The 144179-nt window shown below is 50.3% G+C and overlaps 1 pseudogene; it reads left to right on the top strand.

Moving 5' to 3' along the window:
- The first annotated feature begins 64119 nt into the window (after positions 1–64119).
- Positions 64120–124867, top strand: LOC148091917 (succinate-semialdehyde dehydrogenase, mitochondrial pseudogene; annotated as a pseudogene).
- The last annotated feature ends 19312 nt before the right edge of the window (positions 124868–144179 follow it).

Below are 144179 nucleotides of genomic sequence, written 5' to 3'. Positions count from 1 at the left end.
CACGCTTATGTGCTCATTCCCTGGGCTAGTTGAGCTTGTTCTTGTGGACACAGAAACCCTGAGTATAGGTCTCTCCTCCTGAGGGGTACCCAACGTGTCAGGGGCGGATGGGGGAAAGCTACTGTGATGGTAATTGCCCCTGCTGGGCCCTGCTCTAAATGCTGTGCACATATCATCTCATTTAACCCTCATGAGAACCCTGTGAAGTAAGTACTAGTACTACATCTAGTGTAAAAGGGAGAAAGCCAAGGCATAGAGAATATCTTCCCCAAGGTGACAGATAACTGAGTGGCAGACCAGGGATTTAAACCTGGGTAATCTGGCTGCAGAGGCATCAGTCTTGAGCACCTTGCTCTAAGGAAAAGTTGAGGCCACCTGCTGAGCACTGTGACAGACCCCTCCTGAGAGAACCTCGGGAGGCCAGGGAAAGTCAGTCATGAGTGCTTTTGGCTCTGACTCCTGGCAGGCATGAGCCCCAGGGAGGTAACCAGCGTCCTCTTTGCTGCTCACCTAACCAACCTTCTGCTTTTACCTCTCCTAGTGTGACACCTAGTTGGTGACATCTCATCTGTAACAGACTCAGCATTAGCTCCAAGTCACCAGCAATGTAGGGCTGGCCTCCAGCCCTATGTCCACCTGAGCTGGGCTCACAAGCCCAGACCCTGCTCCACAGTGAGCCAGAACCAGCAGGCCAAGGGCCCCGTGCACAGACATGGCTGGTCTCAGAGCTCTGGTCCCAGTGCCCCGTGAGCCCTCCAGCTGGGAAGAACTGTGGACATTCCTGTATGGCCTTTCAGCTTCCATAGGTAGGCCATATTTTCTGCAATAAAGACTTCCCAGAAAAACTTTGTTTAAACTAAATGTTTGTAGAGTGAATCCCATTTAGGATACATTAGACTAATCAGCTGATAATACAGCAGCATTACCTGGCATCGAGTGCTTGCTATATGCCAGCTGCTTTGCTTGTAATATCCATTTAATTCCTAGAACACCTCTGTAAGCTGGGAACCAGCTTCCTTATCTCCATGTAACTAATAAGAAACCAAGCCCAGAAAAATGAACTGACTCCCCAAAGTCAACAACCAGGGAGCAGTGAGTGCAGAGCTGACTCCTGACCTGGCTCTCAGTCTCAACCATCGCTCTGCTCCGGCTTCTCAAAGGAGCGCTGAGAATTCTCGAGTAAACAATCTCTTGGGAATGCAAGTTTTCTAAGTTCCAATTTATGTTTTGTCAAAAGAGGACAGACTACTTTCTTGGTGCAATCCTCAGCCACCAAGCCGGGGTGAGCAGAGATCTGAGGCCTGCTGGACAGTTCTACAGGGGGACAAAGAAGGCCCTTACCACCGTCCCCCAGGAGGGGGCGCTCTGGAGCTGCCCCGCCACCACCCCAGCCTGAGTGTGCACATGCGTCCGCCCACGCACACAGGCACACACCTGTATGTGTGGTCCTGGTGCAGCCCATGACTGTCTCCTTTGGCCAGGCAGCTGCCCGGGCATGCGGGGCTGAGGCGCCAGGAGCCAGGGCCACGGAGAGCAAGCGCTGAGCAAAGCAGCTAATACTGTCTACCATGCGCAGCTTGGGCTGTAACAAACACTGCGGCTGACTATTCCCGCGGGACCTCCCAGTGCAGGCGATGGATGCACGCCGGAGCAACCCCAGGGGCTTTGCACGCAGCTCCGACTAAACTCCCTAGAAAATCAATCCTGCCTTTTCACTGGTTGTGGCAGGGTGTTCTAATACTAATCCACTCTCCTTGTCAGTCAGCCCCCCCAACAAAGGCTTAATGATCTTTAACCAGGCATAATAAACACTACACATCCGAGCGGGGAAGGCCGGCCCAGGCAGCCCCCCTCACAGCCGCCGCTTGAAGGTTCCAGGAACAAAGGCGACCTTGGCAGGCCTGCAGCCACCACCTCTTCTCCCCTGGCAGGTGGGCCGAGGAGAGCAGCCCAGGAGGGAGGGGCAGCTGGCTCAGGCGGGGAGAGGCGCAGGCCGGCCCCAGGCCCCCACAGGCCGGCGGTGGGTCTGGCCAGCCCCCGGGATGCTGATTGCCCCACATCAGTTTCTGCCACTCTGCCTCTAGCTCTCTGCGCCTCCGACAGCCCCCTTCTCTCTAGAGGAAGGTGGGGCCCGGGGTGGAGGATCCTCACGGGCAGAAGGAGCAGAGAAGCCTGAGGTCTGGCCCCCGTACCTGGCCCTCCCAGCACCCCAGACCGAGACCTGCACGTCCCACTCCTCACCATACCCCCCTCTGTTTCCCTTGGACCCTCCAAGCTCCTAAAGGCCCAGACAGGGGTGGGCCTGGGACCAGGGAGAGTGGCAGGGGAAAAAGGGGGGGACAGGCAGGTGGTGCAGGGCCTGGGGCCTGGGCCTTGGGGTGAGGAACTGTGTGGGTGGATCAGGAGGTTTTACTCCACAAACGCCTGCGTCCTCCTACGTCTACCCCTGCCTCTGAGCCTTGGAGGCTGTGCAGTGCCCGTCTCTGCCAGCTTGTGGCGGGCAGGGGGGCTCCTCTCTCCCACGCCAGCCTGCTTAGGAAGAGCTGCCCAGCAGCCTTGGCCTGGACCTCCCGGCAAACTCCCTCTGGGGGCAGGGAGCCAGAGCCTGAAGTTGGGCCTCTGACTTCAGAGAACAGCCCAAACTGGCCTGGGACGTTTAATGCCGCCAACCCACAGCTCAGCAGGGCCCAGGGCTCCCTGACGGTGTCCGGCTCCTGTGGCTCTGAGGCCCTAGAGAGAGGCGTGAAGCCTGGGGGTCAGAGAGATGCCTTCACTGTTTCCATAGAACTTAGTTTAATTTTTTCACGTTACAAACATATTTTATTTAACTGGAAATAGGAACAACATAAAAGAATAGAAGGGGAAGCCCTAACCTACTCAACCACTGTTAACATCCAGACACATTGCTTTTCCACACTTCTGCTTCTTTGAGTGCAGAATTAGGGTTTCCCCTTTGACTTGCACCAGAGACCCATCCCTGTTCCTTCACCTGCAGAGAACCCTTGTGTGGGGAGGAGGGGCCTCTAGGTCCTGATTTACTAGGTGAGCAGGGCTTCTTCCTTAACTGTGCCCCGTGTCTCAGCTACAGGAGGAGACAGAGTAGCACTGACCTCACAGGGCAGTCATAGGATTAAACGTGGTTTTCGTTTGTTGGTTTGTTTTGTTTTTTAAAAAATATATCTTTATTGATTTCAGAGAGAGGAAGGGAGAGGGAGAGAGAGATAGAAACATCAATGATGAGAGAGTCATTGATCAGCTGCCTCTTGCACGCCCCCGAGTGGAAATTGAGCCCGCAACCCGGGCATGTGCCCTGACCGGGAATCAAACCCTGATCCCCTGGATCCTAGGTCGATGCTCAACAGCTGAGCCATGCCCGGCTTGGCAGATTAAGTGTTTTATACATGCATAGGACTTAGAATAGTGTCCAGTGTACAGTAAACATGAAATAAATGTGGCTGTATCATCCATAGCATTATTATTATTATTATTATTATTATTATTACTATTTGCAATATCTTCCCTGTAGGAGTGGGAAGTAGGGAGCAGTCCTGTCGCCCACCCCCACACTCCACCCCCAGCAGCTGTGGCTTCCCTAGGGGAAGTGTAAGCACCCAGCTGGGTAACAGGTGGGCAGGACAGTGCCCAAGAGAGAGGATGTCCCTCTGGGGGGATAGAAAACTAAACACCAAGAACCCAGGACTCTGTGTGTGCAGAGGTGAGAGGGAAGGGGCCTGGCTGCCACCCCCAAGTGCGTCCTTACTGCCTGCGTGGCTCCCAGCTGGTGCCTCGCGGGCGAGGAGCTGCTCCTGTCCCCTGCACCGTGGGCGCCCTTCAGCTAGCTCCTCACCCTTTCCCGCCGAGCCCAGCCCAGCGGATCATTCTACCTGCAGCCCGGTGTCTCTAACACTGCGGTCACCAGCTGCCTGACCAAAGGGTACCTATTTGCCACCCTCACAGAGCCCTGAACATTCCTGTCCCACACCCTCAAGCTACCAGAGCTCCCCTGAGAAAAACAAACCCTGGAGACCCTCTAATAATTCCTGACCACAGACCCTACTTACTCCGCCCTCACTCTGTGTGAGGCTCCTCAGTAAACGCTTCCTGAGTTACCTCATTTAACCCCCAACAAGACTACGAGGTAGGAATTATCATTATTTCCATTCTACAGATTGAACTGTGGCTCAAAGAGAGTGAATCATGTGCCCAGGATGGGCGCCCCGCTGCATCTGTCGCCGAGGTGCCTGGAACTGAACCACGGAGAGGCTGCCCCGGGACTTTGCGCCTCTGACAGCTCCGCTTTAAGGGAGCCTGATGCCACCGTCCACGTGAGTGCTGCTGATGAAGCATTTGTTTCGACCCTGTCAGCTGGGTGCGTCTCTCACCTGTAACAGTAAAGAGAAGACAAATGAGGAGAAAAGCCTGAAAATACAGGCCACGCAGCTAGAAAGTCGTGGAGCTGGAGCCAGACCCAAGACTCCCAGTCTCGTGTTTTTTCTAATATATTCTGCTCGTCTTCTGTCTGCTCCCAGAGGGCACCTGGCTGAGGCCACAGGCCGGGTCCCACAGCCTCAAGCAACCCCTGCAGAGCACCCAGCAAGCCCTGGCACCCGGCAGGCGCCCCCTCAGTCCCTCGGAGTGAGCTGGTGCTTACGGCCTGTGAGCTGGCAGCCCCTGCGGAAATGTGGGCCCCGCCTCAGCTTGGTAACCTGTGCGATCACTCATGAATGAGTGGAAACGGGATTATACAGGAGAGCCGGCCCAGCACCCCGATTCTGGAAAGCCAAGTCCCCAATAGCAGACACAACCCACCGGGCCTTCTCCGCCAAGCCCGCCCACTTTTCCTTCTTGCCCCCCTCAAGCAAGAACACAGCACACTTCCAGCCCAGGAGAGTCCCCTTGAGCAGCTGACATGTACCAAGCGGCCGAGGCGGGCAGAGCTGGTGGAGCGCTTTGGGGTGCGGGGGGCCGGGTCCCCTAGGCCCCGCCTAATTCCTCCCATTCCCAGGTTGCTGCTTCTGTCCCGCTGCCTGATGGGCTGTCCTCCGACCAGGGGCCCGAGGCAGCAGCTCAGGCCAGCTCCTGCAGCAGGGGCTCGTCTGGGCGGTGGTAACTAGGCATTTTTCATGAGTAAGGGCGTTAATGGGCATGTAAAACACACACAACTTGTCAGCCGGTAGCTGCTGCCAGTGCCACAAGCTCTCCTGCCTCAGGCTCAACTAAATTGCTCACGGCCTGCTCTCTTCCTCCTTCGCCCTCCCCTTGTGTTTTTTGTGGTGTGTTTTTTTTTTCTCAAAGTCCCTCTCCCCAACTTATATCTCTCTCCCGCCCTGAACAACTAAAGGGGACTGGAAACATTTTTATTTATTTATTTTTAATTATTTTCCTGGGAAGCCAGTTCCAAAGAAGACTTAGCAGTGAAGTTTCAGCTGCCTCTGCCAGGTTAATGCTTTGTCCCCTGTCCCTGCCCAGGAAACTGAGATTCAAAGAGAACAGTGGCCCGCAAGGTTCAAAGAGAGCTGCAGCCCAGGAAGGAGGCACATAGCTTGAGAGCACTTGCCAAGCACCCGACACCAGCGCCTGCCTGGACGCCCCTTCAGCTGTACACAGGTGCTCACCTGCCCTTGGTGGGCACACTGCCAGTGCCACCCTGGCCACCTGTGATTGCGCACACCTCCACCTGAGCACACACCCCCCCAGACCCCATGCTGGCGTGCACACACTCAGCAGCCACATCTGCATGGACAGACCCGAATGCACAAACACCCTCAAAATCCACATTCTAAACGGGTGCCCCTGAACACCTAACTTGAGAGAGCTCACAGCTGTACGTGTGCCCCGCAATGTACCCTTTGTCTGAATCTCCCCGAGGTGCATTCCTGAGCCTGCACACACCCCTCACACACGCTCCCAAAGGCATAGTCTGTCCGCCACCCCAAGTTGGCACACCCTGAGCAATCCACCCTGCACTCACTCCCTGCAGACACCACATCATGGAAAGGCCATTACAGCGGTCCCTCCTTATCTGCGGTTTTACTTCCCGTGGTTTCAGTTACCTATGGTCAGCCATGGTCTGAAAATATTAAGTGGAAAATTCCAGAAATAAAGTTTTGAACTGCCCACCATTCTAAGTAGCTCGTTGAAATCTCGAGCCGTCGGCTCCATCCTGCCTGGGACGTGAATCACCCCTTTGTCCAGCAGCTCCACGTTGTCTGTGCTCCCCACCCATTTGTCACTTAGTAGTCACCTGGTTATCAGGTCACTTATCAGATATTTTGAGGGTGGAGGGAGAGAGGGGGTGAGACCACATTCACATAACTTTTATTACAGCATATTGTTGCAATTGTCAGATGTGATTGTTATTGTTGTTGATCTTTTACTGTCCCTAATTTATAAATTAAACTTTATCATATGTAGGTACTGATAGGAAAAAATATAATATATATAAGGTTTGCTATTATCCTCAGTTTAAGGCATTCACTGCGGTCTTGGAACATACCCTGTGGATAAAGGAGATCGCTGTATTCCTGTGCATCCCCAGGCATGTGCACCTTCAGGAGTGACGCTAAGCACCACTCCCTCACACTCCCTCGCACTGTCCGTTTCTGCACACTCCCTGTCATTTACATGTATTACCTGCTTGCACACTTCCAATGCACATGCACCTCTAACAAGCCGTAACCGCAAGCACAAACCCCAGGTACACTCAAGCTCAGCAACCATGCCTGCAGTGTACACGCCTGCATACAGAGACAATGTGCACAGCTCGTATCTGCATGTACACAATGTACGCAGCTCGTATCTGCATGTACGCACCCCCGAATATATCCCCAAATCCCCACGCCGGCTGAATACTCATAGGAACCAACAGACTCTCTACAAGTGGGCCTTTAATGTATATTACGGATATATTTGTACACACCTCATGTACAGTATACACTATAACCCATTATACATGCTTATATTTCATGCACACACACTCTTAACTCCATTTTTATGTATGTTCCATGTAAACATTCCACATTATTTTATTGTATCTATGTTTATATCCTGTGTGCCCATATAAGACCCCAATTCTGCCCCTGCTTATACTCCAGTACCTTCCGGTCTGCATGCACGTCTCAAATGTGTACCTCCAAATGCCCCCTCTCCATGGGCATGCATCTATGCCCTGAAACTCCATGTCTGTTTATATACACCCCAGAGTGTGGACACACACCAAGTCTGCCAGCTCCACTGCAAAGGCGGCCATTACCACTCCTTCTAATACTCCATGACCGTGCCAAATGCCCACCATCAATTCAATTAAATTAAAACTAAACTAACTATTGGTTCTATATCAGACTCTGTGCCAAGTGCTGGAAATATGCAGATGATAAAAAATAACAACCCTTACCCTCAGGAAGCTTCCTGTCTAGGAAGAGAAATGGACAAGAACACAGACAGTTATGACCAAGGGTGGCTAGTTTATTACAGAAATATGCGCACACACAAACACGCTCTCACTAGGTCCAAGTTATAGGAATATCCTACATGCACGTCTCAGATGCATGAATGCGTAGCACCCAACTCCCATTCCCATATATCTCCCTCTATGCCCCGACCCCCCACTTTACTCATGATCAGCCGCCTTGATTAGGCATGGGGGGGGTTAAAGTGCCCCCGGCAGGCTCCTCCCTCACGCTGGAGCTGCTGGTGGGGCCAGGACGCTCTCGCAGGAGCACTGTCATTGCTCAGTGCTCTCCTCTGCCCAGCTGCCCACTGAATCCCTAGTCCAGCAGGAGCAGGGCCTCGGGCACAGGCAGAAGTCTCCGCAGCGGCTGTCCAGCTTCATTCTCAGCCTGACCACAGAGCAGCCGCAGGCCTTGCAGCTCCCCTGTTCCTTTCTGCCTCCCACGGAGGCCGCCATCATCATGAAGGGCCCAGGGGTTCTTTTCTGCTCACTGCTCCTTGCTTGGGTGGCTGGCACTAGCAGCTCTCTGATGGAGCTATTTTAAAAAGCTAATTCAATTCCAGTCTAAATTCTTAGAAATTCAGTGTCTAGAAGAGAGGCCAGCAGCTTTGCCTTATAGGCCAAATCTTGCTCCCCACATGCTTTTGTAAATAAAGTTTTATTATAACACAGTTACACCCATTTGTTTAAGTATTTCCTATGGTTGTTTTGTGCTCTAAGGACAGAGTTTAATAGTTCCAACTAAGAGTATATGGCTAGTTTAACCTAAAAGACTTACTATTTGACCCTTTCTAAAGAAAGTTTGCTGATCTACCATAAAGCACAGAGGTGGTAGTCCTACCCTGGTCTCCTCTGGTCAAGTCAGCAAGATACCCACACTTTAAGACGTCAATGGAGAAACTGCAGGGTGCTCAGAAAAAGACCAAAAAGAAAAAAGAAAAAAAAAGAAAAGCAATCCAAACATTGTAATTCACCCCACAAATATTTATTGAGTGCGTCCCATTTGCCAGCACTCTGCTGGGCGCTGGGTTGCAGCAGTGAACGGCACCTGGCTCCTGCCCTCCTGAGTGCACAGCCTACCGGAGACATCACCCCACAACTCACGCAGGACACCCTGGTGGGAGCTGTGGGGAGTGTTGGGAAGGAATAGGACGGCGATCGGTGAAGCCAGAAGAAGACGCACAGAAGCACCTGACAGGTGAGCGAATGGCAATCTCTCCGGGACCCCAGGTGGGATCTGGACCAGGACAGCTCAGGAGTCACAGGAAGTCTTTCTCCGAGACAAGAGGAGCTTCGTAGCCTCAGCACTGCCCTGCAGTCGGCTATCATAAGAGTTGGTGCGCTCCATATTGTGGGGAAGGAACATCATTATTAGGGATGGATAGAGGGGCTTGAGGCTTCCGGTTGGCTTACACGACCTCTGAGCCAAGTGTGAGGCTCACCACAGCTTCTCCAGATGGTGCCAGCTAAGTCTTGCCAAAGTCCCCTCCCTCTTTCCCAGCATCCTCTGCTCCCCTGGCAAATGTCAGGGACCTCTCCTGACCTGGCCCTTGGGCGGGCCATGAACAGCACCTTTCACAGGGTGCTGTGAGGGTGTCTGCCACTCCTCTGGTCATTATGAGTTCATAAGTTAAACTCTATTTGCCCTGAAAGTAAGTTTCCTTACCAACTGGCATCCAGGGAGACCCTGTGAGACTCTCCCCTCCCCTTCTCACACTGGACCTCAGTCTTCTTCCACTTCCCTCTCCTCCCAAGTTCCCTCCTTTGAGGTGTCCAGCCTCTCCCCTCTTCAGCCCTCAGGTGGGGTCAGCAGGGTCATGCCTGATCCCATCCAGCTAGGAGTCAAGGGAGAAAGCCCCAGCTCTGCCTCTCCCTTCATCCAGGATTCTTGGGGCCGCATCTTATTCATTCCACCCCACCAGAGGCTTAGCTTCGGCCCTGCACACTGAGGACACAGACGAGGGCAGGAGAGAGGAGACTAGGCGACAAGCAGGAAGGGTCAGAGAGAAAAAGAATGGAAGCAAAATGTAACGCAAAATAATAGAAGGGTGCGCGGGGAGAGCCTCAGGGACTCCGTGTTTAAGTGGTGTGATCATTAAATAAGAAGTGTTTGGTGGGAGATCCCACCTTTCACTGAAGCATGTAAACACCTGAGTGGCAAATATTTATTTGGAATGAACACAGAGCAGATCCCATCAAGCAACCGTGAATCTGTTTCTAGGATCTTACCTTAATGTCCCAGGTGGCACGGGGGCCAGGGGTGCGCTGGACCTGGCGTCATATGCTAAACACATCTAATGGGCGCTTCGTCCCCCAGCGGAACTCTTAATTATGTATCTTGCAAATGCACAGAAGAAAATGGATCAGCCTTGGGAGCTGTTTGCTGCCGGAGCCGCACCCTCCCCAGAAGAATTCACAAGGAAACTGCCAGGAGTCTGGCAAGGCCACAGGTGAGAGGCTGTGGAAAGATCTGAATCTTCAGCCAGGAGATGTGTGCTCCTTGGCACCCAGATGGGAGAGGTGAGACATGAGTTAAGGGGGAGCGCTAGCGGGACCAGGCCAGTTCTGTGGCGGGTGGGCTGAGGCAGGCTCTTTGAAAGGCTTCTCTGCTACGGTCACCTCACCTAGTCCTGCTAGCCAGAACGACGCCCGCACCCCTGACCTGTGCTAAGTACCCGCAGGGTGACAGGGATAACTCACTACTGCCCCCTTAACTCATCCTGGCAAATTGCAGGAACCCAGGTGTCAGTTGAGTTGTCACCTAGCAGGGTCTGTGAGAGGAGGAACTGGGACCTCTTCCATGGGAGCAGAGAAGTCAGCGAAGTTCAGAGCTTGGGGCTTTACCTGGGAAGACATACCAACAGAGAGAGTAGGAGATGCCAGGTGCAGGGCAAATGTCTGCAGCAATGGTAAGGGGACCGTGCAGAAGAAAAACATCCTGCAAATGGGAAGATACTGAAGGGACAAGAGCCGAACGCTGGTCCGGTTCAGAGGGACCACTGAGATCCCTGTCCGTTGAACTCGGAGATGCGGGTGCGCCCGTGTGTGCATGGTGGGTGGGTGGTGAGGGCTCTGATCCCAGGACATAAAGGCATTCTCTGCTATGCCCTTTGCGCTGTCATCTTGAGCAGCAGAACATCAAACGAGCTCATTACAGTGCGATTCAGTCCTGGGCCCTGAGTCCCACTCTACTGCTCACTAGTAATTCTTGTACCCTTTCTGGGCCTGGTTTCTCCACCTGGTTCAGCACGTGAAAAGCTGGCATGGATATCTTGAACTGATCAATAATAACATTTGAATCAGAATGTGTTGAGTGTCCATTTTACTTATAAAGAATTTCTTCTAGGATTGTGGGAGGGGTATTAATTAGAATTTGTGAAACGGCTTTGCAAACTGGAAAGCACAACACTAGTGCCAACAATACAACATTCATTGAGCATTTACAGCACGCCAGCACTACTCTCAATGGCCTACACGCATTAGCACATCTGGCATTCACAACCACTATGATACAGGGCCTATTAGTGCCCTGATTACTCAGATGAGGACATTAAGGCTCAGAGAGATTACTTACATCTAAAAGGTTGCAGGACTGGTAAGTGGGTAAAGCCAGAATTCAAACCCTGGAGGTGTTTGTTTGTGGGGGTTTGTTGTTGTTGTTTATTGCTGACACAATTGCAGATATCTCCCTCCGCCCCCTTTGCCCACCCCCACCCAGCCCCACCACGCCTCCCCGGCCTTCCCAGGCGGTCGTCTACGTCCATGGGCTGTGCATATATGTTCTTTGGCTACTCTCTTCGGCTGCTTTTATCTAGTCCCCCAAACCCTGGAGCTTTTATTCTATCAGCTGTGCAAGTGTTATCAGCTATTGTGATAGGATACGGTTATCTGGAACTGGCTGGGCTCAGCAGAGAGCAGAAGGAAGCAAGTCCATGCACCACTCAACATGATAGGAAACTGGAGGCTAAGACACAGCTCTGGGTTCCAGTCCTGTAAGCAGCAGGGGTCAGGGCGTGTGCTAAACGTAAAAGCTGGAACGAGGCTGCAGCACAGGGTCAGAGCAGGACGCGGAGCTCAATGGCAGGACCACGAAGCCTTCGAAGCCCAGCAGCGTGGCTCCGCCCGCTTTCCAGGCGGCACTAGTGTTTCCCCAACTTCCATTCCACTCCATCCAATGAGACACGTCTTTACAAAGCACCTGCAACACGCCAGGCAGGGGGGCCCGAGGATAGAAAAGCGTGGTTCCTGCCCCGTGTAGCGCATAGTCTGCAAGCATAGCAAGTTTAAAGCAGAAGAGTTGGGGTGTGTACTAGTTGGGGTAATGCAAACTGCTGAAACAAGTAGACCCCCAAACGTATAATGGCTGAGGCTCAAAGAACTGTACTCCTCGCTCACGTGCCAGGGCAGCAGGCACGCTCCCGGCTGGGGAGACCAGCTCTCCTCTTCGTATCTCTCAGGCAAACAGCAGCTCCTCCACCTTCAACACACACCCTCCGAGGTCCCCGGGGGTCACCGTCCCAGCCGAAGGGGAGAGAGCAAGGAGGAACCTGCCAGAAGGTCCCCGTGGGCCAGGCCTGGGAGTAGCCCACACCACTTCCACTCACATGCTGGTGCCTGGGCCTCAGTCACATGCCACGCGACTGCCCGGGAGGAGGGGCGTGCCAGGAGGCCAGGGTCTTGGTCAAGAGCTAGCAGAACGTCACCTGGGCGCGAGAATATTTGCCCACATGTCCCCTGCTTGGAGTGCCTCGCCTGGCCCCTTCCCCTCGCATGCAGCACGCTCTGCGACCTGACTAGTGGCGTGTACTACTCAATTTTAATGTTTTTCTCTTCTGGTACATGTGATGAAACACAGCTTGCTCGAGTGGTTTCAGGAAGGGGAAGGCCGTTGGCTACCTGCGGACAAATCTGGGCAGGCAGCAGTTAACGGTGGAAAGCAAGACACCAGGGCGGCCTTCAGGACTGAGCCAAGGACGGGAATCAGAGCCACAGTGACCAGCAGAGCGGGTCTGGGAGCGCCGGGGCCGCGCCGAGTCTCAGGGCCACTGGGAGAGTGACTGGGGAGGCGTGAGGGATGGAGGCTCAGTTATTCTATTTAGAAATTAAGGAAAAGGTGGAAGCTGTTAATGAAATTGGGAGAAAACCCGAGGCAACTAATGAAGAACAGTGTTGCACGAATGCTCAGGGGATGGAACACTGGGCTGGTTACTCCGCGCCGGGAGCTGTGTGCCCCACAGCCCCAGCCATGGCCGGCTGACAGCTGGGAACTCCGCGTCAGGGCAGCCGCCCAGCCCTTCGCCAGGGGAGCTGGATCCCAGGTCAGTCCTGTGCCGACCACTGTGCTACCTCCTACCTGAAAGAAAGGAGAAGAGCAAAAGGACAGAAGCGAATAGAGCGTGGGGTGGGGCTGGGCAAGCAGGAGACGCGACTGCAAAGAGAGGGCAAAGATGCCCGAGGCTGGGCTTCCTGGAGAGCGCAGGCCGAGGTGCCCTGGGAGGGAGACTGGTGATCCCAGCTTGCGATCTTCCCCAAGGGGAAGAGGGAGAAGCCCACTCACCAGACGATGGCTGCTCCTCCCTGCTGGGGCAACAGGAGAGCTCTTAGCAACACTTGAGTTGCTAAGCCTCGGGGGAGAGAAACCAGGGAGCTGGTGAGAGCAGCTCCCCAAGGTGTCCCTGGCGGGATGCAGTGCTTTCCAGCAGGGAGCGAAACCAGGTGGAAGCGAATCAAGACCAGATGGAGTTAGTGTTCCAGCAAGCGCACATGGTTTTGGAAGTGAAGGAGAAGCATGGATCGAGGCCAAAGCCAGTCCTTAGGGTCCCACAAACCTGCAGCCCTTGGGGAATCACTCAGACATGGGATGCTGGCGTTGGAAGTCATCTGAGAGACCATTCTGTCCAGGCTGATCTACAACGGGGGAAACTGAGACCTGGAAAGAGTAGGTGAGAGGAAGGGCTGAGACCATGTCCCAGATTCCCCTCTGTCGTCACCGAGATGGAGAAGTCATGTAGGTGGCAGGCTCAGGGAGGGCCACCTTGTCACTCCCTCCCTCTGCACCAACTCTGAAGAGAGCCACAGACTAGGAGGTGCTAGAGCCTGGGTAGCGGACTGCTGAGGGGCAGGTGCTTTGTAGAAACTCCTCTTCTGCCCACTCCCTCAGTAGACGGCCCCAATTCCAGGGCCTCCAAGTACTTCATTAGCTGTGTGACCTTGCCAAGACACCTTGCCTCTCTGTGACTCAATTTCCCCACCTGTAACATGACAGAGCAGGGCAAGAAAATCTTCAAGTCCCAAAGCTTTTCCTGTTGAGGTGCTAGACCATTTCCAAACCCTCCCTCTGTGCCTTCAGAGGCTACAACGCCAGAATAAAGGCTGTGGCTGGGGTAAGTCCACCAAAACTGTCACAAGGGATGAGCAGACCCCCTCCTAACATTGGGCGGGGGTCTCCAGGACAACAGAAATCTACAAACCATAGGTCTAAACATTTAAAAGGTACAAATAAAGATAGCAGAGTGTTTGATAAAAAATGCTTACCCTCTTACCCTGACGATGGCATCTTCATGAAGACAGAGTGAAAATATAAGTGTAAGACCATAGACTTTTAAAAACTGAAATATAATTAAAGTATAACAGCCCTGGCTGCTGTGGTTTGGTTGGTTGGATGGTTGTCCTGTGCACTGGAAGGTTAGGGGTTCAATTCCCAGTCAGGGCACATACCTGGGTTCTGGGTTCAATCCCTGGTCGGGGCATGTGCAGGAGGCAACCGATGGATGTGTCTCCCTCGCATTGATGTCTCTCTCTCTCCTTTCCTCCCTCTCGGGGAAATATATATTTAGACATTATATCAGTTTCAGGTGTACAACATAGTGATTCAATATTTGTGTGTATTGTGAAATGATCACCACAGTAAGTCTGGTAACATCCGTCACCATACATAGTTACACATTTTTTTTCTTGTGATAAGGACTTTTAAGAGTTCTTATTTCACTTGGCATAATGCCCTCAAGATCCACCCATGTTGTCGCAATGGCAAGACTTCCTTCTTTTTTTATGGCCAAGTAATATTTCATTGTATGTCTGTACATATATACCACATATTCATTACCCATTCATCCGCTGCTAGACACTTGGGTTGCCCCCATAGCTTAGCGAAGGTAAGCAATGCCGCAATGAACATGGGGTGCAGATATCTTTTCCGTTAGTGTTCTCATGATTTCTTCTAATCTGACTAGAAGTTGGCAAAGCCCAAAGATGGATGAGTTTAGTTGTTATTGCACATGTTTGGGTGCTGACAATGTTTGGATGAGCAACAAAACCAAGATAAAATAACCCAAAAACCATTGTATATTTATTCCGAAATTATTTTCCTTGCCTTTACTTAAACAGAATCCCTAATTATGTTATTATCATTGAGATGTTTACATAATTTGTGTTCTATTGAGATCAATGCCAACTGAGACATTTCTTGAGTCATTTTAGTTCTATGATAGTTTTTTCATTAATTTCAATTTGGAGAAAATTCTCCGCAGAGGCAGGAGATATTGAAAATGACAATAAAATCCTACAGCCGCACTTCTATGTATTCAGAAACAAACATTGAATTTTACTTATTTTCAAGCATTATAATGTGAGCATATATGACAAATTATTATTTCAGAAAGTATTATAGAATAGTTTATTTTCATCACTGTTTCTCGTAACAGTATCTAGATCCGTGCTGTAATGGAGAGAGTTTGTATCACACTTCATGCAGTTATATCTAGACCTGCGTATATACTATTTTAACAGAAATGAAAGCTTAATATTGCAAAATGTTGCTGAGCTTTTACGTGCAACTATTGCAAATACCACACTAATTAGTGAATGCCTCCCGAATTTGAACTTGAACACAAAGAAAACAAGAAAATGGATGCCTGGCACTGTGGATACTTCATTATGAAACAATCTATTGCACCGAGCTATCTGAGAAGAAGGATTTGACAAGTTAATTAATTGGTCTTATATCTAAGCACTTCTCCTGCCTAAATCCCAGTCTCCCACCACCCACCCTGCAGCACCGGCTGCCTGATGTGTCCACAAACCGTCCGAGTTCTCACCCAGAGCCTATTGTTTCAGGAGCTCGAGGCAGGAACCACGGAGAGCATTTCCCTGGGGCCAGGGGCCCCTCGTGAGTGGGTGTTGTTAGGGGTCCCCCCACGCGGCACTGAGTCCTGGAGCGCAGGGACACAGGCTCTGTGTATTCTAGGCTACGTTTGTTAGTGTGGGTGGGTTAAGGGAGCAAGCGGGGCCTTCTAATGCGCAGGGCAGGTAGAGCCCTCCCCTTGCCCAGGGAAGGCTGTCACTGGAAACTGCGATCTGAAAGGGGTGAGGCTGTCAGGCCCTCTGATCCTGTCCAGGGACAAGGATTGGATCACTTGCAGGTTCTTCCTGAGGACACCCGGTGGCCTCCCACCCCATCACTCACTGCCTACCAGGCGTGCCCCCAACCCCGGCACGTGGGCACACCCCTCTCTCTGTGACTTCCTTCTGCTCAGAACGTCTCCCCCATTTCTTAGTTTAACTGGCTTGTTAAACAGTTTATACTAGTGGGGCATCCATGCGACGTATATTTTCTCCTGCCACACCTTCCTTCATGTTCTCTGGAGTTTTTCACTACCAGATACCCTAACTTTCTGGTCTGGGCCCTCTAGTACTGGGAGGGAGGGGGGTTAGGAGAGGCAGCTGGAGTCATTCTGGGTGGCTGGCAGCCTCACCCCGAGGAAGGCATCCCTCTAACAGCTCAGCCCGGTTCCATCCCCCTCTGGTAGCACTTCCATGTACAGGTGTACGTGGCCGTCTTAGGTCACTATCGGCTTCCCCTGCCCCCTTGGCGAGAGGATCATGTCAGGAAGGGACCTCCCTGGCTACCCGAGGCCCTGCCAGTGGTCTGCTCCAAGCCCCTTCTAGGAGGGCTGTCTCTTCCCATAATAGACAGCCTCCCAGCGACCGTCCTCCCCGATACCCTGCTCCTTCACATACATGAGAGAGCTGGGAGAACTAGGATGGAGGCAGGCTCTCCCATCTTCCCGGATTCGCTGCACCACAGGGCCTTCCGGCATTGGTCCCGGCTGCTCAGCAAGCCCCTCTGCTCCTCATTGCCCGTCTTGCCTACCTCCACTTCAGAAATCTCCAGGCAAAAAGCAAGCAGAGGACACAAGTCAAACCTTTCCAGGGACCCCCTCACCACCCTCACCCTGGGGAGCCAAAGCCCTGGAGACTGTCCGTTGGCCTGGGAGGGAGACGCCAATCTCCCTTCCTACAACCCTGCCAGTCTCCATGAGTCATTCCCTTAGCACTTCGCTTACCTGGCTTGGGGAGGGACAGAGGATGCTCACAATAGTTGCCACTAAACCAGTGGACCCCCCCGTTTGTTTTTCCATTGACTGGGAGAGAGTGGGGAGAGGGGTCTGAGAGGGCCAGCTGTGTCTCTTGATAAGCCCTACAGAAGCCCAGTTGTTGGTGTCTCTTTAGGATGTGGTTCTCTTACTGTTTCTTTGTATCCAGCTCTTGATCCCATTGCCAATTCAACCTCCTAACACACTTACCTGCTGGAAGGCCTTGAGGGTCAGTTAGGGCTCAGCCCTCTGCAAAGTCTGCCTTAGCCCCACGAGCAGCCAGTCCCTCCCCTTGGCTCCCGCAGTGTTTCAGATTAATTTGGGGCCCATGGTGGTGTCCGTAGCAGTTTGCAACATTTCGTGTGAGCGCCTGAGGGACAGGGAATGGGCTTAGGTACCTCTATACCCTCAGACCTACCACTGGGTCAGGTAACTCACAGGCCCACACTAAAAGCTTGTTGAAGGAAGGAGTGGAATGAATTAACTTAATTAACAATCATGAATGAGTCCGTGACTGAGTAAGGGGAGAAAATGGTAAGCGAGTGAATGACCGGACACACCCAGCACAGTGCCGCCCGCCTGTCCTGCGCTCCAGCCTCCGGAGCTCGCGGGGAGCCCCTTTGCCAGCAGCCCTTAGCTCATCAGATTCCAGGAGAGCAGGCTGCCGGCCCACGGTAATGGAACTGTTAGCTCAGGAGGCAACAGCCTCACCGTGTAAAATCACTGTCTATTCTAGTCAAATTAACTAGGTAATACTCTGCATTAGTGTAAAATTCTCCATCAAACCATGAAAACCGGCATTTAAAACATTCGAGGCCTGAGAAGCGGAAGAGAGAGCAGAGAAAGCAAGAGAGTCAGCGCTTTCTCCCGGCAAGCGCTGTCTGTGAGGTTTGCCAGCACCAAGCTCGGAGGGAGGAGGCCCGCCGGGGGTCGCTCAGAGCCCGTGACTGATGCTCCTGGGGGGCCTCCCCTCCCTCGGCTTCCGATCTCCTCACAGGGTCCACTTTTTCCTGGGGTTCTTCCTGTGGGGGGTTTGCTTGGCCGATGCTGAGGCTGTCAGACAGAGGGAAGGACAAGATAGAATCCCCCAGGACAAATGTGCCATCTCCTGATGCCTCCCTCTCTATAAGGGGCCACACCTGCACCAACTCTAGAGCATCCTTCATCTTTAGAACCCCAAGGGTCCAGCCACCAGACTCCCAGCAGCGCTTAGGGGTCCCCCTAGCAGCTTCATAACTGAGTTGAACAGAAAGCAGACCCTCCCGAGCCTGGCTGGATAGGAAGGAGAGCGTCTTTTCTGAGAATCACATTTACTGGGCACCTCCCACAGCCAGCGGCTAGGTAGTGAAGGAGAGAGCTTTGGTGGGGGTCACGGGCCTAGCCGGCTGCAGCCTGTGAGCCTAGGAGATGGGACTGCATGTCCTCCACCTCTCTGGCACCCTCGGTGGCACCCAGCTGGTGCTTGGTAAATCCTGCTGCCGATACTTGCATTCAGGAACGGAAAGTGAGGTAACAGAGCGAGTGATACAAGCACCTCCACATACACCCATCAATCTGGCAGCCACTCATCCCAATCCCTCGGGGCTCAGTCCTGGAGCCCCCCGCAGGAGGGAGAAAAAGAGGCAGCTTCCCAGGGGACTGTTGCAGGCTGAGGTGGCACACCAGCTGCTATGCCCTAGGGAAACCAGCTCCCTGCATTAATGCACAGATAGACAGATAGATCCTATTAAGCATACAACATTCAGGGGCCTCATTTGGAAGACATTGATTCTAAACGGCTGTTTGCCATTGACAAGCCACAGCACCAAGGCAGACAGCGCTGGGTTATCCAGCATGCATCCCTCGACACCTCCATCTCCTGCGTGGGCACACACACGCACCCCAGGGCCCCTCTGCTCCATCCCTGTGCCCGAGCTGATACTGCATTCCAGGCGGCGGACTCGCTTGGCAGAGACCAGATGCCAGCACGCCCCTCCCTGTCCCTCCGGGATCTCAGGCCCAGCTGCAGCAGCCAGGCAGCCTTGGGACCCTGCAGTCCCCATCAGCCCCCACCCCACAAGCCCGTCAGCACAACTCCCCATCTCCCTGTCCCCTCTCCCACCCCATCCTTACTGCTTCTGCCTGTGTAGGCAGGAGGCAAAGCAATTCGAATACATTAACATTTCCTTCATTCTAGCTGTGCCTCCAACTCTGAGTCACAACTGGGTGGGTTTTCGTGCCTGGTGAACTAGCTGTCAGCCTCATTCAGAAATGCCATTTTCCACCTTGTTCTTGGATCATCAAGGGGACAAGGGGCGGGGCCCATGGGTGGGGGGTGGCATACCCAACCCTGACTGGTCCTTGACTGATGACCAATCGGACACAGGCAGTTCCTCAGAGGAATCGCCACACAGGGTTCTACCAGGACCCTTAATAGCAGTACCTTGCCTTTTTATTAAATTTTACATTTTATAAAGTGCATCCACCTACGTTATTTTGGCCTGGATATCATATAGCCAATAGTGATAGCCAAGACTAACCCTCTTATCTCCTGACTCCAAGTCCATGCTGTACCACCTGGACTGCAGCTGCTGGAAACTCTCCGGGCACAGTCACTGTCCCCGCAGCTGGGGAGCTGAGCTTTGACCTCGCAGCAGCAGGCGCACATGGCAGGCCTCAGACATGCTTCTTCGGCCAAACGTGTTTTGAAAGAAGCAGATCTGGATGTCTTAGACAGAGAGCATGCTTGTCCCTCTGTCCATGTCCTTCCCAGCCCTTCTGTTACACTGACCTGTTCGCATATGTATGCTCCTTGCCCGGCTCTAGAATTTGCCCTTCATGTGAAGTTTCTGCCCTAGGACAGTTCTGCATTTACACAAAGAAGGGGGTGCCCATGGAGTGTGATCTCTGGGAACTTAGTCAAGCCCCTCTGCTCAGAAATGTCTCGCTCACCTTCTAAACACATATTAAATTCTATGTATGAGGCAGTCTGTTTGGCACTGGCTGGATGAGTAAGTGTGGCCCGTCCCCTCCCACAGTGGAGTCACTTCTAGGAAACACACAACTTTATGTCATAAGCCAGTGGAGTTTGTACAAAGATGCCATAGAACCAGCCTAGGGGAGTGAGGAGAGGGGAGAGGACCATGCAGTGGGTGGGCGGTGCTGAAAGGGAAGGGGAGAGGCACTGAAACAAACCGGACCTTCTCCCTCGCATCCTCCCGCTCAGCCACCAGGACGACCGACCGGCCCAGGGCCCTGCTCCAGTCACTCCCCACTCGGATGTGCCTGTGCTTCTGATGCCGAGATTCAGAGCCTCGTCTTGCCAGCTCGAGGATCTGACCACAGTGACCGTGTCAGCTGAGTGCCTGTCCTCTCTGCCTTAGCACCAGGGAGACTCAGAGAGAAGCTCCCAGGTTCTGCCAGCAGTCAGTCCTGCTTGAACACAATGAATGCCGGGCCTTTGACCGCAAGGGCTGGTGGGAAAGGAGAAAGAGCCTGAGTCTGGGTGTGGCCAGGACTATGGAAACTCAGGGGGTTGGTTGGGTTCTCCGTAATCAGAGAGAGCAGGGAAAGCTCAGGCCTGTCTGGAGCCTGCCCCGATAGCCAGGGGCCCCAACTCAGGTGGAATTTCCTATGGTGGGGGCTATTCTAAAAGGCACCTCAGCCCACAGCTCTCCATCAGTTGAGAGATATTTCAGAAGTAATACATTCCAAATATAAAAAAATAAAATTGTAAATAAACTATATGATTAAATCAGAGTGGAGTCCAGTTTATTCACAGATTAATGTTTATTTGTTCATTCACTGGCCATTTGTTCATTTCACAAATACTAAGTTCTGGTTAGATAAGCTACGCACAGAACCTCCCATTCTTAATCATTGCACTAAGTGTATTCTTGAGTGGTAAAGGGAAAGGTAGGGACCACCCCAGGGATCGTGCATAACTCGGGCATGCCACTAACCTGTCCTGTGTGCACCCGGCGTCTGTATGAGTGGCAGTGAAGCAAAGCTGCGAAACCCAGCTCTGAAGGGTAGCGGGGCACTTCCTGCAGCGGCCACACTGCTCCTTGGCCATGGCGCTCTGGGGTCCATGGCAGGGCCGACAGCCCCAGGCTGGGTGCCCTCTCTTGATGAGGTTCCAAGCCCAGAACTGGCTGCATAGCTGATGTCAACCAACTCACGGCTATTCAAAGCCCGCTGACCTCTGGGGGTTCGGTAACTTCACCTTCAAAAACCTTGTCGCCGTATCTCACTCCGAGCGCCGGCGCGGTCCCGACGTCTGCTCTTCGTCCCGAGACAGACAGTGCTCTTTTCCTCCTACGGGTGTATCCTCTTCTCACCCAGAGAGGAGCCGATAAACGAATTTCCCCTCATGTGCTCGTGTCCAGAACAGCCTAGAACGTCTTAACCGGAGTCCTTTCTGGTGAAATGTTTGGCTGTCTTAGACACAGTAGTACGATATTTGGGGGCTTTCCAAAGCTGGAAGGAAATTTAGGGATCCTCTGATCCCAACTGGCTTTACAGTATAGGAGGCTGAAACTCAGACATGAAGAGGAAGTTTCCCAAGGACACACAGCTGGTTAACGATTGTATCAGTTGTTGCTGCTTAAAAATCACCCCAAAAATTAATGCCTAAATAAGCAACAGCCATTTATTTAGCTCACAATTCTGGAAATGTAGTCTGCATTCAACTGGGATGGCCTCATGCACCCTGGGACCACTTGCTGGTCACCTAGACAGCTCTGCTTCTGGGGATTGACTGTCGACTGGACAATGGAGACAACTGGGTCACGTGTCCCTCACCATCGCATCCAGCTGGCTGGTCTGGGATGCTCAGGGTTTCCAGAGAGTCAACAGAGGCAAGCAAGCATTCTGAGGACCAGGCTTGGAACTGGCACAGCATCACTTCTGCCACAATCTATTGGCCTAAGCAAGTCATGGGCACCCAGATTCGAGGAGGGCAGAATAGACTCCGCCTCTCAGTGACAAGGGCTGCAGTGTCAGATAGCAAAAGATGGGGACTCAGGGAGGAGGGAAGAATGGTGGCCACTTCCTACAATCTTGAGCTACAACTGGAACCTGTCTCCTGAGTCCATGCTGAAAGTACAGCGCCCCCTTCTGACCCAGTCAGCCCCACTCTAGCCTACTGTCCATTACAGTCTGCTCTACAATTCAGAAAAATCTTCTGCTACAAGTGAAAGAAAAAATGCAGCATAGGACAGTGGACAACCCTTCTGTGTCCTTGGTGTCGAATGAGAAGCGGTAGGGCACAGTTTCTGAGTCACTATACCACCCCCCCCAGCATGTCCCCCTCTTGGGCCTCCCGCCTCCTCCAGGACAGAGGCCAAGTCCCCTCCCCCTGCCCCAGCAGTCTGGGATCGCAGGTCCCATTTTAGGCAGCTACCCCACATTTCTGTAAGCTCTCTGCCCTCCGCAGCACTGGCGGGGAGACGGCAGCCAATTCTGCAGCACTGAGCGAGCTGGCCCCCGGAGTCCCTTTTGAAACACCACCGACACGTTATGCCAGCTTCTTTCTGGGGGAGAACCAAAGCTATTTCTCTCTTTTTTTCCCTTGATGGAGAAAACCAGGACCCCTTTTGAATTTAACTTTCTCTTCTCTGGCATAAAAAAAATTAAAAAACAAATCTGTCAAAATCCCCCCCCTGCCTCCCTGGTTCCATTTTTCGGTTCAGCCGCTCGCGCGGGGAGCCGTCTATTAATAGGTGCACCAGGAGGCTCAGGCTCAGGCGGAAGAGCACCTGGGGGGAGGCGGCGGCTGAGGGCTCGCCGAGCGGGAGGAATCAAACCCGCTTAATTAGGAAAACATGACTCCTATTAACGGCCCTGGCCGTGTGATGCCTCCGCTAAAAAAATGCCAAGAAGCTTATTTGTTTTGCAATTACAGATGAAATAAAAAATTACTTGGTCTAATTAGACCTCTTTTACTAAAAGAAGCGTGTAAAATAACCTCAGTTTCATTAGCAACTCAAAATGCACTACTCTGTGCGCTACATATGTTTAAGTGAAATGTAGAGGGTCAATTTGCTATGTAAATTTTCACAAATTTGGCTAAACTAAAACGATTAACCTAATATGTATGCAAATTAACTTAATTGATTATGACTTTTCTTCAGTAACTTTCAAAGGGGGGAAAATATATTCCAATTCTAACAATCCTCTAAAGTGTTTGTCACCCAATAACGAAATGATATCCTGACAAATTAAAGGGAATATAATGAAATCAGATTAATTAATGCCAAGACCAATTAGCACATGCAAAGAAACAAATCTCACTAATAGACAAATGCAGCAATAATTTGAATAAGATTTTTGAAACCTTTCCCTATTTGTCAGTTTGTGTGTGTCGGTGTGTGTGGTGTGTTTGTGTGGTGTGTGTGTGGTGTGCTGTGTCATGTGTGTGGTGTGTGTGGTGTGTGTGTGCTATGTGGTGTGTATGTGTATATGTGAATGGAGTATGTGGTGTGGGGGGTGTGGGGGTAGGGTGTGTGTGTATGTGTGGGGGTGTATGTGAGTGGTGTGTGTGTGTGCTATGTGGTGTGTATGTGTGTATGTGAGTGGAGTATGTGGTGTGGGGGGTGTGGGGGTAGGGTGTGTGTGTATGTGTGGGGGTGTATGTGAGTGGTGTGTGTGGTGTGTGTGTGTGCTATGTGGTGTGTATGTGTGTATGTGAGTGGAGTATGTGGTGTGGGGAGGGTGGGGGGTAGGGGGTGCGTGTATGTGAGTGGTATGTGTGGTGTGTGTGTGTATGGTGTGTGTGCTGTGTGTGTGGGTATGTGTGTGGCGTATGTGTGTAAGTGAGTAGTGTGTGTGGTGTGTGTGGTGTGTGGGAAGGTGTATGTGTGTGGGGTGTTGGGGGGGCTGTGGGGGGTGTATGTGTGGGGTATGGGGTGGGGTGGAAGGTTGTGGGGTGTGTATGTGGGGGGGTGTTTAATCCCATCTTTGAAAGTTGTTTCCTTTTGGTTAGGATGTAGAATGTGGGAGCTGGAAGGGCTCACACAGCCTGAAACCTGCACTTTAACTGACTTGGAAACTGGGCCTCCAAGGAGTGAATCGATCTGTGCCGGGTGGCATGGGCACGGTGGCACGGGCGCGGTGGCACTGGAGCCCATCTTTCCCCTAGAGCACCCTGCCTGACGGCGACACTGATGCCCGAAAGCAGCCCATCGCCCCTGCCTGGGAAGGGGCTGCTCTGAGGAAAAGCGCTCGAATGCTCCTTCTTCCCAGGAGACCGTTGGTCCCCAGGCCCGGAGGCAGGGAAAGCATTCCAGAAGGCCCTTGCTCTGGCACTTCCTGATCCTGTCGCCCACAGCGGGATGTTTGCCACAGCAGAACGCGGTCTCCATTGGAATCTACCTGTAGATTTAAGAGCTGAGAGGCTTTTCATCTTCAGTCTCTTTCCCTGGACTCAGGTGGCCTTTTTCACACCGCAAGCAATCACGGAAGCAAGCCGCAGAGGCTGCCCCAGTCCACACCGGGCTTACCTCGAGCCCCTCTGCAGCCAGCAGTGAATTCTCCAGGCTGATCATTTGAAAGTTTCAGCCCATCTATCTCCTTCCCGACCCCCTTAGCTAAGGACTCCGGGCTAACAGGCAGAGCTCCGGTGTGGGTTTTTATTTTTATTTATTTTTTCTTGTTATTCCAGATGGTTGTTGCTGAAAGACTGAAGTCTGAATTGCTTCCAGTGGGACCCTCAGACAATGGCAGAGTGGAAGGGAAGGCAGCCCTGGATGGAGCTGGGACACCAGGGAGCAGTCAAGGCCCAATCAAGCAGCAGAGGCCGCAGGAACAACACAAACAGTCCACAGGGTCCGTTCCATGGACTGGGCTGGGGGCGCCTCCTTGGCCTTGGAGCTCAGGTCTTGCCAGCCTCGGGGGGGCTATGGCATGGCAGGACAGACGAAGAGGAGCAAAACAGACGCCGGCGGGGTGTCAGTAGACCCAGCACCAGGCTGCTGACCTCGGCCACGCCATCTTCCCTCTCTGGCTGTCAGTTTCCTCTGTAAAAACAAGGAAATGGGGAGTTGAGAGGATTCATGAGTATATATATGTAAAGTGCTTAGAATAGTGCCTGGCATATAGTAAGTGATCGATAAATATTAGCTTGTATTATTTTTATCCTGCAAGTGGTCCTTCACCCCTGCTTGGACACTCTGGTGGAACAAATTGCTACAACAGTTGTGCGCTGGTAAATGGTTAACACCAGCAGGGGGTGGGTGGGGCTCTGCTTTGTTGCGTTTGCCAATTACCTCTGTGTAAATAATCCCACTGTGGCTGACTTCAAGCTGTCAACATGATGCAAAACAGCTCACAAAATTCCTGAAAATTTAACAATTAGCTTTTGCAAGCCAGTGTGAGACAGCCTCAGAGCACCACTGAAAGGTAATGCCTTCCACTCTGGTTCTATGTAAACAAATACCTGACTGCTGCCCATCTTGCGCATGTAAAGCTAAATGTTAATTAAATAGATGTACTTGTGGCTCTCCTCCCAGCACTCTGGGGCCACCACAATTTCCTCCATCCACCCACTCCCACCTCCTCCCCTCAGCCCTCCATGCAGAGCAGGCTGTGTGTACTTTGGAAACATGAACTCACATTATCATTAATCTAAGCCAAGCATCATTGAGAAAGTAAATCTGCTGAGAAGAAACATTTATTCATTTTTAAATTTGATGATGTATATATTAATCACTGCTGGGGATTATTCACTCCGTGTACTCTTGGGTGGATTTACTCTTCCCCATTCTGCCTGTCCTTGGCCTTTGACCTCAGCCTCAATTCTGATGGCTGTGGCCTATGTCGTTGAGATTGATTCCCCTAGTCATGAACTTGACATTCCTCTTGTTTCCAGGAAGTTGGTTATTTACCAACTAAAAATGGAGAATTAAAAGAGGAAAAATAAAACCCCTGTTCCAGTGGGGGCCATAAAGGGCTCATGAAGTCACAAAGGCAACCACGGGCAGGCCTGTATGGACTACCCTCTTCAATCACCTGTCTCCTGCTAGTGATAAAGACACAGCCACCAGGAGGAACACCCCTCACTCACCCAGTGATTAGAGGAGCCCGAAACATACTTCCTCTCCAGCTGCATGTGGGAGGAGCCTTTCGGTTCCAGGCGGCCCTGACCCCCTGCCGTGGAGACCTGGCTCCTCCCCTGGCAGCTGGGCCTGGCTGGAGCTGTAAGGCTGCCTGCCCACAAGGCCCTTACAGTCCGTTTGGAGAGGCAGGCAGACGGAAAGCTTCAGAGGTGACCATGAGCCTCTCAAGCTGACACAGACGCCCCCCCGTCCCCACTGCAGTTATGTTTCTACATCCAGCCCCATTCAAGAGGCCCCGGCTCCGGTTCATGGTCCGCGTCTGGCCTGCCTGTGTGCACACGCTGGCCCCGCTCCTGGACCGTCTCCACCCCTACCCCCGGTTAGCTCGGAGGCTCACCGTCTCCTCTGTGGACCCTGCCTTCTCGCCGTCAGCACCTCAGTTCTGGCTCTGCAGTGGGAAGAGGGAAATGTGAAGGAGTCGGGGAGAGTCCCTGCACCCCACCAGTCACTAAATTGGTCAGCACCCAAGGGCGGGGTCAGGTATGCAAATTAGCACCCGCCCACTGGCCCTACTCTGAAAATAAATCTGCCGGAAGCAAGATCAATTGTTGATTAAAAATAAAAGCGAAGGTGGTGCTGATGCCGTGTTTTCTTGAGCCCAGTGCATGGGCAGCCAGAACCTTACCCAGGACACCAGTGAGCCAGCAACAGCAAAGAACCCTGGGAAAGATGAGGAGTCTGGTCCGCGGGCCCTTTGGGGCATGGGGATGGAGGGAAGAGGCCCATCAGGTGCCAGACACCCAGAGGAGCATTCTCGCCATGGCCAGTGCCACCGTTCCTGAAATCCTGCTGCCAGCTGGCCCCAGGCGTCCTGTGGTAGTGAATCAGAGGAGACCCTTCAGTCTGCAGCAAGGACTCACTGAGTATCTGCCATGCGCCAGGCACTGCTCCAGATGCTGGCGACGGACATCGTGGCACGCAGGACAGTCCCAGCCCTCGTGGAGCTTCCAGTCCAGCAGCAGGGAAGTGGCCGGCACACAAATCAGTAACGACACCACCTAGAGTGACTCTTTGACAAAGGAGTGTGGCGGGGTTCTGCTCCAGTTCCGAGGTCAGGGAAGGCCACCCTGAGCAAGTCGCATTTACACTGAGAGCGGCAGGGTGAGTGGCAGTTAGCCCAGAAAGAGCAGGAAGCACGTGCCGGGAGAGAGAGCCCGATGCAAAGGCTCCAGGCAGTAGGAGCACTCGGAGGACCCAGTGGGGCGCCAAGGTGGGCTGCAGGGGGGCTGATGGTTGCTGAAAGCTGGTGGCGGTCAGATCACTTGCAGACCAGGCTGAGAATATGGATTTTCCAAGGGGACAGGGGCCTGAAGTCCTCCCCAATCACTCCCCACGCCACAAGCCTTGCATCCTGGCACAGGGCTGTGTCTCCCAAGAGAAGGCTCAGTTCCACAAAGGCAGCGTCTGCCGGCCACGCCCACAGAGCTGTGCCCACCCGGGGAGAGTGCTATTTCTAGTTCACGCAAAGGCTCCTCCTGGCACCTGGTGAATATGTTGACCAGACAGCTCCGAGCCCACCCAGGGCTAGAAGTGGCCATTGTATTAGAGTGGGGCAGGGCGGGGTGGGATGGGGTGGGGGTGAGGGAATGGACCCAAAGCCAGAATGCCTTCCTTATCGCCAGTGTTCTGTCGGGACCACCAATCTGCCTCCACACCCCTCCTGAGCTTGCCGCAGGAAGGGGCTTGGCAGGGGCCTCCTGATCTGAGCATGACTGACTAGGGCTGCAGCAGTCAGGGCCACCCTGGGGGACCGCCTCTGTGGGCAGGTCTTGCTGGCTCTCTGCTCCGCAGTCCTTTCTCTCAGAGGACAGCCCAGGGAGGAAAGCCTCCAGGGAGCAGGCATCTTTGCACAGTGTCTGTCATTGCCTGAGGCTGCAGCTCCCCCGGACTCCATCCCCAGCTGGCTGGCTGTGGGATTCTTGGTGCTGGGAGGAGCGAGGACATTCTGTCATATCCCATCCATCAGGGTGTCATCGGGGCACTGCAGGCACCAGGGCCCAGGGCTCTGCCTCCAGCCCCAGTGCCTAGGAAAGAAAGGCGGCATCTTCTCTTCCCCTGCTCTGTGCTCCTGCAGTGGCCACAGCCCAGCGCCAGCATTCTTCCCTGTCCACAGCACATGCCTAGCAACATGTTCCCAGACTCCAACTCCCAACCGCACGTTGGCCACTAAGCACATCAAGGCTGCCTCTTGGATTTGGTTGCTGTCAGCACAATAATAATAATGATAATAATAATAATAGTTTCCATTTCTGACTCTACCAGTTGTGGGCCTTGTACCAATATACAAATCTGGAGATGCACCCATGAGCAGACAAACAGAGTCTTGCCCTCGTGACATTGTTTTAAGATGATCTGACATTTGACAAGTATGTAACATATTAAGTCTCAGTTTCCTCATCTGTAATAAAAAAAATAAAAAAAGGTAGTGATCTTACTGCAAAGGATCATGGGGAGGACTACATGGGATAAGCATGGAGATAGTACAGTGTCTGGTACAAAGTAAATCCTCAACAAATGTTAGCTGTTGTCATTAGCTACTATTAGGGGGCATCCCTGGTGTGCCGGGAACTGCGCTGTAGGATTTACAAACATGCCATTCATCCCCCACCGCAACTGGAGGACGTGCGTGGTATTGCCCCCGGTTTACACAGGTGGAGCAGAATTTATCCCAGGTCTGTGTGACTCTGAACCATGCAACTGGGACCCCAGGTGCTCCACCTGCCTTCTGGGGCAGCATTTTTTCACTCAAGTTCCCTCCATAGCTCCCTAGAGAGCCCTCAGGAGTCGGGCAGGGGAGACTGATGAACCTCGGCTTCCCAACCAACATCTAGCGCAGAGTCCAGAGTGGCTGTAAACTGTTTTGCATCAAACTGGGATGCTCACTTGTCTACATTTAAACAAAGGGAGATGGGAAGGAAAGTCGGAAGTGGAAAGCAGCCAGGATCTAGTGAGAGGTCTTGGTCCACCACCCATTTACCTTAGTGACCTTGAGTGACATGAAACCTCTCTAATACTCACTTGCCCATCTGTAAAATGGGCTGACAAAACCGCCTTCCCAGAGGTGCTCCTGAGAGTGAGATTAGCTACTGCCAGTGAGAGTGAGCTTTCTCTACCACAAAGTGATATTTAATTATAAGGAATTTTCATTAAGGGGCACTTGCTGAGAAGAAATAAATTAAGTTGTAAAAGGACCTCGGTTTAATTTAACACATGATTATTAAGTTCCTGTTATACTGAAGATACATATTCAAATTCAAAACCAAGTCCAAGGAAAGGAATGTGGTGTCTTATTGGCTGTATGGGGCTCACAGGCCAGGCTCAAGGTGGAGGCAGAATTTCCTGGAAAGGTGGCTGCTCTGAGCTTGCAAGAAGGGAATGAGGGAAATCTTGATGGTAGGAATGGTGTTCCAGCAGGATATAGGTTGGTGAGAGGCAGAGGCAGAGAAACCAGAGGCAGTGAGAGTCCGGGATAGCTGGGCCACTGTGTAAGCACATGAGGACATAGGAGAGAGGCTAGGAAGCCGGCTTAATTATCCCCATTTGACGGGTGGAGAACCTGAGGTACAGAGCAGTTACAGAAGTCACAGGTCAAGTAAGCAGAGTTGCAGTCAGCCAGGCGTCCAGCTCCGATGTCCGTGCCCTAAACTGTGCGGGGCCCAGACTCAGGTGTGGCTACGGAACAGAGTGAGCGAGGTCCTGAGGGATCTGGCCGCTTTATGGGATGAGGAGGAGGAGAAGCCAGGAGACACTCGGGTGAATGAGCCCGTTGGTGAGAACCAGTCATCGGAAGTCCAGCGAAGTGTTGGAGGATGTTTGGCCCTTGATGCCAAAGTCCCCTCCCAATACACACTGGCCGTGTCCCGGCCTCGTGGGCCCCAGGGCCAGCAAAGCAGCTCAGGCAGGCCTGCTTAGCACCCCAGCCCTCAGGCGCCGCAGCTCCCCTGAGAGTTCCCACGCCCCTGAACCGCAAGGCTGGCTATCAGATGCCCGCTCGCTCTTGACATTGAAGAAAGTGGCGTTCACAGAATCGTGGGGTGTCTTTGCCTTGCAGGTTGGAACAGGTGGAGCCCTGTGGCATCTCTGTGCACCTCACCTGGATAAGCCAGGTTCTTTCTCCCAAGAGGAGGCAGCAGACAAAGGGGCGTAACAGGAGGGACTTCAGCTTGGGAGGCAGACCAACAAAGATTTGATTCCTGGCTGTGCCACTCACAGACTGGGACCTGGAGAAAATCCCTTAATCTCTGCAGCTTCAGTTTCCTAGTCTGTAAAATGGGTGCAGTAATACCCACCACACAAAACAAGAAGTGCAAGGGTCCAAACACGGTGGCTAAATGCCTATCCTGAAAGGCCCTCTGTAAGTGCCAGGCCTTTCTCCTAACCACTCTTCCAGACCAGTGCTTAGAAAACCATCCAGAGTGCCAGCCCACATAAAAACAGGCAGCCCCAGGCCCTGCGCCCAAAGGCACAAACGGGGAGGCCTCCCAGCTACCTCAGAAGATAACTCCATTGCCAGCTCCCAGAGGAGCCCGTTGTGTGGATATGACCCTGGTCTGCAGTCTCATTGCTTATGAAGATGGTGCTGGAAGATTTATAGAGGAGAGCCGTGTGGGACAGAGCAAGAGGCAGTCAAACTGGAGGGCGAGCCGTGCGCGTGCCTGGGGACAGAGCATCTGAGAGAGCGGTTACAGACCGTCCGTGTGACCTGAGACATGGACAGGGCCTCCATGCACACTGACCAGCCAGCTGCTGGGAACACCCTGGAGAGCAGGGACACAGACTCGTGATGGCTCCTACTATGTGCAAGGCCTCTTGCATATGTTGGCTCATTTGACCTTCAGAGCAATTCCCTATAGCAGGTGAGGAAACTGAGGCAGAGAGGTTACACTCGCCTGGTGCCACACAGCATCTCAAACTTCAAAAAAGAAGGCGGCATTTGAGTTGAGCCTTGAAAGATGGGTATAGTCTCTACAGGCGGAAAGCTGGTTGAGAGGAGCCTGCCCTCTGAGCAAGGCCGTCGTCACACAGGCAGGGACATAAGATGAGCAAAGACGGGTGAAAACTAACCCGGTGTCACTCAGGATGCGCTTGCAGGGAGTGCGTGTCTAGGGGAACCTACACCTGCTAGCTGTCCTTGGGGCCTGAGAATCTTGCTCAAGGTCATACGCTAGTGAGTGTTAGAGAGAGAGAAGTTGAAATCGAACTCTTTGACTTTTTTATAAACCAAGATGTGAGCCCTACACACCTGAAGAAATAAGATATCAATCAGATGGAACGGGCAATAAAGAACTAGCAATAGGAAGTTCAGAGAAGAGGCAGGTCATAAAAATTGTTACAAAAGCTAGTGATCAACAGCTCTCTCCTTCCTTCCCTAGAAGATGGGGAGAGGAGGGTGTTGAAATGGTCCGGGCCTGGCCTTCCCAGCTCTCCTGGCTCCTTGCCTGGCCTTCAAGTTTCACACCCACTTGCTTACCCTCTCTCCACAGCCTCATCCTCTCAGCCCCATAACGCCCTGCTTCAGACAAGCTTCTCCCTGTCCCCCAAGTGTCCACGCCCTTTTCCTAGCTACTCTCCTTCACTGGCTGACCCCTCCTCCCCTTTCCCCATTTACGAAATGCCACTAATGCCAACTACATCACAAGAGCGTCTTAGGTTCCAATGAGATGACTCGTTGGAGTCTATAGATAATTTTGAGTATGTTCAGCACCTACTCCATGCCCGGCACTGGGCTAAGCTCTGGGGACCCTGTGAGGAGCAACGCTGAGTGCCTGTCCTCATGGAGTTGGTGATCTGGTAGAGAACAGACCAGCACATAGTCCACTTGAGTGCACTGACACTTCCACCATGCAGCAGGGGCAGCAGGGAAGGCTTCCTGGAGGTGGCAGCAATGCTGAGACTTGAAGAATAAAAAGAACTTGGCAAAAGGCAAGAGTGTTCAAAGGAGAAGAGCGGCACTACCGAAGCCTGTGGGCAATGAAGCTGTGCCACCTGAAGAAACTACTCGGAGTTCAGTACAGGTGAAGCGCGGAGTCACTGGGGGCGAGGGGGTGGGGTGGCCAGAGATGGAGCCGAAGGGTAAAGCAGGGGCTACCCGTGACAGGTCTGATGACAGGGGTCCTTAACTTTCTCATGTGCCGAGGGCCCCTTCACCCCTGTGGTGAAGCCTTTGGATTCCTTCCCGGAATAATGTCTGCAAATGCATAAAATAAAATACATGGGATTACATAGGAAATAAGTTATGCTGAAGTGCAGTTATAAAAATATTTTTTAAAAACTAATTTGTGATATAGTAATATATGAGCTCTTTATTAATGCAGTAAATAATAAGTCCTAGTGTCAGTTCTAATTACATAATTTTGAAGTAGTGCTGGGAGAAAACAATATTTCAAGATAAGTATAATAACTGTAATGTGATATAAAAATATCTGTGATTTCCATTGGTGACAAAGTCACAGGTCCTGCCAAAACTGCTGTGGATTAGATGTTATGGATGGTGTCTATATTCATAATTAAATGAAATTCTGAGCTTCAGTTAGAGGTTAGTGAAATTAGACTTTTTTTCCTCACCCGTGTTCATGATCCTGTTTTAAAGACTGTTAAGGGCAGTTTCCTGGATCTCGAATTCTTGCAAAGTCCCTGCCAGGACCACAGCTCCCTCCCCAGTCCTCAGCTCCTACCACTTTCTGCGAGGTGCTCCTTCCAGCTGCATAAGCCTCCTTGTTATTCCTGGATGTGCCCAGCATGCAGCTGCCCCAGGGCCTTTACACATGCTTCTCCCTCTGCTTGGACTGCTGTTCCCAGAAATATGCATGTGGATCCCTTCCTCCCTTCTTTTAGGACTCCACTCATATGTCACCTGATCAGAGTGGCCTTTCCTGGACACTCTGTGAAAATAGCAACATCCACTCTCCCCCAGGACTCCTACCCCCATCCCCTGCTTTCTTTTTCTCAACCACACTTCTACTACCTGCCATTCACGTGACTGTTTCTTGTCTTTTTTAACCGACTATAATGGATGCTCCATAATAACACAGGCTTTGTCTATTTTGGTTGCTGCTGTCTCCCCAGCACTTGGAGCAATTCGCACTAGGAGACGAGTAGTCCCCACCCCTTCTACTCATCTAAATCCTCAGCTCATGCAGGCCCACCAGCTCCTTGAAGCCCTCACCGCTGTGGCAGCCCCCTCAGCAAAATGAGGCTACCGAGGATGGAAACCAGGCCTTGCACCTCTGCGCCTGTCCCCTGTGCCTGGGTGTAGCAGGCATTCGTTAAGCCACGGGGTCCAAACTCATGCAGCAGTAGGCAAGGAGGCTGTGTGAGTGAATGAAGCAGGCTGGACGAGACTGTGGGCTTCCATCTGTAGGGCCCCCAAAAAGGCACATCCACGTCAAACCCCAGAACCTCATTTTGAAAAAAGGGTCTTTGCAGAGGTAATAAAGCTAAGACTCCTGAGATAAAGAGATCGTCCTGGGTTGTCAGTGTAGGACCCATATACTGTCTCGGTGTCCTTGCAAGAGAGGCAAACACAGACGATTCAGACACAGACGCAAGCCTGCCCTGCTGGATCTTGGACTTCGGCGTGAGTGGGGAATACGTTCCCACTGTTTTAAGCCACCAGTATGTGGCAATTTGCTTCAGCAGCCACAGGAAATGACTGCCCCATCTAGAGGCCTGCCAGGGGAATGCAAACTAAAACTAGAGTTTCCTTTTTTCTTTCCAAAAGAAACGGGAAATTCAACCTTTCATACGAAAGCTCCTGGTTTCCGAGTGTGGCAGTGGGGGTTCTTGGCAGCAAGCACTGACCCAGCTCTGGTGAACAGTGGAGAGAATCCTTTATTGGGAGAGCTGGTGAGCTCCCAGAATTGAGGACAGGCCAAGAAATAAAACCTGGAAAATAGGCGGGATCCAAGGGTGCCAAGGCCTGCCTTTTCCAGATCACAGGGCATCTGCTTGGGACAGTGATGCCACTGGCCACCCATGGCCACATCACCGCTGTCACAGGGCTCGAACACTGAGGCCACACGGAAAACGTGATGAGTGGGCTTCAAACCCAGACAGCCAGGCCACAGGAGGAGCATGTCCCGGGACGCTCACGGTAAGACACACATGTGAGTGTTGGGCATCCCAAATGGCAGCAGAGGCTCCAGCTTTGCTGTTCGGACCCACAGCGAGAAATGCATTTTAGATCACAGCCCAGCACGTACACACGCCATATATAAACGTGAAACATCCTTACTTACTGGGTGATCACATGGACAGTCTCCTTTTCTCTTCTTCTGTTTCTTCGCTTTGCTGTCAATTCTACCCCATTTCATCCCATCCTATCCTGTCTAACTTATTCCATTCCATTTTTATTCTCAGTGATATTTATTTATGAAAGTAAAAAAATATCCCCTATGCATCGAAAGACTCGGAAAATATACCACTCAACAACATACTGAGAGACAGATTTTTCCAAAATCAAAATTTAAGATGGGCAACTGGGGATCCCTTCTAAACTGATTTCAAACCACTGAGGAGTCATACACCACAGTTTTAAAATCGCTGCACTAGAGATTGATTCTATTTTAACAGAAACAAGCAGCCAGAAGTATTTGAGATAGATAAAAAAATGTTTCTGAGCTGGTCACAGTCCATGGACTGCCAGTCTATGGCCTCTTTATTAAAATCATGATGCACTGATCAATGGATTGATTGAGAGAACATGGGAACAGCCTCTTTGGCTTAGATTTTTAATGGCAGCGTTAACTCTCAGCATCTAGTTCAAGGCCAGGCACACAATAGGTGCTCGATAAATATTTAAAAGCAACTGAAAACCTCCCTAGCCCTGCTGCAGGTCCCACTGGAGATGGAGTGTGACCATGGGTAGAAAGGTCCCACATCCATGAGTGGCCGGGGCCAGGAGGCACCTCGGAGCTCCCACCCGCCTCCCTGTCCCTGCCAGGCTCCATTTACCACCATCCCCTTGAACACCCAGCCAGGCAACGCTTTGTCTTCACATCAGCCCGCCCGGCCCTCCCAACCACCTCTCCTCCTCTCATCTCGCATTTGGCAGTGCTATTTGTTAAGCTGCAAAAACACACAAAATGGGTTCCATGGTTATGGGGGGCAGGGAGTGGGTGGGATGGGGGGAGGAAAGAGGCGCTTTTTCAACTTTGCCTCTAATGTCTTCGTTAATTGAACTCATCAGCTAAAATCATTTGTGGAATTTTTTTAAAAAGGAGAGAGAGAGAGAATGAAGCGATCATGTGCAGGAAAAATAACGCCCATGTGAAAATCCTTCAGAGCGGGAGCCGCACTATTTATTCACCCGAGTCCCGCTGTGTCTCCAAAACGCACTGATTTAATGAGGTGCTGCAAAGGTGTTGGCTATTAAGGAATTCTGTCTCTGCGCTTCTCCCCCGTGTGATTAGCAGGAGCGCCAAAGCTCCTAACCGGCACCCTATTAAAGATTTAGGAGGCTGCTGCCGCCCCGTGTGCTCCCCTCTTACAAGCGCCTTTTGAAATGGTTCCAAAATTAAATATTGTACAAGCTGATCAGCCTTGTTTAACGCAGATGCTGAGTGAGATTTAAAAAGAAATTAGAAAAGCATTTGTGTTAACAGATGTTCTTCCTTTTCTCTGGAAGCTGAGATGATTGGGGCTGGGTCCCTCCCGAGCCACACAAGAGCCAAGAGGGATAGGCCCCAAACCGAAGGGCGAGAGAGGGCCTGGCAGGCTTGGCGGGGGCATCTGGGGCCGGGGGCCCTGCAGGGAAGAGCAGAGCAGGCTGGGGGCGGCAGGCAGGCTTTCCCCCAGCTCTCCTGTGTCCCGCTGGAGCCTCTCCCAGGGCTTTGACAGAGCTCTCTGGTCATGTGCCGCCAGGAAGCACCATTGCCAGAAGCTGTGGGAAATCAGCGAAGGAACAGCAGTCTCTGTCCCCACATCCATCCAGCCATTGACCCTGATGATAAATAAAGTCCTCCAGAAGCTTCCAGTCCGCACCCCTCGTCCAGGTGAGAGCAGCTCTGATCCAGCCCCCCAATAGGATAGATACCCTGCTTCCTTACAGTTGAGCCATTTCCTCTCTTTATCTGCACTAACTCTGGGTAAGTTCTGGCTGATGTCTTAAAACTCCCTTGATTAGACTTTTTGCTCCATCCTTAGTTAAGATAAATGTAGGCCATAAAATCACCCGAGTGCATGCCAAGTCCAGGCTCTCCAGGTGCTGCACCTGTTCTGCGGCCTGATGCCCACCACCACCCTCCAGGCACAGGAGGCTCAGTGGTGGCAGTACCAGGAAGTGGCAGGTCTGGAACTAGGACCAGGGCCCCCCAAATTCAGTTCATTGTCCCATCTGGTAAGTTTCAGGCATTGAAAAAGAGATTGCAGGTGTTTTTTGCAGGTTTAGTTTTGTTTACTCTTGTTGTTGACAAACACAAGGCTCGGAGAGACAGTGAAGGTGACAGAACCAGATGAGAACCTGCCTCCATAGGTCAGCCCACGGCACCATCTACGAACGTTCATTAAGCGCCTGCTGTTTGCTGGGCTCTGTGCAAGGCGCTGAGGGCAGCTACGCTGCAGCAAACTGGACCCTCAAGGAGGCGCCCGTGTAGACAGTGAACAAATTATTGCAGATATACTGACAAAAGGCTTCCCAAAGGCTGGGGGCTCATGGGGGTGTATAAGAAGAGAAAGCACAAGTGTGGACTCCACTGCCCCCGAGGTAAGATGGTGAATAAACGAGGACTTTTGCCACAGCCAAGAAGCCAACTACAGACGAGGGGCAGCTACCAGCTGTCCCTTTCCCCCAGGGCATCCTCTGCTGCATTGCACTAGCTCCTAGGAACAGGAACGAGGTCCGCTTCAGTCCCTACTGCCAGCCCTTGCCCGAATGTTTACAGAGCACTTGTCCCCACCCACACCCCCAAACACGGATGGCAGAGTAATACCTTCACCCCCCTGTGACCACCGTAACTAGCCGTCTCCTCTCTCAAGTCTCAGCCCTGCATGCCCGCCCCAGAAGCAAGAAGACACACAAGCAAAAATGAGAACCAGGTAACTTCCTAATTAACACCCTTGGAAACAGCCGACCTCCCCCTGCAAACAAGCGAAGAGGGGCACCCACAGTCGCAGAATCTCTCTCAGTGCTCGCTGCTTGGGGGCTTCGCGTGGGCGGAGCAGCTGCAGAGGGAGGCAGCGCCCTGAGACGGAGGGGCCCTGGATGGGCTCTGGATGGGCTCTGGATGGGCTCTGGATGGGCTCTGGATGGGCTCTGGATGGGCGGAGAGGCCCAGGGCTCCTCGCCACACACCATGACGCTGCCTAAGGAAGCCTGGACGGAGCTCCCCGCTCTCTGAGTCCTGGTCTCCTCATCTGCAAAGTGGCAGGTAAGTCCAGTGTGACCTGGAATCTGGTGGCTCGGGTGTGAGGTTCCACCGTGGAGTTCCTGTCACCCATGTGAGGGCTTCACTCACCTTCCTTAGCTCTGAAATGTCCCCTTGTACATCAGAATCACCTGGGAGCTTTAAATAGATGCCCGAGTGCCCCTGTAGGCATTCTGGCTCACCTGTCTTGACAAGGCCCAGGGACCAAGCATTTGGCATATAATGGCCATACAGGATCAAGGACACTGCCCAGGAAGTTAGAGCAGAGCTCCGCCCTCCCTGGAGGCAGAGGACACCCTTCTGCGCTTCCTCTCCTGGGGTTCTGCTATTAAAGCGTCCAAATTGCAGTACCTGTGCCCAGGGCAGGGAGTCTGAGCTAACACTGGGACTCCAGGCCTCTGTCTGTGCGTTTCTCCGGATCCAGATCTCCTCTTCCCTCAGCCTCTCTCTTCCTCAAAGACCCCCACGTGACCCTCCCGCAGCCACCCACCCCAGCCAGCCAACCTCTCTTCCCGTGGCTGTCGGCACTGTCCCCGCCGCCCTCGGGGTCCGGCCTCACCTTGAAGTGAGCCGTCGATGCATCTGCACCCCTCCCTGGACTGCACACTCTCAGAGAGGAACTGTCCCCCCGCCTTTTATCTTCCTCACAACGTAGCCTTGCGTGGTGCTTTGAACATAAGAGGGGCCTGAGTCGTTAGTTGGAAAACAATAGTAGCGCACGTGCAGAATAGCCTGAGTCGAGGAGTCGGAAAGGGGATCCTGCCCCAGCCCTGGAAGGTTCAGGCAAACCTAGACCATCTCTGGGCTCTGCTTTTTGTCTCTAAAAGCAGGAGGTTGGACTCAACCATCGCACGACTGCTTCACGGTCCACTTGGCTCATGCGGAGCCCCACCTGCCTCTGGCATTCAGAGAAGCAGCCCTGCCCCTCCGAACTGAGGAGCCGACACAGGAATGACGTCGGCATTTGACACCTTTGCAGCCTGGACATGACTAGAAAAGTACCCGGACAGTGCGGGTGGGGCCTCTCCTTCCCGCTAAAACTACAGGGACACGCCTTCCTCATGCCACGCCTGCCTTTGTGTGTCCCAAGCCTCTGCCCTCGTGGTTTACAAAAGCCAGGACAGGGCCAAAGCCATATACTAACCATGTCTGTGGAGTGGACAAAATATATTAGTTGCAAAATACAATATAATGCCATGTTAGGCGGCATTAAATTAAAAAGCACCGTGAGGCAAACTCTTCCAGAGCTAAAGTGCCCGCCTTTATCTGGAGGGGGAAAAACAAAAAAAGGACTTGTTTCTCTGCCAGCCAAGACCTGCTGGTTCAGCTTGCCTCTCAGCTGGGACTCCAGGAGTGCGGCGCTGGTGCGGGGTTGGCAGCCACTTTACAGATCTAGGAGCTGCACTAAAGGCTGGTAGTTGCCGCCCAGTAGCTCCTTCTCCAGCTTTCTTGGGAATAGAACCAGAATCTGGACTTTTAACTCGGCACTCAGCAAACGGATGGCATTTGCCAGCCTCGCATTTGACTAGCGTGTCTGCAGATGAAATCCTGGCCAGGGAGACGGAGTGCTGTGTAAAACTCCAGAAAGTCTCCCAAATGGGCGCAGCCTCCCCCTTCCAGCACTGGATGTAATGGCCGGAGCTCAGGAGCCATTCTGGACCAGGAGGTGAACTTGGGAAGGAAACCACACGTGGCCAAGTAGCAAGATAGAGTCTCCGTCCCTAACACTAGAATGCCCTAACACCTTCTGACTTAGCTTACATCGGATTTGCTTGTTTCTGGTTTATTTTAAATCAGGAGTAATGTCACTGTTTTGGGAGTGTCTGTTATCATAGCCAAACCTGGTCCTAATCGATACTGCAGAAGAAATGAAAAGGACACTGGACTGGAGCACGGATACAGTTTCTTGTCCTGGGTCTGCTGTTAGAGAGTTGGCTGTGACCTTGGGCCAGTCCCTAAATATTACAGGCCTAAGCTTCATGACCTTAAAAACAAACCCAGAGAGGAAACGAAATGATTTACGTAGTTTCAAAGGTCTCTTCAATTTCCGAATCAGATGCTTGTGTGAAACTCCAAGATGCTCCTGTGGCTTAGGACTGACCAGCAGGAGAACCCAGCTCAGGAGCCCCAGTGTACCCGTGAGGGCACCTAAATCAGCAGGATGCCAGAGCAAGATGCCACCAGGAGGGCACAGAAACCCGAGGCCACGTACATCCGCACCCCAGACACCTGACTTCAAGTCCCAGCACCACAAGTAGGCAGCAGCCCAGGGCAAGTCCCAATTCATCATCCTTAAAGTGGCAAGCAGAACCCAGCATCGCAGGATGCCTGGTGGATTTGGGGGTCTAGAAACATCAAGCTCCCCCCGGCACCAAAGTGGCACAGTTAATCTATGCAGATTTTGCCAAAGCAATTTGGAGGCCTGGAGAAAAGGCCAGATACCCTGGGCAAATGTCCTCTGTCATCATGGGTCACCCTCTGGGCCCAACTATGCCATGTGAATGGAGAAAGACAGGCAAGGTCCATTTCTCTCCATGAGGGAAGGAAAGGGGGGTGGGGTAGACGAAGACCACAAGAAGAGAAAGACAGATGAAACTGAGGAGCCGAGATTTGGGTTTGTGAGCGCTTCCGCAAAATAACAAATATCTCTATTGGCTCTGGACAGCCTGCCAATCGGCCACAAAATTACCAGCTTCGCTCTCCTCCCAGAAGGGCCTCCGCGGCTGCACACAAAAGCTGCGAAGGAACCGCCGAGGAAGAGCCCCGTGCAGAGCGCACGCTCATTTGCAATGCATTTCTTCAGCATAATTTCCCAGCTCTGCGGCCACACAAAGATGTTTCTGTCCCTGTCTGAGATTTTAATAATTTCTATTTCCTACACCTTGCATTTATAATGCATCCTTTCATCATGGGCGTGGGCTGAGCACTGGCCTCGGCCCTGTGCATGTCAACCATCCTCTCCAGGGCCCCCGGCCAAAAAACCATGTTAACAGAAGGCAGGCTGCCTGACCTCTTTGAAGTATGCTTCTTGTAACTCACCTTGCCCTTCAAAGCCCTTGACCCCACTTCATTAATTTACTGATTCCACGCAGCATCTACTAATAGTAGACAGTGTCCTCGGCCCTCCAGAACCTGGCTTCCTTTCACCACTAGCACAGTGTTGAGGCGAGGTACAGAGCGGCATTCGATATGAGAAGTGCACTTGACCATAACTCTACAAGGGTTGACGCCAGGTCCATTTAGGCTCACTCTAGCACTTGACAGTATCTGCACATAATAAGTGCTCAATTATATTTGATGACTATTGAGTAAAAAACAAATGAATATCAGACCTGTAAGTATAATGAAAAGAGGTTTGGTTCATTAGTCTTTATTCTGTTCGGCATGTTGGGGGAAGGAAGCAAGGGTGTGGCACATGCCACGGGGGCCCTAAAAGCTGAGGCATCTGTGGGGCTGGCCCTGGAGGAGTACAGAGGAGAAACTGCACAGACAGGCAAGGGCTGAGAGAAGAAAATCCCTGCGGGAAAGAGACCCTCGGAGGCAAGAAGATCATTGAGAGTTTGGGGGCTCTGGGGCTCCAGAGTGGGGTTCAGAGTTGGCAAGCAAGCTAAAAAGGAAGACCCACCCCCCCCCAAGGGCCAGAAATGGGAGTGAGATCAGACAAACTCAAGCTTGAACTCCAGCTCCATTGCTTCTCAGCCATGTGGCCTTGGTCCAGACAGCTCCCCTTACTGAACCTTGGTTTTCACTTCTATAAAACGTGGTCACTGCAAGAACCCACCTTCCAGTGTCACTGCGAGGATGACAAGGAATGGTACCACGTGGAGGGCACAAAGCCCAGCCCGTTCCCTCAGTCTTGGGTGGAAGCCGCATCTGCTTTTCACAGGGGCCTGGAGGTTCTCACTCAGACAGCTCTGAGACTGGGCGACGCACTGACTGCCACAGACTCCCACCCCCTGTCCTTTCTGGCTTCTGAAAACACCATCTAGCTCTGCCATTCCCCCACCCCCACCTCTCTGGGAAGAGCTAATCCAGCCCAGTGAGAGCTGATACCAGATCTGGAAATGGCTGCGGGGACAGACAACCCAGGCCCTCTCCTCCGCAGGCAGCACACCTTCTTGGCTGACCACTCTTCTTGATGGCCTCCTCCAATATCCCATCCCTGCAACCAGCTCCTAGAACCTCCTAAGGTGCCTTAGGGGCCAGCAAGGGGTTCTCTAAAATGGAGGTGGCTCATTTGGGGCTATGTGCCTGCATTGAAGGCAGATGCCACAGCAACAATGCAGAAACATGCAAGAGAAAACAGATTAAAATAATGATTGCCCAAAATAAGTGGCAGCTTTTTCTACCAAGAGCCCCATGATCCAAACCACTGACTGTCCCCTAGGCTGGGGGTCAGATCACTATGAGCATTCACTTGTGTCCTCATGTGATTTAGTAAAGATGACACATTAGCAGATTCATAGGTGTAAACACACAACACTCTTTTTGGCTAGTGGCACAGGTGGCTCCTTGGGAGGCAGTAATAATTGTCCAAGGCCACTCTCTTTGTGAAGGCAGCTTTGCTCATTAGAGACATCTCAGTGCCCAGTGAGGTGAGGACAGGCTTTGCTGACTATCAGGCAGGCTTCCTGGGTGAATGTAGATATAACACCCGCCAGGCCAATGGAGGGGACAAAGAGGGCGGCCAAATGATCACGATCACCTGGAAATAGATCATGCCCACCTGGTCTTGAAAGAGGGCGGTTGGGAGCTTTGGGGACTCGACCTGGTGTGCTTTCATGTTGGCCAGGGGAGGTAGCACACTGTCCAGTATGAGGAGTAGACTGGGGACAAGACATGCCAGACCCGAACTCCCACCCTCTCCCCTCGTTCAGTGGGCAGGTTCCACCCCCGGTGTAGAGCATTAGCAGGTCTGGCCTTGCGGCAGGACAGTGGGAGCCCAGCGGGACCGAGAAGTTCTCACTCACACAAGGGTGCAAAGCAATTCACCCATCCCAGCAGGATGTCCCGTTGCAAATTCCAGCAGCCAATGCCTTTCCCAGATGTGATAAGCTTGGTGTTCTCAACAGCCGAGGACATGGGTCCAAGGTGATAGTTGGGGCAATGGGCTGTCCCAAGACTTTTATATCTTTACTGTTGGGTGTCTCACCAGAGGTTCCCAGTCTGGCATATGGTGCGACAGACCTACTGGCTGATCATTCAAATTCACGAAAGCCTGGGACAGTGCTTTAGGCCACCTGGCCGAGCTGGTTGTACCTGTTAGTAACTTAAGCTGCCGCTTTACTAATCCATCCTTCCTTCCTCCCAACCCCACTGCTTGCAGGTCACAGGGAGATGGAGCCTCCACTCAGTGTCCTGTTCTTTTGCCCAGTCCTGCACATCATGGGCTTTGAAATGTGACCCTGATCACTATGGACTTGATGAGGGCATCTATACATGGTACTCAGCTTCTCTAATCCCCTAAGGGTGGCACCCTGCCTCATGAGGTGGCAGGGAAAAGCTTGGTCAAGCCAAGCGTAGTGTCCACACAAACCAGGCCCTTTAGAACCCTCACTTGGCTCAGAGGGAGGGGGCCAGCGTTATCACTTGTCAACCCCTCGCCGGGGGAGCGCTCTAGTGATTGCCTAGGGTATTGTTTAGCACACACAGGCCATGCCATTGCTACAGTAACCAAGTCACTGTATTTCAAGGGCAATCCAGCATCCTTTGCAATGTGCCATCCCACCTGGGTACTGCGGTGGCCACTCTTTCTATGCACCCAATCTGTTGTATCTACTAAAGGGTCAGTTGCTAGGACTTGTACCCGAGATAGGGCTTCAGTTTTTTGATGGCCAGAGAGTGTCAATATTTCATAAGCCAGGACATGGGAGACTGTGAGGATTGGGTCAGGCTCCTAAAGGTAAATCCAGATGTCCTTCTACACATCCTGACCCCATGAGCGTCCATGTATGGATCAACCACCCCTTGGCTTCTTATTGTCCATTCTATAGGGTTTCCTTCTAACAGTCCACCTGTCAGTGCAGAAGGTTAATGGTCAGGGTTCAGGAGTGAGAACAGCTCCTGAGCTTGGCCCCCTGGCTGCTGTGTGTGGTTCACTCCTTCCTGAGAGGCTCCACTGGAGGAGCGCCGTGTGCACGACCAGGAACTGTTGCTCCGTGGGGGTGTATTGGGTTCCTGTCCCCTTCCAGAACTGGAGCCAAAATCCTAGGTGCACGCTCCCCTTCGGTTGTTTCTGCCGCAGAGCCTGACCCATGCCTCCTGGAGTCAGACACATCTAACTGAAATGGTGGCCTGCCTGGGAGATGCCCACAGCTTCCGTCTGCTTCACTAGCCTTTCCGTCTTCTTACAGGTGGCCTGCTGCTCCGATCTCCAGTCCCACGAGTGCCCCTTCTTTACCAAATGGCATAAGGGACAGATGCACTGTGCCGGGTGGAGGGTAAGTGGCCTCGAAACCCCCAAATCCATGCATAGGCTTGCACCTCCTTTACATTAGTAGAGGTCAGATAGGCTTGTGCCTTATCAATCACAGCTCCTGGGACAATGTGCATCTTACTCGACCATATAATTTTCAAAACCATTATGGTGCTGCCTGGGCTTTGAATTTTTTGTGGGTTTTCCTGCCACCCTTTTCCTGCGGATGTTCCAGCTGAGCCTGGAGAGTGTCCTGCAGCAGGAGAGGCAGATTTCCACACGTCCAAGTTCCATCACCAACGTCAAGGGCCCTCTTTACTGACGTAGGAAGGACAACGGGGACAGGTCTTGTGGCAGCACCCCATGCATATCGTGGGGCTCTATAGGGAGTCTTGGAGAAGCACTTGAAGGGTTCATTACTGTTCCCCCCACGTGAGGGCAAACCGATCTTAGTTATTAAAAATCTTTATTCTCAAGTCTATTCTGTGAATTGCCTTGAAGATGAAACACATTTGCAGGAACGCTTTTTGCCAAAGCATCAAAGTAAAACAATAACTGTCTGCAAATGACAAAAGACTTAAAAATGGCCACCATGGTTAAAGATCTGATGAGAGCTCATTAAAATGTAATTGACAAGGGAATTTGGTGCTTTCTGTGACATACATCAGTCATAACTGATAACATTACACCAGCGCATGTCAGATTTTAGACATTTCACACAAATACACCCTAAAGAACGTGGAGCGTGGCTTCTATCTGACAGTGCTTTCTGCGAAGTCCAATGTATGAAAAAGTTACCTCATTGCATGCAGCTTAGCTCTTTCAACAGAGAAGACTCCAATTTCTTAAATAATCAAGAACTGACAAAGACACAACACAGATTTTGTTTTTTAGGCATGTTGCCTTAAATGTAAAGAAAACCTTTGTTTACAATATCTTATTAAGAGAACACCAATAACCTAAGAAAACTTTATCGTTTTCACAGAAAACCGAATTTTAATTTTGCATCTGTGTACTTTTGATATTAAAAACTCTTTTTTTCTTTCAAACTTAAATAAATCCATTCCGATCTTAGCTTGACTACATATAAAATTCCTTCCTTAAAATTTCTTTTCCATAAAACTTCTGCAACTTATTACATCCAATTAATTAGACTATTAATTAGATTATTATCCAACTTATTACCTAATTAAGTTTTGTCCTATCTTTTTCTTTCTTATTCTGGAACATCGTTTTATTACAGGACAAAAGTACTTTCTTTTTTCTTTTCTTTACCAAAAGCAACCTCAAACCAACAAAATGTACTGTATATCTTTCTTAATCCAAGAAACACATTTTTTCCTGGTCCACTTTTTGTATACAGTCATTTCCTTCATAGTTCTTATTCCTAGTAATTTCGTAAAACATCTTAGCTCTTTTACAAACCAGCTTTGGCAGGAACTCCTGTAGCAGCACCTACACTTACAGGCCTCTCTTCTCCCCTTTTCCCCTCCGCCTCTGTGGTCAAAGTTCTGATTATCTTCTGGGATGTTTACATTTCAAAGATGTGATAAGATTTACAACTTCAAGGAACACAAAAGGAATGTAAATTTTCTACTAGGCTTCTTTTGAGGCAATTGCTATTTAAATGTTTCCTTTGTAATAGGGATCAGGCCGCAAGGAGTGGGGTTCTTTGTCCATTCCTCAAATAGCACCACAACATCCCCATCACTTCCCCAGAGGTTCCACTTCTTGGCGTGTTAATTAGGCTTTGTCACAAGCACTGCTACCTTTCTCCTTGGTACTTGCACAGGCCTTGCTTTGCAGAGCGGCTGCTGAAGCTTCCCAGTTGTTATCCTGCTCTGTCACCCTGTCTGCCAGTCCCGGAGCCCGCAGACTAGTGCACAACCACATGGCCTTCTCTAAGCTCAGCTCTTCCTCCAACTTTCTAACTAGAGGTTCAGCCTCTAGTTGGACAACGATGTCCAGATGAACTTTCCACAGTAGAGAGGTCAGCGCACTACGTCTGCCACTCGTTTCCCTTCTTTGTCACTGTGCACTATATGGGGTCCCTCAACAAGTGCATTAAAGCAGCCAGCATCTTCAGGGCATCCCTGTACTCATGAGGGAGTCCATTAGCATCTGACTAGGGGCCACCCCTCCCCACAGAGAGGTCAATGACCACCTTCGTATTTGCCCTTGGATGCCTCCTTTCCAAGGCCCATTTCTTTGGTCTCCTGGCTGGCTCACCAAATGTTGGATCACAACCTCCTGGGAAGCTTCCCAAATGTAATTTGAAACCAGTGCCCATACTCCTATGAAGCAAGGAGAGACTGAAGAAAGAGGCAGACCATTCCCCACTGGTAAGCAATTTAATGAGCAAAGGAACTTATTTCTAAGGCTGGACTTGGACAGCCACAAGAGTAGTAACGTAAGAAATCATTACGTTACTTGCCTGTTAACGTAAGAAATCATGGTGAAGAATTCTTGTGAGTTTATTTGAGCCAAACTGTCGACAATTGCCGGGAAGCCAAAAACCTCAACAGACTGAGATAATGCTCCAGAGAATGACAGTTTTGCACTTTGTTTTATAGATTACAATCAAAGAGGAGACATAAGTGGGTTACATGAAATCCATTAGTGATAGGTTAGGGAGGTGGGAGAAAGCAGAGTGGGGAAACCTCTGGGTTTGGATAAAAAGTCAAATAATGGACACACTTCTTTTACTTAGGTGGGTGCAGGATAGTTAACAGTCTACCATTAACTCAATAACAATGAGGGGATTTGTGGTCTCTGCAGAACAGTGCCTGTGCTTTGAGGGGTCCAGAAAAAGGAAAATTACTTTGACATTCCAATGATATGTTATTATAGATGCAAAAGTACAATAGACAGTCTCAGTTAAGGTAAAGATTAAACTTTGTCAGGGAAGATACCAGCCTAGGACATGACTATCCACCATAAATTGCTTTTTAGTTAAAAAGTTTTCATTTCAGACCATCCTTTGTGGTTACTTTAGGTCTCTGAGTTTGCAAGGCTGCCACACAGGCCTTCCCTAAGCTTTTCAGGTTTAGTATGTGGCCCCTTTTCATCCACATGCCAAATCTTAAAAGTTTTTATAGAGAGGTCCAAACTGTTGAGTCACACATATGGTCCAGGTAGTCTCACTACCACACTTCTATCTCAAGGCTGTATACCCTTGGAGCAGCTTCTGGAAGCAGAACAGGCAAGTAGAATGCACATCCCAAGGATAAGGAGGGGGTGAGGAGCCTTCAAGTGCCTGAGTTCAGCTCTCAAGTAAACTGGTGGTCATGTCTTCTTGATGACCTCCCCCAGCAAAATCCTTACTCCCACTCTCATTTTATAGATGAGAAGACTGGGGCCCAGAAAGGTAATGTGATCTGTGCAAAGGCACACACCGAGTCAGTGGTGGAGACAGCGGGAACTTAGTACACACATCCCGGCTGACTGTTTCTGCCTGCATAAGTTAGGAAACCTCTAGCTTCAAGTAACAAAATGTCTACCACTAGGGGGCTTTAGCAATGAGAACATTTATTATCTGATATGACAAAAAGCCCTGTTAATTCATTTTATCAACATCAAAAAATAGTTCTTTCCCTCTCTCTGTCCTGCCATGCTCAGTATGTTGGCAACTGTCCTTAGGCTTGTCTCCTCATGACCATAAAGTGGCTGCAGCAGCTCTCAGCATTATGCCATTACCCAGTAATACCCTTCAAAAAATAGTGTTCCATTTTGTGCTCATTTTAGGATGAGAAATCCAAGAATCCCTAGAGATTCTATTGTGTCTCATTGGTTAGAATTCCAAGGAGACTGAGTGTAACTGCCTGGCTGCCTACAAGATTTGCTTCTGGGCCTAGGAGAAGCCAGCTTACCCTGAGGTGCGTGAGTGCAGGAGATCTAGACAAAGTAAAGGTCAGCAAAGAAGAAAGTGGGAACTGACTGGGATGCAGGCAACAAAGAGGTGGACACACTGCCTGGGTGTGACACTGATCCCCAGCTTCCCAGGGACAATGGGGAGATAGCTTTCACTGAAATGCAAGGGTCCATCAGCATTCGTTAGAGCCTAAGTCTCTGCTTTGCTCCTTTGCCAAGGAACTAAACAGCTAAGACAGAATCCTGATGGGGTATGTCAGATTGAACTAGCAGCTTGTCCAGTGGAGCCCCATTCACCCAGCCATGCGGGAGTAAGAGCTTAGGCATGTTCCACTCTGCACTCCCACACTTAGCATTATGCCCTAACACACTGTAGATATTCAAAAAATGTAGAAAAGGCATTTTGTTAAAAGTGCTAGGAGGTGTTAATATTTTTATTATGCCCCTCTCTTCCCTGTCCTCTCTACCTCAAAAAAATCTGACTCCATACAAACAGTTCCCCACAGGAAAGCTTGGGGACAAGTGGAGAACAGAAGATTTGAGAATAGGCTCTAGTTTAAGGTCTGTAATAGTCTCCTCAGGCTTCCATGACAAAATACCAGGGACTGGGTGGCTCATGCATGGAAGTTATTTTCTCACAGTTATTTTCTGGAGGCAAGAAATCCAAGATCAAGGTGCCATCAGAGTTGGTTTCTGGTGAGGACTCCCCTCCTGGCTTGTAGGTAGCCACCTTCTCAGTGCGTCCTCACATGGCCTTTCCTCCATGTGCCTGTGGGGGGAAAAGAGATCTCTAGTATCTCCTCCTCTTTTTATAAGGACACTGGTTTTACTGGGTCAGGGCCCCACCCTTATGATTTTATTTAACATTAATTACTTCCCTAAAGGCTCTATCTCCAAATGCAATCACATTGGGAGTTAAGACTCCCACATATGAAGGGAGGGGGGACACAATTCAGTCCACAGCAAGGTTTGGGGGGTCTGGAATTGTTCTTCTCATTTTGGGATATTAAACATAGTCCAACCTTCATGATCTATGTCACATCAGAGTGTCAAAATAATAGTGGCATCAGTCTCAGGTACATTCTCAAATCTCATCAACTGACCCTGTCACTCTCCTGGTCTCTCCTGGGCATTTGTTATGAACTTCTCTGCCCAAGCCACATGCACAAAGGTCTAGTGACCCATCTGGACTCTTAATGTCTGGTTTTCTAACCTTGGCCTCCTGCACACCCCTTTGATTTTGGCATCACTTGTCACGATCGATTGGATAGTGCTGCAGTTACCAACAATTCCAAAATCTCACTTATTTAAGACAACAAATGTATTCCTCACTAATTTCCAAGCCCAATGCTGCTGGGCATAGGGCTCTATTTCACACAGTCATTCAGGGACTAAGGCCAAGATAGTTTCCACAATTGTGACATCACCACCCAAGGATTTTCTGGAGAGAGGAAAAATACATGTAGAAAAACGCACATTAACTCTTAAATGTGCACATGGCATTTCTGATTACTCTCCATTGGCTAGAATGAGCCATATAGTACTGATTAATTCTTTCATGTGAACAGAAAAAGGAAGAGATTTGGAAATACTGGTGAGCGTTGAGCATGTCTATGAAACTCACACCATTAGGTAAGACACTCCCTCTAATCACCCCGACTCTCCCCAGCCAGGAGAGCCCCCACTTCCCCTTCCCCTTTCACTCTGGGGAACAAAATATGCACTTATACATTCTCAACACATGCACCCAACAATAGGCGAAGAGCCACCTGTTATTTTTGAGTCAATAATTTTAACATTTTTCTACTAAGACTCCCAGCACTGAAGCGGAGTGACTCTGACTCTCATCTGCCCAGAGACTGAGGGGGCCCCTGCCTGCCCAGACAGACAGATGCCCTCCCTCTCCTAACACATGGTGCTCAGAACCAACATCATTGTCTGCCTGCAACCCCAGCATAGCCTCAACTGGGGAGCACTCACATGCACCCACTGTTGTCGCCCCTTCCAGAGCCGTAGTCCTGCTTGGCCAGGAGACCCAAAGATAAATAATTCAAGCCAAGACACGCTGCTGTGCCTCGCCAGGGATTTAGTGTGCACATCGCTCATGCTCCTCTGGCCGCCACAAGAAAAATTACAAATTGATCCACAGGACCCGACTCCCTGCTCATCCTTCTCCTGGGCTGCTGCTGCTGCTGCTTTCTGTAAGTAATTGCTAAACTGGTGACAGCAGGATTTAAGTCGGGTATGGGGAGGGGGGGGAGGTGTCGGAGGAGGTAAGCTGAGAGTCTGAGAAGAGCGGACTGTGGGAGGAGAAGCTAAAGAGCCGGGCTTGACTGCGATGCAGATGCTGAACTGCTCAGGCGGGAGTCCCAATGGAAAAGAAAGCGAGCACCTTGCAGCTCAGTGGGCAGGGTCTCTGTCTTCTGTACCCTACAGAGTAAGGGCTAAAAATAATAACATTAGCCACCAATTCTTGAGCCTTTATTTTGTGCTAAGCACTATTGCCAGTGCTTTATCTGCAATAATTAATTCGAATTCATTAGAATTAGGCTTGGTCTGGAGTGACAGCAAACCCAAAGTAACAGTGGTTTAAGCAACATAGATGTTTATTTCCACTCCCAACATTCAGAACCCACTTCCTTCTGTCTCGTTCCGTCGGTGTGGCCTCAGCTCCAGGATAGCTGTGCCAGGTCCAGCCACTGTGCCTAAATTCCTGCGAGCAGGATGGGAGAAAAGGAAACACAAGAGCATGCTCCCTCCTTCAGGGCACTTCCTAGAACAGGGGTGGGGAACCTTTTTTCTGCCAAGGGCCATTTGGATATTTATAACATCACTAGAGGGCCATACAAAATTATCAACTTAAAAATTACCCTGCTATATTTGGTCAAACATTTAATTGAATTTATTGAATTTCGAGTCCCACCTGCAGTTGCCTTGGCAGGGCCAGGCTAAATGATTTCTCAGGCTGCACACAGCACCCGGGCCACGCGTCCCCCACCCCCCAGGAGCTGCACACTCTGCCGCCTCTTCCGCTTGCACTCGGTTGGCCTGAGCTTACACGTGGCCCCATAGCCAGGGGCACAGAAACCAGTCCTGATTCCAGGCAGCCTATACTCAGCTTACATCTGGGGGTTCGGCTCCAGATGAAGGAGAGAGCAGTGACTGAGGGACACTAGCAGTGCCAACCACGTCATTCATCTCATTACAAAGTTTCTAGGTTGTATTGTATTTACGAATGAGGTGTTTGGCATAGAAGATTTTTGTGCTAAACTCTGATCAAAATCATTCTGATCCTTCAAGTTACTTAATAAACATTAATGGCTTTCTGCCTTATTAATATTGTTTATCTTTCAGGCTCCCACAGAAATGATAGGCTCCTGAAGGCGGGTCTGTATTCTTAATTCGTCTGTCTCCACTGGTGCCTAATGTTGTGCTAGTATAAGGGGACATTTAACAAACACGCATTCATCATATAAGATAAAATATAACCCTTTCCTTCCCTCTGTCATCATTGCCTTTATTATCGAAAACCTGTTAATAACTGTTAGTGCACTTAGCACTCTGCACTCAAGAGAAATAGGCAGAGCAGTCATGCCCAGGGACTTAGAGTATAAATTAGGGAAAATCTGAGATGGAAAGAATAGCATTCACCTCTTTCCCACCGGCTTATCTGAAGAGAGAGGCCCTACTCTCCCGTTGGAGGAGCCCTCGCTGGGCTTCCTAGCCGGAAGACCAAGAATTGCTGCCTCCCAGGGAGAGAAGCAGGGCCCACGGGGAAGAGGACCCGCTGCTCACACCCTCCGCAGGCCCACCGCCCCAGCAGACGCCCAGCAGTTCAGGAGGAGTTCATCTCAAATGACTTCCTCATCACGCCACTCTCAGCCCATTCTTTGCGGCATTTGCAATTTCTCTGCTCCGGGGGTCAAGTCTCCAGAGTGCCCTCCCTGAGTAATTGTGAAATTATTATGGTTGGTGATTTTAATTTAAATTGGATGGAGAAATGTCATACTGCGGTCGACTCATTTGCTATGGATTTTCACTTAACCAAATTGATTAGTCAACCAACTAGACTTAACTTGAGAGTTGTAATCATTCATTATTAGATCTCATTTTTCCCAATGCACCCATAGGATGTCAAGAAATTACAACTGCAGCAGAAACTTCAGCACTGTCTTCTCATCAAGGCAGTGAGGTCGGCTTGAACGGCCCCGGAGGCAGGATGGGCTGAGCAGGTCTGCGGGAGCCACAGGGCCGAGCTCCATGGTGCCACCCTAGAAGGATGGCCCAAGGAAATGAGGTGGCCTTCACAAGGCGGAGACCAGGCTCCCAGAAAGTGGACTTACCCCCTTCCTTTTACCTGTGTCAAACTCCTACTCATCCTTCCAGGGCCATCTCAGATTCTACCTCCTCTTTGAGCAGAGTGCTTTCTCATCTTTGCCACACCTCTATTGGAGGGGTCAGTATGTTCTTATGTAATTATTGTTTAAATATCTTTTCTCTTCTAAACTAAAGCTCCTTAAGGCCAGGGTCATGTTTTATTCAATGACGTATGCTAACTCCTATCACTGCGCTTAGTGCTCAGACTCAGCGTATGTTTCTCTGTGGATGGAAAGAGTGAATAAATTGCCTAGAAGACAACGCATGTGTTTAGACACTGAGATGAATCCTATGGACAAAGAAAAATTCATCACTGTGGATTCTTGCAACTGTGCAGAATGGGAGAGAGATGCTTGTCGCTGCAGGTACGTATAAAACCTAGAGGTCAGAGGGCACGTTATGTATGACTCACCTGTATGCTCTGCTGCCAGCAGAGCTCGTGTGATTGTCAAACGATCGTTCAACAGCACTAAGGATATATCCAGAAGAAAGTGACAGTCACTCTGCTTCTGCCTTCGACACACTAGGCCTGGGATATCTGCTTAGAAGGACACTGAAGACTGAAATCCGGGGAAAAGCTCTCCCGTGCTCAGGGCTGAATTCATGGGCATGAAACCTGTGCAGCTGCTCAGAAGGATCCTGTGCTTGGCTTACTGTTGTCTGCTGTCACCAGCTGAAAGTTCTCAGTAATTTTTAAACAAAGGGCCTTGCATTTTCATTTTGCATTGGATGTTCACACAAATTATGTAGCTGTTGCTGCAATGGTGGAGGGACCTGAAACCATGTCAGCTGAGAAATAAATAGCTGAAGAACCTAGAGTGTTTTTCCTGGAGAAGGGAGGTGCCTCAGTGGGGATCGTGACTATCTGCAAATGCGTAAATACATCCATATGGGAGAAGGCTGCAGCTCCTTCTGTGCTACCCCAGAGGACAGAACCAGAGCTGCTCAGTTAGGTTTGATGTTGGTGTTGGCAGGCAAAGGGCAGGTCACTTTGCATTGACTAGAACTATATGAAAAAGATGCCTGGGAGATGACGTGCCGTCCATGGCCAGAGGCTTTCAAGCCAAGACTATTTGGCACAAGATATTATAGAGGCAAAGAATGAAGCACCAGAGAGGTGCTGGACTAAAGCGTTCTTCCAGTGCTTTGATCCTATGTTTCCAAGGCTGAACAATCCCTGCTCTAAAGCAGAGTAGGGGCAAGTGGAAAGGAGTGGAGAGCAGAAGAGAGGAATGAAGGGGGAGAGAATCCATTACCTGGACATGGACTTACGACCCTTGATTTATAAGGACTGCAGCTAGAGGTGAAAGGAGGGGGCTTCACAGCTGACCATTCCTCTGAGGTCTTTCTTTGCAGTCTTCCCTTCTGTTGCCCGTGGGGGAGGTTTAGCATCCATGGGCAGTGTTACCTGGGCAACTGATCAGCACTTCTTACCCCACCCAAGCCAACAAATACCCCTGCCCCAAACGGATTTAATTACTCACCCAGGATATATCTGGGGGCTGAGGAGGACCTAGGAGTGGCTAACAAGGAGTTAACTTCATGAGCAACCCTCAAAGTTGTCCTAAATGGCTTTGGTCCAGAAAGATCCAGGGAGTCTCAATACATGAAAAATAAGTTCCTGGCCAATCACTTCCTTCCGGGCTCCTGGAATCATTTTTCCAGCCATGCTGTCTACACACCCGCAGGAGCTGTTCACTAATGAGGGTGAGAAGTGCCTCAATTACGCCCCTGCTTCATGTCCAACTCATTCAGAAGGTAGGAAAGTGAGATAACCCACTCGCACACCACTCCGATGATGACCATCAAGCCGTTGTCCCCGTTGCACAGAGAAGCCATTGACCAAGAGACCACAACTGCACACAGGCACCCTCCCCTGCATCCCACGCCAGACCCCGGGACCCCTCCTTTCATCCTAGTTCTTTTAACAATGAATCTTTGCTTTTCCCTCTTCTCAACTCCTACCTGGGTACCCGATCTTAGCTGTTTGTCTGGTTATGAGATGAACAACATTGCACCCTTTTGATGATCCTGTCCCTGGAGAGGAGCAGTTTCAAGCTCACACTCGCCACAGGGGGCTGGCAGTGGAACAGGTCCCCTCTCCTTTGCCCACCACCCACCACCACCACCTCCGACTGCAGACGGGCTCTGAAAACTGCCACCACTCCCAGGAGAGCGGAAGGCAGAGGAAGGGGCTGAACAAAGGCTTTTCAAACTCTCACACGCTAATATCTCCCAAACTTTCAACAGAGACCACTGCTTCCCTCCAAGAATCAATGCATTTTAATTCATACAAGATATTTGTCTGCTGCTCCGTTCCTCCAAGGCGAAGAGACACGTTTAACAAAACAAGTCAGCCTCGCGTGGAGACAAACGCGCCAGCTTCTCCCTGAAATTACTGGAAGTTCATTTTCAAAAGCAGTCCTGTTTTCTGGGAATCAATGCATATCAACTAAAATCAATAGCTTCTCCGTGCGAATGGGCCGAGACACCAAACTGATCTAGCGTTCCAGTGCATTAGTATCCAAATCTAGACGTTCTCAACAAGTCAATGAATTGAAGCGTCTGCCAGTGTCTTTTCACTTAAAACTAATCTGTTTGCTGATCGGACTGCACATTTCCAGAGTGCGTAGTAATATACTCTGTGTGTTTACTAAATCCAATGTACATTAACCCAAATAAAAATATTTCCACTTAACTTAAAATTGAGTTTGTCTCAACTCCAGCAATGCTCATGGGGATTAACTCCAGCCATTCAGCCAGCCCTTTGGGAAAACCACACCTGATCTCCCCTATCTGTCCCCAAGGGCGTAGCCTCTCTGGGGCTGACAAATACCTTCTGGAACAAAGTGCTTCCTGCTCCTGTGGACCATAAACTCCAGGATGAGGAGGAATTTATTTGGTCCACCCCTCTGCCTGTAAGACCCTAGATTCTCCTTAAGCCATTCTATAGAAGGGGGTCCCTCCTCAGCTCCTAAGAACAACCTAGGAGAGTCCCTCTGCAGTCATGCATTCCTGCAGGGTGTGATATTCAACCAAGGACTGTTCTCTAAGGAGCCACTTAGGGCACCTACTCTGCACCATGCTCATGCAGACTCACTGAAGCAAAAGACAGGCCTGTATTCTAGGGGGGCTAGTGGTGGAGGCCTGGTCCATGTTCAGGTCAGTCAGCAGGTGCTGCTCAAGTACCTCGCTCTCTGGATTCTGTGCTGAGCACAGGGAGACAACGACAGACACGTCAGACAATGCCCGTGACCTGGAAGCTCCCCAAGAGAAACGTCAAGTGAATCAGGGCAAGAAACCAACTATCACAGTCTGTGCCAAGGGCCACAGGGCACAATACAGATGCTGGGGAGCAAACAGCAGCACTGAGCTAGTGGTGGGGTGGAGGCAGCTGGCAGGGCTGTGCCTGCTACTCACCAGACCTGCGCCAGCACTCTCACCTTCACTTACAATAACTCATTTAATCCTCACAAGTCTGTAAGGGGTTCCTAGGACCTCCATTTTTCAGTTTGGGAAACTAAGGCTCACAGGTTTCTTACCAGCTCTATCAGACCACTAGTAAATGACACTCATCCTATGGGGACAAATTAGCCAGTGGCAGAACCGTGATTCAAGGCCAGGACTACACAACCCTCTCCGACTACATCACCTGCATTCATTCACATGCAAAGTGAATTAACCACAAAGCCATTATGTGTTCCCAGGAGCAAACCAGGGAGTGGGTATCTGGATTTAGAAGAGGGAAAAAGCCCCGAGGACTCAGTTCTATATCAGGGAAGGCTTCCCGGAGAAGGTGGCTCTGGAGCCAAGTCAGAAAAATACTCAGGAAGGGAAAGGTCCCAGACAAAAAGCACAGCTGGAGCAAGGGCACAATAGGAATGAATACTTGTGTGTGTGTGGGGGGGGAACGACACTAGTCCAGGCTCATGATTGGCTCTGTGTAGAGCAGCCACAGGAGACGAACCTGGAGAGAGAACATAAAACCAGGTCCTAGGAGGCCTTGAATGCCACACTACAAGTGTGTTCTTTGAGTAGATCCCAGGTTCCAAAATTGCTGCTCGTCTTGAAGAAGCCAAGGGCAAGAACCCACTGCCAGCACCCAGGCCAACCCAATCCAGACCTCCCTTGATCCCACAGGGTCCCCCTTCCCTCCCTACACCTGATACTAGCAGCTCAGGGATGCTGCTGAGGGAGGCTGGTCCCCAGCTCTGAGAAACCTCAAGGCATCACCATGGAGACGCTACAGGCCACCAGCCACACAAAGGGAGCTGTGAGCTCCCCAGCTCACCTGAGACTCGGAGCTAACTAGGAGGGGGCAAATGTCTCTTCTTGCTCCCTCTCAAAAATAGAGGCAATTTACACAGGCGCGCCAACCCCCCAGCCCTGGAAGGAAGCTGCTAAGTGCCCCCTCCCGTGGCAAAGCCTCCTTCTTAGAGGAGGAAGGAGAAGCCTGCGTCTGGCCGGCTACAGTGGGCGGTTCCTAGGAGAGACAAAGGGATGGAGGGACCAACAAGAAACCTGGGGTTGTTCACCTTTTCTCTCACCCAAACGGAGGAGCAAGGAGTTCTGAAATGCAAGCAACTCTGTAATTGCCTTTATACTGGGGTAAATCATGCAAACTGGGTACCACGGGACGCTTTTAACTCCAGCCTCACTCAAAGCTGCGTCATGGATTAAGCCTCCCAATGCAGCCAGGCCCCATTTAGCAACCCAGGGAAGCCTGGCTGTAAAAGGGCTGGGGCCCGCTGGCGTGGCTCAGCAGCTGAGCGTCGACCTAGGATCCAGGAGATCGGGGTTCGATTCCTGGTCAGGGCACATGCCCGGGTTGTGGGCTGCAGCCAGTCAATGACTCTCATCATTGATGTTTCTATCTCTCTCTCTCTCCCTCTCTTTTCATCTCTCTGAAATCAATAAAGATATATTTTTTTAAAAGGGGGGGGCTCTGAATGGTGGAGGGGAAAGAGGAGAGAAGGAACAGAGGTGCCAGGAGACCCAGAAACAGGCAGGGGTGGGGCAGGAAGCGAGAAGGACAGTGTTTCTTCTGAGTTGGACCGGAGGCTAGGAAGCAGCAAGCAATCTTCACACACGCATGTCGTTCTCTCTGCAAAGAGGTGAGAAGGGGGGCGGGGGAGAGGCTGCGACGAGAGAGGGAGCAGACAGGAGAGGTGAGAAATCCAGCATCTTCAGGCCTGCCCACACTGCTGCTCCTCTGCTGTGTGCAATACCTCATCTCACAGTCATTAGAGAGCCCACAGGAAGCATGGAGCCGGCCCCCGAGGGTGGGAAAATGAGGAGCGGGGATGTGCACAGATATGCGGGTATGCCTGATCTGGGGAGGCATGGGCTCCAGCTTGGAGCTGTCCCAGCCCCCAGATTTCCAGAATCCTTCGAGTGGCAAATGGGCCGGCACTATTGTCACTGCAAAAGCTCCAGGAACACCCAACAGGCAAAGTCTCAGGTCCGACCTGAACTCTGTTTCCCTTGCTCTGCCTTCTTCTGGAGCGAGAGGGAGCTCAACTTACCCTCCAGGCTAGTCTAGCCCCTTCCAGCTCATAAGCAAAGAGCACTAAACTGGGAGGCTGGAGGGGAGCACTACCTCAGGAATACGCACTTGCTACTAAGGTGCGGGGCAGATCTGACAGCCTCCCATCTCACTCAGGACCCCTCTGAAGTGCCTAGGGCATTGCCTCTGACCTGCCCTCCTCTAGTCCCCTCACCTCCTTTTACTCCCCAGACACCTGAGATGTTTGGGGCCTCAAGGCCTTTGCACTTGCTCTTTCCTCTGTGCAGAACCCTTTCCTCAGCGCAGAACCCTTTCCTCAGCTTTTCCACACCTCACCCCCTCAGGCCTGCATTTATACATTTCTTTCTCAGCGAGCCTTCTCCATTACCTGGCCTGAAATTGCAGCCACCCCACACTCCCTGTTTTTCTTTTCTTAGCTTTTATCATTGTCGTATTTGTCTAGTTTATTGTTTGTATCCCTCATGGAACACACTCCATGAAGGCAGGGTTTTTTTTTACTGTTTTGTTTTCTGTTGTATCCTCAGCACCTAAAAACATCCGGGCAGATGGTAGGTCCTCAATAACTATTCACTGAATGAGAGAAACGTCCCTAAACCTGCTCACCTCCATTCCCCTGAAGTGTCGATAGCAATGGCCCTTCTAAATGCCTCTGAAGACGCCAACCTTCCTGGGAAATTACTTGCCCTTCTGAGTCAGACTTAGGTTGACAAGAGCAAGATGGCAGGGGATGATAAGTGGGGGCTTTCTCCCACCAGAATGTGGGTATGGGGAGGTCCTTCTGCGCTGGAATCCTGCTGAACTCCAGGACGGGGCCATCACCATATGCAAAAATCAAATTCATCTGGATCACTGGTCTCCTTCAGTAGGGATACACTCACACAGTCACACTCACACACACTCATACACACTACTCTCGCTCACATACACACGCATACCCCCCTCAGTTTTCTCCCCAGTCACTGAGGCTTGAGGAAAAGGGCCCCAAGTCAGCAGGCTTGGGTTCTGTCCTGCTCGGGCCCTGCAGTCTCCAGTGCTAGCATCACTCCCTCAGCTGTGGCCTGGTTCCCTGCCGTTAAATGGGGCAGAAACGCCTGCTCATCAGGAGTGGGCGAGGCTCTCCGGTGGCATCAGGTGTGGCCACCTTTGTAAATATCACCCTACTGAAAAGCAGCCTCGATGCCCACCCAACTCCTGCTGATTTCTACCTACAGTTGGTGAGGGTGGGGCTGGGCCTGAAAGAGTCAGAGTAAATGGGCAAGAATAGCCCCGAGATAGCAGGCCATTAGGCAAAGCACCAAGCTGTCCAGTTAGTTGATTTCCCATTAGATCTAGGCCCTTGCAAGTTTGGATCACTAACGAGAGCCACAAACTCAGGCCAGGGGCTCCCAGGCATGGGTGTGATCCCAGTCCACCCACCCCTTCGCTGAGCTGGTGGGACCAGGGACAAGGGCACAAGTTTTTCAGGCAGACTAGCCAGGAGCCCAGGACACAGTACCGGTGGTTTGGGGCTGGGAGACGCTGGCAGGAGCAGCCTGGCTGCAGCGGGCGCCCTTGGCCCGGCCGCCGAGCAGGGCGCCATCCCATGCAGCTCTGGCTGTTGCTCAGTTACAGCCATTTGATGACATCGGGCCTTTGGAAAAAGGAAAAAGGTGGAGGAAAGAGGCAAAGGCAGGAGAAACAAAAGGAGTTTCATAGCAGGACCCCAAAAAGGCCAAGTGTTTGAAAAGATCTTGCAAAGCTCCTGACCTACTTTGCATGCAGATAAGCCATCTCCTTCGCTTTAAGACACCCCCCCAAAGTGGCCGCAGCCCAATTCAGGAGAGCGGCTGCACTGCGGAGAGGGCTTTCGTGCTGTAATCAGAGGCCATTTAGGAGCCGTGATTTGGGGAATTATATGAGATTTCAGCCTCTGTTCTCCCAGGGCCCGTGGAACTCTGAGAGACTGGCAGCCTGGGCGGGAGGAGGCGCCTGCCAGGCGGAGCGGCGGAGACCTTCCCCCGCCCTCGGAGCGCCCACCCCACCCCGCTGCTCACCCCTGGACTCTGAGACCCACCCGTGCGGACACCTCAGGTGAGGAGTCAGGCAGCAGCCACAGGGAACCCCCTGCACAGAGCAGGTGACTCTCCTCCCGTTCATTAGAATGAGTGGAGAGATGTCACCCCGTCCCACTCACAGATTCCTTGGGCCCCTCACTGCCAACCGGTGTCTCTAGCACCAAGCGATGAAAATGTGAGCAGAGTCGGGCCACCGAGCGAGGGGCCGGCTCAGCCGCTGCAGTTGCCCCACCTGACGGGGACCCAGATAGTCTGACACAGAGCAAAGGGGACTTGTGAACGGGAAGGACCAGGCACAAGGCACATGGATGGAGGAGCAAGGACGTTCTGCAGAGAGCAGGGCGATGGTGGGACTCCCTCACCCACCACCCTGCCCACATTCCCGGACAGTTACAATGTTCACGAGAAATGAGGTGAGCTGGGAGAGAGATCAGACGGTATTTGAGAAGTAAATCTCCTGCAAAGTTGGCTTGAAGTATTTATTGTCATTAAAATAATTAATGGTATTGATATATTTTTATTATACAACAACCCTGTGAGGTTGGTACTTTTAGGGAATATTACTTGCCCATTTTACAGATGAGGTGATTGAAGTTTAAAGAAAAACTCTAAGCTTTTCAGAATCACTCAGCTAGTCCTTGGGCCTGGGTTCTCAGTTACTTTATTTTACCCCAAAGCCTTTGTGTCCATTCAATAAATATGTAAAGGGCATCCAGTGTGGGTGCCAGGCTGTTGCTGGCACTGGAGATGCAGCAATAAACACAAACAAGTAAGTCTCTGCCCTCACAGATCTACCTGGATCAGTCCCGTGGGTGTCATCCGCACCCCACCACAGCCCTCGGTCCCCAGCTCGGGTGGGACTGCTTCAAGAATGTACCCAAGGAACACAAACAAACCCCTCCCAGCGCAGCTACCGAAAGCTCCTCCAGCAAAGGAGCTACCAACGGCCCCTGGGCCTTGGTCAGCAGTGTTTTGAGGCCTCGAGTGCCCAGTGCCTCCTCTAGGCCCTGTGACGGGGGCCCCCTGGACCGCCCTGATAGTGGGAGTGGCTCCCTTTGCCTTCCTTGCTGCTCTGCATGCCTGGGTCACCTACTCCAAGTACAGGACAAGGGGCCAGAGCTCAGCCAATCTCTGCCTTTCGAAGTTCCGGCAGAACTAGACCCCAGACAAAGAATGCTCCAGCATCTAAGCTCGGGGCAGGGTGCGAGGACCTCACAAGCTGAAAATGCACAAGCTTTGCCATCCAGAGTTTCGTTCAAGGATTATCACAGGGAATCCTTACACATTCTGCACAAGTGCGTGAGGATGTTCAGTTCAGCATTGTTTATATTCATTTAAAATGCATATGAAGGAAGACTCATGAAACAGCCCGATGTGGAAGACCACCCATAGGTTACGCCGAAGGAAGTGGGGCAACAGCTCCCAGGAAGGGTCCCCAAGCCACCAACAGTGTGCCTGGTAGAGTCCTATACTGTATTTAAAATCACACAAAGCAAAAAAACCCATCGTGGAGGGGGTTGGGGAAGAGAGGGTTGATGAACCTTGCCCTCTCCAGGCAGAGCCCGTCCAGACAATGCCAGGACGTGGGGACTGGGATGGGGAGGAGACACTGTGGCTTCTGCCCCACAAGCTGGGCTTCCCACATGCGGGGCTGAAATTGGGGTCCCCACGGCAGCCTCTGTTTCAGTGGTCCCTAAGTTACCTGAACTAAAAACTAAGACATCGTGAGCAGAGCACTGGAATTGGAGTCAGAGGCCTGGCCCAGCCTCAGCTCTGCCCCAGCTCCTGCGAGGCCTTGGGCGCGTCCCTTGCACACTCTGAGTGTGTGGCCCACCCCTGAGGTGAGGTCTTGGCCACATCACCGGTCGGGCCTCCTGCTCTGGGCGCCACACTCCGCTGGTAGGAAGAAGGAACCTGGAGTAAAATGCAGCAGCCAGGAGGGGGCTGGGTTTGTAACAGTGACAACGTAACATCCCTAACATTGGGCTGCGTTCTAGGAACCAGCTGGGGGCTTCACACATATTCTTTCTTTTGATCCTCACAACAGTCTTTAAGATATTATAATTATCTTCATTTTATAAATGACGGAACTGCAGCTCAGAGAAGTAATTGTCCGAAGTCACACAGCTTGTCAATCGGTGAGAAGGGAACTGTCCGGCTCCTCTCTCTCACCTCCCCACCCACCCACTGCACACTCACCAACACTCTCACGCCCACACTCATGCACATACACCCGCACACACTCACACACACTCACACCCACACTCACACCCACGATGCACGCTCACATACACTCACACACACTCACGCATGCATACACTTGCCCTCACACTCACACACATTCTCACCTGAGCCAGGTGGTGGCTGCGGAGGTGCAGGAGGTGCCCGCAGAGCCACCTCTAGGGTTAGCTGAACTTCAGGCGTCCAGATGGCCAGCGTGGCCAACGTTCCAGTCGTCTCTTCTTCCTCTTGGCAGTTTCTCCCAGGTCAATGAACACCATCAGAGTGACGTCCCCTCTAACACACACACGTGCACGCACACACACACACTCACACGCACACGCAGGTACACACATGCACGAGCACACACAGCCACACACACACGGACATACACACATATAGACACACAGCACACACAATCACACACACAGACACACACAGAGTCACACACACATACATGGACACACACCCCTACACACATATAGACACACACCACACGCAGTCACGCACACAGACACACAGACACCCATACAGAGTCATACACACGGACACACACAGACACACATTACACAGACACACAGACACACACTCACACACACACAGGTACACACATACACGGCCACACACAGAGTCACACACACACGGACACACAGCACAGCCGTTTCTCCACTTCTGCCTTTGGCCAAGGTCACACAGCAAGTCACCCTCTGAGCCCCGAGGAGCAGGAAAGTGCCTTTGATCAGACAGCCCCGGACGTGTGGGGACGAAGGCCCAGCCCAGGGGAGCTGTCTTTGCTGGGACCCCAGAGCCTTCATCCCCGCTCCGAAAGGCACCTTCCCTTCCCCTGCCTTTCCCAAAATCAATCCCGACATCTCCTTAAATCGAAGTCAGCCACAGTGAAAGGGTGGCGTGGAATTCTGTTTACCAATTCTGGCATCTAATTAAAATTAGCTGATGGTTCTTCTAGTTGGTTTTTGTTCTGACTATTTTTAAGTCAGAGCTGCTAGATCATTGCAGCCACTAGTAAGCTGTCAAATCAAATTTTCAAAAGCAAATTGCTTTCATAATTAATTTAATTATTATTGCGGCTCCCAGTTTTGTGTTGCCTTAATGAACACAATCAGCTTCCACCCTCTGCTTCTCCCGCACGCACCGGCACCCCTCTCTTCCCCAGGCCCCTCCCACCTGTGCCATCCGAGTCAGCGGACGGAAAGCAGGAAAGACGGGGGACAGGTCCCCAGGCCCCTCCCAAGCCCGCAGGCACCGCCCGCTCACGCCCTGTGAGTAATTACAGCCCTGCTCCCGCCGTGGAAAAATGGTGCGTGTTTTAATTACCCCGAGCTGCCCGGGCGTCACACCGCCCAAGTCAGTGGCCCCGGGTGGGGCGGGGCAGCTAAGAGGGGCTGAGAGAGCGCCTGAGACAGTGACAGCCGCCTGTCACCCGGCCTGGAATCCACCGAGGAGCTGTCAGTTACTAAGGAAACTGGGAGGGAGGGAAAGGGAGAGAGGCGTTAGATCCAATCTGGGGTGACGAGCGGGAGGCTTGCATGTGGCCCCTGGCGCATCCAGCCTAAGTGGAGTCCGCAGGGGTGGGGGGCAGGCCTGGCGACAGGCGTTACCCCAGGGCCCCGGCCCAGCATCTCAGGAGCCCCAAGGCCAGGGGAGGGAGGCGCCAGGGGCCAGGCCAGGGACCCGAGGGCTGTGCTGGGGCCCTGCGGTGTGCGCCCGTGGACTTATCTTTCCTGTGCTTTCTCTTTGTTTCCTTCTGTTCTCCCCCTTCCTCCGCCTGTAATTGATCTCATTTCCATCTTTCTCTCTCTTTTCCTGTTCTGTCCCTCCTTCCTTTCTCTTTCTCTCTCGCACCTCTCCCCTTCCTCTGCTTCCCTCCCTCCTGTCTTTCCTGTACCCCGATATCTTCTCCCTGTCGTCACAGCCCGCCCGCCCCACCCGCCTCTGTTCCCCTCCCTCTGCGTCTCTCGCAGGCTCTGGTACAGACCTGCCCCTGTGAAACAGAAAGGCAAGGGCCTAGGGGCGCCTGCGCATGTGTCCCCACTCCTCCTGGTCCAGGCCTGGCGGATTCTCTCTGCCCCAGGGAGACACGACGCCCGCAGAGGAAGGGTCAGGAGCCTGCTGACACGGAGCGTCCGCTGGGATGAGCTCTCAGGGCTGATGCTACTGAGAAGGGGAGCAGAGTCCACGTCGCATGCGAATCCCATTGCTGCTGAAACAGAAGCGGAGGCCAAGGCTGAGGGGAAAGGACGGGGGCAGAGCCAGGGAGCAGCCCAAGTGAGGGGGAGCAGGGTAAGGTGAGGCAGGCAGGGGAGAAAGGCCCAGGGTTATTTCTGGCCTTCTGCCTTGAGAGACAGGCGTGAAGATGCCACTGCAAGAAGGTGAGTCGCCCACTGAGTGGGACTCAAGCATGGCTGGCGATGGACAGAGCATTCTGGATGCCACTCGGCAACCCCAGGAGGACACCAGGCCCCGGGAGAAGCTGCTCCGCCTGAGACAAAGGGTTCCGGGTGAGGCCGCGCCCTCCCACCTCCCTCCCTGGACCTGGAGGCCGGTTCCTTTTCTCTAGGGTGGACTTGGCCAGCTTCCCCCCTCCTGCTGCCAGGACCATCCGTTCCTTTTGTCTCCCTCTCTTATCTTCCCTCCCTGGCGCTTGATGAACCAGGCCTTGGATCTTCTCCGGTTCCCCACCTGGATAAAAGGGCCTGGGTTCAGGTGTGGTCTGCTCCCTGGAGAACCCAGCGTGCCAGAGGGGCGGGGCTGCCACACAGGCTGATCAGAGGGGTGGGGAGAGGGAGGACCACTCGGGCTGCTGTGCCAGAGCCAGGACAGTCTAAGCGGTGGGATGGGGAGTTACCTTGCTCTCCAGGGTCCTTGGGATGCCTCGGAGGATATTAGGTTCACTTCTGTCCCTCCCACCCACCTGCCCTCCCTCACACGTGCATGGATCCAAAGGGAAGCAACTCCACCCTCTCTACTCCAGGGGGCTCTCGCTGGTCAAATCCCTGACATCAGCCTGGAGGCATCTCCAGGAGACCAAGGTGGCCTTGGAGCCGGAATCTCAGCAGAAGCCCAATCCCAAGCCAAGAGGTCCCAGTCCTGCTTCTGCAGCTGCCCCCATGGGCCTCAGCGATGCCCTGGCTGAGGCTGACTTGGCGTTCTCCCCTCTACCCATTGCCAGGCAAGTTCTCCGCCACGGCACCTGTGTAGAGCAAGCCTGCCACCTGGTGGTGAGGCAACTCAACTACAGGCCAGGGCTCTTGAGGGGGTTCGGCCTTCTTCGCACCCCATAGCCTGGGTGCCTGAAGGCAGCGCTGCCATGTTGAGGCAGGGTGGAGCCTGCCTTAGGCCCTTCTGCAAAGGGTCCAGGGGACGAGAAGGCAATCAGCAGGGGTAAGGGCAGGTTCAAGGGCTGAGGCTGGGGCCCCTGGAGCGAGACCCGACTGGAGGGGCTGGTGAAAGGAGACAGTCAGGCTCCACACAGGCCCGCGGGGCTCTCCCGTGCTGTTGGTGAGGAAGCAGCAGCCTGGGCAGTAGGGAGGCCAACACCGGGGTCCACACTCCACCACCACCTCCATCAGCTGGAGCTCCTGCTGCAGAGGCAGGACAGACAGACATGGCAAGGTGCAGGCCCTGCTCTCAAGGAGCTCCTGAGCTAGAACCAAGATGGCCCTAGAGCCAGGAGCTGGCAAATGGCTCAGACACCAGCTGCCGTTGGAGCAGGGCGGGCCTTCGGGGTCGCTGGTCATCCAGAGGCAGCTGATGAGTTTCCTGGGCCCCTTCCTCCACACAGAAATGTTCACATTAAAAATCACTTTTTATGACTGCTTTGGTATAAAGACCAATATATCAATACTATATATTATGACATTGTCTTCAACCTAAAAGGTCATTATTTTCCTCTTGTCTTTAAAATAAATTAAAACACTTTTGTGTGTCTAATGGATATGTCAGCCCTGAGTCCAACCTCTCCTCTTGCAGATGACAGACTAAAGTCCAGGAGAGGAGGGGCCTGCACACTACCCAGCAGGCTAGGGGTCAGGCTGGGCCACCCGCAGCCCCTCCAGCTCCCAGGCTGTGGCTCTCTCCACTACCCACTTTGCCTTTTCCAGGGAGCAGAAAGATCCCTGCCACCTACACCACAGGCCAAGGAAGGGCCCACTCACCCAGCCCCCACAGGGAAGCCCTGGCTGGGTGCCACCCACTCCACTGCCCTTCGGCAGTGTCTGCCCTCCGCTGTGCTGGCCCTGCAGCCAGGCGGCCGCCATCACCACCGGGGCTCTTTGGACCGCTGTCTTATTAATTCCTAATTTCCACTTTGCAAAAAGAGAGAGCCTCAGTCGGCCCTCTCTCCAGCCCAGCAATCACACAGATGATCCAAGCATCTTGGACAGCCTTTAATTTCTTTCCCAATACACACGGGCACCACAGAGAGGCTGTGTGGCACCAGCTTAAACATCATAAATTACTCAAGTACCAGAGATTACTTAATAAAGCTCAGGGCTCCCTCCCAGCCTCCCTGACTTGGTCAGTAACACCAGGTTAGTGAAAGGTGACCTCTCCTTTGAAGATGCCCAATGTGGGGAGTGATAGGTGTCCCCAGGTCTCAGCCACCTCTCCAGCCCTCCTCAGGACCTTTGATGCCAGGCAGAAGCTGTGACACGGGTGGCAAGGCAGAGACCTGGGAGACTCCAGGGTGGATTCGGGCATTTCTACTCCAGATCTCCACGCATCAGTGGGAGTTGTGCTCTAATGGTGGCAAATCCAACCCTTCTCGGACACAGCTCGGAGGCCGGGGCAGAGGCATGCCCAAGAGTAAAGGAGGCGCTGGCTACCTGTGGAGTCAGGCAAGTCAAAGCATCTGCCAGGTGTGTTCACTGGGCCTCACGTCCTACCACATGCCGCCTTCGCATCCCCAGTGCCTTACTCTCGAGGGGCCCTCCAGCGGTGCTGCTCTCACATGCATAGTCCACCCCCCTTCAGAGCGAGCTTTGTGAAGCCCAGCTCTGTCCGCATCATCTCCTCGCAGATTTGTGAGGCCCCCATTGCCTGCCTAATACACCCTGGCTCCATAACCTGGAGCCCAGTGCCTTCCTCGTGGTGATAAAAGGGCAAGAGTGAAAAGATGATCGAGGGTGAGGCCATGGCTCCCCTCGGGAGCCTCAGGCAGGAGATGCTCGTCAGCCGGGTGGCTCAGCAAAATCCTAAAAAGACACAGGAATGAAAAGGGAAAACCCAGAATTGGGTCCTAGTCCATGATGCTGGGAAAGAGGCTTCAGGGGAGGCAGCGGGTAGGAAGAGAAAGGGAACCTAAGGCGCTAAGCACTGGCTGGGCCTGGGCGACCCTGGGGAACCTTGTTCTGCTTAGGAACCCCCACACTGGCCTCAGCTCAGGCTCCCCAAGCTGGGGGTCCCTGTAACCCCCCAGCCCAGAAGAACCTGAATCCATTGTCCAGTCCCGCCACGACCAACAGCCCATTCCACTTGCATGGGCTTTAGAGCTGATAAGCACCATCCTGCCCCATCCCACCCAACCCTCGCCATGCCGAGAGGCAGGGAAGATTTAGCTCAGTTTCACCAGTGGGGCAATGACTCAGGCAAGAACCTCCCAAACCACAGCAGGTCTGCTCAGCAGAAGCCCACTGTCCGCTGAGCACAGGCTTTGTGCTGAGGAGTCAGACCGAGCGACCCGAGGTTCCTTTCCTACCATTGTATGAAGCCATGGCTCAGAAATCCGCAACGGATCCGCCAGAACAGAGTGTAGAACCAGGGCGGGAAGGGCCGGCCTGGCGGGTGAGGAGTGGGGGGAGCCCGAGTTCCAGCCCTCGCCAGGCCAGCCCAGCACGCACCCTCTGACTCTCGTTCGAATATCACTAAGAAAGACGAGTGGCGGCAGGTGGGAGAGAGAAATGCCGTCTTTATTGCTGACATGGCTTCCTGGGCACCCTACACACACCCCGTGAGTCCGGCGGCCTTAACCGCACCACCCCAGGTGGCATGGCTGGCAGGCTTTGCACATGGAGGTGACGATGGAGGGCCTGCCGAGGATGAAGGTGTCGCAGGCAGGCAGAGGGCAACCTGGGCGCTCTGCAAGCAGTCTGAGGGAAGAACCCAGCAGGAGCTGAGCCAGTGTGTGCGCCCTGTGCATGCTCCCCAAAGCACCACCTGGATAAGTCTGCTCCCCTTCCCGGGGCAGAGGGGGTACAGGGGGAGAGAAGCCGAGAGGCACTAGAGCTTTCTCCATGAGGAAGGAGCGCCTGAGAAGGAAGCATGCCCTCCAAGCAGGGGGCCTGGGCGCCAGTCTGGACCATCCATCGCCTCCTCACATGCCACTCTCCACCCCCAGAGCTCCCTGCCTCTGCGCTCTGAAGGCGCAGGTGCTGGGGAGATGGTCTCGCTCGCTGTCTGCACGGGGTGGGGAGTGGGGGGTGGGGGGTGGACATCTCTTCTGAGCAGAGAACTAGAGCTCACGAATTGCAGGGAGGTTATAAAACACCCCAGGAGCCTGGTGTGTGGGGTAAGAGGACATGTTCTAGAATGACCCAGGACCAGGCCAGTGCCCTGGACCCCTTGGTGCTCCAAGGGCAATCTTTATGCGCCTGTGTTCACCATGCATCGCAATGAAATCACAAAGTTATAAAAGTCCTACAAGACAGTCAGAGTTGGTGACTTTGATATTAGATACCACACACCAGTAAACTGGATACATAATGCAGTGGGTTCACCACAGTCCCTCTTAAAGCGTCACTGTGTCACCTGTGTGTACCTCGATGTATGCTCCAGGATAAGACGGGTGGGAGGAGTCAGTACCGCGGGCATTGCTCGGGACCCGCAGCCAATCCTATCTATGCCCACAGTCTGGGTAAAGTTGAGAGTCACCTGTCTCGGAAAGAAAAGGTGAAGAGCCGTGGGAGTACAGAACTCGCGTCCCAAGGGGAAATACAGGTTAGGCCTTGTGCGCCTCTAGTCACATTTTCAGCACTGAACAGCACATAACTTTGTTTTGTGTGCGTTTCTGTTTAAAGACACCTTATTTATACACATTTTGATTCATTTACACTGAACTCCCAGCCAACGGCACTAGAACTCCCAGCGGCCCGAAGCTTTGCTGACACGTCTCGCTGTCCAGAAGGACGGCTCAGCCTTCCTGTGCTGGGGATGGACGCGCGGCAGCTCTGCGGCTCTCTGCCCGCTTGTTCTCACAGCAAAATCACCCATGAAAAGCACAAAAGTGCAGGAAGAGGTGGCACTAAGTAGGCTGAGAAGAGGACGCTTGTTTACAGCCCAAGAGCTGAAGCAGGATGGCAGAGTCCCGTGTCCGCTGCGTCCACCCGGGCTGAGTGCGTGTGCACCAAGCAGCTCGCGTTCTCGCCGCCGCGCGTCTGCAAAACCGTGAAAGCGCCACAGGCATCACTGTGGGTCACAGGCTTTAGCAAGCAGGCAAATCTGCAAATAGGGCCCCACGAGTACCGAGGCTGGCTGCACGTGCACGATGGAGCACTGCTCACCAGGAGGAGGAAGAAAGGACGTACACACGCATCCTGATGAGCCACAGGCGTGTGCTGAGTGAGAGAAGCCAGTCTCAAGAGTCACATGCGTCCCCTTTATATGACACTCCTGAAAAGACACAACTCCAGCGATGAAGGACAGTCCGTGGACAGAGGTGGGGGAAGCGTGGCTCTAGTAATGGGGTAGCTGGAGGGAATTTGGGGGGTGATAGACCTGCCCCATATTCTGATTTTAGTGGCGGTAATGCAAACCTACACTTATGTTAAAAATGCAGAAAACTGTACATCAGGAGAAAAACTTAATTTCACTATAAGAAATAAGTAAATAAACGCCACAGTAACAAGTAACCAGAGAGGCAACCGGGACTGCTTTGCTCCAGGAAGCAGAGCCCATGGGCAGGTGCCTATGGCTTCCGAGAGGCCTTGTCAGAGCGAGGACAGCTGCCCCATGTGCCTCGCGCCCCATGCGAGTGGTCCCAGTAGCCGGCCAGCCAGCCAGGAGGGCAGCCAGCACCATCCAGAGCCTTCCCAGCCACTTTCCACCTGCTCCTCTGTGAGGAGACCTCACTCCTCCAAGGTCCCCTGGGGAACTGGTTTTTCATCCTTGAGCAGAGAGATCCCCCCTCAGAAGTTAGTGTTGCCCCTAGCAACCAGCTCGCTCTCCAAACGGCTTTGAATACCGACTGCCTTAGGAAGACTGCTCCTCAGAACTGATTTCTCAAAGACCTCCTATCACAATGGGAACAAAACATCTTTAAACAGAAAATTTATCAAGGTTTTAAAACAAAGATTCAAACTGTTTTCATCACATTCTGACTACATGTGTGCTGAGTGGCTTGAGGGTGACTTTTAGTTTTTCCAAAGGAAGAAAGAAGGAACAATGGTAGCAGATCATGAAATGCCACCTGTTCCAAAAGACCAGCGAGGGGTAAAATAGAGAGAATGTGATATCTCTGTAAAATGCCCTAGTAACAGGTCTTGGCGCATAGTAGGTGCTTAATAAGTGCCAGGGAAAATCAAGACAAATCCCTGGGTCTAAAAGACTCATGCAGCCCGGCTAGCTCAGTCGGTAGAGCATGAGACTCTTAAAAGACTCATGCACTATAATAGTTAAAGCTTGCGCGCGCACACACACACACACACGCTCATTGAGCACGAACCCTGGAGTAGGCTACTGGTAGCCAGTAAAAAGCCTTCCACGTAGACAGTGTTCAATAAATAAATGAAACATGGTCCATGACTTCCGAGGGCTCCAAGTCTAATGAACAGAACAATATGCATAAATAATTGCCCTATCAGGCAGAGACACTGGTGCTAGAATAAAATATAAGAAGCGTGCAATGGGAAAATAGGTATTTTAATCAAGGTGCTTTGGTTGCAAGTGACAGAATCCCACCTCAAATGCACAGAAACAAAGGGCCAATGCATTGGTGCACATAATTTGGAAGGACCTGGGTGTATCCACAGGTTCAAGTGGATGTCGATAGGAAATTCCGCTTTCTTACGATCCTTTGTCTTTCTCTGCTTTCATGAAAGAGGTTTTAAGTTTGGAAGTGGATCTGGCTTGAATCCCAACTCTATTTACTAGCTTGAGCTTTTTTAAGCTACAGCTTTTTCATTTTTAAAGTGGGAATAATCATACCCCCCCTCTCAGATGGTAGTGACGATTAAAGGGAGTAAGTTATAATTTTTGTTGTTGAATGAATCCTGTTTGTTTCAGCTCAACAATATTTTCTTCTAATCCTCAAGCACCCATCCCTCCATGTATCCATCCCTCCATGTGTCCATCCCTTCCTTGATCCATCCATCCATCTATGCATCCACCCATCCATGCAGCCATGCAGCCATCCATCCATCTGTGCATCCACCCATCCATGCAGCCATCCATCCATCTATGCATTTATCCATCCATCCATCCATGCTTCCATTCAGCCATGTATTCGTCCATCCATCCTTCTCTCTATCCATCCATACATACATCCATGCATCCATCCCTCCCTTTATCCATTCATCCATCCATTCATCCATGCATGCATCTACCCATCCATCCACCTATCCATCCACCTATCCATCCCTCTCTTTATCCATCCATCTATCGATGCATCCACCCATCCATGCACCCATCCATGCAGCCATCCAGCCATACATCCATGCATGCATGCATCCATCCATCCATGCTTCCATTCAGCCATGCATCCATCCATCCATCCCTCTCTCTATCCATCCATCCATCCATCCATCCATCCATACATACATACATACATACATGCATCCACCCATCCATGCATCTATCCTTCCATGCATCCACCCATCCATGCATCCATCCATCTGTCCATCAATGTATCCATCCATCCATCCATCCATCCATCCATCCATCCATCCATTCCTCACTCCATCCATCCATGCATCCATCCATGCACCCACCTACCCACCCACCCAATGTATATTAAGCCCCTTCTCTGTTCCAGGCAGTGTGAAATGCACCAAGAATATTGATATTAATAAGTTGGTTCCCTGACCTCCAGTCTCTTGCGAGTGAGCGCAATGAGACAAACAAATAAGAAACACAAATTAAGAAAGTGCAGAGAAGTACAGCAACTCCTTAAACCTGTGCAGTGCTTTGGATTCCTGAAGAACACTTTTACACCCAGTCGCCCCACTAACATCTCATAGCAATCTCGTTGGATATAGCATCACTCTGTCTTACTAATGAGGAAACTGAGGCACCCTCTCAGCAGCATGGCTAAAACGCTCGCAGCTGGTGGGAGGTAGGAACAAGTCCCACTTCCCGTGATGTTAAAATAAAATGATTCCTGGGGGGAAGAAAAAAGATTTGTCTTGATGTTATTTTGAAATATAGTGACCAATAAAGGAGCTGTAAGCAGCTGCAAACAAAGCATGAGACAGCGGGAGGAGAGCAGGAGGGGAGTAGAGCGAGGGCTCGGGATGGACCGTGAGCTCGAGCGCAGGTGAGGAGCTGGGCCTGGCACAGCGATTCGCCTCCCGGCCAACGCCTGGGGTAGAGCATGGGAAGTGGAGTCACACCTAAGCGCTGGCCCTTTTCTCTGTAATCTTGACAGCAACTCTGCAGCGTTTGCATCACCACCGAACACTCAGAACTCTGACACGGTGGTCTACACACTGAATCCCCTGTCTGCTGTGGGGCTCACCCTTACATACCATCTTTTTTTGGGACATTAGGATGATCTGTGACTCCCATCTTCTCAACCCCCACACCGGCTTTACTTGAGGCAAATGCCGTAACTAATTTCCCAGTAGTGACTCAGCAGCAGGCAGAAAACCTGGAGGCCGAACCCAGGTCTCGAGGCGCTGCTCTCCCTACCAGATGCCAGAGGCGGGAAACGGCTGCTGGCTTCCCCGCACCCACCTGGGTCTGCCCCGCACAGAGGAAGTCCCATTGTAATGCGAGCCCTTCCCTCCTTTTTCCCTCTCACCAACCAGGGCGAAAGGGACCCGACCCGTGTTAGAGCCCTTCCCCAGGTCGCTCCATCGGAGGAGTGACGGGATGTGCGTCCCCGATGGTCAGGTCAGCAGGGAGGGGGTGGCAGGGGGGGTTGCTCTCGGGGCTCCTGAGAGGCTGCCCACCTCTGCAGGCAGAGTGATCTCTGCTGGCCTTGCTCCTAGGTCTGTGACATAGGCAAGTCCTTAACTTCCCTAGACTTTAGTTTTCTCAATCCAAAAAATGGGGATGATCATGATCGTAATGTCTGTGCTACAGGGTTATCGTGAGGCACAAACAAGTTCATTCATGCAGGTGCATGTTGTGAACTGTAGGGTAAGTGCTTGTTCTTGTTGTCTTTGTTATTATTGTTGACAGGTGAGGGTTGGAGAGAAGTGTGAGTGTCCCCAGACACCCCACTGGGAAGTTCCAGAAATTTCTTGAGATAAAGAGAGCAGCAAGTCACTGTGCAAAGTAAAATTGTAAGGAGTCCACACGACCAGGGACAGCGTAAAATTTTGGTCTTTGGACTAGCTTTCTTTTAACCCCAGAAAAACTATAAAATGGTTGTAGAAAGAAGAGGAGCTGAAATGGAGGGATAAATGGGGCATTTTCCCAGCTGGGCCGGAGGACGCTGATTGACTACAATCAGTGCCACCAGCCCGCTAACGAGACCCAATCAGGCGGGGCGATTAGAGAGATTCTTGGGGAAAGAAGCGCAGCAGCTGCAGGGAGGCTCCTGCTCTTCCAGCGCAGAGCGGGGAGCCGGGCCCAGGAGCCGCAGAGGGAGAGGGAGGCAGGGGAAGGAGTCACGGAGCATCGGCACCCACAGCCCTTCCCGAGGAGGCCAGAGAGGACGGTGAGGCTCCAGGGAGAGCGGCCGCCTCCGTTTCCTCAGACACCGATTTCCTTCTCGCTCCCACTAACTGCCTCCTGCTGCTGGGCTAAGCCGAGAGCCCGGGGAGGGCAGGGCCGCGCCCACGAGGATCGCAGCTCACGCAGGCACAGCCTGTCGCAGGTCACGTAGCTGCTTCGTGTACAAAATCTCACTCACAGAAACATTTTTAGTATTTTTCCCACTTTGAAGGATGGCTTTAATGCAGCTCATTTTAATACATTTTTATTGAGTGTCTACTTTGCATACAGGATTGGTGTTAGAGTTTAAAAGAACAACGCCTCCTCTCAGGGAGCTCATAGCCTAATACGAGAGACATAGGCCCCTTCAGGGTTTCCGGTTGCTGTCCCTTTCAGTAGAATGACAACTAACAGATGCAGGAGGAAGTTTTCAGTTTAAAAAAAAAAAAATCATCATTTGGCAAATATCAAAATTGATTCAAGCGAGACCATCAATGGATGCTAAAACCATTGGGTGAAAATTTGGTGAGGGACTAGGGTTTTACAACCTCAAAATCTCACCCCATAGGTTACTTATTAATCACAAAAGGGGAAATGATAAGCTTATACTATAAAAACTTGAAACGCAGCACTTAACAAAGCGATAACAGTAAACAAGACCAAAAGTAGGACCAAGTGGTACCGTGCTCCTCCCAATATGATGCCCTGAAGAGAGCACCATGTAATTTAGGTAGTACTCCTGCCAAAAATATTACTCTAAAACTACCATGAATAAACCCTCACACGTATCCAAACTGAGGGGCGCCCCCATCACCACGAGCCTGCACCTTCAAGCTGTCCTGGCCGTTAGAGATAAAGGGACTGAAGAAGACATGCTCCAGATTAGAGGCTGAAGAGCCCTCACCACTGAGTGCAGTGTGTGCTACTAGATTGGGTCCCATACCAGAAAAAATTGCTCTAAAGGCCATTTGGGAGATGATCTGGTGAAAGCTGAGTGTGAGCTGTGTAAGAGCAGAAGCCCGTTTGAAGTGAGCAGATGAATGGCAGAATCCTGCCTACTTGATGTCACACATTGATGTCTAAAGTCTCTCCCCTAATTAATTATTGATCCCCCCCAACTTGTAACTATCATATTTCCCATGAAGTGTAATGTCACCACCGCCTCCCCGGCTGCGCAAGCCAACCACCTAGAAGGCAGCAGTTTCTTTCCGTTACCCTCACGGCCTGTCGCTCAGCAATTCCTGTTGTTTTACCTTCAGAGTCTGCTCCACACTGACCCACTGCTGTCCATCACTACGCTCTGGTCCACACCACTGCCATCTTACAAGGGGGACTACGAAAGTCAACTCTTCACTTTCCCCTACTAGTCATCTTTTACTTGTAAATCAGTATGTGTCCCTACCCTGCCTAAACCTCTCCCAAGCATCCATTAAGCTTAGAATAAAGTCCTGAAATCTTCTATATCTTCCTTGAAAGAAAACCTTACCTCCTGTAGCCTCAGTGCTGAGATTTCTGCAAACCAAACCCAGAGGGTACCTGTGAGAGGCTGAATCACTGCACAAATTGTATCCCCAATCTCACAAGTGTCTTCTGGTAAATTGGGGCATGGATTGAGAAAAAATAAGACGCTGAACATTGGAATGGGAACATATGAGAAGACCCTAATGAAGTTGAGGACCTTGTACTCCTAAATTCTGCTAAGTTTTCTTTGTAGAAGCAGCTCTTTCATCCCTGCCTAAGGATTGTCTTCCTTTGCTCGAAGAACCTGTACTGGCCTCCCTCAGGCCCTGCTGATTCTCCTCAGGACCTCTGACAACCCTCTTTGCATATATATATATATATATATATATATATATATATATATACATATCTTTATTCATTTCAGAGAGAGGAAAGGAGAGGGAGAGAGAGAGAAACATCAATGATGAAAGAGTCATTGATCGGCTGCCTCCTGCACACGTCTGACTTGGGATCAAGCCCACAACCCAGGTATGTGCCCTGACTGGGAATCGGACCACGATCTCCTGGATCTTAGGTTGATGCTCAACCACTGAGCCACACCAGGCCGGGCCCCTCTTTGCTTCTGAACCCATAACTAAACTCAAGTTTTAACAGGCCTCAAAGGGTGTGGTGCAAAGTGTGAACTGCAAAGAGATTCGCTAAACATCCAAAGAACTGCATTATTTTTCCAATTTACACAGATAGGAATGGGGGTGGGGTGTCTGGAAATGAATCAAGTGTAGGATCCAGGTAGAAGAGACATAAAGTTGGGTAAGAATGGATTAACTGATATGGGTCCACTGAGCAGAGATTCTGGACTCAATTTTAGCCTGAGGGATTGGGAAGAGCTCTAACAGTTTGTTTGGTTAGTTGACTAAAACATGGACTCAAAACATGGCCTACATTAAATTAAAATGCCAAAACTGCCTTGGTATATGGTGGAGGAAGGTATCCAAAGACTTAGGGAGATTGGAATATTAAAGTAAGTTCATCATGTAAGACCTATTTACCCACCCCAGGAAGGTCTAGAGGACACATTTCCCCCCACAACTGTGAGAAATAAATTTATGAGAGAAGCCCCGGCATCATTAAACGGTTCCTTAGTTGCTCTTCTCTGTAAGTCAGACATTATAGTGGGAACTGCCACAACTGAATGGGGATCTCTGAGGGTAATGGTAGAATGGGACACTGGGTGACAGGGCCCAAATGTTGGCACTTAATTGCCAAAGCCCAGGTGACCATGGTTATTGTAATGGGCAGCAGGGTCTAAGTAGTAATAAGAATTGTCTGGCTCTCAGAGACCTATGACATTGGCTAGTTGATCATTGGCTAGAAAAGAAGTAGATGTACAGTCTACTAAAGTCTTACTTAGTTTGTATCTGCACAGGAGTTCTAATGAACAGAAAACTAATGTGAAACACAAAATCACGGTCATCATTCCTAACATGGTCACAAAAACATGGTTAGTCCTAGACTGAGCCCCTTTAAAGACTCAAAACTCTTTGGATAGAAGAGAGCTTGGATCCACTTGAGGAGGGACCCTGTAACATCGCTGAAACCTATACTGTTGGCCTGTCTCTAAGCCTTCTCCAAAGGGATCTACAGCCACTTACCAGGGTCCCTGTGTTTGGGGGGAAGAAAAATAATCACATCATTCAAGAATTAGACAATGGCTCTAATTCCTGGAGACCCAAAATGTCACTGTGATCCAGTCAGAGTGGGAGTTGACAAAGGTCAGGTAATCAATGGATTTTAGTTTATGTCCCTCTGATAGTGGGCCCAGTGGGTCCTTGAACCCACCCTGGGGCTATTCCCCCCATCTATGGGAGCACTGATTGCACTACAGGCTCAGCGAGTGGGAGAATCCACACAGTGGTTCCTGTCTTGTGGAGAGAGGGCTATTGTGGAAAAGGCCAAGTGGAGGCCACCAGCACTGTGCCTACCTATAGAAATAGTAAGGCAAGAGTGACACAGCATTCCTGGAGGAAACGCAGAGGTTAATGCTACCATGAAAGATGCAGGTCTGGTGATTCCAACCACATGCCCATTTAGCTTACCTGTCAAGAGCCCGATAGATCTTGGAGGATGAGAGTGTATTGTCATAAACTTAGATGGTGACTCCAATTGCAACTGCTGTCCCAGAGGTGGTTTTGTTGCTTGAGCAAATTAATACATCCCCTTGGACCTGGTAAGCAGCTGTTGATGTGGCAAAGGGTTTTTTTCTCTATACCTGTTAGTAAGGTCCACCAGTTGGAGCTGGCGAGGGCAGCAATACACCTTCACTGTCCTACCTCAGGGGTATAGCAACTCTCCAGGTATATATTATAATTTAGTCCACAGAAAACCGGATCACCTTTCCCTTCCACAGGACACAACACTGGTCAATTATATTGATGACATTATGCTGATTGGACCTGGCGAGCAGGAAGTAACAACTACTCTAGACATATTGGTAAGGCATTTGCATGCCAGAAGCTGGGAAATAAATCTCATAAAAATTCAGAAGTTTTCTACCTCAATAAAATTTCTAGGCATCCAGTGGTGTGTGGCATGTCTACATATCCTTCCTAAAGGGAAGGAGAAGCTGCTGCATTTGACCTCTTCTACTACTAAAAAAACGGCATAGCCTGGCTAGAGTTGGCTCAGTAGTTGAGTGTGGACCCAGGAACCAGGAGGTCACAGTTTGATTCCTGGTCAGGGCACATGCCCAGGCTGTGGGCTTGATCCCTTGTAGGGGGCATGCAAGAGGCAGCCGATCAATGACTCTCTCATCATTGATGTTTCTCTTTCTCTCTCCCTCTCCCTTACTCTCTCCAAAATTAATAAAAACATATTTTTTAAAAATGGCACAGCGCCTAAGAGGCCTCTTTGGATTCTGGAGGCAACATGCTTCTTATTTGAGTGTGCTAACCCAACTTATTTATCGAGTCACCCAGAGATCTGCTAGTTTTGAATGGGATTCAGAACAAGAGAAGATCTGCAGTAGGTCCTTGCTGCCGTCCAAGCTGCTCTGTTAGTTGGGCCACATGATCTAGTAGATACAATGGTGCTTGAAGTGTCAGTAGAGGACGCTTCTTAGAACCTCTGGTCAGTCCCTACAGGAACCTTAGGATTATGGAACAAAACCCTGCCGCCTTCTGGGAATAACTACTGTCATTTCGAGGAATAGCTTTTGCTTTGGTATCGGGCGTCAGCAGAGACTGTAGGCCTAACCATGGGCCAGCGAGTTACCATGCATGCAACCTGAGCTGACTATCATGAACTAAGTGTTGTCTGATTCACCAAACCATAGAGTTGGGCACCCAAAGCAGCACCCCATTATCAAACAGAAAGAGCATATATGAGACCAGGTTCAAGCAGGTCCCAAAGGCACAAGTAAGTTGCAGGAGGAAGTAGTCCAAGTGCCCAGGGCCCTACTCCTCCTACACTTCTTTCCTTCTCTCGGCTGCACTTGTGGCCTCCTGGGGAGTTCCCTATGGCAAGCTAACTGAGGAAGGAAAACGCAACCAGCTTACAGATGGTTTGCACGATATACAGACGCCCCTGCAAATGGACAGGTGTAGTACTAGGGCCCCTTTCTGGAACACCCAGCAGGACACTGGTGAGAAATCCTCCAAGCACGCAGGACTTCGAGATGTCTACCTGACTGCTCTTGTTACCTAAAAGCAGAAGTGGTCAGAGGTATGAGTCTCTATCAATTCACAAGCTACGGCCAATGGTTTGGCTGGGTGGACAGGGACCTGGAAGTGACACAATTGGGAAATTAATGGCAAGGAGGTCTAGGAGAGAGGTACGTGAATAGGCCTCTCTGAATGGAAAGGATGTGAAGATATTTGTGTCCCGTGTGAGTACTCACCAAAAGGTGACCTCAGCAGAGGATGGTTTTAATAATCTGGTAGGTAGGATGACCACTCTGTGAATACCAGTCAGCTTCTATCCCTGTCACTGCCAAATAGACTCACGAACAAAACAGCCATCGTGCAGGGCTGGGTGTGATGCATGGGCCTGGAGCACCGACTTCTACTCACTGCGGGCGCCCTGACTACGGCCACTGCTGAATGCCCAGTCTGCCAACAGCAGTGACCAACACTGAGCCCTCGGTATGGCATCACTCAGCAGGGTAGTCGGCCGGATACCTGGTGGCAGATTGATCACAGTGGGCCACTTCCATCATGGAAGGGGCGTGTTTTGTTCTCACTGGAACAGGCCCTACTCTGGATAAGCATCTATCTTCTCTGCCCCCAATGCTTCTGACAAACTACCATTCCTGGGTTTATAAAATGCCTTCTCTACCATAATGCTATTCCACATAGCATTGGTTCTTGTCAAAGAACTCACCACATCACAGTAAGTTAAGTGTGGCAATTGGCCCGTGCTCATGGAATTTGCTGGTCTTACCATGTTCTGCATCATCCTGAAGAATGTGACCTGATAGAACAGTGGAACTGCCTTTTGGAGACTCAGTTATGGTGCCAGCTAGGTGGCAACACCTTGAAGTTGAAACAAATTTCTCCAGAAGGTTACATATGCTCTAAATCAGCATTCACTATACAGTGTTGTTTCTCTCATAGCCAAGATTTATGGATCTAGGAATCAAAGAGTGAAAACGACAGTGGCTCCACTATCACCACGAGTGATCCACAGGATGTTTAGTGAGTCCACCAGAGCCACTAAATGTTTGCTTCCTCTCTCTGTAACTATAGGCTTTACTTCTCTAGTGACCTTGGCTCCAAAAGAAGAATGCCTCCCCAGAAGACACAATGAGTCCACTGAACTGGATGGTTGCCACCCAGCCACTTGGGGCTTCTTGGGGCTCTGAATCAAGGCAAGGAAGTGGGTCACTGCACTAATGGGATGTTGGTCCTGAATACCCAGGAGAATCTGGGTTCCTGCCACACCATGGAGATAAGCCAAAGTATGTCTGGAGAACAGGAGAAGCCTTGGGGCCTCTCTTGATCCCCCATGTGCTGTGATTAAAGCCCACGAGAAACTATAACAACTCGATTCAAGTAGGACTGCTAATAGCCCAGACCCTTCAGGAGTGACAGTTTGTGTCACTCTGTCAGGCAAAGACCTAAGACCGGCTAAGGTTCTTGTAGAAGACAAAAGGAACGCAGACTAGGTGGAAGGTGGTTATATATGCCAGCTGCGGCCGTGTGCCCAGTTTTAGAAACTACGAATGGAATAGTTATGAGTATTTCTTCCTTATTTTGTGATAAAAGGTAAATATATAAATTTTAGTATAAATGTATCAATATATTAATAGAAACATTAACATATTACTATAACTGCATTGTATAAATATTTATAAGTTTTCCGTTTCTCATCCCCTTATCATCTAACACCATGTGCTAATAACAGTTAACTTCCTATCTCAGTATTTAAGATTCAAGACAAAGAAGAAGCGTGAATTCCGTGTAAGGACTTTGCAACGTCTTCTGGGGCAAGCGTTGGTGCAGTTTTGGTTGCTCTCAGAACGGCTGTATCACGTTAGGCACCAGTATGGCTTTGCCGTGGTCTTTATTTGGATATTAAGTATGGCATAAGATGTGCATGGATACCAAGGCGGCAGGACTGATCTGTGATGGTCTCCTTGATGTGTCAACGTGGCTAGGCTACGGTCCCCAGTTCCTCAGCAGAACACTGATCTAGATGTTGGTATAAAGATATTCTGTGGGTATGATTAAAGTCCATAATCAGCTGACTTTAAGTAAAAAAGATTATCCTACATAATCGGAACAGCCCTGGTTTAATCATTTGAAAGGACTTAAAAGCAGGGCTCAGGCTTCCCTGAGAGGAGAAGAAATTCTGCCGGTAGACAGCACTTTCGGCCCATGGCCAGGCGTCCCCCCCGCCCTTCCTGAGAGCCCCCCTGTGGGCCCAGGCTCACCTGGCCACCCCCACAATCACGTACGCGCATCCCTTAGAGTAAAGCCCTTAATATGGCTCCTACTTGTTCAGTTTCTAGGGTTGAACCTAACTGACAGAGCTGGGGTTCAGGAGATTTTAAATGACATAGGACAAGTAGGAGCACTTAACCAACAGCAGCAAAACGGGTGTCATTCCCAAAATAATTTGCAAGGCCTGAGCAATCAGGGGGCTTGGCGGCAGGGATCTGTGGTAATGGCTCGCGGCTGATGAAGATATAGAACACTGCCTATGGTATTGCGCTGCTTGTATAAGTTTTTAAAAAACTATCGAGGGCTGGGAGCAGAAGGCTGCCATCAGCTTCCACGGTGGCCTGCGCAGGCCTTCGCTCGGTTTTCAGGCTCGGCACACCCGGAGCTCGCGGGCGAAGGGGAGTCGGTGCCACGTCGCCGAAAGACGATGCGATGCTACTGCAAGGGCATGCAGTGTGCACTCCCACATCCTCCCCCAGGGCGGCGTGGGGACACTGGCCAGGGCGGCTGGGCCCTAAGGAAAAGGAAGGATGTTGAGTTTGAGTTTTCAAGGACCATTAGATACAGGATTTGAGCTGACTCTGATCCCAGGGACCTCAAAATGGCACTGCACGCCTCTGATTGCAGCGGAGGTTTGTGGGGGACAGATGACAGGTCGGGTTTGGGCCTCAGCCCATCCTCAGTGAGGCCACTGGGCCTCTCAAGCCACTCTGTGGTTATCTGGGGCATCTGGAAAAACCTTTATATTGACCCCATGGCCTGTGGAGTAAAGGCTATTGGGGTAAGCCAAAGAGCCAAGTGGGAGCCCCTGAAACTCCCCACTCTCCCCTCTGGGCGACTGGGGTGTTGCAGAAGTTGCCACCACCATCAAGAATTATAAGGTGTGGAGGGGATGGTCTACATCATATCTCTTCTCAACTACCTGCCTTAGCCGTGTGAACACCTGGTTCACGATGGTGTCCAGCTGTGAGCTTCACCAGGCGGTAGCCCAGTTGCAGCTGATGTGGCAGGTGAAGTGTCTGTAAAGGATTAAATCGGCCCGGTTGAAATATAGCTACATATCTGTCAAATGCATTCTTGGTCCCCATCAGAGCAAATATTAAAGAGAAGTTTTCACTCACACGGTGAGGGCAGCAGTTCTCAGGCACTACGTTTCCCTAGAACTAGGTTAACTCTTTGACGTAGTTTAGGGCTCAGACCTTGCGAATCTTGACGTTCTGCAGCCCTTCTCGAAGGTCTGCCACACTGATGAGGTAGCAGGTATTCAGGTGGGTGCTTTTCAAACAACCTGCGAAGGGCCAATGGTTTTTTCAATTCATCACAGACTGACGCTTTTATAACCTCCAATAAAAATGAATTACTAGAAAAGTTAAATTAAAAACAAAGACAATTAGAACAAATTTTAAGATTATTAGAGTCAAAAGATATAAAATTACATTTTAATGAATATAATCTGAAAAAATATATAACTTAGGAAAAAGAATTGCAAAAGCTGTACACACGCTCACTGAAAGTGTACCTTAGATTATTAACATAAAAATCATTACTACATTCAAAACTTCTTGTCAGTCTTTATTTATAACTAAACAGGAGTTATGAGTGAAATATTGATCCCTCCACATTAAATGCCTTTAAGCATACTTGCTTCTTGCTTGTAAAATTATGTAAATTAGGCTGGATTTATGATAATCCTGCTTGCAAGAAATAAGATATATGGATGGTGATCACTTAGTAAGGTATGTAAATGTCTAATCACTATTTGTACACCTAAAACTAATGTAATATTACATGTCAACTATAATTGAAAAATAAATTTTAAAAATATATCTAAACCATTTTTATGACTTAATTATATAACACCCACAGTAGGAAAACCAATCTTATAGAGACATGTGGCCAGGAATGAAAGAAGAGATTTCAAAATCATTTCAAGCAAGCTCTGGGTATTTATTTTTTACCTTTCTCCAAAATAAAATAAGTGATGCTATTCTAAAAATCATTCTTCAGTTCTTCATTAACAAGTCCCAATACTCTGTCCTGGGAAATGATACTTAAACTTAGATTATATTGGGTGTTTCAAAACTGTATACACACACTTTGAATAATTATAAAAGCAGTGTTTATTAAAATACATTTCATTTGCAAAATGGAGCTATCAGCTGTTAAAGTGTGTATACATTTTTTGAGACACCCTATATTTTAATAAAAAAAAATATATTCATGGTCTTACACACAGGGATTACAACGGACAAACTAACCTTAAAATACCATGTAGCATAAACACAGTGTGTATGAGTTCATAACACCCACTCCGGTTAAAAAAGACAAGTCCACCAATCATGAATGTAGATGCCACAGTAATATCAAGATGCTGGAAATTTTCTGCAAGCTTACCTCTCGATTTCTGTGTGTATCTCACTGCAGAACAGTGACATACCCTTCACGAACCAGCCCCCGCCCACAAACCTCACCGTAGCACACTGCGCGGCCTAGGAACAAAAGCGAGAGCGACAAGAAAGAAATTCCATGAAGCCTCAGGATGCTGCCAAACACAGAGTGAACCTTCTAGGATGCTGCCAAACACAGAGTGAACCTTCTAGGATGCTGGTGGTCCGGGCAGGTTGAGACATTTTATCTAAGGTACAGGACAAGTTCTTGTACCTCCTAGTCCCTCCAAGTGAGGGAAGGGCACACGTCTGGTATGTAAACTGCACTGGGAAGCCTGCTTTGGTCCCTTGTCCGGAGACTTGGAGGGTTTCGCACAAGCACAGCTCAGCAGCACTTCCAGGCGGGGTGCAAGCTGTCGCTCCACTCACGCCATCTGAGCCAGGGCAGGGAGACTCCTCCATAATGTATGCAGGTCTTTCAGGGAACCGCCCGCAGGCACCAACACCTTGACATGCTATTAGGCCTGGCGGACACTGAGCTGGGTGGCCCAAGGAGCCGTGTGATCAGGGCTGCCCGTTGCGGCGTGGGCATGACCAGATCCGCCGGCTGTAGAAGGCTGAGTGGGCCGGACAGCGATCCATCGTAACACGCAAACGGCGCCTCTGGGTTGAAGCAGAGCAGGTCGAGAGGACACAAGCAGGTGACACTAATAGGTGAGCCGGGCTCCCACGTCTCCATCTACTCACTGATGCCTCTACCGCAATCCACTCTATCACCTCACGGGCAGAGGAGTCCCTATGACCAACCAAGGTCAAAAAAATCTCAGGCCGGTTTGTAAAAAGTGTAATGGGCTTGTACTAGCCACCTCAGCCACCCTTCACCCTGAAGGAGCCATCAGCACGTCCTCACCAGTACTGGCATTAAAGCCCTACTCAACATCTACTAAAGGAAATTTTCTCGGTAGTAAATGTTCTCATTAGCAGGCAAGAAATATTATGCTTTGCCAGTTACTATAGATGGAGGAAAAGAAGCCTGAGCTGGGTGCACAGACCCTCTCTGGGGTGGGTACAACGCTGGCAGGTATCTGTATCTCCTCTAATTCAGCAGAGGGCACCCCCTGCAGGAGTAGCCTCTGCAAGTAGGTGCCCTTGTCCTGTGAAACTGGCCAGCTCACCTCTGCAGCCAGCCACTCCTGATGCAGTGATCTCATAAGCAGGGTGACAGTGTGGCAAGGATGGAGATTACACATGGGCCCCAAAGCACAGGCTCCCTCTCATCCTAACAGACTTAGCTATTTCCAGCTGCAGAGACCTGCCCTGAACCCTTCATGTGGCACAATTAATTTCTCAGGGAGACCAGCCAACCACTTGGAGACCCTCCATTACCTCAGCCACCTTCCACCCTGGAGGAGACATCAGCATGTCCTCACCAGACTGATTCTCTTGATCTGAGTTTGCCTTCCTGCCTATAATACCTCCGTTGGCACTACCATCCAAGGATTTGTGGTATGCCTTACTTATCAAAATGGTCTCCCCTACAACACTACCTTGGGTCAAAGCTCCTATTTTATCTAAGGAGGTGAACCAATAGGCTCATGACCATGATTACAGGATACACTGGCCTAGCCACATACCCCATCACCCAGAAATAGCCATTCCAGTCAAAGAGTGGGCTGGTCTTTAATGCTCCAGCTACAGTGCCAGCTAAGGGTCAGTACCCTGTGGATGGAGGCACTGTCCTCCAGGATACACTGTACATGTTGAAATGATGGTCTGCATGGCACTGTACTCCAGTCGCTGGGAACTGGGAAAATGGGAAGCAATGGGCAGGAGTAGGAGTGGTCACTCTCACCATCACTTCCAGTGACCTGCATATACACTGTGTCCTTCCGAAGTCCACAACAGTACACTCGGCCAGGGTAGGGGTCCTGGTTCCCAGGGGAAGAATACTTCTGTCAGGGGTCACCGCAAGGGTCCCACTGAACTGAAAGCTGTGACTATCATCTGGCTAATTTGGATTTCTCAAGTCAATGGGCTAACAGGCAAAGAAAAATGTTAATTTAATGGCAGGGACAAGTGTTGATTTAATGGCATGCTAATACCCTGATTATCATGAACAGTTAGAGCAGCTCTGCAAAATAAGGTCAGGGAGGAGATGTCTGGTACCCAGGGCGTTTGCAGGTATGTCACTTTGTGCTTTTATGCCCAGAGATAACATTTAATATGCGATTATAAAAACCACAGTCCAGCAAAGGTTACTAAGGCCGTAGACACCTCACAGATGAGGCTGAGTGTTCCTACCAAGGCCGGTCAGAGGGCAAGAAAATCTAGAATGGTGACAGGAGAGGAAGATGATGAATATCAGTTCCAACTTTGGGACCAACTAAGGAACTTGCTGTACTAAGCACTTGCTTAGAGTCTTTTCAGAGACTGTGACTACCTTGAAGGGAAGTCTGTAATTATTGGACTTGTACCTCCACTCAGATAAAAAAGAGGGCACCTTCTTTCATTCAAATGGGGAGAGTTCAGCATAAGCAAAGCATGGAAGCAATAAACATCAGCAATGGCGTGTCGTCTGGGCAGAGTTTGTGGTAAGGAGCGTGCTGCAGGCTCTGGGTCACCTGGAGAAGCAGGAGAGGAGGCCATGAATGCCAACTTCTCGTCTTAAATGCCAACCTCTCGCCTGCATCCGGCTGTTCGCTCGCCGCTGAGCGAGCCCCAGTGATGTAAAGATGTACACACCATGGTGGCTACGACCCCCAGAACTAATTTAAACTTCTCTTTAAGCACATGTTTCAAGCAAAGAATAGCACAAGGCAGCCAGAGCTAAGTGCCAAAGAAATTAATTATACAGTCAGACAAAAGCTCCCGAGGAAAAAATACCGTCACAAGGAAGGCCAGGTGGCAGACCCCGCCCCGGAGCTTGAGCCCGGTTTTATCACTAACAGCTGTCTTGGCGGCAGAGGTTGGCAGAGGGCTTTCCTTATCGATGCAGTGACCTTTCATTTGGGGGTGGCCCTTGTGCCAGCTACTCAGTGAGGACATTTGCGTGCCATGTGAATGCTGGCATTCTTTGGATGTCAGTCTCTTCCCCAGCCCCCCTCCCCGCTTGCTCGGTGGTCCTAGGTACAGTGTCCGTGGTGGCAGGGATGTAGGCTACTCACGGGACTGACAGCGTGCACCTCCTCTCACCAAGGCTGCCCTGCTTATCACGCCTGCTGAGCGCCTAACTTGCCAAAACACAGGGCAGCATGAGCCGCCTGTGTGGCACCGATTTCCAGGGGGGCCTGGGCAGCTTGGTTACACTGGACCCCTCCCATTGTGAGGGCGGAGCGTGGCCCTCACTGCGAGACACTGCTGGGCTGGGCTTCACGTCCTGCTCATAAGGACACATCTTTCCACCCTCACGGTCCTCCTCACAACATTGCTTCTCATCAAGGAATTCATTTCTCAGCAAAAGCAGCGCCGCAGCGGGCTCGAGCCTGTTGAATTCGCTCGGATTACACACCTCATCGCCGGAAACAACTGGCCCAAAGGAGTGGGGGCTGAGCCACCGGGGCCTCGGCCGTGGTTCCAGCAGGGAGACTGCCCCCTGAAACGGCTGGGCTGTCTCCCGGAATACAGCGCAAGCGTGGACTCGGTGGCCAGTATATGATGCTATTTCTTCCATAACCAGGATACAGAGATCTCACAGTCAAGGGCTGGAAGGCGGAATGGCTCCTCTCACTACAACACCTGAAAACTCACAGAATTTTTGCTGCCTGTGACTGCAACTTAAAGCTCTGCCAGAGGTTCCATTGAATTAGAAGTAAAGACTTCCCTTCTGGTTATTTTTTTTAAATATTTTTTTTATTGATTTTAGAGAGAGAGGAAGGAAGAGGAGGGGGGAGAGAGAGAGAGAGACATTGATGTGAGAGAGAAACATCCATCAGCTGCCTCCCACATGCCCCCTACTGGGGAGAGAGCCTGCAACCTGGGCATGTGCCCTGACCTGGAATTGATCTGGCGACCTTTTGGTGCACAGGATGATGCTCCACCTAACTGAGCCACACTGGCCAGGGCTCCCCTCTGTGGGACCCTTGTGCCACTGAAGCAATAGACACAGAGGGGCAGGAATCACTCTACTAGTTGGTGGGATTAACCGGAAACCTAACTGCAAAGATGACCATCTGGAGCCTAAGGGATTCTCAGGCACCCTTCACTAATTCTGCGTCTAATAGTAAACGTTAATGGAAAATCAGAGCTCTCAAAACACACAGAACCTCTAAGAGTGAAGATTTCGGTCACTCTCATTGCACCTGGTACAGCCCCTGACCAGATGACGTTCGGGGTGACAATGAGGGGGACACAAGGATGCGGGACAGGCAGTGTGTATAGCTGTGACCTTGCTACATCCGTGTGAAGCTCACATACATAACTCTACACGTAACGTATCTGTATGCATACATGCATATGCTTATGACTAGTCGCGCAGGTAAGGGCTGCAGCTGTTGTGCACCTTCCCTCCTTCTGTGCACCCGATTTTGCTTTCTGCCCTTCCCTTGCTACCTCCGCACAAGTTGTAGGCTGTTAACACGGCGATTTACTCTGGAGGGAAGAAAATACAGATGACGAAGCTCTGCTTTTAGGGGAGGCTCGGCGTGACCTGGTGAGACCCGGGACTGTCTCCCAGAGGGGGACACAACGGCTGAGGCGCCTGCACCTCCTCACCTGGAGGAGACCATGCAAACATCCTTTTACAAAAGACGGTGGCGTCTCCTTAGGTGAGCCAACCATTTTCTGACGGCTGCGGGAAATTCAAGTCTGCGTGGGAAGGAGCGAAGGGATGAAGAGTATCCGAAAAAGTACCTGGACAGCCAACCGAGTGTCCTTCCGGTCTGCACCCATCTTCCCAGACCACGCTTTGCGATAGTGGGGCTCCTGCTGCTCACGGGCCCCTCCCGCGCTGTGGGCGGGGTCCCGGCTCAGTGGGCGGAGTCCCGGCTCAGTGGGAGGAGTCTCGGCTCAGTGGGCGGAGTCCCGGCTCAGTGGGAGGAGTCCCGGCTCAGTGGGAGGAGTCCCGGGGCTGTGGGCGGAGTCCCGGCTCAGTGGGAGGAGTCCCGGCTCAGTGGGAGGAGTCTCGGCTCAGTGGGCGGAGTCCCGGCTCAGTGGGAGGAGTCCCGGCTCAGTGGGAGGAGTCCAGGCTCTGTGGGCGGGGTCCCCAAGGAAGGCTGCAGGGCTGGAGGAGTGAAGACAGGGTCATTCCTGCTGCCGCCTGTTTGCCACTGTTTCTGTCAGACTCGCAGGGTAGCAGCTTGTTTCGCGGCAGCAGATGAATACTGTCTAAGGTTTTCCCAGTGCAGCCTCGCTGCCCCCTTAGAGACGCCAGTGCCAGCTGGGGGGCCCCTCCCTTAGAAAGATTGAGTTGCAGCCCCAGGCGCCCCCTCCTCCACACTTGGCGACGCCAGTTCCAGCCAAGCAGCTTCCTTTCCTCAGGCTTCACCTTCAGCTCTGTGGGTCCCCTCTTTCTAGAGTCTAGGTGTTAAGGACCCCAATCTCTTCCTTTGTTCCCCCAGTTCTGCAGGGGGTCAGCTGCTTCCTGAAGTTGCTACTTCCATGAGACCCTGGTTTTTTCGTGCTCCTTTCCAGTTAGTGAGCAATTTTTCTGAGCCAGTTAACAGTTCTTTATGTTACTCTTTTATGTTTAAATTTTTCAAAATACCTGGTATGGCTTCTGCCTCCCGAGCAGACCCCGGTTAGCGCATCTCTCAGTGCGGGACTCTACAGTGAGGTCGCAGACCCCAGGTGGCACCCGCCTTCCAACCTGGCCTCCACCCCACGCTGAGCTCCAGCAAGGTCAGAACTGCCTGGAGCTCCCACCCGCCATGTGTCCTGTGCTTCCGTGTCGTCTACCTGTCCTAGGAAGCACGACACGACCGTCTCTTAGGACGAAAGGTGAGTAACGAGGGATGGATCTAGAGACATAGGTTAGGTCAGGCTTTGAATGGACACAAAGAATTTTACTTCATACATTTGAGAGGATAGGCTCAGAAGGGTCTTAAGTTGAGGAATGATATCAAAACAGCAGAATTTTGGGAGCTACATCTGGAATTTTGGGAGCTACATCCAGTATGGCTATATTGGAATGTTCTTCCAGACCAGAATGTCCCCTCCCCATCCTAACATTCTTGCTGAGAAAAATCTGTAGAGCTCTTCCTTCCTCTCTCTACCCTGCCAGGCATCCTCCACCCTCATCATCACTGGCACTACTACGGCACTACGTTCTGTAGGTTCACAGAGCGTAGGGGAAGGTTGGAGAAGGAGGGGGAAGGTTGGGCAGGGGAAGGTAGAGGCTGATGGGGGAAGAGTCTGGAAGAGAGAGATTGGTAGACAAGAGAGAAGTCAATAAAAGGAGAAATGAGGGATGGGCCTCCATGAGAATAGGGTATTTCATCAATACGATCAATACGTGAACATAGTTAATCCATTCAATAACTACAGAGCTAAGTAAAAAGAGCATAGACTACTCAAAACCCCTTTTTAGCAAAAAGCTGTACTCTGTTTAAGAACAACTTAATTAGCAACTTAATGCTGTGAATCTACTGGGAATGAGAAGTCTCATAGGGAAACTGCTATGCACCGAATGTGTCCCCCCCTCCTAATGCATGTGTTGAAATCCTACCCCCCCAGGTGATGGTATTAGGAGGTGGGGCCTTTAGGGGATGACTAGGTTATGAAAGTGGAGCTCTCAGGATTAGGATAAGTGCCCTTCTAAACAAGCCCCAAGCAAGCTCCCTTGCCCTTTCTACCACGTGGGGATGGAGAGAGGTTGGCAGTGTGCAACCCGGGAGAAGGTCTTCACTGGAACACGGCCATGCTGGCCCCTGACCTTGGGCTTCCAGCCTCCATCAGTGAGAGATAAGTAGGTTTCTGTTGTTTATGAGCCACCCAGCCTATGGTATTCTGCTACAGCAGCCCAAACGAACTAAGACAACAATCTTGTCTGTAATCGATTTCATTTTATTATAAAACTGTGAACGGTGAAGCTAAAAACGTAGACTAGTTATGGGGAGAACATAAATATAGCTTAAGGCCCTTATATAAGATCCACCAAAGCAGAAGGAAGAGCTTTTGAAGAGGCTCCCTGCCTAACCCCTGTGATACCAAACTCCTCATCCATTCAACAAGTATTTAAATGAGTCTGCACTGTGTTAGGTGCTGGTCTCATAGTATTAAATGAAACAGATGGTGTGCCCACCTCCATGGGGTTTACAGTCCAGAAATGAAGCTGTGTATGTACCAAAGCATTAAGTTCCCTAAGAGATAAAGCAGGGTGGGAATATGAAAGACAGAAATTCTGATTACCAGGACATGGAGAGAGAACCAGGAAGGGCTTTGTGAAAAATGTGGCGTTGGATCTGTAGGTAGAATTTGAGCAAGTAGCAGAGAAAGAAGGGAGAGCTTATAGGCAGCAAGCCTGGCATAAGCAAAGGCCCAGCACTGGGAACCTTGGGGTGGGGTGAAGAAGAGTAAACAGGATTATTTGGATGGAGCATAAGGTGGCCAGTGGGGACTTCACTTGTCCATCCCCACCTCCCAGTCATTTCCCCCCAGCCTTGTCCTTCTGGAGCTAGCCCACCCTTCTAACTTTTCCATCTCTTGCTACTTCCACCTCCCCATCTCTGCCCCCGGGGAACCCTCAATCAGAATAGAGGGATTTACGAGCAGTAGCACTCTTTTCTTCAGATCAATGGCCAAAGATCAATAGCTATAATGCAGAAAATTAATCCATATTCATTAGAATTGAATTGAGCAAATGATATTATAAAAACTCCCTGGAAATCTATGGAAGGGAATTAAAGAGAAAGTTATTCTAATGTCACCACTGTCTGCCAAGCTACAGGTTTAAGAAATTAGCCAAAGGTAGTTCCCATTAATGTTCAAAGGAAACTTGGGAGGTCCTTTAGGGGCATAGCTACACTGTCCACTCAGATGCAGAGGGTCTGGAGATAGAAGAGATCTTTCTCTTCTCGTGGATTTGGAGATCCAAGAAGTAGAATTGACTAAGTGAACTTGTGAGTCACCTCTAGGCCTAAAATCCTGTGACTCCTGATTCTTCTCTGATACTACAAGGAGTCACAGACGTGCTTCAGGAATGTCACATGTGGTCATTAACTTCAACAATAGCTTGCTCCTGAAGACCAGCCTTCCTCCTAGTCCCCTCTCCTGTCCCAAGGAGTCTCTGGTCATTTTCATAGCCAGACCCCCCCGTCTCTAACCACCATACATCTCACAAAGCAAGAGCAGACATGGGTTCACAGGAGGCTGTAGGCTCCTGCAGCTGTGAGAACTGGAGAGCTCACAAAGGGAAGGCGCGTGTGGGCCTGGAGAAGTTCACAGGGGCACAGGCAGAGGGACTGGCCGCCAGCTCTGGCTTCACCTCTGCAAGCTGTGGGAAGATGACATGACCTCTTTGAGGCTCAGATTCTTTATCTGCAGAATAAGAACCATAATATAATAATTCCAACCTCAACAGGTTACTACGAGGATTAATTATATAATGCATGATGAAACTGCTTTGCAAACTGCAAAATGCTATTCAAAGACATTATTATATTGTCCTAAAGCTCAGAGATGTTCTTCTGAGGCAGGTAGATTATTAATGAGATGTGTCAAGGGGTTTCCTGAGGTCCATAAGTGTCCTGTAACTGTCTGCCACATATAATTGTCTGTCATTATATGTATGTGCATTTTGAGGGGAAAGAAGGCCCATGGTTTTTTAACAGCTTCTCCCAGAAGTCTGTGACCAGTAGAGATTAAACACTGAGAGCCCCTGATATGAGGACGCCGAGCAGTTGCTCGCACCTCTGTGCAGATGGGACCAGGGTTCTTATGCATCCCTGCGAGAGAGGCCTTAAAACGCAGGGTCACTGCAGGGTGAAGCGTCCAGGCTGTTGGAGAAAGTCAGAAAATCTTGGAGGACAGCCCAAAATGGCCCGGGGGCTGGCGTGCCCTGAAGTGGGTGGAATGGTAGCACTGGCTTCCTAAGGCTTTCAAACTTCCCTGTTCCCCAGTCCCAGGAGTTCTGTTCAGCTCTGTGCGACAAGACCCCTTGGAGCACAACCACAGGGCTTGCTCTTCGGGTGCCACACGCGCTGCCCCGTGGAGGTGAACAGAGAGGGGCCTTGCTGTCCCTCTCCCTACCCCTTCCAATCTGTCCTCGCAGCTGAAGGACTCGCCGGGTCTGTGGCAGCTTCTTGCTCGCCTCTGCCCTTCCTGAAACTCCAGTTGCTTCCTTCTCTGAGCGTGCTGGGGAACCATGCCCTGGGCGGGAGGGGAGTGCCCAGATTGCATTTTACTTGATATTATCTCCTGTTTAAAGCCCAGACTCGGGTGCAGGGCAGTGCCACACTCCCTTCTTCTAACACAGGCCTGTCTGACGTCTCCCTGGGGTCTCTGGAATCCTCCAGGGGGAAATTACTCAGGGCCCCAGCTCAGGGAAGGCACAGTTGGCTAGTTGTCAGGTTTTCTGTTTTTATTGTTCATGTCATTTTATTCCCCCTAATGAGATGTGAAAATTCTGGAGGCCCCTGCCAGTCTTCCCCAGTGCCCCTCCAAGACGAGGCGAGAGGACGACCCCACAGGGGAGGAGGTAAAGAGATCATCTTGTCCTTGCCCCTCCTCTCACCCCCCTGCTGTGTTCCCTGCAGGGGCCCTGCAGTGGGCACCTCACACATTCCTTCATCGGGAGGCCCCCCGCTTCCTCTGGTGCCACTTGGAGTTCTGTGCAAATTAGGACAACTGATTTTACCTCTAGAATCAGTCCCTTTTGCTCCGACTTTCTGCAGTTCTCAGGGCCCCATTAACTATTTTGGGTCCTTTGCTTCCTCTTGGTTGTATTTATCTTTTTCTGGGAAATTGCCAAGCATTTGGAGGAGGCAGTGTGGGCAGAAGTGACCACAGAGCTAAAGGGAATGTTTAAGGAGTCCAACAGCCATTCAACACAGATTCACTGACCGCCGGCCATGTCCCGGGAACTAAGCGAGGCAGGCGCAGGGGTGGCCTCTGGCTGAGCGAGCCCCTGGGAAGCCAGCGGCCGAGGCAGCCCCACAGTGTTCACCGGGCTTTGCGGAGTTTAGTCAAGTCTGGGTGACGTGGTGATGTGGGTAAAGGACCTACCCCCTTACTAGACGGCAAATGCCTTAGGGCAGAGGGGTCCAGACAAGTGTTCTGCATAAAGTCAAACAAGAATGGGGGGGGGGGGAACAACAGAGTTCATGCCCTGTTGTTTGTTAGCCTTTTAGGTGGTGAGCAAAAAAAGTAAAAAGGGTTATACAGTGAGCATGCACAACACTGCTGAAGAATTCTCCTCTATGAAACACACGCGCACACGCATGCACACAGACACATGCGCACACATGCACACACATACGTGCATGTGCACGTGTATACACACGTGTGTACATGCACACATGTACATGTGCATTCACACACTCATCTGCGCACGCACACATGTACATATGCATATTCACACACATGCACACACACTCACATGCACACACACACACATTTAGAGGAGGTTCTTGGCTCCCTGCTGCTTACTTGAAAACCCAACTTCAGGAGACAATTAAATATTGATATCTTTACATCTCAGTATTTTCTTTTCAAACCCAAACAGCCTCAACAGGAGCCATTGCTCGCACTTACTTAACTGCTTTAAAACATCCACAAGGGGTTTTACTCTTTTAAAATTAAATTGTTAAGAGCAGAGAAGATACAACAGGCTGTGGGCTGGGAATGGGCTAAATCCCCTGAAACAGCCTGTGGGAAGCCCCAATTGGTCTGCTTAGACTCAATCTGGGACTTAGCTCTCCTGGAACTGGGCCCAGCCTCCCAGGCCACACCCACACCATGGTTTGGAAAGGGCAAAGGAGTGCTCTCTTGCCAGCTTCCCCAACAGGCACCGAGTGCCCTGTAGTCAAAGGCTTGGTGGAGTCACACTCATTGTCCATGCCCATGTGACGAGGTCCTTGCAGAGTAGATTAGCCCAGCAGGGAAACCTGGCAGGAATGGGCAGGTGCTGACTGCCAGGCCCCCAGTTCTGTGTCCCAGTACCTGTGACTGGGCTTCTAGCCCAGGCTGCTGATGTCCTTCTCCCTGCACCACCTTCCCCGCCTGCCACCAGACCTCTATCACATGCACGCTCTTGCCTCTTCTCCCACAGTCTGTCCCTAACTGCCTACCCTCTAGGGTCTCCAAGCTCAGGACTGAGAGGGAAGGGAAAGAAACCTTTTCCCAGAAGTTGTTTGAGCCAGGGGTGGGTACGGGAGCTTTGCAATGGGCCTCATCTTACCCCTTGAGTCACTGACAATGTGTCTTGTCTAAGTCCCCATCTGTGGGCTGGACTTCTCCACAAAACCTAGTCTAGGGACTTCAACAAAACAAGTGCTTACCAAATGACTGCCTCTTGGGTAGAACTGAGCTCCTAAATTACAAGGCTGAGAAAACTTCTTTGAAATGATGCAAGCAGTCAACAGATATGTTCTGACTGCGATTCCTGTGCCCAGCACTGTGTAAACACTGGTGTGGGATTCTAGCCCAGTCCCTGTGAGTTCCTTGAAATTACAGGCAAATTATATGTTCGTGTCTTCATGGGGTCATGACTTCCCCTAAAAAATGGTAATGACAGGAAGTCACAAGAGTGGTAAGCTCTGGGACCAACATGAGCATGAGATGCTTTGCGAGCAGAGAAGAGGGTCCAGCCTGCAGAGCACAGCGCCCTGAACTCAGGACCGCTCCTTATAGAGCAGAGATTCCTAGTCCTGTCTAACTAGTGAGGAAAATGACACTCAGAGAGCTTCGGCTGCTTGACCAAGGTCACATGTTTCAGTAGAGCTAAAGTCAAAAACTAAGTCTCTGATTCCAAGCTCAGGCAAGTGCCGCTTGCTCCCCACCTCCCAGCAGTTAGCTGCCTTGGCATTTGAGAGCCGGCGTCGAGGCTCCTGGTGTTCTCCCAGGCATTGGGGGACCGAGAAATGGAGGCCCCGCATGGCCGTCTGAGTTCTGAACAGCCGCTGGCAGGCTTGGCGGCCAGGCCTCTGGGTCCCGGCGGGCACACCTCTGCGTGCTTCAGCGGGCATTGTGTAGTCTATTTACCACATCCAAGACCAATTTCCTTTCCTCCGGTTGCTTTGAAGATAATTGAAGGTACTTGCATTGTCTGCCTGGGAATGTAAAGAGCTGGCTAATGCTGCAATCGATGCTTCTTGCTTAATGCTGGGCCTCCGCCCACCCTGAGCGCTCAGGCAGCCTTCAATGACTGCTTCTCAGATCTTCCCTGCCGGCTACTTTGTTAATCAGAAAGGGGCTGGAGATTGAGGTGGCCCTCAGGATAATGGCAGGCAGATTGAATTGTTAAGCCCGAATGAAATATTTAGTATCACCATTTGCAGGATTCCGCCGGTCTGAGCAGCACTCTCAGCACTGCCGGGGATGGGGGTGGGGAAGGGGGCCCAGATTGAGCTCCCCAAGCGAGGGGCCTGGTTAGCCCTTCCCAACCTGTCGGGAGGGTGGGAGCAGCAGCTCCAGCTTGGACCGAGAAAATGCAGCAGAGAGGAGGGAGGGGCCAGCCAGGACGTGACAACCTGGCTGGCACCGTTCCCAGGGGAGGCTGGGACTGCCTCCGGGGGGCAGGATGCCAGGCTCTGCACAGTCTGTCCCGCCGCCCCTTAAAGGGCAGGACATAGGGATGCCCACCCCACGGAGAAAGCTCCACTGCCTCCACCCATCCACGCCCCTTCTAGGTCCTCATGCTTTGTACTGGAGCCCAGGTTGTTACGGGAAGTTTAACGAGGACTTACGGGGCTAGTGAAGCTTGGGCTGTGAGGGGAAGAGCTGGAAGAGATGGTATTTTCCCTTTCTTCCCTCCCGATGGCTCTGAGAACAGAGCACTCGGGTGCCTGGTACACGATACCACACCACACTGACGTCCTCACTCCTGCAGTCATGCAGCTCAGCGTTAGACGGGACTTTGCAGAGCAGGTGTCCATTCGGTGTTTCCTGAGCTCCTCACCTGCTATGGTCGGGCACAGCCCGCCCCACAGTCAGTATTTTAACCGCTTCTTTAGCGCTCCTTCCCAGATTGGCCAACACTCGAATGCATTTCCTACTGATCCTCATTCCAAACAATCTTTGTTTGAAATAATTTTTTTAAATTAGGCCAAAATGTTTCCATTCAGCTTCTATTTATGCCCTTAGCCCTTGTCTCCCTCACTCATGCCCTACCCCGACCCCCAGTTGTTACTTAAGTCACTGTAGAGTCCTTCAGATATCTGAACACAGTCTCCAGGTTCCTTCCAAACCAGGAGCACGAACAAAATCTAATTACTCATCTGAGGAACGTGGTGGACTCTGGCAGTCCTAGACCCTGTGGATAACAAAACTCTCCTCCCTCGCATGTATTTGACTCCCTTTCTGCTTAACTGCCGGGTCTAACACAAAGTAGCTTCGTGAAACTCCTTTGAAAAAAGCAGGCTACAAATTCTGCACATTAATCCCTTATCAGATGTATCACTGGCAAATATGTTCTCTCATTCAGTGGGCTGCCTTTTCGTTTTGTTGATGGTTTTCTTTGCTGTGCAAAACCTTTTTAGTTTGATGTAGTCCCACTTGTTTATTTAATTTTTGTTTCTCTTGGCCTAGAAGATATATCAGAAAAAAATATTGCTGAGAGAAATGTCTCAGAATTTACTGCCTATATTTTCTTGTAGGATTTTTATGGTTTCGAGTCTAAACTTAAGTCTTTAATCCATTTTGAGTTTATTATTGTGTGTGGTATAAGAAGTTGGTCTAGTTTCACTTTTTCATGTATCTGTCCAATATTCCCAGCACCATTTATTGAATAGACTATCTTTACCTCATTGTATGTTTTTGCCTCTTTTGTTAACTACTTATTGACCATAAAGGTACAGGTTTAATTTCTGTGCTCTCTATTCTGTTCCACTGATCTATGCCAGTTCCATGCTGTTTTGATTACTATGGCCTTGTAGTACAGTTTGACATCAGATAGCATGATTCCTCCAACTCTGTTCTTTCTCCGATTGCTGTGGCTATTTGGGGTCTTTCGTGGTTTCATACAAATTTTTGGAATATCCAAAATTTATAAAGAACTTATAAAACTCAACACCAGGAAGAAGAACAATCCAATTTAAAGTGGGCAAAGGACCTGAATAGACACTTCTCCAAAGAGGACATACAGATGGCCAAGAGACACATGAAAAGATGCTCAATGTCACTAATCATCAAGAGATGCAAATTAAAACCACAATGAGATATCACCTCACACCCGTCAGAATGGTTCCATCAACAAATCAACAAACAACAAGTGCTGGCGAGGGTGTGGAGAAAAGGGAGCCCTCGTGCCCCATTGGTGGGAATAAAGACTGGTGCAGCCACTATAGGAAAGAATATGGAGTTACCTCAAAATATTAAAAATGGAACTGCTTTATGACCCAGTGATTCCACTTCTGGGACTATATCCAAATAAATCTGAAACACTAATTTGAAAGAATATATGCACCCCTATGTTCACTGCAGTGTTATTTACAACAGGCAAGATTTAGAAGTAGCCCAAGTGCCCATCAGTAGATGAGTGGATAAAACAGCTGTGGGCCATTTACACCATGGAATACTACTGGGCCATAAAAAAGAAGGAAAGAAATCTTACCTTTTGCGACAGCATGGAGGAACCTGGAGAGCATTACACTAAGTAAAACAAGCAAGTCAGAGAAAGACAAGTTCCATATGATTTCACTTATATGTGGAATCTAATGAACAAAATAAACTAACAAACAAAACAGAAACAGACTCATAGATACAGAGAACAGACTGACAGCTGTCTGGGGGGTGGGGGTGGGGGCTGAGTGAAAAAGGTGAAGGGATTAAGAAAAAACAAAACTCATAGACACAGAAAACAGCACGGTGATTAGCAGAGAGAAAGGGGGTGGGGGTAAGCCAGGCCTGTGAGCCAGGATAAGTGGGATAGGGAAACTGAGACAGATAGCTGAACAAATTGACAGAGCAGTTTCCAGCAGATACAGGTCACCTCCTTAGAAATAACATCTAGGCTTCAGTTGTATTTCAGCTCCAGACCCAGAAAAACAGCAAAATCAGGTGGGCAAGGCCAGGACCAGCTGTGATGTCTGACAATCCTCTGCCCTGGCACTGACCGATCAGTGTAGACCACGACCTCGAAGGAGCACACCTGGAAAACTGAAGAATGTTCTGCTGAAACCTTCCCCTGACACCTCCCCTAAGATTCTTGCCTGCAAGAAAGAAATAAAAGCCTCAAGTCAAAGGACCCAGTGTGTGCCCTCCCTCTGGGAGCAACCCCCCCATTCCCTTTCCCCTTTACTTCCCCCACTTCTTCCCCCACAGGCAGGCATCTCCTAAACTCTAAGGGACCCCACCAGACTTGCAACCAGGGGAGCAATGGATAAAGGCAGCTCATCACAGGCTAATCCCCTGAACTTGACCCCAAGGTCCCCTCTCCTCTGACTTCCCAGAGAGCCGGGCAGCCCACCCTGGGCTCTTCTATTGCTGCTTCTATGCTAAGCCCTTCCTTGGTTTATTGTCCCCAGCTTTAATGTTCCCTCTTAGTCATCTGGGCTCGTGTTGTGAAACTTTTCCTGCACGAAGTCAAGAACCCACATACTACCGGCTGGCCCTAGGTAGACCCATCAAGGGCCAGGACCCCTTTTCGGTAACAGCGGGAGGTAGAAGAGGGTATGGGGGGATAAATGGTGATGGAAGGAGACTTGACTTGATGTGGTGAACACACAATGCAATATACAGATGGTCTATATAGAACTGTACACCAGAAGCCTATATAGCTTTATTAACTAATGCCACCCCAATAAATTCAATTTTAAAAAAGAAAGAAAAAATCGTTACAAAATTCCTGTTCTTATCTGTGATAGCCTGACTTGTAGCAAATTCTCCTGCTAATAAAAACTTTAAAAAACTAAAACTAAAAAACAACTCTTTAAAAATTATCAGACAGCTACCAGGACAGCCAGGACCTTAAAGCCAAACCCTAGAGAGAAGGGAGGTGAACTGAGCAGCACCAACTTTCAGCACCTACATTCAGTATCCTTCAGCGGCGGTTCACTGCTTCACGTGCAGTCGCCCGGAGGCCAAGAGGACAGGCCGAGGCAGAGAGGACAGAGACCCAGAGGACAGCCATGAGGTAAGAGCTGAGACACCAGGAAGCGAAGCAGAGCTTTCCTCTTTGGGGCCATGAGGCTGAAGAGACATGAACTGCAGCTCGGAGCCACCGAGGCACCCGGGATGCGAAGGCTGAGACCCTGGAGGCAGCCCGGGAGTCACTGCAACTTCCCTCAGGCATGTGTCATCTACAAGCAGCAGCCCAGGGGCTGAAAAGCCCAACCAAAAGGGGCTGTGAGGCTGCCAAACTATAAAGAGCTTTTAGTCTCAGGTTCTCGCATCCAAGATGCCGAAAGGGGCCTGAGGCTGGGGAAATGGTGCCCCTTCCTAACAAGATCTTCACCCTGAGACAGATCAAGGACTGGAGGCACCATGGTCTTGTCAGAAAGGGCCGTGGCCACGTGCAACCTATTCACCGTGCTATCCTCACTCCGTGTGCCCAAGGACAAGGCCTTTAAGAAAGTCATTATTCAAAAAAGGGGGACATCTGTATTACTTTCAACAATAAAGATAAATTTTTAAAAAATCATTATTTAAAAAAGATCCCATAGCCGGGCTGGGCGTGGCTCAGCGGTTGAGCGTCCACCTAGGATCCAGGGGATAGCGGTTCGATTCCCGGTCGGGACACATGCCCGGGTTGCGGGCCCGATCCCCTGTAGGGGGCGTGCAGGAGGCAGCCGACCAATGACTCATCATTGATGTTTCTCTCTCTCTCCCTCTCCCTTCCTCTCTCTGAAATCAGTAAGGCATAAAAAAAATTTTTTTTAAATGATCCCACAGCCATTGGGAACACTTTCAAAGCAAGTGTCTTCATCTCCTATGTGCTTCCCAAGCTGCAAGAGAAACTCCATGACCATGTGACTGTGCCGTTCACAGCAAGGTAGCCGGAGATGGGTCGCTCTTGTGAAGCCTGAAGGATGAGCGCCCACCCCAGCTTAGACCTCAGTGCTGCCCCATGACCTCTGCCAAAGCCCATGGAAGTGGCTGAGTCCCTAAGGACTGAAGAACTGTCCTCTGGGGAAAAATTAAATGAAAACCATGCTTTAAGAAAAGAGATTTTAGTCGACTTACAGTGCTAGGGAGACAAACTGAGAGGCCCTCAGGAAGGAGAAGTCTTGGTAAACATTCCAGGATTTTATTTGGGACCCATGAAGTGCTAAACCCATAGAGTAAAAGTGAGCAGAGACTGGAAGTGGCATCCCAGAGAGAGGGACACAGCCTCAAGTACAGGTGGCCCTCTCCTCTGACTAAGCAAACCTTAACTAGAAATGGATAACACCCAGAGGCTACAATTTTTCATAAAGATGCTTGGCATTCAGTAAACAAATGACTAGGCATTCTAGGACACAGAATGAAACAGCAAGGAACCAAAATAAGGAACAGGTGAGAGAAATGGATTCACGGCTGAACAAAATATTAGTGTTTTCAGACACAGATTTAAAAATAATTATGATGAATATCTTCAGGGAAATAGATCAAAATGGTAAATATGAGGGAAAAATACCCACTTTGGAATTTTTTTTAAAAATACAATTTTAGAACTAAAAATATATAGTAACTAAAATCAATAATTTGGGTTTAACAAGATTAGACACTGCTGCAGGGAGGAAGAGATTGAAATGATAGGTTGGAAAGCAATAGCCAGACTGATAGCAAGAGAGAGTATTTTTAAAAGATAGAAATGGAGAAAAGAATAAGACATATGGGCATGGGGGGAATATATTCCATACGCGAAACTGAGCTCCCAGGAGAAAGGAGAGAGAAGATGTGGCGTAAACGATATCTGAAGAAAAACGGCTGAGAATTTTGTAAAACTGAAGAAAGACACCCAGCCACTGAGGGAAGCCCAAGCAAGGTAAATGCTTTACCTGCGCACAGCAGCAGAGCCGAGGAAGGCCCAGACCAAGGGACACACTAAAGCAGCCGGAGAACAAAACCCACGCTCCCTGCAAATGAGCAGCAATACAGCGTGGATACCTCTCAGGAGGAATAATGAAAGCGGTAAAGTAATGATTTTCCATTTATCCTAAAAAATCAAAGATGCGGGTTACAATGCCAGGAGTAGCCACTAAAAGAAAAGCAGACTGTACGACTCACACGGGGACAGAGATCACGAAGCACACTCGGTGCGCTCAGGAGAACAGAGAGCCAAGGGGCCATTTAGTAAGGGAGACAAATAAACTGATATGTTTAGGTCGGTTTAGACCTAAACAGACCTAATTACACAAAAGGCTAAATATATTAAATTCTCTCGCTGAGAACAAAACTTTTCAGGTTTTTAACCTGAAAAACACAGGTCAGTGTCTAATACCTGTTAGTTATATTACTCTGGAAACAAACAGGTTTCTGGACCGGGGTGGACTGTGAGAGTGCGGCAATAACCTCGAGGACCCCTCCTGCCCCACTGTCCCCCTTAAGGCGATGCCACGGAAGCCCGATGGGGAGGCCTGGGCCTGCGAGAGGCGCTCTGGCATCACAGAATAGAAACCCCCAAATTGTGAATCTAGGTATTAATATAGGAACCGTGATAGAGCTGCGTGGGGGAGGAGCCTCATCTTTCTAACTCAAGGCCACTTCCTCACAGAAGAGGGTGACAGGTCCCTACCCTGGGTGCAGGTGTCTGGTTCTGGGGGAGATGAGGTCACTTTCCCTCTGAATGGGAGTCAGTGCTCCATGGTAAAGGGCAAAGGGGCTCCAGGTCTATCGCTGTTAGGATGTGGGGAGCAAATGTGCCTGGGAAGAGACAGTCTCCATTATTACAGCACGTCAGCTTCCTTGGCTTAGAAAGACTTGGAGAAATTTGACTAGGCAGAAACATGAAAATATTCCTATGGCTTTCCAACAACTATGATGAAAAGAAAACAACTGTATTCTGTTTATAAGTGGAGCATCCTAAATATAAAACCACAGAAAGTGTAAAAGTAAAAGAACAAAAAACTATATACTGTGCAAACACTAACCAAAAGAAAGCTAGTACAGCTATACTTGTATCAGATAAAGCAGACTTTAAGGCAACAAGAATTATCAGAGATAAAAGAAGACATTTCCTAGTGACAAAAGATTAATCCACCAAGAAGATATAAAGATTCTGAATTTGTGTGCACTTCATAACAAGACCTCGAAATGTAAAAAATATTTTGAGTAATGAGAAATAAATAATTTCTTACATTTTTGTCAGTAACTGGGAGAATGAACATGCAAAAATATCATAAAGGACATAGAATATTTGAAATATACACTTAATAAGCCTAAACAAATTAAAATTATTAAACTAATTTAAAATACATTTTAAAAATACACTCAATATTTACTTGTAATAACAGGTACAAGATATATCCTCTCACCTAAAACAACTAGCAAATTGAACAAAATTTATTAGACAATGTTTCTCAAGACTTTGAATATCAGGCCACAAGAAGAGTGATCCCTGGGAGAAGGGAAATAAAGGAGTTGAGTGAGCCCTATAATTGCCCCAGATTTCTGCCTGCTGTGGTGCAAGAAGGGAAACCCAGGTGGAATTAGTGATCTTGAATTTAAGAGATAGATCCAAGATTCTGGGGAGACCAAGGCTCCAGAGTTCACTTATATCACAGCTCGCTAATTCTCTTATTAATTTTTCAGTCTTTTTAAATTTTATGTTTCATTTTGAATAATTTCCACTGCTATGTCTTCAAATTCACTAATCTTCTTATACAGTGTCTAAACTACCATAATCCCATCAAGTATATATTTTTTTTATTCAGACATTGATGATTTTTCATCTCTAGAAATCCAAACTGGTTCTTCTTTATATTTTTCATGTCTCTACTGTGCATAGTAGAGTTAAGTCTTTCCTCTAGCTTTCTGAGCATATGGAATACAGTTACAATAATGGTTCTCATGCTCTTAGCTACTAATTCTACAATTGCAATTAGTTTTGACTGCTGAAAATTCTTCTCATTATAGGTATAATTTTTCTGCCTTGTTTTTATAGAATGCCAAACATTAAAAATTTTATTCCATGGTGCTGGATACTTTTGTATTCCTATAAATATTCTCTAGCTTCGTTCTGGGATGCAGTTAAGCTATTTAAAAACAGGCTGACCTTTTTGAAATTTGCTTTATTAGGCTTTATTAGGTAAGACCAGAACAACATTTACTCTAGGTTCAGTTTTTCCCACTACGGAGGCAAACCCTCCTGGTTCCTGTACCCGATGCTCCATGAATTGTGGCTTTCACTCTGGGCAATGAAAATCTGCACTATTCTTAGTCCTGTGTGAGCACCAGAGGTTTCCCCATGTAACCTCTTCAGGTATTTCTTTCCCTGGCTCCCTCAAGTAGCTTCCTCAGATGCATACTCTTAGCAATGCCCATCAGAATACCTAAGATGAACACTCTGAAGATCCTTTGAAGTTAGCGTGCTCGCTCTCTCTCCCCCTCAATTTTAAAAGGTATACCATAAACCCTTAAAAAACCACTAAAATGGCAAAAGCTAAACTCACAACGATAAAATAAAATCATAAGAAATACTCAATTGATACAAATAATAGCAGACATCTTAGGCACATCTAATACAACAATATTTAAAATATAATATGTCATGACCATGAATATAAGATTGGCTTAACATTCAAAATCAAAATAATTTGTTGTATTGACAGATTAAGCAATACAAACCATATAATCATCCCAATAGATCCAGAAAAGCATTAGACAAAATTTAATATCCATCTCTTGTAAAAATTCTCAGAAAACTAGAAATCAAAGAGAACTTTCTCAAACTAATCACCTACAAAAACCTGTAGCTAATGTCATACTTAAAGAAAAATTTAAGTATAGATGGTTACTCCAGTGAATTATACTAAACATTTAAGAAGTAAATCTCTACAAATTCCTACAGAGAACAGAAAACCTTTACACTTCCCAAATTATAAGACCAGTATGATCTTGACACCAAAAACTGGTAAGAGCATTACAATAAGAAAAAACTTCAGATCAATCTCTCTCATGAATATAAATGCAAAAATCCTAAACAAATTATTAGTAAATTGAATTCAGTGATATATAAAAAGAATAATACATCACAATCAACTTGGGCTTATTCCAGGAAAACAAAGCTTGTTTACTATTTGAAAATCAATCAATATAATTGATTGTAATTCACCAATAGCAGAATAAAGAAAAAAAAATACATGATAACCTCAATAGACATAGAATAATCTTTTGATAAAATTGAACACCCATTTATGTTTAAAACTAGAATTTTTTAAAAGCTGAGCAAGTTAGCCACAGAAGGAAAGTTCTTTAATTTTATAAAGACTGGCTACAAAAAAACCTTGTAGCAAACACCTTCTTAATGATAAATATTGAAAGACTTACCCCTGATATCAGTAATGAGGCAATGATGTCCACTACCACTTCTCCCATTTAATATTATATTATAGGTCCTACCCAGTGCAATAAGGAAAAAAAGATATAGTGATTAAAAATAAATAAATAAATATATAAATTGGTCATTTGGCAAAGAATGTAATTTTGTATTCGAAAATCTAAAAGAATGTGAAGATAAACTGATAAAATTTAAAAATGAATTTAGCCAAGTCAAGCAAGGGTACAGCTCAACATGCAAAAACCAATTGTATTTCTATATATAACCAACAAATAATTAAGAAATAGTTTACATACGTCATTTTCAATAGCATCAAATCATAAAATATCCAGAAATAAATTTTTTAAATGTGCAGCTATGCAAGACCTCTAGACAAAAGCCTGAATACTTTGTCAATTAAAGAAGACTGAGATGAGCAAGGAGATATGACATATTTAGGGATTGGAAGAATCAATATTTTAAAGATTTTTTTTTTTTAATATATCTTTATTGATTTCAGAGAGAAGAAAGGAGAGGGAGAGAGAGATAGAAACATCAATGATGAGAGAGTCATTGATCGAGCCCACAACCCGGTCATGTGCCCTGACCGGGAATCGAACCCCAATCGCCTGGATCCTAGGTCGATGCTCAACCGCTGAGACACGCCCAGCCAGGCAGAATCAATATTTTAAATAAAATATTGTAAAAAATTCTATTCTCTTAAACTGATGTAAAATTCAATGCCCTCCTATATCAAAATCTCAGCATGTGTCTTCTTTTGTAGAGATTGACAAACTGATTCTAAACTTACATAAAAATACAAAGCACTAAAATAGTGAAGACAATTTTGAAGAAGAGTAACAAATTTGGAGGGCCTAAATGACAAGATATTAAGTATATTATAAAGCTTCAGCAATTAAGGCACAGTGGAATTGACATAGAATTAGCAAATGTATAGTAGAACAGAACAGGGAATTGGAAAACAGACTCATACATGGCATCATTTTACTTCAGACAAAGGTGATATGAAACAACAGTGGGAAATGAACAGCCTTTTGAACAAGTGGAGCTCAATCAACTGGATATTCAAAAGGGAAAAGAAATAAATGTTGATCCCTACCTCACACCATACACAAAAGTCTATCCCAGATGTATTGTAAACAAAACCAAAAAAAAGTGTAAGGTAAAACAATAAAGTTTCTAGAACACAGGAGAATATGTTAATAATCTTGAAATAGACAAATATTTCTTAAACAGCACAAAATATACTCACTGTATAGAAAATTAAAAACTGTTTATCAAATTATACCATAAAAGAGTGAAAAGGCAACCCACATAGTGGAAGAAGATATTTGCAAAATATATATATATAAAACCAAAAAATACATTTACAGAATATATAAGACTCTTACAATCAATAAGAAAAATCACATAAAATTCAATTAAAAATGGGGAAAAGATGAACAGGTATTTTACAAAAGAGTGTATTTATGTATCCAATGAGCATATGAAAAGGCACTTTATTTTATTAGTCATTAGGGAAATGCAAAATAAAACCACAATAAATGGAAATAGAATATTCTACACACTCACTAGAATAGAAAAAAAATTAAAACATTGATAATAACCAGGTTTCAGCAAAAATGTGGAGCAAATGGAATTCTCACAGACTGTTAGTATAAGTATAAATTGAAACAACCAGAAGTCTACTCTTAAGTATATACCGAATAAAAATGCATCATATGTATAACAAAAAAATATTCCTCTTAGCAACACATGGGAAAGAAGTGGTGGAGTGTCCATCAACAGTAAACTGTGTAAATAAATTGTGATATATTTTTATAGTACACTACTACACAACAAAGAAATGGATGAATTATTGTTACACGCAACAGCATGGATGTAACTAACAAGTATATTGTGGAATAAAAGAAGTCACACGCAGAAGAGCATATACTGTTTGGTTTTATTTGTACAAGTTCAAAAGCAGGCGAAACTTCTCTACAATGATGGAAGTCAGAATAGGGTGAAGTTCGGTGGGTTTAGTGACTAAGAGAAGCATGAGAGAAGTTTCAGGTACAGGGAATTGTCTTTCTTAATCTGAAGTAGTTGGTTACGTGACAGGGAAAACTCATTGGGTTATACATTTACAATTTGTGCACTTCTTTGTATACATTTATATATATTTTAGAGAGAATGGAAGGGAGAAGGAGAGACGGAGAAAGAAACATCGATGTGAGAGAGACACATTGGTTGGTTGCCTATTGCACATGCCTGTGGTCAGATCGAGCCTGCAACTGAGGTACACCCCTTGATCAGAATCGAACCTCTGACCCTTCAGTCAGCAGGCCAACACTCTAACTACTGAGCCCAACTGGCCAGGGCTCTGTATACATTTTTGTTTCTATTTTTTAAATTCTTACCAAATAATTAAATAAAACAAGATCACAAGCATCATCTGCATGATTTTATATATGTAAATGCATATAAAGAATATATGTCAAACATATATAACTATATATGCCAAAATGCTAACAGTGATTATGTTTGGATTTGGTTTATGAGTAATTTAGAATTTCTTCTTTGTATCTTTTGTATTATCTGAACATTTTCAATGAGAATATATGACTTTCATGAAAAATAAAAATAAAGCTTTAAATAAAGTTCTGATTTTTAGATGATAAAATGATCTTGTGGTTAAGTTTAAAGAAGAGAGTCTTAATCTTTTACAATCTTCAAAATGAGAATAAGTCTGCCATGTTACTTTACAAAAATCAGAAGAATTAGGCTATTACTTTAAAAATTATGTTTCATTTTGGTTTTTAATGTGAGAGCAACCTAGAACTTGAAGATTTTTCAAGGGTGACAAACTAAGACATTCTCTGGAATATAATGTAAGCCACAAATATGAGCTAAATATAGAATTTTACATTTTCTCATAGCCAATTTTAAAAAGTTAAAAAAAAGAAATGTGAAATTAATATTATGTTTTATTCAACCTAGTATATCTAAAACATTATTATCTCAACACATAATGAACATAAAAATATTAATGAAATATTTGACGTTCTTTTCTGTACAACATATTGGAATCCAGTGTGTATTTTATACTTAGCGCACTCTCAGTTCAGACCAGCCATATTTCAAACGGCCGATAGCCATATGCGGTTAGTGCCTCTTATTGAACAAGCACGGCTCTAGAAGCCAAGCAGGAATGAGACCCTTGTGACACTAAAGACTATTACAGCTGATGGGCTGGGCTTTCAATCACAAGCTGCCCCAATGCCCCCAAATACCAGCCACACCCAAGGTCTGGAGAACCCATTGCTACAAGAGGCAATAACTGACAATAATTATGAAATTGGTAAAAATGTTATCAAATTATTCCTAGTCTTGATTTATCCATCTTGAATGGTGATACTTGGCTATTCCAATAAAGATAATAATGTATATATTTAACGGATGATTGCAGTGTGAATGAAAGTGAGCTAATTTCTCCTAAAGGTCCTTGAAATCCTGGTGGTTCCAACCACAGGACCCACTGATAGTGGCTGCCAAAGTTCCCAGAAGAAAATATAACCACATTTCTTACTGCAAAACTTTTAGAACAAATCATGGAAAATGAAAAGATACACCTGGAAAAAACATATAACAGGGTACCAATTAATTGCAGTTTCAGTGTAAGGGGCAAGGAGCAGGCTGATGTGATGGAGCACAGGCTCTGGAGCCACACTGTCCACCTTGAGATGCCTCAAGTCCGGATCCCCTCGTTTGTAAAATGGGATAATATCTGCTTCTCAGCTGTTACAGGATTAAATGCAAAAGAATGCACTATTTTATTTTCATAATAAAAAATGTTTAACAGCTAATACATAGCAGACACTGAAGTAAACCAAAGCATACAAAGGGGGAAGGACAGTGAGCTCCTCTCAGAGGGTTGTCCTTCCTAACAAAGGCTTCTCCCCAGCTCTGCAGCCCAGTGCTTCGCGTTTGTGCTTCTGTCCCACGTGCTCACTTAGGAAACCTCCAGAGCAACACCTTGGCCTCAGGAGTTTAGCCTTATCCTATCTGTTCACCATTATTCTGGCTTTTGATAGACATTTTACTCAAGCGGAGGACAGGCAAGCTTTTTGAGGACCTAGAGAGCAATGTGGGCATGCATCCCAATCACTCAAAGGTGTAGGATCCAGGGAAGTTCAATTACAGGAGTGAAATGATGACCACAGAGAGATAGTTCCCAAAAATTCCCTTTGTGACGTTCTGGATCACCTCTGTGTTCCCCATCTGCCCCTCCACTGCTTTGGAGCACCTGTCTCTTTCCAAGCTGCCCCGTGCTGAGCAGGGGGCACAGTGCAGCAATAAGCCAGGAATTTCTGAAGAGCTGCAGCTAAACAGTGCAGGGGAGCATGTTGTCAGTGTCCAGGCACATGCTCCTTAATGCCATGGGGACGCCAGCACTGCCTAGGAAGGGTGGCTGCTGGTGTGCACTGCCTTTGAGTTTTCTCCTATTTTAACCCACTTAGCACTGCAGTGAGAGGCTCTATCTGGTCCCACTTCCTTCCCTCTCCCAGCATCTGGATCCCCCTCCACCGATCACTCTTCTGCGACACATCTGCAGGAGGCAGGACATGACCTCGAGCTTCTCCAGGCCTGCTTATCTCTCATAAGCCACAGGTCAGCAACAGCCCCCAGGGCTCTGCATCTCACACAAGCTGGGCACCTGCTGGTCACACTGCAGACAAGGATTTGGTACATCCAGGCCCCACAGTAGGCACCAAGGACCTCACTGTACATGAGGGGACAGGCAAGAGAGCAGATAAGAAAGCCCAGCTCCCAGGGGCTGTGGAAATACCGTTTATTGATTCCGCCCAGGTCTAATCAATGGGCCTTAGTACATTGCCTGATTTAGCCACCAGCCCAGCTGTTAGACAGGAATTATTATCCCCATTTCACAAATGAGAAAATTAAGCAACTTGTAGAGTGAAAGTAATTTGTCCAAAGTGATCCCTCTAGGATTTGGCAGAGCTGATATTAGAATCCAGGTCTCTCTGAATTCACTGATTTTTTCACTAGAAATAGACTCTAAGCTTTACATCTACTAGTTTCCTAGACCCCGGCAAGTGGATGCACCTGAGTAATTCAATAAACTACGTATTTCAGGACAGTTGTGGTGGAATTCTCCTATTCCCTGTTGTCAGCCTCACTGAGTTACATCCCCAAGCATTGTGATTCTGCCCTGGTGCTCTCTCACACACAAGAAACATCCACCCCACCCCCCCAGCCAGACTTCCACCATGCATCTGCCCAGGGCCTTCGGAAGTCTGCTCCCTCCCTCGCACTAGGGAGCAGGGCCAGGGGGCTGGGGTGAGCCGCATCCAGACTGCAAGCTAAACCATCCGAGCCCCGGGTCTTCTCAAACGGAGACACTTACAGCTGGAAGGAGCCTTGAAACGTACCCAACTCCCCAGCTCAGGCTGGAGTCCTCTCCACAGGGCCCGCCTGCCTCTCACTCCCGCCCCTCATCCCTAAGAAATTCCCAGTCTCCGCTGGGGGGTCTTCCTCCCATCACCAGGTCCTCTCCTTCTGCTTAGGGAGCCCCCTCCCCTCAGTCAGCTCCAGCTGAGGTTTCTACACACAGTCTCCTACCCTTCAGGGACACGGACAACATGTCCCCTCACTCACGATGTCCCTGGGCAGACGTCATGAGGCTCCTGTGAGCTTTCGGCCCACGGGCCAAACATCTTCGTTTCCTTCAACCCTTCTGCTCCCCACAAGCCGCTGCCTCCCGCAGCTGGCGGCCTCGACGGGCACAGTGCCCAGCGGCCCGCACTCACCGGATCCCCTTCTCGCCACCTCCTCCCAGGCTCCTCCCAGAGGGACAGTCAGATCAGGAGCTGGGGCCTCGGCCCCAGCCATGCCCGCTGGACCCTGGCAGCCGACTACCAGCATGTGGCGGGCACCCCGGCTCTCCCGCCAGGCCCTACCGCCCCTTATAGAGACCTGCTACCAGCCACTGCTGGGGGAGGCGGGCACGTGACTTGCCAGGACTTGGAGTGGGCTCGGAAAACCTTCGGAACTCTGGGTATGCGCTACGGGACAACCTGCAGCTTCAGCCCGACTATATTACCTTTATCCAAAAACTATGGGACAATCTAGGCCAAAAGGAACATCCATGGCAACTGCCCCTAGAGCTGGGAGGGGACACTATTGTCAAGGACATTCTTGTATCCCCTGTGCCAGGACTCCTCTCTTTCTTGGGTCACCATGGATGGGTGGCCGTAAGTGAAGCGACACAGACTGGGATAGGCGATGATAAAAACTGTTACAACCTGGGATGCTGAGGCTCAGGGCAGTCACGTGAGGACACCCAGGGAGGCTGTCCTTCGCTCGGGGCTGAGGGGCAGCAGGGCATCCGTCACCCACTCTTTGTGAAGGCCCCTCAGGCACGGGGCACACTCGCCGTCCAGCCTGAACCCACGCGCCTGCATCCCTCCTGCTCCCCGCGGCTCCACAACGAGCCTGCGCAACTGCACCAGAGCCCAGGGAGGCGCAGGGAGGGCAGATTCGCTCCGGAGCCTGGCTGCGGCATCACGCCGCTCTGGCAGACCTTGCAGGGGGCATCAGCCGGGTACCCGGGGCATCTCAGTGGGCAGGGGAAGCCCTGGCACCAGCGCCTGCCCTACTTACTGTACGCCCGGACTCATCCCCAAGCCCACGCAGCCAGTCGGGGGCCCATCACAGCCTGGTGATGGCAACTCAGTTACACCGCAGACAGCAAGGGTGGGGCACAGGCTCCTGGTCGAGGATGAAAAGAGATGGGAAAGGAAGCGCCGGAGCTTGAACCTGATACCCCAACCCAGTCAGCACTAGTTTAAACAGACATCCAGGCCTGAGTCCCCTCCAGGGCAAGGGACAGGGACAGGGAGAGGTTTTCCTCTCCAGGCAGGGCTGCACAGTTCCTGTTGGAGATTGCAGATGGCTTGGAGGGAAGGTGGGCAGAGGGCTTCAAGTTTCAGACGGGCTAACTCACTGACCACTGAGGCCCCCTCTGGTTTGGGCATTCTTAGAACACTGCTGTGTGCAGGCTGGGCCATCAGGGGTCCCTGAGATTGCTGTGAGGCTACCCTGCTCACAGCCCCCGCCAGCCGAGGGCCCAGTTTCCAAGGCTGGATGCCCATGTGGGTCACCATCAGCATCCCCACCCACTCCTCTGCACACGCTCACAGATCCTTGTTGATGGCCCTGGGAGAGGCAAGCAGGCAGGGAAACAGCCATTTCTATGCTGACTGCCCACATGTGGCCTCAGGAATGGAGAATGAAACTGCAAAACTGTCCAGAAATTAGGGGAACTGAAGTCCTCAGCCCTGAAGTTTCAAGAAGGGCCCTGGCTGCCTGAGTCTCACCTGGATTTGAGACCTGACCTTGGTGGCCGAGGGCCCATCACACTCCTGGAAGGGCCACTGGCCCCAGAAATCAGAGAGCAGTGTGACTCTGCTTCAAACTCTGCTGTGCCCATAGGTGGGGAAAGCACATGAAGCCTTTGGTGTAGTCGGGGCTCACACAGCCCGCCTGCCCCTGTCCCTCCATTTCAAATCCAGCTCTCCGAAAGGACACCCAGATGCCCAATGGAAGAAGTGTGACCAGGACTCAGGAGACTGAGTTCTATCAACTATGCAACCTTGTCACCCAGGTTGTTCCTCTCTCTGGGCCTCCATTTCCCCATTAGGTCCTAGTCTTTCTGACCCCAAAGTCTCTTCCAATACTGTGCCCCTCTAGTAGGGGACCGGTGGGCTCATTTACAGTCAGGTGCACGTAAAAAATATGGCTGATGCATTTCCTCTCCTAACTCAATTATCTTCTTAGAGGGAGGAGATCTTGTCAGAAGGAGTGAAGAGACACTGAGAGAACTTCAGGTAGGAGAAAAGCCAGCTGGTGCACCTCCTGAGACAGAGAAAATTGGTCTTAAAAGATGTCCTCTGACAAGAGTGAGAGATTTGACCTAGCGTAGGACTTGAACCTCACTACTGAGTCTCCACCAAAAGTAGGCGGGAAGGAGAGGGTCATCAGCTTGGACCCCGGCCCTCCTGTGGACAACTCCAGGAAGGAACAAAGCAAGTGTCCCCAGATGCCTTCCTGCTGCTCACCCGGCATCCGTCTTGTTGTCTGAGTGTCAACTGGGGCAAAGGGGCTGGTGGCTCCCTGCCAACGCCGAAGCCTTTGGCAGAGGGTGGGGAGTGACGGTCTTGCAAACCACACTTTGCCTACAAGGGATCCTGGATTAAAGGAAACACTAAGGGCAGACTTATAGGTGGAAGTTTAAAAAACAGTACATGCCACCCAGGGTAGAAGGGGTGGCATAGCTAGGTGGAAGCAGGGCCTACCTATTTGTGTTGGTGGCTTAAAAAGAAGTACAGACTGATTATATGTGGCACCCAAGGGTGGTCTTTTCCAGGGCTTCTGGCTGAACCACCTGGTGGCCTGCCCAGCCACCACTAAACAGGACACACACGTTCCCCTCTCCCTCTCCTTCTTGCCTGGTACAATACCCAGCAGTAATGAATTATTTTTATAATGTAATTATAGACCCCAAATTCTATCCATACCTCTTATCTCATTTAAATTTTGTTGCATTTTACTAATGAGAAACTGAGGCTCCGAAGGGTTAAAACACATAGTCAAGATCAGACAGTCGAGAATTGGACTTGAACCCCGGTCTCCAAAGTCTACATCTGGAACTCTTTCTGCTGTGTTGGAGCTGCCGGGCTGGGGTGGGAGGACTGTCAGGCTGGTGAGTGGTGTCAGTCAAGGCCTGTGTGGCAGGGGGGCAGCGGGGCCAGTGCTGATGGGGGCCAGGAGCCTACGGCTTGGTGGGAGTTTTCCTGCAAAATAGAGCCGGCTGCCAGCATGCTCATTACCCAAGCTTATTCCGTTTCATAATAAATGGAGCCCCTGGAGGGCCAGGAATGGTGAGGTGGGGTGAAATGGGGAGTGAAGACTATTACAGGATTTTAACCTTGGTCTTCTCTTTCCGGGCCTCTGGAACAGCTGTTTGACAAAATGGATCTATGCAGACAATCATTTTTGCTGCATTACTTAATATACAGTTGCTCTCGGCAAGAGATATAATTGACTTGCTTAACTAATCAATCTTTCTATAAGCATAGCGGCTGTTCCTCTCCCACTGGGGAAGGGCAGCAGGGGAAGGGGGAGGGAAGAGAGACTGCAAGGAGCAACCTTTGGCATGAATTACAGAGCTCTAACACCGGCTGAGGCTTCAGAGCCGGGAGCAGGGCCTCCTGCAAAGCTTTCCCATCAGCTTCCTTCCTGGCCCAGATGTGGTCTGGGCTGGCCTGGAGTCATAATCGCCCCACATGAAACAGAGGCACAAGTGCCAAAGGAAGCCAAAGGAGCCATGGTCCCGGAATCCAAAACTCATCTCCAGTTGCCTTTGGAGTAAGTTGCTGTGTATTTAGAAATAGAAGTGTGTCTGATGACCTGGAACTTGGCTCCAGTCAAGGAATGAAGCCATGGGTAAAATCTCAGTTAGACTGGGCATGAAGCATCCAGCCTCTCCCATGTCCCATCTGCCCCATCCCAGCTCAGCTGCCTCTCTCTCCCTTTCTGGGGAATCAGCAGTGCCACCAGCAAACTCTCCCAAGGACAGGCCCATGGACAGCACTGCCCTCCTCTAACTAACATGCTCTGCACTTGACTCATCCATTCTCTTGATTCCAAAGAGGAAAGCTCAACCCTCCTTCCTTTTCTTCTCTCCCCTCCACCTCTCCTCTCCGTCACTCCCCACCTTCCCCTACACACACACACACACACACACACACACACTCATACCCCTCTGGGTACTGCTGAATTTGGGCCTATCGTTCCAAATTTAGAAAATGGAGTTGGAAGAAGAGTCAGACTGTAGAAGGTGACTGAGTTAAAATGATGATGGCACCCAAGTGGCTAGAAGATGAAATAAAAAAAATACCCCCCATGGGGCTTCTCTCCACCCCTTCCCAGCACTACAACCCTGATAAATCCATCTCCTTTTTTAAGTCCTAACCAAGCCGAGTGAGGTGCCCTTGTCTGGCCTCCCACCCATGTGCATCAAGACAGGCTACCTAGATGCTGTTATTATTTGTCTGCGTGCCTGTCTCCCCAGCTCCACAAGGCACTTTGTGAAAGCAAGGATTTGGACTTGAACATCTGTGTTTCTTTAGTGCCTAGTACTTTGCCGGAAATGTAGTAGGCATTCAATGCGAGATTAACATGGAATTATGAAGTCAAAAACTACAATCTCTATTTTAAGACAATAGATTCCTGCCACCTAGTAGGAGAATCTTCTCTAGAGAAGAGACACAAGACCCATCTTCTGTCTCATTAGGGTGTTTTTATCAACAGCATTATGACGTTTGAGAAAGGATTATTACCTAATTTGCACATGGCAAAACTTGAAGGAATTCATTGCGTGGCAGATCCAGAATCTGATTGTCTGAGCAAGCTAGAACGTAAGTGAAAACCACACAGGTGAAATCTAGGAGTGTTAAGTATAAAGTTTTACATTTAGGTTCAAAGGATCAATCGGACAAGGACAGGAGAAAGGAGCTGTCTTGGCAGCTTGAGCTGACCACAAGCCCAATATGGTGGTACAGCTTCTGGGAGGAGAAATTAGAAGAGAGAAACAATTGTCCCTCTGTGGTCCACCCTGGTGGAGACCATCCGGACCACTGAGTGATGCTCTTACTCATTTTAAAAGAAGCAGAGGGTGACCAGGACACCAAGGAGTCTACAAACATTGGCAAAGGCCTCTGAGCATCCAGAGAAATGACAGCTAGTTTCAGATATGACACGGGCTGCTTCTTGGAGGAGAGAGAAGTCATGATTTACCTGTAGTTAAAAAGGCAGGCACCTGGGTTCAAATCCCAGCTCTGCCATGTGCCAGGTGGGTAATCTAGGGTGAGTTTCTCAGCTTCTCTGTACCCCGATTTCTTCATGGATAAAACAGGTATATTGATTCTTAGCTTCTGTGTTAAATGAGTTAACTCATGTAAAAGTCTTCAAAGAGATCACAAAGTAAACTCTCAGCGAATGACATCTAAAATCATGCTATGACTCCACAGGATGGACCAGGATAGAAGTGGAGAAGTTACCAGAAGGCTTATTTCAATGGATTGAGAACTTCTAATGACCAGAATGCTGAGTGGGAGGCCTGTGAAGGGAAGAGTCCCTGGTCATGGGACCATGAGGTAAGCTGGGCTCTGTGGATGGGCCCTCTGTACCAGGTAAAAGGCTGCCCACGATTTCCTCTAAGGTCCCTTTCAACTCTGAAGATCCTTGCAGTCTACAGGAAGTCTCCTTCCCTTCCTTACTCCTTTGGAGAGCTGATGGATTTTTTCTTTTATATAGGGAGTGCAAGGAATGAAGCACCAAAGGGATTCCATAGTCTGCAGAGAGGGGCTCCAAACCCTCCTTGGCTCATTGCAGAGCCTTGGAGTCCTACCCCCACCCCACTGGGACAAACAGATAATGCCTCACCCAGCAGAGCGTGGTTGGTTGGCTTGATGAGCTCTGAGTGCTCCCAAAGAAGGGAGGCAGTGCCTTCCCGGTGAGCACCTGAGCCCCACAGAGTGGGCTTAGGTCTCGGTCCCCATGCCTTTAGTGAGCACCAAAAAAGGCTGAGTGCCTGAGGGACTCAGAGGGAGAGCAGAAATGAGATTTAATTCCAAGAGTCACCAAGCTCTGGGAGCAGAGGCTTTACAGCCAGGTCTGAGGGTGACATTTCCAGAGGACCAGGGAAAAGGCTTGCTTTCCCCTTGTGCCTCGACCTCTCAAGCAGCTGCAGCATTAATTAAATGGGAAAGCAGTCTTGGCTTGGCCTGGCCCCCTTGAGGATGTGCCAGCAGGAGGCGCTGATTGAGCTACTGGCCCGAAAAGGGGACAGGTGGGCGTGGCCAATGTCCTGGGGCTGCAGCCGAGGCTTTGTGCTCAGGTAAAGAAATGCTGTCTCAGGTCCAGCTCTGCTTTGGGCCTTGGCTTGGAATAAATAATAATGACTCTACTGCTCTCTCCCAGGGTGGCCTTGAGCCAAGCTGTTTCATCTCTTGGAGCTTCAGTTTCCCTGTCTGCAAAATGAGGGCCTGTGCTGCTTGACCTCAAATGTCCTTTCCTGTTCTTTCACACACAGTTTGCCAAGAAACCTGGCAATTTTGGGTCCCTAATTCTCCCAACCGCCCACTGAGGTAGGTAGGCAAAATTCTATAGCTTACCAAAGAGGAAACCTTAAGAGAGGTGACTTACCCAAAGTCACAGAGCCAGGAAGCAGAAGGAATGAGACTTACGCCCACATCCTTTGGACCCAAAAATGTGGTATATTTTTCTTTGTCAACTGTTGTCTTTCTTACTCCACACCCAGCACCACCCACAGGCTCCTGCCCCAGGTCCTGCAGGGTCTTCTCTCTGGTCAGGGGGCAGGAAAGGGGACAGAGGCTGCTGAGGGTCAGGGCCAGCTCCTCCCAGACCGAAGCTGGGGATTGATCTTCCCAAGGAGACAGCTTCCTGGCCCTGCGGTGAAATCGATCAGGGCCCTGAAATCGATCAGGGTCCGAGGCTCTAAGCGCGCGTCATTGTTTTGGCACGTGAGCGCCGAGCCTTCCTGTACAATCAGATGTGATTTTTATGGCCTTGTTTATAGAGCTGAATATTCAGATTGATTCTCTTTCCTCTCTCCCAGGGCTCTTCTGGGAAGAAACAAACAAACACCCTCCCCGGGGAGTGGGAAGCTGCTCTTCTGCTCCCCCTTCTCATAGACACCAATGCCCAGGCCTCCCTGTCCCCTGCAAGCCCCTCGGAAAGTCCCCAGTAATACCAGGAGCTGAGGCCCAGAACCTCGGATGCCTCCCAGTCCTCACCCGTTTACTCCCAGAAACCTGGGAGGCTGAGTAGGAGAACCCAACCAAACAAGTAAAACACAAGCGCGAGGCAAGGCGGGCCCTGAGCCAGTTTGCGCGGGCAGGGTCACCTGGGGCTTCTGCTCCTCATGCCCCACAGAGCAGTTTGTCTCTTGGTAATCTCCAAACAGGTGGCTTCCCATTAAACCTGCAGGCTGGCTCCCTTTCCTTCACTCACTCACAGAGAAGTGACAAGCTGCTTCCTCCCCTAGGCCTGTAAGCCCTCCCCAGGGTGTGTGCAAAAAAGGAGCACGATTCCCACTCCTCAGGCCACGTCTCCCAGGACGGGGCCACCTGCCTTTGCTCAGCAGAAACAGCAGAACCTTCAGCCACAGCAGAACCCCACCTCCAGCCCAAACCATGGACCTTTCCCTGGGGCTTGGAGAGGGTCGGAGAGAACACCCAGTCCAACTGCCGCCACGAACTAGCTGGGCTAGTGTATCCTCTCCCAGACCTTGACACGTGCAGCCTTGTTTCCCACTGACACACAAAAAGGAAACTTCTGGGACCAAATCTATTTTCCTCTTCTGGAATCTGAAAGGCACCCAAAAGTCCTGCAGTAAAGCAAGACCTTCTGCTGTGTTTAACTCAGGGTTCTCCAAACTTTGAAACTATGGGTTTCTTTCTCCCTGGAATCATTATTGACACTTGGAACTAGGGTTCCACGGAACACAATTCTGGACACTATGGACTAGTTGACTCTCTGGGTACCCAGGAAGTCCTGACAGTTTATGATTCTATCACCTCAACCTCAACAGTATCTTTAATGTGACCCAAGTCATGGCAGCCCCTTTGGGCCTCTATGACATGCCTCCATGATCTCTCATGCTCTGTTGTGGGTAACTGAGGGTTCCTCCTTCACAGTTACCTGCTGAAAGGGGAGGGGGTTCAAGGTCTCCACTCCTGACTCTCAACACCACTACCCAGTTTCTACAGCAGCAGCACAGCCGCCATGGGCTTTAATGAGCCAGCCTGCAGTTCTGTCTCTGCTGCTTACAACTATGGGGCCTCAGACAAGTCCCAAAGGCCCTCTGAGCCTCAGTGTGGCATGTGGAATTCTAAGACAGTTCCTGAGACCTGTGGCAGGGGCCCACACCCTCTACAGCCCTTTCCTTAGAGCAGGGCATTGCACTCATGCTGTTAGGTTACTAGAGTTGACTCTGAGTTCATCAAAGGGAGGTTATCTTGGGTGGGCCTGACCCGTGAGCTGCTTTCTAGAACAAGGAGCGAGAGACGCACTTTTACTTTTTTGCTTGTCTTTTCTTACCTTTCTTTCGGGACTGTCCCTGGGTGTACCTTGACATTAACGTGGTCTGAAAGGGATAAAGCCTTACGCCATCATGAGAAGGAAAGAAACCTCTCAAGAATAAATTAATGGACTTGACCACCTGAAAGTAAGAAGGTCCTACCAAGCAAGTTTCCCGTCACCACTAACCAGGTCAATAGTCGGGTTCATTGACAGTCAACCAAGCACGCGTTCTTTCAATAAAAAGCACTTATTGTGTACCAACCAGGCAGTGGGCCTGTGCTAGGTGCTGGGGAAAAGACAGCATCCTTGCACTTAAAGAGCCCCCAGTGTGTTAGGGGAACAAACAAGTAGTGACACTAAGATTTCCATCAGGGACCCAGCCTGGAGTTGCTATTCCATGCTGTGAGCACCAAGGAGAGATGATGACTATATTTCATTGCTGTGGCCATCAGGTGCCCAGGTATAGGATTTTTCAAGCAGTTTTATTGCCAAAGCTGCCCCTACTTCTGAGGCAGTGGCCCCTCAGTTAGAGGAAGAACAACCTGAGTGGAGACCAAGTCACACCTGAATCAGTCACACCTGTGATCCACAGCGAAGGACAGCCAGTGGAAGAAAACCACTGAGAGCATTGTGTGAGCACTCGCTGTCTCCTACTACCCCCAGCCCTGGCAGGAAACAACATAAAAAGGTGACTGGTACAGAAGATTTCAAGAGTGATTCTGGCAAATTTATTCAACCAGTACCAGCTGACTCCTATGCACCTGGACGTTGTTCTAGATGCTGGGCATCATCTGAGACAGACAATGATTCTCCTTCTATAGGACTTACATTCAAGCAAAAAGAGGCAAACAAAGCAATAGACACAATTTTAAATAAATAAATAAATATATTAGAAGGTAATGGGGATTGCAGGTGCAGGGAGGTATTGCAATTTTAAGTAAGTGGTCAGTATGGTCTCGTTGTGAAGGTGAAATCTGAAAAAAAGACTTGAAGGAAATGGGAATTAACCAAGCAGATACTTAGAAAAGGAGTTTCTCCAACAAGGGAATAGCTACTGCAAAGACCCCAGGACAGGACCCTAAGCAAAAGGGTCAGTGTTGCTAGATCAGAGTAAGGTCCAGTGAGAGGAGTTGAATGTAAGGTAAGGGGCTTGGGGTAGGGTCACTGTGGGGACTTCAGCTTTAATTCTGAGAGGATTAGGGAGCCATAACAGGGTTTTGAGCAGAGGAGTGCCATGATCTCCCTTAGCCTCTAAAAGAATCATTCTGGCTTCTCTACTGGGACTAGGGAGAAGAGTGAATCAGGGAGACCTGTTAAGAGGATACTGGAGTGACTCAGCCACAGTGGGAGCAGTGGAGGTGTGAGAATTAGTCAGATGCCATATCTATTTTGAGAGTAGAGCCAAAGGTAGAGTATTTCCTGGCAGAGTTTTGGGCCTAACCAGCTGGAAGATTGGAGTTGTCATCAGCTGAGATAGAGAAGACTGCAGACAGAGCAGGTTTCTAATGTGGGAGGGGAGGTCAGTTCTATTTGAGACATGTTAAGTCTGAGGAGTCTATCAGAATTCAAGCAAATGCAGGGAGGTTTTCAACTTCTAAATAGGTCATTGTAGGCTCATTGAGTCTACTGGATAGTTAAGTATCAAGTTCAGACAAGAGGTAAACATCGGAGTTATCAATACATAGCTGATATTTTAGGTCACAAGACTAGGCAAGATCACCAAGGGAATGACAATAGCAAGAAGAAGTCCAAGGAGTAGGCCCTGGGTTTGCAGTAGCCCAATGTTAGGAGACACAAGAGAAGAGATGAGAAAGCAAAGGAGGTGAAGAAGAGTCATAAGTGAGGTAGGAGGAAAACCAAGAGATTGTCATCTGGGAAGAAAAGGGGAGGGTGTGACCACCTGTGCTGCTGATAGTTCAAGAAAGAGCAGACTGAACCCTGTCCACTGGACTTAGCAGTGCAGAGGTCATTGTTGGCCTTGATAAGAGCAGTTTCAGTGCAGTGGTGAGTGAAAAGCCTTCCTGGGTAGTGCCAACTCTTTTGAGGAGTTTTGCTGCAATCAGAAACAAGATATGGACAGTAGCTTAAAAGAGAGGTGGGATCAAGAGAGAATATTCTTAACATAAGAGAAGAGCATGTTATATGCAGATCAAATGGTCCCGTACAGAGACAAAGGTTTATGATGTATAAGAGAAGGAAGGATTGCTATAAGGGAGAGAGCAAGGGATATTGTGCACACACAAATGGAAGAGTTGGCTTTAGACAGGACCATGGACAGATCATCCATGAGTGCATCTGGGGAAGGCAGAGTGTAAGTGGGCAAATGCTGGTAGGTGGCGGGATGTAGCAGAAGAAGTTTGTGGAAGGACTTTTGATTGCTTCAGTTTTCTCAGTGAAGTAGGAAGCAAAGTCATCAGCTGAGAGTGAGGATGGGGAAGGTGTCATATGAGAAACCTTAAGGCGCACTGTCATGATATGGTCTTACGACATATGGTATTTATTGAGCTTTTGCTTCATGCCATGTACTAAGTTCTTGACATATATCATCTTCACAACAACCCTCAGAGATTAGCTATTATATACCCTTTAGAGATGGATAAATGAGGCTCAGGATGATTAAGAAAATTGCCCTTAGTCCCCTATCTGGTAAGGGTGAGAGCCAGGACTCAAACTTCAGCCTGACCCTCTGCAAAACCTTTGCTCTTAACCCAAGGTGGAAGTAAGAGGCAGAAGCAGAGGGGGGGCATGTGGAGGGGAAAAAGGACACTTTCCCTATCCCAAGACAGTGCTGGGCCAAGAGGAGATGACTGGTTTGGCTGCCTCAAAGACCCATGAACAACTGAACTCATGAAGGAGTTGCTCAGATGTTCTCCATGCCTGCCTGGCCCCCTTTTCTGGGCTCTTACTATGTTTTGCACATATATTTATTTACTTATTTTTTAAATAATGTTTTTATTTTTCAATTATAGTTGAAATGCAATATTATCACATATATTTATTGAAGACAGCACTTTTCATGGTCTATTAGACTCCACTATAATGTACCTCAGGCTTCCCCACCATTACATCAGCGATTCAGGACACCTGAGAAACACAGGTGTTCGTTTCCTACTGCTGCTGTAACAAATTACTATGAACTTAGTAGCTTGAAACCACACAGATTTATTATCCTACAGTGCTAGAAGCCAGATGTCCGAAACTGATCTCACTGACTAAGATCAAGGTGTTGGCAGGTCTGGGTTCTCTTTGGGAACTTTAGGGAAAAATTCTTTTTCTTGCATTTTCTAGCTACTAGAGGCCACCCACATTTCTTGGCAATGGAGGCTGAGTACTTTCCACTTGGAATCACTCTAACCCCTTCTTCTGTACCCCTCTTCTGTTTTTAAGGCTCCTGTGATTACATTGGGCCCCCCTGGATAATTCAGGCTACCCTCCCTAGCTTATGTCAGCTGATTGATTCCATCTAACTCCCCTTTGTCATAGTCACGTGAACATGAGTGGGGGTGTTATTGTGTCTACCACAAGGTGTCCAAATGCCTAGCTCTAGTCTGCACAAGCCACATCTCAGGAACACTAGCTGAACAGGTCCTTACTGTCTTCATTCATTCATCCACTCATTTATTCACTCGCTCAGGAATCTGGGCTTTAGGAATCGGCCCTGGCCTGGGAGCCGCTCTCCTGCCTCCCCTGCAATGTTTACTTTAGCAATAGACATGTTCTTTTGCCCAGAAATCCTGCAGGAAGTCTGAAATGAAAAATTATTTTGCATCTAATCCAATACCCCTGCTGCTCTGGTAGGGTGTGGGGGGAAAGGGAGAGCGCGGGGAGTGCCGGGGGGCGGGGGAGAGCCCCAGTTCCCCAGCATCTCTTCACTCCTTCCTTTCCAGAATGGAATAGATGTATGGGGTGAGCCCTGGTGGGTTGTGGGGGGTTTCTTGACAAACTCTGTTAGCAGGACTATTTAAATCACTCTAATTACTCCAGTAACCCCATTAAATTTCCCAGTGAGGGATGCTGAGGAAAGGGGTGAGGAGGAATTGAGGGGGGCTAAGAAAGAAACAGCAACCAGCCATCGGCTCCTGCAGCCTCTCTGCTTCTTGCTTAAGACAAGGAGGCAGGGGAGGGAGCCAAGGGCAGGAGAGAAAATAAAGAGATAGTATCAGGTCCTGCCATTAGAAATGCAAAGTTCATTAGAAAAACATTGATTACAAAGAATTGATTTAGTAGTGATTTGATTGTCAGGCCTACAGTACATCCAAGGAAATTTTCATTATGATTCAGAATTTGTTAAAAAGAAGATAAAACAGGAAGGCAGTGGAGCAAGGGCACACTGTTAGTGTCTGTTGTCAGAAACCCACGCCTGGCCTGCAAGCTGCCCCCCCCCAGGAGGACCATGTCCACTGCGTGACAGGGGGCCTGGTGATTTGTTTCTCCCTCCCCGGGACCTACAATCTGTGCACTCTGCAGAGGGGCATAGACCTGTGGGACATGACCCCCCTCATAGGCTCAGTGGGACAATGGCCTTGCTGCTGCCACCTCCCAGGTAACGGAGACCACATTCCAGCCCGGGCATTTCTCTACTGTTGCTCCCTTTCTCTCTTGTCCCCGGCAGTGAGGTTACACAGTATGGGGCCTGGTAAGAGTAGGTGCTTCAGGGACAGGGACAGGGCACCCAGCCATGTGCCGCCCTGGCCCAGCTTCGGATTCCCGGGAGGGCTTGGCTAAGTCTTCCTGGGCCCCTCCCACATGCTTGCCTGAGGTCCTGACGCCCCTCCCTCTTCTCACTCATTCTGCTGACACTTTCTCACTCCTTCAGATCCCTGGAAAAAGCCAGGTTCTTTCTGTTTGGGATCCTCGGATATTCCTTTTAGATTCTGGTCTTGACTTCACCTTCCATGAACACAGATTCTCTAGGAAACCTTGACTTTTCTCTGCTCCACCTTTCCAGCCCCCATAGAAGCCGGGCTCCTCCACTGATTCTAAGGATGGCTTTCCATCGAAGGTGCTTTGCACCAACCCACTCGGGTCCAAAATTTCCTTCACCGGCTGGACAGCCACTGGGAAGGTGCTGCTGCACCACGCGGCTGACTCCGCGAGGAGGTGTCCGTGGCGCCGGGTGGCCTCGCCTGTTCATCGCCTTGGACAGGGCCATGGGCCAGGCCGCGGGGGGGCCATGGCGTTGAAATTCAGGAACTCGGGACAGACCTGTGTTTGCTCAGACCGGCTCCTGGTGCAAAGGGGCATCGGGACTCTTCCGTGAAAAAACTTGCTGAGGCGATTAAAACCAGCCTGCATGTGGGTAACGGCGGATTTGAGGACAGAACTGCTGAAGGCCCACTAATCACCACAAAGCAGGTGAGTGATGCACTTTCCAAAGAGGCTACCCGGGTGACAGGTGGCCAGTGGCACCCACTTGGCAACAACTTCTTTGAGCCCACCCTGCTCAGCAGCGTCACCGGCCATGCTCTGCTCTCAGGAGATGCTCGGGCTTCTAGCGTCAGTTACCAAGTTCCACGTGGAGGGGGCGGCTGTGGCCATTGCTGTTGGGTTAGAGGGTTATTTTTACCCTCAAGACCCGGCCCAGATCTGGCGGATGGCAGAGCAGCAGGAGGTGGGCATGGTGGGCATCAATGAGGGGCTGCCCTCCTCCGTGGAGTGCCCCTTGGCGGGGTGAAGCAGTCTGGCCTCGGGTGCCAGCGCTCCAAGTACGGCATTGACGAGCACCTGGAGGTCAGGTACGTGGGCTCCGGGGCCTTGTAGGACCCTTGCAGAAGGAAGACGGAAGCTTGCCTACCTAATGGCAACACGCCATCCATTATTTTAAATAAACCTCTAGGGCATCTGAATTAAGAATTTTTTAAAGCTCATCTATCCAGTCATCTTAAACAGGTGGGACTCCTGCCCCTCTTCTTACCTAACTAGGGACCCATAGATGCCATGTGCCGGTGGCTGCAGGGTCCCCGAGAATCCGCCACAGCGCCGTCTGCCCCTGGTAAAGTGCAGTGGGCGACAGGCTGGCCTGGTGGCCCACACAAGGCTGTTGACCGCCAGGGTACTGGCTCAGCATCCCTCACCTGGCTCTGGAGCTGAGACCCAGAGGAGCGAGGTCCCGCAGGGGAGAGGCCCCCTGAGTATCCTGCCACGCCTGTTTATACAACTCAGAGCTAAGAACAGCTTTCATATTTCCGAATGGTTGGGGGAGAAACAATACTGTTTCATGACAAATGACAATTGTATGAAATTCAGACCGCAGTGTCCATAAATACAATGTTATTGGAACATGGCAACACCCTTCACCTACCGGCGGGTCTCTGGCTACCTTCCTGGCTGAGCTGAGGACCTGCCACAGGGACAATATGGCTCCCAAAGCCTAAAATATTTACTCCGGCTCTTTACGAAAAAGCTTCCCAACCCCCCACCCAGGCCAGGAAAGAGAGACCAACCTTCCTGCACCTATCATGATAATTTTTTGTTGAGCACCTACTGTACCAAAGGTATTTTTCTGAGCATCACTCCCATAAATTCTCACCAAGAACTGTCGCCCCCGACCTGGCAATTATCACATAACTCAAATGAAATTACCCAGACACCCGGCCTCTTGGCCTGGAGAAAGCCCTTCTCCATTTCTCCACCACTCCCCCTGCGGAGACCCTCACTGGAGGGCTCACCTGCTTCCTTTATCTTTACCCCTCTGAGTGGCTCCTAAACGCGCATTTATGTCAGGGCGCCTTCTCCCGCCGTGCCCCCTGTGTCCTGCGGGAAGGCCCCGTGCAGAGCCGAAGCGCCCTGCGGCCGGGCCTGCCCCACTGGTCACTTACTGAGTAGGAGCCGAGTGCCTGCCAGGCGGCTGCCCCTCCGAGCCAGAGCCCAGGGCTTAACTGTTCGCGGGCTGCTACTCTAGATGGCATTTTACTTGAATAATGTTTATGCTGTGACTTACTTCGTGTATATGCTGTGAGGTGAAATATGGGAATTAGCTGGAAGCGTGCAGACGTTTTGTTTTTGAACAAGCGCACACAAGTCCTGTCTCCCAGTTTGGACGACTGCGTCTGTGCGTCGGTATGTTGTCAGCAGAGTGTAATTAATAAACGTTGAATTTACAGAAAAAATAAATAAAGATGGCTTTCCATCAACTAAACCCACTTGGACACGTCCGGTTTTATTGATTGAGCTATTTGTTCCAGCAGGCTTTGTCTCCAGTTCTGCACATCAGTTCCGCCATCTTCCATCCTGCCGCCTCTGCCTCTCTTCTTACCTATTTGGACCTGGTACTTTTTTTTTAAATTTATCTTTAATGTTGAAAGTATTACAGATGCCCCCTTTTTCCCCCCATTGACCCCCTCCACCCCACTCCCGCTGCCCCCAGGCCTTCCCCACACTGTCGTCTGAGTCCGTAGGTTATGCATATGTGCATATAAGTTTCCTGGCTAATCTCTTCTGCACTCTCCCCATGCTCTTTGCTTCCTCTCTTCTCTCTTCTACCCAACACCAGCCACTAGCTCTTCTCAGCTGTGCTCCTTTAATTCTCTGGACAACTGACCAAGTGAAGGATCTTCTCCATCACTCAGCTCGAACATCCTCTCCCCTTGCAGGATTTCTTGACCTCCCACCCTAGATTCTCATCTGTAAAATGAGTGTAATAATAACACCGGGCCTACCTTTCTGAGAGGAGCAAATATAATCACACACTGTGTAAGCACTTTGCAAACTGAAAGGGCTACTTAAATGTAAATTGTTTTGTTTCTCCAATTCCGGAGTTCACAATGCACATAATTTGCATTTTGAAGGCAATTCTCTATGATTCGCATTAAATATTTAAGAAGTACTTTTGGCCAGCGTTTTTCAACCCTAGGTGAAAAGTAGTGGTTTCATTGGTCTGGGTTAAGACCTAGGCAAAGTAGTATTGAAAAGCTCCCAGGTGATGGAAATGTGCAGCCAGAGTTGAGAGCCAGTGATCCCGCTTGACTTTGCATTTCCACAGAGCCGTCACCCAGCTGTCCCTGGTCCAGGACTAAACTCTCCTCCGCCTACTTTCTGGCCCACCCTCCTTTCTTAGCTCCCCCACACGAAGTGGGCCTGTAGAAAGTGAATCGTAAAAGAGACAAAGAGTCCTAGAACTTGGGACACTGACAAGAGACCTGAGGGATGATAGTTGACCCCTTTGGAGTTCGAAGGGCTTCTCCTTCGAAGAGAAATGCAGCTGCAGGAACTCACCAAACTGCAGCTCTGCTTCCTGTTTCCTCATTTAGATGCTCTCCTGCCTCACCCGGACCCGAGCCCGGCTCTGCCTCTCCCTAACATCACTCTGGTGCTGACTCTGTTCACTGGCCCCGCTCAGCCCTGGCCTCTGCTCGCCAAACCCATTTCCTATGTCCGTGCCGTCCGTGCACGGTAAGGTCCTTTCGGATTTGATAGACGCTAGAATGTGAACCCATGCAGAATTGATGAAACACAGAACTTCGCCTGTTGACTCCCCCTCTTGTGCCCCTTCACGGATCCACTGTGCCTCAGCGGGTCCTCTGGGGCTGACCCAACCGAGGCCTCTGGTCCCATCTCGTTCGGCAGTTCCTGACTCCCTCTAGCTGTCGGCTAAAACCAGAGGAGGCAGCAGTCCTGCCTCCTCCGCCATCTCCACGCTCCAGAGCTGGTCCCCGAAAGCCACAGAACCAAGAGGCCTGCGGCGACGGGAGACCTTCACTGTGGCAGCCTTTGCCCCAACATGAGCAAACGGGCCTCACAGCGCCCAAGCAGTATTCCCTGGCATGTGCATACCAAGCCCTGAGCCAGATGCTGGGGCACGAGGATGACAGGATTGCTCCCCCAGTCAAGCAACTGAGCTCTTCAGTCCAAACAGCCGCCCCTCTAAAGGACTTAAGTACCCCACCGTGGGTGTGAACCAAATGGGAGGGCTTCCTAACTCCTGTGTGCTAGAGGGTGGGATGAAAGTCAGGAAAGCTTCACAGAAGAAGTGACAGGGAGCTGGGTCTGGAAGAAGAAGGAGGGAATTAACAAGCCAAGAAGAGAAGAAAGAATGACAAACGACCCAGGTACACGCGGTCGCAGGAAACTGCAGAGCTGCCACGGCCCCGGGAGGGCAGGGGTGAGGGCATATGTGGGGGGGAAATAAAATAGAGGCTGGTTGTGGAAATTTTGGATGGCAGGCTAAAGAGTTAAGCCTTAGCAATAGGGAGTCATGGAAGGTGTTAAAGCAGGAGTGAGGCATGCCTTGCAGAATACTCTTTGGCTAGGACTTCTGCTAAGTGAGCAGACCTCAGAGATCTCTGACTCTTGTCTTCCCACACTACCATACTGTTTTTTAGGCTCTGCCCCTGCCTTTCTCTGGCACAGCTGAAATTCCAAGGGTGGCATAGATGCCCACTCAGAGGGCTGAGCTTGGGGGAAATCCCTGGAAGCACATAATTGAGATCTGGCCCAGCTTGTAGCAATAGAACCCAGCCTGCTGCTCAGGGGGCTGAGCTGGGAGAACTCTCATCAGGAACATTTAGGAAGAGGAAGGGTCCTGAGTTAGGAGGGAGTTTGAGAAGGGAAAATCCACTGTGAGGTCCTTGTCACCAAATGTCATATTGATCAACCCTCCAAAGGGCAAAGCAATAGGCCCCAAGATCTGTGAGGAGAGCTGATCCTACTCACAATTTTAAACAGTGATTCTCAGGCATCATGAGGAAAAGCCAGTGATCCTTCTGAGGAGCGAGATTTGCTTAGAGGACAGCCAGAGCTGCCATAATGAGGACATCTATTAATTTTATTACCCTGCCCAGGAACAGTCACCATGGTGACTCAGGCTCTCCTTCCGGGGCTGGGCTGCTCCAGGTGATCAAAAGGGACCCCAATTTATGGTATCCTGTGATTCAGAGACAATTGCAATGAGAAGGGATTTGGGAGGCTTTTCTCAAGGGTCATTTCCTGAAAAAGCAGAGGCAGTGTATTAATTAAGGTAATTCTAGCTTCTGTAACGAGTAAACACAAAATCTCAGTGGTTTAACGCAAAACAAGTTTCATTTCTTCCTCTATAGGGAAGTGCCCTGCTTCCCGGAGTCATTCAAGGGCCCAGACTGATAAAAGCTTGCCACCATCCACATGTTTACCCCATGGATGCTTGGCACCCTGGCCAGCCAGCACCCTGGGGAGAGAGAGAACACATGCCTGCATGCGTGAGGCACGGAACCGGCATGTACCAAACACTCCCACTCATATCCCAACCTGGAACTCAGTCACATGCCCCATGAAGAGGCCAGGGCGATGGAAATGCAGCCCCTGTCTGCACAGACTCTCCGGGGACAGCCCCGCACTGTGGGAAGGAAACATGAACCTTTGGTGGACAGCTAACCATCTGCCCTGGGAAACCTGGTGTAAACAGGGGAAAGAGCACCTGACCAGGAGTCCAGAAGAAATGTGTGATCTACAATAAGTCCCTTGTCTTCCCGTGGCCTCAACATCATCCCTACAATGGGAGGGTTGGACTTCATGGCCTCCGGAAGGCTTTAGCCATGATGCTGACGTTGAGGCTGTACTATGGGAAAGAAGTGGTTATATGAGCCCATGGAAAGTTCTGCCTAGTAAGGTGCCCTCCTGAGCCCAGAGCCTCACCCTCTGAGAACACTGTGCCAGGCCACACTCCCACTCTCAACTTGACGTCACACAAATGGGATGCGAGAGACCCTGGAAATTGAACAGTACCCATAGGAGAGGAAACATTAAAGGTTACATGATTTGATTTGCTCGACTGGTGTGGCTCAGTGGTTGAGCATCGATCCCCTGTAGGGGTGTGCAGGAGGCAGCCGATCAATGACTCTCATCATTGATGTTTCTATCTCTTCCTCTCTCTGAAATTAAAACACACACACACACACACACACACACGTTGTGATTTGAGCCTGCGTCAGGTTCTAAGGACCTGTGTGCACCCTCGTGAGCAGGTGCGCAGGGTTGCATTTGATTCCTGGGTCACTGTGCTCATGCCTAATGCCACTTGCACCACACAGATCTGTTCACAAGTCCGTCCTCACACACTCAAGTCTGCTTGTGTAACACACTCTCAAATATGCAAATCATCTGTGGGTGAGTGTTTTTGTGTGCTTTCTATGTGCTTTTCCCATCAGCCCCATTCCTAGGCACCCCAAGTGTCCATTCTAAAGGGAAACCATGCCCAGCCTTCCCGCCGTCTCACACTGGGGAAATGGGGAGAGATGTCCTGTTCTGCCCTCCACCTGCCCCTTTCCTTATGCAAGAGGTAAGACTGGGACAGCCTGGGGCCGGCGCCCGCGGGGCGAGGGCAGGGTAGCGGCAGGCGTCCTCCCTTGTCGGCAGGGCGAGCTGGCCAGGCAGCCTCTGCCCAGAGCAGGGAGGCCTCGGGTGTCTGGGTTCTTGGCTTGTGACTCTGGGCAAACTCAACACAGGAAGGGGGGGAGGGGAGAAAGCCCATATGGGCCTCATTTCTTTCAGTCACCTTTGTGGGCAATAAAGCTAGTATTTTGACAAACCTAATATGCTGTCAATTGTAAAGCACATCCCAGTTGCAGAAATGTGAAAATGTGTGTGTCTGTAAACAGATGAAAGGCAGAAATATTTTGGTAACGGTCTTCCTCTTGTGTCTATTTTTCACTTGGTCAGAAATTGGTGGAAAGAGGACACGGTTAACTATCACCCGCGGACCCCCAGGCGTGTGCACAGACCTGTACGCGGGCACCTGTGCCCACGCAGCTCTTACAGCCGGGCTGGGGGCCGGCCCACCTGCGGGCTACGGTTGCGTCCACCGACCGCTGAGCATGCGACGCGGGCACATGCAGGCACTTTTCTGTGGGTGTGGACGATCTTACGGTGATGACGTCAAAACTTGGCTCATCACTTTCTAGCATCTTCTCCTGGGCCCGCTGCCTGACGGAGCCCAGGAGCTTTCAAAGCACTTTTATATATATTATCTTAAGCTGGGGAAAATGGTAGTATCGACTGCACTGCAAAGACGATAGCCAGGCTCGGAGGGGTGGGGGCTAGCTGAGATTACGCAGCCGGCCCTGGCCTATCTGCTGCCACACCAGGTGCCTGCAAGGGCACAGGGGGACCCACTTTGAGCCTATTCAAGAGGAAGCAGGCGAGTGCCCTGAGGATTAACCTCCCCACAGCGCGCCTGTCCACCAGTTACCCAGAAGGCTGGGAGGGGCCCAATGTCCAACAAAGCCATAGAACCACGCCTTACCCAGCAGGACAGGGTCACACCAGGGCGGCCCAGGGGAAGAGCCCTGAGAATTACCTGGGCTGGACGCTATCCTAGCTGTGCGGGGCAGTATAGCACGGATGGAGAAGTGTGCCCAGACGTGCTGGGCATGGAAAGCCCTTCAGGAATGACCCACTTGGAAAACCCCCACCAGCACCCCCTCTCTGAGTCTGGCCTTCTCAGGGAAAGAAAGACCCTGAGGGCCACTCAGATCCCCGGCAATGTCAACACTCCCTGAAAGAGGTCTCCACTGGCCCAGGAGTCTCCAGGCTGCCTGCACTTGCTATAAGCACAATAAATAAAACGATGAGGCCCATTTGAAGGCACTTGTGAGACAGTAGAGCTGTAGAACTTACCTTTGATGAGCTTGAAAGGCAGAGGAAAGAATGAGTTTCCTCTTGGGCCCAGGTTTGTTTACCCTGCTTCTCAAAAGCTCAAGCCTACAAGCTCGAAGCTGTCAAATGGCCCCACTGTGTGTCCTGAAGCCTAAACCAGGCTACTACAGGCCAGAGGCACCTGTCTGCCTGGGGCCAGATCCCAGGAGGTGCAGGAGCTGGGGGAGGCGAGGGAAGGAGGAGCAGTCCAGGCTTGGGCCCTCCCTTGGGGATGCACAGGGGATATGGGGGAGCTCCAGGTAAAAGGGAATAACAGGTCTGAGGGGCTGAGATGCAGTCAGTGGAGCCCCTATGGGCACCCCCTCTGTGGGAGTCCAGAGCAGAGTCCTAGCCCAGGAGTCTGGAGTCCAAGGTATGGGGCTGGGGCTTCCCCTCACATGCCTGTGCTAAGGCTCCTGCTCTCTGAGCCTTATCTTCCTCGACTCCATCTCTCTCTAAGCAGGTGGCTCCACTGTGTGTCCCAGGCTCCTGCTTTACCCTCTCCTCTCCAGCTCACCCAAAGCCCCATTTGCAAGGGTCTAGCTCCCTCTCAGCTGTGAGTGTACCCCCACCCCAGACCACCCATCTGGCTGGGAGCCTCACTGTGGCATCTTGAGGTGTTTCCCTTCTTATGGAAACTCACAACTTGCTGTTGGGAGCCTGGGTCCCCACCCCTTGTGCCCCGCCCACACTTACTAGTAATGCTAACAGAGGCTGGGGCTCTGCAGCCTCATGCATGTCAAGCCCTTTGCACGCACTCTCCTGCTTCACACAGCCTTCCACAGGTGAGAGAAAGCGAAGCTTGTTGCCTTCACAGAGACCTTGGCACCCATCCCATCCTCACAATGGGCCCGCAGGTAGGCAGCCAGATGGGGTCACCGAGGATATAGCCCGATTCCCCCTCCCAGTGAGGGGAACCGTGTCCGCCGGCCAGAGGCCACAAGGAGCAGAGCAGCACAGGCCCTAGTATCTTCCCACATCCTTGACTCTGTCTTGTCCTCGCAGACTGTGCCCAGCATGGCACCTCCCCTCCCCTCTGCTGGACTGGCCCCTAGCCTCCCCTGGCTGAGCTCAGAAACTCACCTGACACCTCCGTGCCTGGGGTCTCCCCCTGTGTAAGTGACAAAGGCTGTCCTTCCCCTCTGGCCCTCCGCATGGTTTTTCAGACTAGCAAAGAACAGCATGGCGCTCCGGGCCTGGAGCTCCTACCTACAGTCCCACTTTAGCCACTTTAGGAAAGGGAGGCTTAGAAAGGTGAAGTGACTTGCCAAGGTCACAGCTAATAGGGAGCAGCGCTGGGGCTCCGCCCAGTCCTCCCCCACCCCACTGCTCTGCCTCCAGGCCTGGTGGCTGCTCCAGGGCTCAGCGCTGGCTGTAGAAACAGTGAGGCCGGAGGGGAGGGGGGCCTGAATCTGTGTGAGCCCCTCTGTTAACCCCGCACCCCGCGCACCCCTTCCCAAGGCCTCCAGACCCACTTGCCCCAACCCACCCCCGCCTTTGCCACAGCAAGACGGTCAGCCCACCGCCTCGTTCAGAGTGCAGCCAGACAGGCACTAATTGGCTCTGAGAAGTGATTACTTCAAAGAAGTTCCCACCGGACCAAGGTTTCTCGGAATAAACAAATAACTAGCACTCTGGCTCCCGCCCAGAGAGCTGACAAGGCCAGAGGGGGATTTCCTGCCTGCCTGTAGGTGGCGCTGCTGAGACACACAGGGCAGCAGGATCGGCAGGGCCACCAAGGCCAGGCTTCCTCCTCACCCCCTGGGCACTCACTGTTCCTCTGCTCTGACCCCATCTGGAAGCAAAGACTTTTCCCTGGAAAGCACTGAGCACTAGGAGACCACCCCCACATACAAGTAGGAACAGAGAAGGGACATGCCCTCCTCAGAGTCCCACAGCCCGTCATTACTCAGTGCAGGGCCCGCACCCTGGTGCCCACACTCACTTCCTCTCTACAGCGCGGGGTCTGCACCAAGCGGAATGCCGCCTGCCCGAAGCTGAGGACAGGTGTTGTGACGCTCTGTGGGGACCAGGGAGCCAAGGGAGCCAACCAGAGAACCCGGGAGACTGAGTCCCACCCTCGGGCGCACTGCTCCTCCGGCACCCGTGCCAGGAGCCCAGTGCCAGGCCTGGGGTTCCAGGTGAGCAGGAGGCTGCCCTGCCCACACAAGGCTGACAGCTGTGGCAGTGCTGAGCCTGCTCACTCCTGAGCACCACCGGCCTTCCGCCCCAGCCCTGCCCTCTAACCGGAAGGACGTGGGCATCTGGGCAGCTCTGGGCTTGCCCTTCTGGGGTGTTGACATCACCACTACAGCAAGCTTGGGTCAGAAGTCACAACCCAATTTGGGTGCCTGGCCCATAGTGTATTTTAAATTTTGAAATAGTATCCAGCAGTCAAAACTCAGATTTCTCATTAATTTCAGATTCTTGGCTTCTCTTGATAAACTCAAAAGACCAGGTAACACTGGGCCTACATTCCTTCATTCTCTCACTCAGCCATGGACTGGTCCCATTGCGAGTGTGGAAATACTGAGGCAAACAGGGCAATCAGTCACTGCCCTGCAGAAGAATCCCCTCGAGGTCAGCTGGAGCTGGCCCCTTGGCAGGGGTGCCCACTCCAGTTTGCCAGTCCCCACAATTCTCTAAGGCACGCCTCTCATTAATGCCCTTTCCTGGCACCGAGCTGGGGCCTCCTCCGCCAGGCCAGTGGGTTAGGAAGGGCAGGAGTCCGAAGCAAACGTGACAACATGCTAACCCCTCGTTAACCTGCGGAGGGGGAGAGTGTGGCTCATACTATGTTCTGGGTTTGCATGAATATTTTAACTTTTTCTCTTTTTCAGTTTAAAAACAAGAATGCAAGCGAGGAGAATTACTTGGGAGTGAAATTCTAGAAAGGTGAAGGAAAGGCCGAGGGAAACCGGAGCGGGAGCTGTGCGGTGACTTTGGGGAAGGTTAGCGGGAGGGAAGGGGCGTGGCGATGCCACCACACTGCGGGACAGTGAGGGACAGAGGGAGAAGGAAAGGGGGTTTTTAAGTGCTGCCATATTTTAAGGATGAATATCCCATTGGCATTTTTCAGGTGGCTTCATAAAAGATTTAAATGATGTGTTAATGCTTTTGGATGCCTGCCTTCTGCTCCTCTTTAATGTATCACTGCTGCATGGGTGTGGGGAGAGGGTATCACCCCGACAGGATGCAGGGAGGCGCAGGGCCCTCCTCCCCTCTGGGAGTCAAGCAAGGCCCCAGGGAGAAATGCTTCACACGAAGCCTGAATGAGTGGATGTTAGGCCAGCACAGGAGACGGTGATGCGAGAAGGAAAGCAAGGATGCCAGGCAGTCGGAGCAGCTGTGGGAAGGCTTGGCGGGCAGGCGCCAGGATCGACCGCAGCTCGGTGGGCCTGTGGTAGAGACGTGAGGAGAGAGGCACCTGAAGGGGTGGACAGGACCCCGCCAAGCCTGCTGAGCTGCGTGACAGCTCATGGACCTTGTCCAGGGGGCAATCAAGAGCCACTGAGGGCTCCAGTCAGGGCAGTAATGTGGTCGGTTTGCATTTTAAAACACTGTTCTGCGGGAAGGGATTGGAGCGGAGCAACGTGAAGGTGGGCAGACTAGGCCGCCCCGGAGCAGAGCAGGCAGGAGATACCGGCAGCTTGGGTGGGGCTACCGGCGGAGGAAGTGGGAACTGGTGCTGGGTTCTAATAGCGCGGAGGGGGTGGAAAGCGGAGGGAGCGCCTGACTCAGCGCCAGGTCCCTGGCACCCAGCACGCCTCCTGTACGCAGTGCAAATGTAACGAATATGTGTTGAGTGAAGGGATACATGGACCGATAAACAGATAAGCAAATAACGGCATGTAAATGTTAGCTTGCTTAAGCCTCACCCCTCCATTGCACACTGTTCAAAAAAGTGGCTTCCAGCCCGGCCGGGCGTGGCTCAGCCGTTGAGCATCGACCTAGGATCCAGGAGACAGCGGTTCGATTCCCAGTCAGGGCACAGGCCCAGGTTGAGGGCTCCGTCCCCAGTCAGGGGAGTGCAGGAGGCAGTCAATCAATGACGACTCTCTTACCATTGATGTTTCTGTCTCTCTCCCCCCGCTCCCTTCCTCTCTCTGAAATCAATAAAGATATATTTAAAAAAAAAAAAAGTGGCTTCCAGTTTCTGAAGACCTACTATGTGCTGAGTAACAATATCAGGAACTTCCTATTATGTTCACCTCTAAGCATCATAAGTTTCCTACATTTAGGTCTTATTATTCCCATTTTGCCGGTCAGGAAACAGAAAAGTTTCACAGCTTGCTCACAATCGCTCAGGGAGTAGGAAACAGAGCTAAATTCCCATGCAGGCATACTCTTTCCACACAGAGTCCAGAATGACCCCTCCAGGTTGAGATGTCCCAATGCCAGCTCTGCCACTTCTATTCCCCCAGCTTTGTATTGTAGGTAAAAGGGAACAGCTACTAATGAAGTGACTGGTTGGAAAACATGAAGCTCAGTCCCTGCACATTTATTTAGCTCGATAGTCCACTAGTCATCTTCATCACCGCCGACACCCAACGAGCACACACTGTATACCAGCTCTTGTGCTCACAACGGGGATACGAGGAGACCGGACCCACCGCCTGTCCTGGAGGACCCATCATCTAGTGGGGAGGCGAGGGAGAGGGACTGAGGGCTGACCCAGGGTTTCGTAAGAGAGTGTGCAAGGCTCAGGGTGGTCAACATGTTGGGCACATCTGGTGAGACTGGGGCGTGAGACCGGGAGGAAAAGAGGCAGAAGAGACTGGAAAGGCAGGTGGATGAGCACCTGGATTAGGGCAGTGGCGATGGGGATAAGAGAAGGAGACAGACAGGTTAGGGATGCCTCAGTGATGGCCAGGCGGGATGGTGACCGTTTGGACATGAGAATGAATGGACCAGTGCCCACCCGAAGGGACTGAAAGATCTGGGGGTTTCAGCCAGAGCAGCCGCCCAACAGACCTGTGCTCCCCACCCCAGCCCCAGTGTTTCTGCTGAGACATTTTATTGTCCCTCAGGCTAGGGTCTCAGGGGCAGGCCAGGGCTCAATCTGCCCCAACTCCCTGGACACGCATAGCTCCTCCTTCCTTTGCCCCTCCCCTTACCTGTCAAAATTCTCAAATCTGATCAACCCACTTGCCCTCAAACCAAATAACTGTCTTTGGCTAAACAGAGAAGGAAAGATCGAGGAGCTGAAGAGACACTTATTTATCTCTTTACCAGACAGTCTAATGAATAATTTCATGTTTGCAAAAGCTCATTTTGAAATTCGAAGACAAGAGATATATTGCCCAGGCAGCTTTAATACTGCGACATTAATTTTGCACTGAAAGATTTACTCAAAAATTAGATTTTACAATTTTAATGCCTCCATTCTTTTCTTTAAATAAGCTGTGAAATACAGTTAATTAGACTTAAACCCTGGAAGCTTAGATGGTTGAGCTTTGGTGTAAGCTACAAAAGAAAGCAAGCCTTTTCACTTGCAAATTAAATCTAAATTCATTACATGCCTAAACCTATACCACTTGCAGAAATCCTACTGGGCTGAGGAGAGGTCTTCTTGAGGCTCCAGATGCCTCCCTACAGCAGAGAAGGGTGGAAGAAAACGGAAGGAGAGACAGACGGGAGGTGGAAAAGGCAGGGGCATCCCACAAAGCTGTCCTGGGCAATGTGAGGGTTTCCTTTGGAACATCAGCTTTGAGAATTGCTCCTTGGGGAAAAGAGGTTCTGGGTGAGGAAAACATGGGGACATGCCGCATATCGTGCTCCCTCTTGGAAAGGCACAAGGTCTGAAGAAGTAAAACAAGCAAATAAACAAAATCCGTTTTAACTTTGTTTCACTCGGAACGTCCTTTTTTGTTGAAACACCTGGTATGGAGTCTGTCCACTCCCCTGTGGAGCACGATCTGCTCTGGGCTCAGGCAGCTCCACCAGGACCACTTTCTTCTTAGACGTGGCCTCAGAGACCCAGCCAAACTTCCCTCCCCTTCCACACTGATCTCACTGTGAGCTGTGAAACAATCACAAACAGCCAGCTCAGAAATGCAAAATTGCATCCACAACAGGCTGAGGGACTGGGGGGCCCAAGGCAGATACAGCACAGGCGCTCAGCAAAGCGGTCGATCATGTTTGCTTGACATGGCTTAACACGTGGATCAGAGAAACAATTCAAGGTGTAAGGATGCCAAGGGACATTTCAGTCCAACAGCTCACCTAATGCCAGAAACTCTTCCACAAATCCTGTGATGGGTTCATTCAGGGCTTGTTCACTTCTTAGGACAGGGAGCTTGAAGTCCATCTCATCTCTGGGCAGATCTGACTTCATATGGAGATATGAGGCTGCCTCCTTGTAAGACCCTTCAGTGGCCTAGAGGTGAACTTGTTCAAGAACCTACCAGGTGGGCTTCAAATTGACTGGACTAGGAGCTCCACTCCCAGCGACTCCCAGCTTTCCCCAGCCCTGACTTTCATTTCTGAGCCAAAGACCCTCGTCCCAGCTACTGGTCCTGATTCCACGGCCAAGCCTCTTTCCTTAGACCACTGCTTCCTCGTCTTTCTGGGGACCATGACTTGGTCCCCAGAATCTAATGAAACCAATGGGTCCTCTTACCAGAACTGTACAATATTAGACGCTTCATCGATGCTGTGAAGCCTGCCCATCGGCCTGCCTGGGGCTTCCTAGCGGAGGCACTTGCTCTGGTTGCTGGCGCTGGCTAACCCTAAGCAACCCCAACAGAACGTTCTAAATGTCCGCTGTGTGCCTTCGCCTGTGTCCTTTACTGTTCGGGACACCATCCTTTCTGTCCACAGCCTGTCATCCTATTCAGGAAACAATTCATCGTTGGAGAGAAACGATAAAAATGGTAACAATAATAATTCCACCCTACTTCTGTAGCTTACAGAGTGGGGCAGAACGGTATCTAATTTGACCTTCAACAACGCTCAAATCATGGGAGTTATTTTTGCTTTTAACAAAGTAATCAGCATGCTCAAAAGCCTGAGTGACATACCCACAGAAGAGGCAAGAACCAGGGTCTCTTAATCCTAGTTCCGTACCCCTATGAAGTAGCGCGCTGCCTCCAAATATAAGCCCTCCCCGCAGTTTCATAGGGTACCATAGCCCTCATGTCACAGAGCAGGGGGATGCTAGTCATTCTCCGCACAGCAAGTGAAAGGACCTAGATGTTATTTTGTATATCATGGAATTAAGAACAAGGCTTGGGCTTTTAAAGCACCTGGTTCAGCCCTTGTGTTAAGACGCAGCAATGTGACTTTGAGCGAGGCGCCTCACCTTGGGAGTTAGCAGCAGAGCTAATGTCACAGAGCTCCTGGGAGAACTAAACGAGGCGACACACACACAGGGCGCTTGGCACGAGTTATGCCCTCAACAGATGTCAGACTGGAGAAGAGTGGGGGCCAGGGGAGCCCAAACCGTCTCCCTGGGAGAGGTAAGAATAAAACTGGGCTCAGGCAGTGGCTGTAGGTGTGGGTCTGTAGAGGACGGAATGAGGCCCATGAAAAGGTGTCCAGGCAGGAAATGGCGAAGGACCTTGGAGGCGGGCGTGGGAAGCTATGGGTGAGCTGCAGCCTCGAGCAGCAGAGCTGCCGGGGCAGAGGGGGCAGGGAGCAGAAGTAAGGAAGGTCGGGGCTTTGGACGGGACTTCTTTCCGAGGCCCCTGGGCGTCACTGAAGGTTTCGAACTAGAGCGTGATAAACGATGATGCGTAGTCAGCTGGCTGATGTCTGGACGCAGGGAGGTGTGACCGGGAGTAAACCGCTCAGGCAGTTATCGCAGTGGCCTGGGTGATGCATCTTGTTGGACGCTGGCAAGCTGCCCTGCCTTATCCCAGTACCCCGGTGCCCCTCCCATCCCACCTCACCCTGAGGACCCGGGGTAGAATTACTGGGCCTCTACAGTGGGCCCCACCCCAGGGATCCCATCCAAATGGCCTGACCTGTAACACAGTTCTAATCTTGGTCTTGGGTAGTTCTTAGCTCTTGCCTTCCTGGGGGTTGGACCTTTGTCCTGGGGACCCACCGACCCCTGCTACAACTCGCCATGAAAAGAGGAGTGTGCAGCAGCCTCCCCTCAGTCTCACAGTCACTCGGGGCTGTTCGGTCTACTGCCCACCTCAGGCAACAGGCCGTGCTGAGTGCTGTGGAGGGTGCAGGACCGGGTGCAAAAGCTCACAGCCTTCAGGAAGCTTGCATCCAGTACCGAGGGTGAGCCATATACAGGAATGACTGCGATGTAAGGTCAAGATGATTCAGGAGCTTTGCAGAACAGTTCTGCCTAAACAGCTATGGCTGGTCCCCCCAAGATGACCCAGAAAGCCATGACAGGTCTCCATTTATTTAGCCAATATGACCATTCCCATCAGAGCTTTATGCCACCCTTCTGTGAAGGAGCAGCCGCCACAGGAATGGTCCGATCCCTTCCTGACCCTGCTCTGTGCCTGCTCTTCCATCTCTCTGCGTGCTCTGGGTGCCCAGTCATACCCCACCCAGCCATGAAGCATCTCTCCCCCCTCAGGTCTACAAACACACCCACAGTGGGATTGGGGTGGGGAGGACCTTTCACAGAAAACAAAAGAAAAATACCAAGGACTATAAAAAGAAACATGTTTGCAGAGCGCTTGTTTCCCATTGCAAATTGAACATTTAGCAAAATATTGACTCGGCGAGCACAGCCCAGGAGGACCCCTGGGTCCTGGACTCTTCTTGTCATTTTACCTTTTCGCTGAATGCTTAAGAGATGCTAGCTTTTCTCTCCACACATGTTAGGCTCAGGTCCTGCGGAATCCTCAGTGATGACCTGAACCAGCCTTGTCTCTGATTTTGGGTTCCTGCTTACTCCCATTGGGCCAGAACAGCTACTCTAACACCCCAGTTCTGTTCCACATGGTCCAATTTCTTTGGGATGCTGCTCTCAGCCCCATCCCAGCCTGGACCTCCCTAAGGCAAAAGATCTTTCTTTGCTTCCGCTCAAGACTGTCCTGACTTGGCCTGGAACAGTCCCTTTGCATGGAGCTTGCTTTGCTGATCACTAAGTGCCAGTTAAAACCTATTCTGTTCCCAAGAGGCCCAGCGTCTGCACTCCTGCTCCCCCGCACCCACTTGCATAAGCTTCCAGGCAGCCTTCGGAGCTAACACGACCTTTCCTTGGCAGAGCCATGCAGCCACCTCCAAGGATTAGAAACAGACACCATGTTCCCTTCTGCCTGTAAGCACTTCTCTTTCCCCCCCAGTCTCCTTGGGTGGATGGCAGAGCTGGCCTGTCTAGAGCAACAAGCTGAAGATGACAACAGCGCCCCAAGCACCCTCACTGCCTCCAGCCCGCCCCCTTCCTCGGTCTGTGTGCCCTGGTGCTGTAGAAGGAGCCTCCACAGTACCCATCTGGGCCGCTCCCAGCTTCAGATTCAGTGACTTCCATGGGTCCTACAGAAACCTGCTTCCTTGGCTCAGCGGCAGTGCCCTGCATGGTGCCCTTCTCGGTTCCTCTCAGCCTCACCCCTGGGCTCGCCCCATCACATGCCTTCCCTCCAGCCGTTTGGCTTGGAGGTTACCAAATGTGCCCTGCTCCCCACCCATCCCTCCTCCTCCTGCCCAACCCTCCCTGTACACATTGAGAATGCTTGTTCCGCCTCCAGCTCAGCACCGCCTCCGCCAGGAACCCTTCCCCCCCAGATGTAACATTCCCTCTGTGGATCCCGCAGCCCTGTATTTCGACTTGAATTACAAGATGATGCCATTTCTGTAACTATGTAAGTTCTGTCTCCCCAGGACATAAATTGTGGCCAGGAGATCAAAATCTAGATCCATCCTTCACTAGCTGGTCACCCTTCGGTAAGAACGGACCTTAGGCTCAGTTTCCTCCTGTATGATGTGGTACTAACGAAACGAGACCTGCCTCGCGAGGCTGTTGTGAGGACTGGATGGCGTAATGACACTGCCTGGTGTACGGTATGTTGACTCATCCTATTTTAGACCTTAGGCCCTAAGTTCTTACCACCTGGGAACAAGAACTACATTTATTTAGCATTTACTAGCGTTACTTGTATCGACCCATGTAATACTCAGAACAACGGCATGAGGTGGTGGTTTTGTTTTGCCCATTTTGCAGAGGAGGAAAGAGAAACAAAGAAACTAATTTGCCTAAGTTAACTCAGTCAGGGGCAGATTCAAGCCCAGGAAGTTGGGCTCCACAGCCGTCAACCCTAAGGACTGTGACCCACCTACTCTTCAGATACTCACTAAACATTTACTTTAGAAAACGAACCAGTCACTCCATTCGGCTTTGCATCCTTGGCTCCTAGAATGTACCCCACACAGACTGAGCTGCCATAAAGGGCTGCTGGCTGACGAGGAGCGGAGATGACAAGAGCAGGGAATGGGGCCAGCCCTGTGGTCAGTTCCCCACTTCGCCACGTGCTTCATGAACCTTGACCTAGGAGCCCCAGTGAGAGTGGACTTACTGTCCACAATGAACAAGTACAGTAAATACAGCAGATTCCCTTTCACTAAGAAAGGGAGGAAGGCCCCTTACCAGCTCAGCCAGTCACAGCCTCTGGGCACCCCATACAACCTGACACTGCAGCTGTCTGAACGAAGGCGGAAGGAGAGCCAGGGCACAGAGAGATAGAGAGAGCATTTGACTCATTAGCTGCATATCTGGTTTTGACATTAGAACCTGACGGATTCCGAGTTGGGCTGGAGTAATGAATTAATCTCTGGGAACGAGATAGGTCTGCAGCTCCTCAGCTATTAGCAGCCTGCTGCGAAGGGGAGCCCTGATGAGCTGACACGTGCCACAGAGGTTGCTCCCCACCACCTGGCTCTTTTGGTAACCACCTTAGTCTGGCCCAGGCAGCCACAGGAAAACCCACATGACAGGTGTTCAATGTGTGTTTGCTATCAAGGGACTGACTGAAGAGGGGGCCCTTCCCCCAGGTTCACTGAGGCCAGAACCAAGCGACCTAGGATTTTGTGCCCCAATTAGTAGTCCCCATATATCCAGGGGTCATCCAGTCCAGGTCCCTGCCTTTGCCAGGGTCACTGATCAGAGTATCTCCTATGAACACATCACAAAGGGAAAGTGGCCATCAGTCTCCCAGATCTATTTTTTCTTTCTTTCATTTATTCATCCGCTCTCTCCCTCCCTCCCTCTCTCTCTCTGTATCTTTCTTTCTGTCTGTCTCTCTCTCCCCCTCCCTCCCTCCTTCCCTCCCACTACTTTCTCTGTCTCTCTCTCCCCCCTCCCTCCTTCCCTCCCACCACTCTCTGTCTCTCCCTCCCTGCCTCCGCCCCGCTCCTCAAATCCCCCACTCTCCTTTCCAGTCGCCCTGGTTACCCACGTTCTTATTGATGCCAGATCCAAGGGGTTACAGGATGGTGCTGGCACGAATCCTCTTCCGAAGAGAAAGGCGAGGGAGAGGGAGGGCAGGGAGGAAAAGAGGCCTCCTGCAGCCCCTGTCTCTTCTCCGGGCTGGGCTGTCTCTAACCCCAGGCCACAGAATTCATCGCTCACTCTGATTCAGTGGGACAGTTATTTTATATTATTAAAATAAGAGATTATCATCACCACCAATCTCCCTCTCCTTTCCAATCTCATCTGAAAAGCAGGCATTGCCTCCTGCTCCCAGACCCCTAATTCTCTCTGCCTGGGCTGTTAAATCATTTAACCTGGCAAAGTGTCGGGAGATGCATTTTACATGAGAGACATGAGGCAGGGTGAATCTGGGCTGGCTGAAGAGGCTGAAAAGAAATATCTGAGGTGCAGCTGGGGTCAAAGGAGACTTGGATGGGATACAGTCAGAAAGGGTGGGGCCTCCTCCCTCTCCCCTCCTTCTTAGGGGACAAGGGAGCCAAGCCTGGTCCCCCTTTGCAGAGAGGTTACTGAAACCCCCAAACAGACACCAGTAACAGGGGCCAGTGGACACCATGGCCCCGAGCCTCCCCTGGACTCTGAGACCGAGCGTTGCAGTAGGTGGCCTTCCCAGGTCCTGGGATGGTGGGGAGGCCTGGGATTCTGCTCTCACCGTGACCCACTCAGAGCTGGGCGGCAGAGTTCAGCACCCATACAGCTGTCTCAGACCGTCTGCACTGTAAAGAACCCCAAGCATGACTCCCTCAATTTAGAGATGAGAAAATCAGAGCCCAGAGAGGGGCTGGGACTTAGCTAAGGGTAAAAGATATTAGCACAAACCAGGACGTGCACCCATGTCTGAGCAATTTGCATCCACGTTGGATCCTTGGCCCAATACCTGGTCCAATGGGCTAAAGATTGGTTCTGTCCCCGGCCATTCTTGGTACACTTAACCCTTTGTAACTTATAAGTGACAACTCTAGTTACTCAGGAGCCTGGGTTAGAACACAGAGAAGGTCCATTTCCTCATGAATTCATTTTATCAATGTGAGGGTTTGCCTCGTGTTAGCCTGCAGGACCAGACACAGC

Source organism: Miniopterus natalensis, chromosome 11 (genome assembly GCF_054644295.1).
Source record: "Miniopterus natalensis isolate mMinNat1 chromosome 11, mMinNat1.hap1, whole genome shotgun sequence".
NCBI classification, from domain to species: Eukaryota; Metazoa; Chordata; class Mammalia; order Chiroptera; family Miniopteridae; genus Miniopterus; species Miniopterus natalensis.
The sequence above is the reverse complement of the archived record's forward strand: the minus strand, read 5'-3'. Positions and strand labels throughout refer to the sequence as shown.